The 133005-nt window shown below is 44.0% G+C and overlaps 1 protein-coding gene and 1 pseudogene across 4 annotated transcripts; one reads left to right on the plus strand and one right to left on the minus strand.

Moving 5' to 3' along the window:
* Positions 1-10095: 10095 nt before the first annotated feature.
* Positions 10096-94513, minus strand: LOC147443742 (Nucleolar histone methyltransferase-related protein). 4 transcript variants are annotated; one of them, XM_086526543.1, is made up of 16 exons: positions 94230-94509; positions 93810-93957; positions 39248-39346; positions 15699-16079; positions 15344-15518; positions 14880-15184; positions 14595-14658; positions 13765-13809; positions 13308-13385; positions 13151-13225; positions 12627-12734; positions 12371-12415; positions 12099-12158; positions 11970-12023; positions 11688-11744; positions 10096-11434 (listed from the first exon to the last, which is right to left on the minus strand). In XM_086526543.1, exons 2-16 carry the CDS (start codon positions 93918-93920, stop codon positions 10668-10670), a joined length of 2424 nt encoding a protein of 807 aa, XP_086382669.1. In that variant the 5' UTR covers positions 93921-93957; positions 94230-94509; the 3' UTR covers positions 10096-10667. The 4 variants fall into 4 exon arrangements, with proteins under 4 accessions (XP_086382669.1, XP_086382667.1, XP_086382668.1 ...); XM_086526541.1 differs by having other exon boundaries at positions 10097-11434; positions 15344-16079; XM_086526542.1 differs by having other exon boundaries at positions 10099-11434; positions 13208-13225; positions 15344-16079; positions 94230-94508.
* Positions 94514-94882: 369 nt separating this feature from the next.
* Positions 94883-97197, plus strand: LOC147443743 (uncharacterized; annotated as a pseudogene).
* Positions 97198-133005: the final 35808 nt, after the last annotated feature.

Raw genomic sequence — 133005 nt, forward strand, 5'->3', positions numbered from 1 at the left:
CAATGCGTAATCAAGGAAGATAATTTGCTTAATTCACCCAAAACAGATTAGACAAGGTTGATAAAAGGGGTCAAAATCTTGAAAAGAATAGGCAAGGACATGCCATTGGCACTTCTCCGTCTTTCTGATGTTGCAACTTTTGGGAAAGCCCTTCTCAAGAACACTGGTTGTCATAATTGCACGAACAAAAAAACTTGCTAAGCTCTCTTTGGCCCAAAATTCCTACCTTGCTCGTGTCTAAACCAAATTCCTTAGCCACATGAAGATTGCATAGCTCTAAGCCAAGCAAGGAAATACCATCTCCATAGATGCATCCCCCATCAAAGCTCTACATTGAGGTTTGGCAACCTACCATGCCTAGGTTCTGTCTATGGGTTGCCTATCGAGCCATCTTCCCTCTAATATTCACCTCAGAACTCAGGAATGGGTAGATTTGCTTTATCCAAAACTTGTTCAAATAAAAAAATGGTCGCCTCAAATTTTTTGAAGTAGTATTTGAGGCCAACTCAAATTTCAAGATTTTTTTTTGAAAGTTCAAATTTATGTAGAATTTTCCTTCTCCAATATGGTTTCACCTTCTAATAAAGGAGTGAAAAGGATCCAAAGTCGATTCCATATAATCATTCTCCCCAACCATGATTCACCTATGCTTGAAGGAAGTTGATGACCTTGTCAAGTAAAAAAATTATGTTGGATGATTCATCGTGAGTCCGTTGATGGGCTTAAAAAGGGCATTGTCTTGACATGTCCAAAGGGCGATTGTGATGCAACTTTTAATAGGGTAGATGAGCCACTGGGCTAGGTCTTGATCACTTTACTGAGGCCACCACCGTTTTTTTCCAGTGCCTCTTCCATAATTTGTTGAGGGGCCTGCATGGTAAGTTCTTAATACTATCCACTCGTAATTGTGAGTTTTGGGGAAAAAAGGGGTAGATGAGCCACTAAGGAGGCACACATCAATAGCCAAGTGTTTTAAAATGCTAAAGTGAAGCTTCACCTTGCATAATTCTAGTAAATTTTATACATACATATATTTACACACACACACACACACATATACCAATGAGTTCTTTTTATTTCACCTTTCATTTTATAGCTTCACATGACTTGACTTTTCTTGCATTCTATAGCAATTACAATTAGTGTTCGGAAAAATCTCTTTTATTAAACGACCATCCCACGAGTTTCCTCCTTGCAAAGAAGAAAATCGGAAATACTAACAATTTTTTTTAAAAATTTGCATGCTTCTTAAACTCTTTTCTCACTTATTTCATCGAGTTTTTTTTCCCTTTACCATGGTTTGCAATCGGCTAGCCTCAAGTTTCAACCGGCTCAAGGCAAAGCTAAAGCAATCCTTTCCCGAACACTAATTCCAATTAAACTCAAGCTAATGATTTTAACGCTTTCTTATTGTTTTAGAAAGCCATCGCGACTCTTTAACTTGTTCTACCTTCTTTTGAAACAAAAATTCCTCTTTAGATAAAGAGTCATTTTTCAATTTATTTATTTTTGGACAAAACTCACAATTGTGAGTGAATTAAATTGATCATCCCAAAAAATTACAAAATCTTGCCACGTTCGTGTCAAGCCATGACATCACCGAGAGACCATAATTACATCGCGTATTTGGAGAGCCACCCCTAGCGGCCCGCTCCCTTATCCTTGATAAATGAGGCCAATTATCATGTTTCATTCCTAAGAAACAAGTGAAAGGGTCACGATGGCTTTCAAAAATAATAAGAAAGTGATAAAATTGTTAAATTAAACTGGTATCAATGTTTGGGAAAGGATTTTCTCAGCTTAGTCTTGAGCCGGTTGAAAATCGAGATTAGCTAACTATAAACCATGGTAAACGAAAGAAAAACCGATGAAATATGTGAGAAAGTCGTCCAAAAATTTTGCAAATCTCAAAATTTTTGCTAGTATTTTCAGTTTTCTTATTTGTGAGAAAGAAACTCGATCAGTAACCGCTTAATAAAAGAGACTTTCTTGAACGTTAACACTGATTAGAATCAAGCTATAAAATGCAAGAAATGTAAAACTATGTGAAGTTGTGAAATGAAAGGTGAAATAAAAAAAACTAATTAATTTGTGTGTGTATAGAATTGATTAAAATTATGCAAGGTGAATCTTCACTTTAGTATTCTAAAACAATAGAATGCAAAAAAAAAAGTGTGTGTGTGTAAAATTTACTAAAATTATGTAAGGTGAACCTTCACTTTAGCATTCTAAAACAATAAAATGCAAGAAAAGTAAAGACATGTCAAGACATGAAATGAAAGGTAAGTCCCAAAAACAATGAAAGTCTCCCTAACCCAAGAGAGCACTAAGGGTTTCTTTTAAAAAGCCAAAAAATCCTTTAAAAGACAAATCCAAATATATCTTTAAAAGACAAATCCAAATATATCTTTAGATGTCACATTTCTTTAAAAAAGCCCTTGAAAAGACAAATCCAAATATATCTTTAGATGTCACATTTCCATGAAGTAAGTTTGCCAAAGTGTCTCGTTAAGGGACATCCCTTTACTTGGGGCTCAAGAGGAAAAGGTAAGGCCAACAAAAAAAAGGACTTCTTGCTTTCCACGTGTAGCACCTCCAAATGTTTAGTAAGGGTTTTTGAGGAGAAAAATGACACAAATGACATGTGCAGTTAGGGGGGAGAGAGAGAGAGAGAGAGAGAGAGAGTTGTTTTATCGGCAAAAGCTTCAAATTTTGACCTAAAATTGGGACAATTTCAAGGTTTCCCTTATTTTCATTGGTTAGGTAAAATGTGGGCATGGACGGGACAAGTGGCCCAAGAGTCAGTGGACGGCTAGGGACAATTGCAAGAGAGAGAAGAGTGCCAAGGGGTAGGACGAGACATTTTTTTCACTTGGCTCTGATGGCGGATGCCATTTGGTTGGTATTGCAAGGTAGCAGAGAGCGAGATACTAAGTTGCCCCTACCCTGTGCGGGACAAAGAGCGGACTAGTGGGCATGTGTCAGGCCAACGGGGGAGAAATGATATTTTTTTTGTTGCAGGTATCTGTTTTGACAGAGGGTGCACAGATGTGTGTGTGTGTGTGTGTGTGTTTGCAATAGACGTGGACATGCGTAGCTACTGCAAGAGATCACCAATTGCAAGACGCAAAGGCATGGCATGAGGAGCAACTAAGTGGAAACGGGGTAGCCCCAGTATTCTTGTCAATTCTCCCACCATGTGATGGTCTTGTATAATCACAAGTGTTGGGACCAGGAATGCGTGCAGCACAGCATGCAGGGCTTGGGGGATAGGACGCGATGAGAAGGAGCTACAGGGGTCAAGGGCGAGAATGCAAGGATGCAGACATAGAACAGAAGGGGGCCGGAGCAAGCAGAGGTGGAGGTGATTGTTGCTGTCGGTTGGCAGGAATAGTGAGGAAGCTCGTGATGGAGCTGGAGGACATGTTGTCCGTGGCTGTGTAGGCAGGGGTCCACCAGCCATGGCGAAGCACACGAGGGCAGTGATGGCAAAGTTAGGGAGTAGGGCAGGGCGGCCAGGGGAAGAGAGAGGAGAGAGAGGGGTTATTTTGGGGGGGATCTGTTGAGATTCCGCATAATAAGGGCAATATAGAGCCAGTAGGTGCTATGATCTTTTTTAATATTTTATTAGTGAGAATCAACGAAGATCCGCATTGGCAAAGTGAAGGGTTGCAGAGCTGAAAGGTGCCATAGTGCATTGATTGCTCGCAAGCAGGTGGCGACCCGTGACGGGGGAGGTGAGGCCATGAGAGCGAAGGGGCGGCAACAGTTGAGGAACACCAACAAGGCATGGCCAGACGATTTAGTTTCTTATAATAATATAAAGTGAAACAGTGGCAGCAACCTCGTGTGCCAACGCGATTGGTTACGAGATTGTTCGAAGAGTCCTTAAGCAGACGAGTTGAGTTCGATGCCTGTCCTTATTTTTGGAAGATAGGAGATGACACCTTCCCATGTTTGAAAGGTAGGCGATGATGAGTGGGAGGAATCTTGAAAGTAATGGAATACAATGAAGAGGAGCCAGTAGGAGCCAAATATTAGGTCCAACCAATTTTGCATAAGGGGTTGTAGGAGCCAAATATTAGGTCCAACCAATTTTGCATAAGGGGTTCAACAGGGGGAATAAATGGAGATCCTATGGTATTTTGGGAAGGGAAAAGGAGGAGGGGAGGTACAGGTGACAGGTGGAAGAGGTACAGGAGACAGTTGGCTCCTTTGAAAAAATTGCCTCGCTTTTCAAGCCAAAATTTTTTTTGAAGGGAGATTTCAAAAACTTGGGTTATTTTTCCAGTTTTGTACGCTATTTTTCTCCATTTTGTTGTAGAATTTTTCCTTTTCGCCTTGCCCTAAACATTTTCGAGATTGAAAACGGCATGATATTTAAACTGAGACACAACTCTCTCTCTCTCTCTCTCTCTCTCTCAGTCAGGTACGAGCGTGAGGCATTGTTTCTGCAGATTGGAGCTCGTTGATCATGGGAAAAGGCTTGGCATTAAATGATCATGCTCGCCCCAGGGGTTTCCATTTCCTTGCAGGTGGTAGATCGAGCGCTGCAAGTGGAGGTCATAGGGCTGCAGGATTGTTGTGTGTGTTGCTTAGTCCAGCAAGGGAAGATTGTGTGGTCCATGCAGCAGCAGGGGGAAAGCAATCCTAGGAGGTTGCACGCTTGCAACCCAGCCAAGGCAGGTGAACACGTAGGAGCATTGTGACTCTAGCAGAGGCGAAGGAGGCAGAGTTCTCTCTCTCTCTCTCTCTCTCTCTCTCTCTCTCTCTCTCTCTCTCTCTCTCTAGTTTCTTTGCATTGAGGAGAAATGGAGGGGAGGACACGGAAGAGGAGAGAGAGGGTTTTTTCTGGCGGCTATAAATTCGCGCCCTCAGAGAGGGGAAGAGAGTTTTTCCTCGTCGTTCGTGCTGGCCATCCATGCTTGGACTCAGATGCAGGTGCACGCGAGCAAGAGATAGAGAGAGGGCCATGCGAGAGGGTGTCCGCTGTCCTGTGCAAATCTCTGCGCTGGTGTTGAGTTGAAAGTTATCAAGTTGTCATTAAGGGCAGCCAAGGGCGCTATGAGCATAAGACGATGGCGATGGGTTACAGATGGGAGATGCAGATTGAGTTGAGAAGGAGGAGCCGAGCCAAAGATGGCTGCTATAGGTTAGGCACAAATTTGAGAGCATTTGTTTAACTAGAATCTAGCAAGATTTCCTTTAGGAAATAGGTTTTGTTTTGGGGGGGGGGGGGACTCACAGATAGATGCAAGGAGAGACTTGGCAGGCAAGGCCACAAGGGTAGGTGTCACACAAAGGGTGCACCACAAGTGGCACAGGATGATGTGGACAAGAGGGCGAGAACAACAGACAACAACGATAGTGCAGCGACCTCATTTTTTAATAGGAAGGGAGTCACCATGAGAGCCAACAAGGTCATTGCATTGGAGTGGCTTAGTACAGAGTGTATCTTTGAAGCGGTGGGTCTCGAGGTTGATTCCAAGTAACTCCAAAGTGATTTTGGTTAAGGTTGTGAACGTGGAGCAGAGGATGGGACGAAATCCCTCTAGATTCTTACTAATGAGATGGAAAAGAGCATGGAATATGAAAGTCTTCCCTAAAATTACCTCTTTTTTGTTACGTGTCTTTAGACTAATACAAGACAACCCAACACCCCCCCCCCCCCCCCCCCCCAAAATGTTAAGTGTTGGGAGGAGGGGCCAACAACCAAAATTGCTCTAATTTCATGCAGTGCAGCGTACAGGGTGCACGTGATCACTACAGCTCAGTGGCCTACATAGCACAAAGATTCTCATTGATGAGTCGGCTCGTTTCATTGCACTACGCTGGAGACATTCCTGATGATGCTGAGTTGTCAAATGCTAGCAAATTTTCTATTGTTACCGTGGCATTCATATGGTTGTTTCGAGTGTTGACGTGGCTATGATTGCATGACATTTCTCTGTTTCCGGTTATTGATATGGAATCCATTCCAGCTACTGAGACGACAGCCATTGATTGTGGAAGTTGTCATTGTCATGTGAGAGGAAACATTGATTGTTGCAGTTGTCACTGTCATGTGCGAGGAGACATTGATTATTGAAGTTGTCGTTGTCGTGTGAGAGGAAACGTTGTTTGTTACAATTGGTGAGGTGGCAAAAATCCAACAGCTAACCGTTTCAATTCCCTTGGATAATCCAGGCCGTATGGAGGACGCAGATCTGCTCCCCGATGCATGACCTTGACAGTGTAGGGAATGGTCATCCATTGACCATTACCCCATGGCGACCGGCAAATGCCAGGAGCCATGGTGGAGCACTTTTTGAAGGGAATGGTCAATGGATGACCATTCCCAGCCATCAAGGTTGTGGGGAGGGGGGCCATGCAATTGCATGCGTCAGTGATCACTGAGCGTCACTCCAATGGGGATCAATAGTTTTACAGAGTCAACTGTTGATGCTGATATTGTCGTAGTGCGCAGTCGTCGCTGTTGATGTTACTGTTGTTGCCATAGCGCACAATCGCCTCAGATTGTAAGAGATTTTTCGCTTGCTGACTTGGTAGCACTTAGGAGAATTTCCGCTTGCCGACGTGCCATATCATCATTCGCAAGGCTTAAGAATTATTCTGTGTGCTGACGTGGCGTCCATCCAAGGGCTGCAACGCTTAATTCTGCACCAGAAAAAACAGTAGATGGAGGGTTGTGATCTGTTGCCTCCCGACCCACTACCTTGATGGTGTAGCGAATGGCCTTGCAAAGCCATTCCCTGAAATAATGGGCGACCTCCTCCGCTAGTCGCCATGAGGTCACCCATTATTTTAGGGAATGGCCACTGCAGGGCCATTTCTGCCGGTCCTGGTCGTTGGGAGAGGGGCCAAGTATAGCTGGAGTCTGACAACGAGCGTGAGGACTGTACCTTGCGACTGTGCAGCTGATACCTGCAGAGTTTCCTAGTGTTTAGTTGGCCTTCAATGACTGCATGCAGGCAGCAACATTCTAGATGTTGATGTGTCACTCCCTCATTAAATTCTGAGTGCTAACGTGCCAGTCACTGGTTCATCCACGGAAGCATGGATTCCGTTTGCTGAGATGGCGTGCATCCCATGACTGCAAAGGTACATTCTACAGAGGAAACGACAGTAGATGGACGGTCGAGATTGTTAGCCCCATGACCGATGACCATGACGATGCTATTGTTAGGAAAAGGTGACAAACTATAGAGAAGGGTCAAAGAAAAGTATAAATATTTTTTAATGAAACTCTTATGTTTGCTTGTGTGATGGTTTCGTAGAATGAAAGAAAGATTCCATAAAATACCAAACTATTCCTACTTGTTCGTGTGATGGTTTCATAGAATGAAAGAAAGATTCCATAGGATACCAAACTATCCTTATAATTGGAGGAAATTTCCAAAATACCCCTCAAATTTCAAAAATTTCCAATATATCCTTGTATCTTCGATTGCCTTAATTTTTGCATGCTCAAATATTCATGACAATGGAGTTGTATCTCTAAGTATCTTAAACAAAACTATCACTCCCAAATAGAGGCATATGTGCCTTAAAATGATGAACGATTTCATCTTAAGTGCCCACAATACCATTTGAAATCCTAGTTCTATCATCTTCTACTGAGGGAGAACCCATTTTCCCTCAGTAGAAGATGATCGTAGAGATGTTTGCGAGGTTAATTTTGGGTATTTTGGAGAGATTTGAAGGGCATTTTGGGTTTTTTAAGAGGGGTATATTGGGAATTTTTGAAATTTGAGGGGGTATTTTGGTAATTGTCCCTTGTTTTACATAACTCTTCTTGAGTTGGCCACCTTGTTAGCATGATTTAAAGGCCGCCTTGTTAACACGATGAAAATGATTATCAAATAAGGCTACCTCGTCGACATTATCAAGTTGTCATATTAGCTTTCAAGTAATATGAAAGCCCTCTAAAAATACCACCCCTCAATGCTGTGTTGTTTCTCTCTCACTAACCCCTCGATTAATGTTCCGACAATTTATCTCTTTGTTAATCAAAATTTTAGAAAAGGAAATCGGAACTACCTTTCCATTACCAAGTGTAGTAGATTGGTTTTCCCAATTGCCTTTGGAGTATCATGCCTTGAGTTGATGACTTGCTCGATAGATCTTTGAGGTCTCTTCCTAGAACATTAAAAACTCTTCTTCTTCTTCCTCTCTTTTCCATTTGCAGGCATGATGGATGATAGATGTCACAAGACAAGAGGCCATTTACGAAAAGAGAGATCTCTAATCTCCTTTACTCACGTGGGGGCAAATGTTCTTTTCAAAAACCCCTTGAAAATCTTGTAAGTGGAAAGCCCGTGGAAGATAAATTCTTTCTCAGCTCAACTTGAGGTGTAGGTAAAGGTCATTGGCTCACCTTTCCATCTAATCCAGGCGACTCATGGCGACCATGAGCCATGGGAAGCGTGGATTGCAAGGAAAGGTTAGCCAATGACCTTTCCTGTCCGTTAAGTATCGGAAGGACAAGGGCCGCAAAGGCTCAGGTGTTCATTGCACGACATAGTGAATGTAGGGTACGTGGAGGTTCTTTGATCATGCAAAGGTCACCATCAACCATTCCAAGGTTCACTCATGCAAAGGTCGCCATCAACCATTCCATGCACTGACTTGTCAGCACCAGTGTTGCGCTTAGGTCACCATCAACCATTCCATGCACCGAGTTGTGAGCATTCCGTGTGCTAGCTTATTTTGTTTGCTGACCTGTCACAAGAAACGTAATTTGCAAGGTTGTTCTAATTGGACAATTAGAGCTGAATTCCGAATGTTGATCACGCGTGCATCCAACAATGCTTCTCAGGATTATGACAACGAATAGAGTATCGATGGACAATTGAGATCAACCCCCTGACTCCTGACCTTGACGGTGGGTGATATTTTATGACAAACTTTGCACATGTAGGGCATAGTATCACAATAGCCAAGTATAACGTCTATTTTCGATTCAAGGGACCGACTTCTTTTTATCATAACATTGTCATGGACTTCCACAAGCCAATCCATTCACGAGAGAGAGGCAATATGCAAACGTGAAAACCCTTAGCCATCAGCTAACTTAAGACAACTCTACAAGCCCCACAAACAGCAACACGCATTCCTCTGCCTCCCAGAGTACTCGTCCACCTTACATTATAGCAAGGTGATTTGCCTCTTTTTCTTAACACCAAAATTTCCATTGTTCTCAAATGGTTTCCCACTCTCAACACTCGCATTTCTTGCATTTTTTTTCACTTTCAGAGCCCAGTCGTATGTACAAAATAGCAGCTATCTTGGCTATCTTTATTACATACTTTCAATTTGTACAAGCATATATTTTGTACATGATGAACTAAAACAACAATCACGAATTTTATTCCGTGGGTCCCACATCCCATCAAAAAGCGTTGTCATAGCAGATTCCTAATACACGGTGTTCTTTCTATATAGAAATACAAGTACTTTTTAGTATGTTTTAGTCAACAAAATCTTCTCAAATGTAAAAATGTTTATTGCCCACATTATAGGGTGCCATGGATTACTGAAGTCAATAATTTTTAAGTCTCCTCTTGCCCCTGCAGTGGTAACTGCACGACAAATGAGGAGCCTATTATCCTGTCTCGGAACTATTTGCCCTTACCAGCTCTCTTCTATGGACATGGTATTCTTAAGACTTTAGTTATGAGTCACGACAGACAAGATCCATGGCTTCACACGAGCTGTATTTGCATTCCATCCACACAACACAACTGAGAAATATAAGCCCACCTTGGTGTTTGACATGTTAGCCTGATGTACCATCTAGCAAGATAGGGCAACCATAAAATTTATCAAGCCCCCTCCTCAAGCATCATAGAATTCAATCACTCTCATGTACATGCCTTCAAGGTGGCTCCAGCAATGCACAAGCTTTAACCATACATCAAGGAACAAGAGGTTGTAGGCAGAACATAGGACAAGGGTAAGCAGAATGATGAAAACACATGCACTACATACATCACATGGCATTATACAAGTGAAACCAACGAGACTGTTAGTATAAATAACAAAGTTTACACAAGTAAACTTTGTTATTTACTGCAGTATACTGTCCATTACAGTTCATTTCATATATTTGTGGGCATCAAGCCTTGCAATCGCTCTTAACATGTCAAAGCGGCATTGCCATGTCTTAACAAGTCCATGTAACAGAACTCAAAAGGCTTTAAATCCATAATCTCCTCACTCAAGCATCAGAAGCAATCAGCACATGAAGAACCTCACATAGAGGAAACTCATCGGGGTTCAACGAGCTTTGATGCACTCAAAGTCATGACATCCACCTGAACTGGACACGATTGTAAAAGATTCTCTTGCATGCCTAGCTTGATTTTGGGCTGCCCTAGAAAATTTACTATTGCAGGTGGAGCAGTGCAAACAGGACATATTTTTGTGTAGGATTAAGTACTCACACCTACTATACTTAACAAGCCCAACAATGAGCTTTAAATAACAGATTCTAAGTCCCCCACAATGAAGTTCTAATAACTTGGCTTAGTTAAACGTATGTTTTATCATTACTAAAAAAGTACACATTATTCTCAGGTCGAAGTCTCAAATGCCACACAAAGCTTTGTCAATAATATGTGATGCAGATGCTTTTGTATGTGCTGACTCAAGGCCATCCATGGCTGCTACTCTGAGGACAAAACGCACACTCTTGATGCTCGAGGCAAGAATGTAGAGTTCCTACACACAAAGAGGGAGGTACTGATCTCTTCCAGATGCTCCCCATCACTAAGGCATCTGAGGAAGAATGTCTCGGCAAGAACATTGGACTGAAAGTAAACATATACATCAGAGAAGTCTGGAATAGTGTAGATGCTAAGTGTTTTGGAGATGAAAGCGCTGCTAGCATCTCCTTGTAGCAGACTGGCAATGTGAGAGAATAGCCTTGCCTCATTCTGCCACTCAGAGGGTACATTTCCGAGATAAAATGTCTTGCGAGGATCCAGAAATTGTCCCGTCAGCCTCTTGGAAACAGCCAGCCTCAACTGGATGTCCCTCTTCATCAAATGTATGTTCCTTGCTGCGAGCAGCTGTTCACTATCAATTTTGAAGGCGGAGGCATTTGTACAATACGCATCTATGAATATGCCTGCCATTGCCTCGCAACAGAACTCCACAAAGGCATGATCTCCCCTTACTTCAATCTTGCAAGGAAGTGTTGCACTAATAGGGACAGATCTGAAGCCTTCCAATACTTCTCTTACAAGGCTGTAGAGCTTTTGCTCTACACCATCAAACTCTTCCGGGATATTTGCAACAAACACCTGCCTTGATGGAGTATCTTTGCATTCAACAAAGTCTTTATAGCTCCAATTTTCTTGTAAGCCTTTTGCTAGAAATTTCTTCTGCTTTGTCCTTGTGGATTCAGGTGATGCAAAGACCTTGCGGTTCCCTACAGTGACAACCAGGCAGCAAACCTACTAATTATGTCTATTGAATTCTTCTCTATAGTGAGGACACCCAGTATACTCTTCTTATCTATACCCTATGGTGAGCACCTTAAACATAGTTTAGAGATCCACCCAGCTAAAGTTTCTATGAAACACTTATTTCCCCAAAATAAACACCAGCAAAATGCTACTTAAGACTGTGAATAACAGGCATCAACTCTGCAAAACCAACAGTTTCTGAGTCAAGAGAGTTACCTGAAGGTTCCCAGAATCCCGGAGGTAGGTCAGGGGAGAGTTCCGATCTCTCTGCAGCTTTTTGTACCAAAAACAACAAAACCATCAGTACGAAAATCAAACCAAGTCCTCTCTCTATTTTCAGTTTTGCAGCTTGGATTGTTGGAAATGATATCTTGGGACCATCAAATAAACAGCTACAGCTTCGAGAGTTGCGCACAACAAACTGTCTTCCATATTAGATTCCAGCTGATAGCAACTGATATGAAGTTGTGCTCATAAAGACATGGAAAAATATCTCACCAGATGGTTCACAAAACCCTGGAGGCAGCCTGGGGGACTCCTGCGATGAATCATCTATTGACAGTGTACCTCCACTCAGACTGCTCCGAAATATGTAACATTGTAGCTCTTAATTATAAGAGTTCTTACCATGTGGCTCTGAAAATCCTGGGGGTAACAAAGGCGAAGACTCCTCAGATAAAATTGGATCTGTACACAACAACCATTAAGATGAACAAGCAATCCTAAATAAATTTTCTTTGACTAAAACTTTCATCAGGCCAAGCTTTGACAAGGTACAGTTCCTTTACTACAAACTAGACACCAGACAGCCAGTGGGAACAGAATGTAAAAATGACAAATTTGTCATTACAGACATACGGTATAAATTATCACAAAAGCAGAACTAGTGATCAACCTACTTTGACTCTCAATTTGACTGGACATAGTTTGATCTTGCGATGTACCTGCAACACAAAGAAGGTGTTTGATCATTGCAGTGAAACTTTTTAAAGTAAATGCTGCAACTACAGCCTGTTGATATGGCATAACAGATAACTGAGCAATGAAATAAGGCCCAGACTTTTAAAGCGTTGATTGCAGACTACTTGACCCTCAGTTCCTGAAGTTGCACACTACACATGAATAAATTCTTGTAATATTTATCAAACTTCTCACCACATGGCTCCCAGAATCCCGGCGGTAGTTCTGGTGAGACTGGCGGGTCTGCACAGGAATGTTCCCAGAATCCTGGAGGTAGTTCTGGAGAGTCTGGTGAGACTGGATCTGCATTAGAAGAGGGAAATGTGAACAACTCACGCTAACAATTTGATCAGAGAATATAGCTACTGGTCCATTTTTCACAAAAATCAAGAAAACCAAACTTTTTTTGAGAAAACATGTTAAATACAACTTGTAAGTAATGTCTAAACATAGCTAAAATCAAACCCATTCAAAATGTACATGCTTATGATTTATCTTAGCTACAAGTAACCCTCCCCACTTGTTGGATAATTAGCTAAAGTCTTGGCGGTGCGCAGAGAAAACGCTGACATTCACGTCGTGTTGCTGAAAATGTGTAAAAAAAGATCCAACACTACAAGAAATCCAGCAACACACCAAAACTTGAATACAACTAAAAGTCTAGGCATGTACAACAATGGTACTCAACAGTGTAACAAAGCCACAAAAAGGTCAATCACAAGGAGAAAGTGCATCCTTGTGACATATTGTTCCACCATCCAGCTCTCCAGTTTTACCTGGTAAGGCAGTTTCACCTGCAAGACAGTTACCAGATTGACAGTAAGAGAACATCAAAGCCATAGACAAAAATATAGGGCAAACAAAAATCATATTCACCATCTCTATGGTTGTGAAGAGAAGGCTCCCAACACCCAGGAGGCAGTTCAGGAGACTCTTTTAATCTGGTTCCTTGATCTGTATATTGCCAAACTCAAACGTGTAAAGAAACCTCACTATTTTCTCATTATAATGGCATCAACAAATCACTAATTGGATGCAGCTTACAAAACAGGTAAAGAACATGTATGGCATGCCCAGACAAGGCAACCACAATGAGCCAAGAATAGTCACAGGGGCATATGCATCGATACAATTCCAGAAGTAAAACAAATGCAAGGTACATAAAAATGTGTGCCTTATCTAAATTGTTCCAATATACACACCAGAGAACTCAAACTTACACTGGCAGCGTGATTAGCAGGGCAAAGTGTATGGATATTAATTAGTGTACTATCCCGCACAGAGGCTATACCTGAAAAATGTTAAGCACTTTACTGAAAAGTTGACAACTTGCCTCGAGTTTCCTCTGCTCTGACTAGTACACAGGGTGTATTTGCACCTGTCAAACAAACACAATTTAGCCCTTCAACGAGGCCGACTCTATTTTTCTTTACACAATTCTAGTCCACACTGTTTCGTGGCCTTGCTTCTTTTTTAATTGACTAATACGCAGCCATGGGTTGACCAGATTTCCATGCAGCTGAACATTATTGAGTTTATGCCACCCACAAGTAGTTTGAATGTTTTGTTCAGTGCACTTCTCATCCATCTTTCTTTATAAAAGCTTTAAAAGGAAGGAAGAACTAAGGATTAAGCATACAATTTCGTAGTCTCTACTGAGAGATCTAAGAGCACAGAAATCGTACACCATTCCTCTTGGAATTGATGCAATCTAAAACTAGTTCACTCCTCGCAACCTCTTAAAGTTTTGTTTCCATGTTCTCCTTTTCCAGTATCACATACAAGCTTGGCGGGCTTATTACCTGATAATACGGGACACGACACCTATACTACAGAAAGTATTTATTCCTACACCCTTGGACCCCATTGTTCCACTTCACATGCACGGTGATGAGTGGCATTCCCATCTGTATGGAACCAATGCAACCATCAACAAAACCCATGACGCATACAAGTGGATGCAGCAGGTTTCACCTTCGAATACCTTCTTAAGGAGAGTAAGTTCATTTCATTTCTGATAGTGGGTAAAAAATGTCATGGTTCAGATAATCCTTATTATCAAGAACATTGTTTGAGTATGTTGCAACAATTGAATGAATCAATGACCCAAATACGCCGGATGAGTAATCTGAATAAAAAAAGGGAACAAAATGAACACTGTACCAGCATCTAAGTCCATTGCTGCTGGTACGCCACCTTCACTTGGATTAAGATCTGAGCTTTCTTGCTGCATAAAATACATTCAATTTATGCATTTGAAAACGTTTGAATTTGTCTTTTACTCTGAATAAACACAGGCTGATCCTTTTCAACAACTCAATCATGTCAGGCTGATAGGAAAAATTCATTCACTCACCTATCAAACTAGAGTTTCTTGAGCATTCTCATGGCACAACACATCCAAAACACCAGCTATAAATTGCTCAGGCTACTAATATTGTTTCTTACTCGATTTGTTGATAGACTTGCTCCTGCACCTGCTTGTTTACACTTCTGCAATCTGGAAAACATGGGATTAGCGCCACCGTCCCTTCTCCGAGTCAACTTACAAGCAGACATCCTGGCAATATCCAATCTCTCAGTTGCATAGAGAGTACTTTGCAGATTGTTAGGCTTTTCTTCAATAGACTGTGTCCTTGTTGGCATGCTTTGAGTGTCAGCAACAGGATCAAAGGTTCCTTGATAACTGAAAACTCCCTTTCTCCTTTTAGCATCCTTTCCGAGAGAAATTTTTCTTTGAAAAGATTTAGTACCTATGTTACTAAGCCACATTAAAATTTTGGAACAAAGAGAAGAACTCCTGCATCATTCACCCTTAAGTCTACAATAACTAAGCTTGAAAAACTATGACTTTCTGATTCTTCTTGTAAGAGAAAATGCACAAAATTATTAGGTACAAGTGACATACTAACCTTTTGCCTCCAGAGCAGCAGGGTTGACATCGTGTTGTAAAGGCACAACATCTGCCAACTTTTGAGTTTGTGGCATTGCTGGACTTGACTGTTGCAAACATGCTTCAGCATGGTCTGTATGCACAGAATCTGCAAACTTTGGAGTCTTCAAGATTGTTGAATCTGATTCTTGCTGCTGAGGACCAGTATCATAATCAGAATTCTGCAATATCTCTGGACATTTAAAAGATTGTAAGTGCCCATTACTGATCTTGTCAGTCAAAGTACCTACAAGCCCTTCATCAGTAAGATCTGCTGTGTGAATTGCATCTTCATTCTTCACAACCTTGATTTTGGAAAAACTGACATTTCTCACCTCTTCGATGCAGTCAGAGTTCTCATCCTTGACAGCCAAAACGTCAGAAGCGCAATAATTTACATCATGCCCCTGTACGGAACAACCTTTGTCACTACGTTCCAGAAGTACATGCAGATCCACGACCTTTTGCTGCTTTATTTTGTTCTGCACATTAAATGCTTTGCACCACTCAGGTAATGAAAATGACCCATTTTTGGTCCATAATATCCTTTGATGTGACTGAATGTCAATATTTTCGGTATCGAAGGTAGGTGTGACAAGCAGAGATGAGCTGCTGCTTGCATTGGCTCCAGAAAGCCCCCCTGCTTTGCCTGGATCCACCTCCACATTGTGCTGTTTTCTCTCTTTCTCAAGCCCATGCTCTGCCTTTCTTTGAGACTGGGACCAGAGGGGGAAAAGGAGACATCAGCCTAAATCAAGATGCACAGAGCAAACAAAACGAATCATTCGGCATACTTTCAAGAGGTATACAAAATTGAATACTGAATTGCACCATACAAAATATCCTACAGAAAGCAGACAGCTAAAGAAGAATAATTACGTAATCGATATAGGTGTGTCTCTGTACTTTTATACAGAAACTTGGTCATCTTCACATGCTTGCAGCACTTTTCTCATTTTCTACTCATCTGGAGGCCAGTTTCACGTGCCTCATGTCCCAATCATACAAGATTCACACATCATAGTATACCATCAGCTAGTAGTGCCTCTTTTCCAGACCATCAATGATCAGATTCATCCATAGATCAGGGAGATGGATTCACATAGATTACCTCGGGGGCTTTTCAGGCACCACAGTAGCAGTCAGAGACAGAGAACACAGCTCTCAGAGTCCTTTCCAGCAGCTTGTTACACACACTGGATCAACCCAGGAGGGATCACCCTCCAGCATGTTGAGGAGAACAGAGCTGCACAACGTCAGAGAGTACCAGGACACCAGATCCTGACAATCAAGGAGATACAAGCTTGGCGTGGTTGCTCTAGCCAAAAGGAGAAAAATAGGGTCCACTCAGACCCAGCTGCTATACAATGGCCCTCTTCACCCTCTACCTCCTATGTCCTATTTGCTACACCCTCAATATGACTGAAATGGATATAAAACCATTGATACTTAGCGATTTTAAATAAACGCAAGCAGTAAACTCAGTGGATGCCAAAATCAACGAACACAACCCCTGATACGTGACGTGATACATAAAGATTGAAACTGAATTTGCAGAAACATGGTAAACCCACTGGAAGCCAAAATCGACAAACTCGGCCTGCATAAAGAAAGAGAGAAAGATATATTAAGGTCTCTTAAAGGCCAACATGACCCATGAGACCACAGTAAAGTACAACCAATGATGATCTCTCATCATAAAATGTAACAAGAAATGCAGTCAAACTCCTAACTGTGCGAATGACATAAGTTTCTGCAAAACACCCAGCCATGTGAGTGGACACAGAGTAGAAGAAATGAAATGATATATTAACGTCTTCGAAAGGCCAAAATGACCTATGAGACCAGTCCGTTACAAACTTGTGAATCTGGTACCATGTCTTAGTACAAAAAAAGAGAACTAAAATGAATCTAGAACTGCTACTAGCTGGAACTGTGTGGGGTATGTGTGATCAATGATACGATGGGTGCCCACTACAAGAGAAACATACAATGGGTGATGAATCCATCCTCATCTGTACTCTGGATGTCGAGATAGTATGGCTCGAATCCTCTGTTGTAGTCTCCTTAGTCGTGGGCGTCTCGATATCCCTAGCTCCAATGCTCGGTCAATGAGAGTACTGCGTGTCACGGGAGATGGGCACCACGTGCCAACGGAAAAGAACAGACTGAACAACTACAAGCACTTCAAATAACAACTGAACACGAGACGGGGAGTCGCAAAGTTCCACCCCAAGAGAGCACTGGCCCCAAACCTTGGCGTCCCTTTCGGTATTTCTTTATATTACTTGAACTCTGTACAACGCCGGTACTCCATCCTCTATACCTCACGCCATGCCAAAGAATGAGCCCTTGGCTCATATTTAGAGGCCCTTGGCCATGAAAAGCAGTTACATGAAAAACATCAAACTCAAAAGCATTTGGCCTCAAAAGCTGCCACCCAAAGCTACTCAGCATAAATCACAGAAATCCGTACACCTACCACGTCATCATGTCAACGCGAATTTCGAGAATCCGTACAATTGCCATGTCATCAGTTCTCCACGTGTGTGTGGGGGCTTGCTTTATTTTGATGCCTTTATGTCACTTGGGGCCCATCGGACGGGGTACCATATTCTTCTTCTTCTTAGGGTTTAGGCCCCTCAGTCGGGATCTGCAGGTTGGCTCCGTTCTTCAATGGCTTGACACGTCAGCAATTTGTGACATCCCCCCTTCTTGAAAGAAAGTAATCGTCCGCGATTACAGTATATCTGCAAAACAACTAGAGTTAGCTCAAAAAAAAATTCCGAGGGAATATCAGTTCTCATTCCAAAGTGGAGCTCTTGATTTCTTGGGTCGTTGGCTTTCCAAAAAACTCATCCAATAAAGAGTCTCATTCCAGATTGGAGCTCTTGATTTCTTGGGTCGTTGGCTTCCCAGAAGAATCTCATCCAATAAGGAGTCTCATTCCAGATTGGAACTCTTGATTTCCTAGGTAGTTGGCTTCCCAGAAGAATCTCATCCAATAAGGAATATTCAATGGTTGGCACATCACACTGCAACACAAATGCTCACATATGCATGTTACAAGACATAGAAACATAAAGTCGCCGATGAGCACTCCCCCCGCAAATAACCATCTAGGTCCGCACCATGAGTTGTTCAACAATGGAAAGGGGGAAGGGGATACACACTCGAAACACACGGATTATGCCTCTCTACAGCCCAAGGCAAACACAACAACCCTAGCCACTAGTTTTGACCTTTACAATCAACACGAAATCAACAACACACACCTGTTTTGATACACCAACACACACACACGCTTTTCTAGAAACTCTAGCACATATCACACACCCGAAGCCTCTATTCCACAGCGCAAACGCACAACCTCTGACAGAGACGCTCCATGATGCAACATCAGAGGCATACCCCCACAGCCAACCACACGGAGACATCTAGGAACATGCCCCAGAATAGTTGGTATGATGAGGAGTGCAGAGAGATGAGGATCAAATTATAGAGGGAAGTGCTCACGGGTATAACCACACATAGATAGTCACGGATTATCTTTCGCCGCCTAATGCGACGAAAGAAAAGGGCCTATCTATCTCAGCTAGAGCGGGATCTATATCAGCTATTTATAAGTCAGGACTCAGGCGAAGCATGGAGGCTATTCCACGAGCATTCACCACCGCCAGCCGTCACCTCCACTAGGGGGAATATGCCACATCTCTCTACACAGCATCAAGGCAACCACCTCTACCGGACCCACTAGAGACATGCCCGGAGACATGTCCTTTCTTTATTGCCGAGAGGGTAAGAAAATCCATTGATAGGATGAAGACAAGGAGAGCACATGATCATGATGGTCTGGTAGCAGAGCACTTCATCCATGCCAGAGATATGCTTGTAGAGCTCCTGGCTATGATGTTTAATCGAGCCATGTATGAAGGCTTCCCGGAGACTTGGAGCATGTCTACGATTGTGCCTATTTTCAAGTCAGGAGATCCCATGATTCCCGCGAATTATCGCACCATCATGGCTGGTCACACATTAGCTAGGTTGTATGCATCCGTTCTTGAGCAGGAGCTGAGTAGATGGGCAGAGCGAGAGGGCATAAGAGCACCAGGGCAAGCAGGTTTTAGGAGAGGTTTCTCCACTCTTGACCAGATTCTGACACTCAGAGCTATTATTGAGGAGGGTAGACACCATGGCAAGAGGATCTATTGTAGCTTTGTGGACTTCCGCAAAGCTTTTGACACGGTGCCGAGAGTCAGACTTATACATAGACTACAGGACATGGGCGTGCCTACAGAGCTGATATGGGGTATTCTGGCTCTATACAGGACAGTGATGGGGCGGGTACGCACCACTGAGGGAATGTCTGACATGGTCCACTCCATTATTGGAGTAAAGCAAGGATGCCCCCTATCCCCGACTCTTTTTGGGATGTATGTGGATGAGTTTTTGGACTATGTAGAGCGTTAGGGGGACAGGGGGGGCTCAGCTAGCAGGGACATGGATTCCGCTATTACTATATGCTGATGATATTGTGCTGATTTCTGACTCCCCAGATGGGATGCAATGTCATTTGGATGCTCTGCATACATTTGCTCGAGACAGTGGATTGTCTGTCAATCTGGGGAAAACCAAGGTTATGGTGTTCAACACTACACCACAGTGGGTCAAGAGGTCGGCACCCACATTTATGTATGGCCAGGAGACTATGGAGTACACAGATGCATATACCTATCTTGGGATAGTCTTCGGTGGACCGGTGTTTTCACTAAGGAGAGCATCAGAGACTAGATTGACGAGAGCATATGCAGCTTTGGGAGGACTCGAGAGGATGTGTTCGCAGGTTCAGTTTCAGGAACAATGAACAAAGCTTTGGCTTTTTGACACTCTAGTGACTCCAGCTATGCTCTATGGAGTTCAGGTATGGGGACCCTCAGTAGACCACCATGGGAGATCTGGCAACACAGATGGATGGAGATGTATGGAGAGGCCTCTGGTCTCTATGATCGCTCGGATGATTCAGGCTAAGGCCTCAGTACCACATGAGATTATCCGAGCCGAGCTAGGCCCCCCCCCCCCCCCCCCCCCCCCCCCCCCCCCCCCCCCTCCCGTGGTGGAGGCATTGACGAGATCAGTTTCCTTTATGCACGGTCTATGGGATCTCCCCACGGACAGATACGCGCGGCTTGCCCTGAGTCATCTCGACAACTAGCTCTACAAGGCGATACAGCATGTTGGTATGGATAGATGACATCATGGTTTCAGTCGCATGGTCTCAACATGGATAGATTACCTCCGCTTCAATACTCTCTGGATGCACCCTCCCTGTCTCTCAGACGGACAGAGATCACTAGACTCATACGTCAGGATCTGATTCAGCTAAATACCAGGAGCACATGGGTACATTCGACATAGGAGTTGGGCACGAAGATTGCCTTCTACAGAGAGCATCTTCTCCAACTCACGGAGGACGGCTTTGTGACTAGGCCTGCATACATGGATACACATTTATCTCATGGGATAAGATGTGCTATTAGCCAGATACGCACATCCTCACATCAGCTCCAGATCGAGACTGGCCGATTTCAAGGGGTGCTGACAAGAACCAGGATATGTCACCTATGTAACTTAGAGCCAGAGAAAGAGCTGCACTACACATGTCACTGACCGGCATACTATGAGATACACGGCCGCTTCCACAGTCTATTCAGAGAAGGGTTCGGACCTTTTTCTAGGGTCATGAGATACAAGGATCAGAGGTGTCTCGGATTGTTCCTGCTAGAGATGCGCAGACTTAAAGAGAGCTTGCTGAGGACATCAGAGGAAAGACAGTCTCAGAGACGAATCACAGATTTCTTTACACCAGATAGAGGAGAGCCAATGGAGCAATCATTACAACAGATCTCAGAGCCTACTCATACTAGAGGTACCGAGCCACTGAACTTGGCAGATCCAGACGTCCAGGACCTCGGGGGGTCTCCCACTACCGACGAAGGCTGCAACAGAAGATACAGATCACTCTAGCTCGACATGCAAGACGCCCAACCAGAGTTCTGACCATGGAGGAGGTCGATGAGATCCGATAGCGACCAATGAGAGATTTCATCCGACAGCAACCGATGAGAGATTTCATCTGAACCCACACTCCTTCGCCCCCCCTAATTTCCTTTCTCCTTAGCGTTTTAGTGTTAGTTCTCTGTAACTTTGTAATTTCCGTACTCAGACATGGTATCGGATTCAACAATTGTAACTTTTTGGTCTCATAGGTCATTTTGGACTCTTTGAAGACGTTAATATAACATTTCATTTCATTTCCTCTCTCTCTCTCTCTCTCTCTCTCTCTCTCTCTATATATATATATATATATATATATATATATATATATATATATATATATATATATATATATATATATATATATATATATATATATATATATATATATATATATATATATATACCAAGACCTCGGTTCGGGGTTGCACTCAACCACACCGACACCGGCAACTGCAAGCAAAGGATACGAACAAAAAGAAGGGAGTAGGAGCGGGGAATTGACTCCAAAACAAGGTGGGCAATGGCAAGTTTCTCCTTGCACAAATACTTATAAAGCCGCTATGGCCGGCACGGAGCAAACAATCTTCTGCTCTCCTTCTTCACCTCGTTCTCTGTTCACAATGGCAAAAAGCCCTCATAATTTCAAAAAAATCCCTTATATGGGGTCACACTCTTTTCTTTTTTCCAAAAAAACAAAAGAAAAAAGAGGCTTTAGCTTATGCAACTCAACTAGAGCTTTTTTTAGAAGTTTTTATTACCTCCACACAAGTGTCACGCCCATTTAAGCATGTTGCGCATGCTTTGCATGTAGCTGCCACATCGGACACTTTCTACCTTCCACTGCATGTGGACCGCCCCTTGGATCATCACCTCGGCTCCTTGCCCTCTAAGCCAGCACACAAACAACCCCCTGGGCGCCGTCGTTGCTCCCAAAGGTTCCCTTCAAAAAATATTGGCGCGAGAACCGGCCTTATTGGCATGCCATGTCATCTGCAGCCCTATCGTCGTAGTCATCACGCACCACTATCCTCCAGCACCGCCAAAAACAGCGCTCAGAGCCACCGTCTCCCACACGCTTGCCGCCGCACAGCGCCTGCGAGGCACATGCGCCATAGCTGGCTCACAAGCTCATGAGGGAGCTCTCACACCCCACTGGATACCTACATAGACTCCACGCTTTGGCTCTTATACTACCCACTTCATGGCCCTGGTTCCGCATACAGGTTCATTGACCCGCCACATGGCAGCTCGCCATGTGATACCCTCAAGCCCTAAAAATCATCCCAAAAACTTGGTTTTTCCCACCCCTCTCCAATCCTCTGCCAGTTGGTGCCCAGTGATCGGAACACCGAGCCGCCGCTTCCACTTGAGGGCCCTTGTTTCTGACTTTGAGCCGACCACTCCCCACTACACATTGACTTCCGGATGGCACCGAACCGAGCACCCCCAAACGGAAAAAAATTGCCAGAATCCTTTGCTCAACAAATGACACGAACTTTAGCAGGCTGTATCTTGACGTCCGCAGCTCCAATTGACATGCCATTCTTCCTGTCATCTCCATATAGTACATACTGCATCTGCAAACTTTGCCAAGCTTCATAAGACTACAGATGGCACATCCCCTAAAGTGATCAAACCAGCTCAGAAGCGGCCCCCGACAAAACTTCAATTGTTCCTATCTCCCCCATCTTGACTCCAATTAACGACCTGAAAAGATCGACAGGCTCCATAAAACAAGCTCTTCACATTCATCACTTCAAACTAGCTCAAACCACATGTCATCACCTGCCCTATCTGTCTCAGATCTGCAACGCACTTCATCTTCAGATAATCATAACTTGCAATCTATAGCTCTGTTTGATGAGCCGTCTCGACCTACATCTAGAGCACCTTGGACACTACATTTCCAGAGCATTAATTCAGCACTTGGAACTCCTAGATCTGCCATCCTAATTGGCCCTTCCTGACATAAAGCATACCTTTCAGTTGCACCTTCCCTACCCATGCCTCATATACCTGCTTCAGCTCTTCCCCTTGCACTTACCAGCATTTCCAACTATGCATAGCACCCATTTCTATACCGACCAACTTTGCTTGTACCAACAACTCCCTCATCACTCCTCCCACATAACCTAGAAAGATCCGGGCCGGGAGATAAAGAGGCCTCTTACAACCAAACGCCCCCCAGACCGTCGCCTACGTTGTTTGGAGGTTCAAGCATACAACAAAATGCTCCCTAGACATCCCATCTGCATCGTTACAAGGTTTTTAAGCATACAACGAACGCTCCCCAAACATCCTGTCCGTGTCGTTCTGAGGTTTTCAAGCATACAATGAACACTCTCCAGACATCTAGTCTACGTCGTTCCAAGGTTCAGACAATATCGAAACAGCAATTCTCACTACTCCACCGGGGAAAAATCACCAAGCATTGAAACCAGTATTCAAACCAGAGTCAAACAATTCAAATCGAAACCAAGACACGTTCAAAACAGATACCATCCATTTCAAACAAATTCCAAACAAGATCACCAAACAAATTCAAACTTAAAAAGCAATCTCACCATCAGTCGAGCTCGAAAAGTCGATTGACTTTCCATCCTGAAATGTGCACCAAAAATTAGGGTTAGGTTCCTTCCATAAGGTCGTAGTCGATTGTAGCATGGTCCATCAGCTCTTGAATAGACAATGTCCCTGTGGCGGTGATGGTACTCCCAAGACATGGCAATCTCACTAGACCTCCAAGGTTATCAGCTCGAGAAGAGACACCTGTTGCGAGGTGTCCAAAAATTTCAAGTTGTATTTTGCTAGGGTTTTTGTGGCAAGCATTTCAAGATACCCCACTTTGCCACAAGCTGCACTGTGAAGAAAGATATCTGAAGACATATAACTTCGGGCAAAAATTCCTTGAAACCAAGTCCTTGGAGTGTGCGGATTGGTAGCTATAGACATCCACCACTGCATGGCACTCACTACCTCTGAGAAAAACGGCAGCTCAAAAATAAAGTTTTGATCCTTCTCTGCAAGTGATTTTTCTGGCTTACGTCCTGTAAGACAGAGCGATGAAGATGGGAGCACTGAAGCAAGGGTGGGAGTGGCTGACAAGTCCGGGGTTGGGATGCGAAGATTTCTCTGTGAAACTTGGAAGCGCCATCTTGCTCTGTCTGCTCTTTGGTAAGACCACTATGCTCTTCAAAAAGCACACGCATGATGCTGTGATACCATTGTCATGGGAGATGGGCACCACGTGCCAACGGAAAAGAACAGACTGAACAACTTTAAGCACTTCAAATAACAACTGAATTGAAAGAGATGCACGACACGAGACGGGCAGTGGTGGAGTTCCACCCCAAGAGAGCACTGGCCCCAAACCTTGGCGCCCCTTTCGATATTTCTTCACATTACTTGAACTCTGTACAACGCCGTTACTCCATCCTCTACACCACGCAGAGCATGCCAAAGAATGAGCCCCTGGCTCATATTTGAAGACCCTTGGCCATGAAAAGCAGTTACATAAAAAACATCAAACTCAAAAGCATCTAGCCTCAAAAGTTGCCGCCCAAAGCTGCTCAGCATAAATCATCGAAATCCGTACAGCTGTCACGTCATCATGTCAACGCGAATTGTGGAAATCCGTAAACCTACCACGTCATCAGTTCTCCGCGTGTATGGGGGCTTGCTTTATTTTGATGCCTTTATGTCACTTGGGCATCGGACAGGGTCTCATAAGTTGGTGGGAACTCTTCTTTAAAAATAGGCCACTCGGCAAGACTTTGTAGGTCGATAAAATTTCTTTTGCTGCTATGGCTTCTTCTACTTCTTCTTCTTAGGGTTTAGGCCCCTCGGCCTAGATATGCGGGTTGGCTCCGGAGTTTGGACCCTGATGACCAGATGTTTTATTCTAAAAAGGAATAGAGCCAATCAATACGACTTTCTTGAAGATAAGAGCAAGAAGACCAAAGAATTCAAGGAGGGCGGACAAGCAATAAAATTTGATGCCTTTTCAGGTTTTTGAGATGCGCACAAGGCTCTCGCTTTTATTCAACAATTTGACATAGCTTTTTCGGGAGATGCACGAACATGGTGGTCCACTCTTCTGTCACGAAAAGAAGCAGCGACAAAGTGACCAAAGTTCAAGAGACTTTTTATTTCTTAGTGGCTCACTCAAGAGTACGAATGTGATGTGATTACCGCCTGGAATAATCTTCGGATGGCCAAGGCAGATACTTTGGATTCTTATTGCGAGGGATTTTGGGATGTTTCTCTACCTACCTCATCTTTTAAAAAGATCAATTTTAAGCAGCAAATCGAGCGATTTTGCTGTGCACTGCCCAAAGAGAATCGAGATTACTGCTTGTCACAAAACTGTAAGTCCATACAGCAGTTGATGGGACATGCTAAGCAAGGGTTTGCTATGCATTAATGTAACTTAGCTTATCCAACAAATCAACCTTCGACAAGTGATGACGCAAGAAGAGGAAAGAAAGATCCACGTCCCCGGTTGACAGAGGAACAGAAAGAAGAATACCTCAAGACGGGAAAGTGTTTCGAATGTGGGGAACAAGGACATAGATCTACGCGGTGCCCCAAAAAGACACAAGAATGAGAACGACTAACAGATTGAAATAGAACAGGGCGACGATATACTTGCTGCAGAACAGATACTGGATAGAAAAAAAAAATTGAAAAAAAAAAACTCATCTGTTGACGGTATTTCTACTTTATGATTTTTTTAATGAACAATATAGAAAAAGGAATTTCTGAAGATGACTTTGATTTATGAGATTAATGTGCTTGGAAGATCTTGATATTTGTGTACAGATAACAGATGACATCGAGAATGAGACGACCGGAAGCAATGACAACTCCAGAATGAGCCTGATAACGATAAGAATCATGAATTCTAAATGATGATGAATGATATGACTAGAAACTGTGGCGAGTACATCAAGAGTTCCCAAGGGATGAGATGGCTACACAACAATAAGTTACTAGATTGAAAGATTGAAACTCTGTTCCATATGAACTCAGTGTGTGATTGATGAATTGGAATTTGCGGAAATGAATCTGATTTTTGAATACTCATATATGTGATTGTATTTGAGTGCAAGATTGAAAGATGGAATGATTGACGAAATGACTGCAGCATTTCAGTCTTGAGAAATCTATGGACATGATCGCAATAAGAATTAGCTTATCCGACATTAGTGAGGTCCGGTGTGGATCTAGATGCGATTGCTATATACGTTGCCAAGAATCATGGTCCTAGATCTGAATGGATTCTATTTGATATCACTTGAATGTGATGTGATGTGATGTGATTGTCGTCTTGGTACAAGTGCTAGATTTGTGTCGTCTAGTGCGTCGGTACTTAGAGTCGCTGTCTACTGAATTGGTTTATAGCTTATGTTTGATTTTGCAGGAATAATTGAGGACGATTACAATTCTTTGAAGAGGGGGGTATGTCACAAACTGATGACATGGCAGAAGTATACGGATTTCTACAGATTGCGCTGGCATGCTGACGTGGCAACATTACAGATCCCCGCATTTTGCCCTGACATGCCACGTGGTAGGCTATACAGATTTCCACGATTTCCGCTTTTGAGTTTGCACCTTTTCATGTACTTGCTTCTGATTTTGAGGCCAACGGCCTTTAAATAAGAACCCAAGGCCCCTCTTTCCCTCAGTGTGCTGACGAGCATCTGAGCAGAGAGAGCCCATATGAATCGTAACTTTGCTCAAGCATTAATATAAAAATAAATACCAAAAGGCGCGCTGGATTTTGGGGCCAATACCTCTAGGCACGAAACTACGTCGGGCCATGTCGACTCTATTTTAAAAGTGTGACAAAGTTGTGAAGTATTTTTTGTGATTCTCACATGTCATGCCAGATTTTTGACTTGGGGTGTCCAAGTCTTTTACTCCACTAATCCAACACTACTACAAAGACATCAGTCACTGATCAACCACTTTTTTGTCGAGGGTCTCAGATACAAATAATGATCATTGTAACCATTTAGCAATCACATCCAGACCGCACTGAGCTTTTCACGAATGCCTTGATCTACTAAATCTTGTTACTAGCAGATCCATATCCTTTCTTTTCACATCTCAATCAACAAGACCAAGCCCATGGCCATCCCCACAAGATAGTACATCCACATAGCATGCAGTTCACAAAATCACACACTTAGTTCACACTGAACATGATGTTTCAATCATTCAATCTAGCCATCTCATTCTGTCCAGAACTCTTGATGCACCTAGATCACTGTGCAGCCATCTCATCCTTCTAGAACTCTTGATGCACTCTCAACAATATCCAGTCATCTCACTCACCTACATAGACATCTTGATGTACTAGAATCTCATTCAGTTAACCTCACAGTTTATTTACTTAGCCATCACATCCAAATCTCGGTGATCTCTAACACATGTCTAGATGCACTAAGTTCAAATCATTTATCAGAAAAAATGCCACAAACATTCCATCTTTCTACATGTCTCTAGCAATACACACATGAAAGAGCACATGTCTTCAGTTCAATAAAAAAAATATCCAATTCAGTGCACATCAGTTTATAGAGTCATTCTGCAATATATTGTCAACCCATCTATATCCCTAAAATCTCAAAGAGAAATTAGTGATTTTATTCAATCTAGGCAATCTGCGACAAAGGAGTGGATTTGTCACATGCACATTGCACTTGAGCCACGTGGACAAGCTTCTGCTACAGTCTAGCATCAGTCTTAGTTTAGCTTAGGACCTAGCCTGGCACTTTGTGAGCCTGTGGCAGGACATGCATGTTCAAATAGGTCATAGTTGCATACCCTCTCTTGCACAATGAAGTCACTTCAGCATATAGGCATATAAACAGTCTCTTAAGTCAAATTTTTAATAAGTGACTTTTCTAGCATTATTTCATCGAGGTCGTGGGGCACGACTACTCGACCCAGTATGGGAATCAGTATATAAGTGACATGGGGGTCTCACCTCCTAAGGCAAGAAGCAGAAGAACCACAAGTTAGTACCCGCAACACCGGTACCCCTAGCAGACCAACGTTTTCAGCCCTACAACCACCAGCGTTTTTCAGCCCTACAAGACCAGAGTTTTCAGACTCTGTCATCATCGAATTCAGCCCGCAGCATCAGCAACTGTTTTCAGCAGTAGCAGTTTTAGCCATTATCGCCATCACTTTGCAGATCCTAGTTACGAGAACCATTAGCGTTTTCAGCATTCAGCCTTAGCCTTGCAGTACAAAGTATCTACAACAAGTACCCCTCAACATCTCAACATCTAGGATCATTGTAACAGCATTATGCAAGTCAATAAAGCAAGTACTTGCTCTGGCAACAGAGCAAGGGGGGGCTTGAGGGTGGTTGGAACCCGACATGCATTGTCATCTCTTTTCTCTCTCTCTCTCTCTCTCCTTCATTGTGTTCAGTTCAGTTTCTCTTTTCAGGTGAAGTTGTGTTTGTGCAAAGTACTAGATCCGAGCTAAATCCTTAAACTCTTCTACTGCACCTGCCAAGAGTGGCTCCCTCCTTGTGCACTGCATCAGATTGAACCAACTAATTCATCAGTAACTTTTGGCATAGACACTGCTAATAATCCAAAAGCTTCAAGGTACAGCTCTCTCTGAAGAGAATTTGAAATGTTCTCCTACTCCATTCACTTTGCATTGAGGGCCAAAAAGTACCCTAGATCAAATTATCCGATAGACCTAGATTACCTTTCTGTTCTTTTCTTGTGCCTTGTGACCAGTTGGTAGCCCTGTTGGCCTCCCGTGTCCTTGGCACCTCAATCTAGATCTTTGGAATATTTCGATCTACCAGTTGATTCCCTTTATGTTCTTTTCTTGTGCCTTGGGACCTATTGGTAGCCTCACTAGCCTCCCCTGTCCGCTGGCACTTCAATCTTAATCGTCCAAATTCTTTGAGGAACCATCAACTAATTCCCCCGCTTTGTCAGAACCCTCATATGCACTATCATCTCATTCCCTTTCTTCTCTGGAATCCTCTAATGAACTTGCGTTGGTTCGTCGGAACCCTCGGATGCACTATCTTCTAGTTCCCTTTCTTCTCCGGAATCCTTTGATAAGATTGCATTGTTTCCCCTGATTCATTTTCTTCACTGGAAGACTCTTGCCCTATCAAGGTGGACCTAACCTGTTCGTAGGATGAGTCAATGAGCTAGCATGCATTCCAAAACCTTGCTTGGCATGTCCCATAAGTCTCTGAATAGAGTCAGACTTTTGTTGCAAACAATACTATCAAATATCTTCTACAACAAAACCGCTCGAGCTGGTCCCTCGAAGTGCCCCTCCGAAACGAGGACACTGGCCAAAAGGTATCCCAAAACCTCTGGCAATAGTCATCCAATGTGTCTTTCTTAGTCATTCTCAAATGATGCCAAGCCGTGATGACATCTTCTTTATATTCTTTTGATATCCAAGTAGGCATGAAGATTTTTTGAATTTTACCCACATCGTAGGTGCTTCGCTGCGTAACAACAAAGTAGACCACCACGTGATGCCTACGCGAGGCTCTTGCCCGATGGTACACAGCCCTTGCCCGACCATGTAACATGGCTAATATTTGGAAGGGGAAGGTGCGCCTGACCATGGAACATGGCGAATATTTGGAACATGCCTGTGTATTTCCTTTCAAGTAAGATTTCACCCTTCGCACCTTGGAGCGTTTTGAGAACCGAGCACCCAAGAAGGTGACATCAAACTACTGGATGAACTCAAGGGCTCAATGGCCATCTTGGTAGCCTAAAATCGTGCCAAACCTGACTACTTAACCCCCATCCTTGAACTCCTTAGTCTTCTTGTTCTTTTTCTCATCATCAAGAGAGGACGAACTCTCCTCCTCTAAACTACTAGATGGCCTCCCATGCCTTCTAGATTGTCTCAAAAAATCTTTTGTTCTTGCTTTTTCTCCGCTTCTTCCGCCTTTCCTCATCCTCTCTAGAACTAGAGGACGACCAACTGTCGAAACTCTTTGAAGACGAAGAAAAATCTCAATCATTTGCGAAACGAACACACTTCATGGATCTGCTTGCCACCTCGAAAGTCGATTTCCGACCCAAATAGCCGAGGAAATCCACCAATTTCCTCTTCTTCTGAGAGTGCTTTAAGCCTTTCACTAACTGGTTGATCTTCTTTTCAGAGGCTCTGTCCAACTCTGTCTGTGAGTACAGCTCACACTTTCTTGCACTCTGCTTTTCTTCCCGATTTTAGAGGAGAATCAATGGCCTCTCATCAATCGGGTAATTCTTTAGGTACTTTGCATATTTCGCGTTTCTGGAGTACTTGATCAATCTTCTTACACATGTGTCAACCTACAGTTGACGTTTATACTCTGCTCTCGCAAAATTCCCCGCCGAAAATTTGCCTAAATCTTTGTTGGTTTCCTCAGTTCCCGCACTAGGTTTCCACTTTGCTTCATCTCCCCGCAAAGGGGAGTTATCTCTGTCAGATTCTCCGCAAGAACCCATGTGTGATGCAGAAGGGATCGGATTCTCCGTAAAAGAAGAATCTTTCTCAGCTCTAATAGAGAAATCAATAGCACTACACGAACGAAAACTACAAAATCACTAAACTTGGAGAGAGAGCGAGAGAGAGCACGGCACGACGCAGTTTCGAGCCAAGACGCACTATCCCCAAAGGCCGGCGCCCCTTCCGATATTTCTTTATTATTAGGTTCGCAAAGTACAGCTCCTCGAGGGTCCAACTCTGTTCGAGACTCTGTGTCCAGATGCTCCTAGAGAGTGACCCTAGGGACACTTATAAACAGTACAAGGGATGCCCAAAAGCATTAGTTTTCAAAAGCACTTATCTCCAAAAGCAACCAATCCAAAAGCTCCACGCAAAACTCTAAAAATCTGCCGACGCAAATTGTGGAAATCCGTACAACTGTGCCACATCAACAATCCATGCAAATCACGAAATTACGAATAATCTGCCACGTCAACATGTCAACGCGAATTGCAGAAATCAATCTCCCAAACTTCAAGCTTTCAATATTTTGGGTTTAGGCCCCTCGGTCAATCTTTTTGGGTTCGGAACTTCCTCTGTTCTTTGGGTTCAATTTCTCTTGTCCTCTCAACCACTTCTTCCCAGTTGGACACGCCACGTCATCACTTTGTGAGAGAGAGAGAGAGAGAGAGAGAGAGAGATGAAACAAAATGTTATATTAACGTCTTCAAAAGGCCAAAATGACCTATGAGACCAAAAGGTTACATCCATGTGTGACTTTTTGTTTTGTTTTAGGAGTCGAGTAGGGCACACCCGGTCGCTCTCCTCATACACCAGAAAGGACCGTTATCCTCCCCACCAAGGAGGATAACGGTCCTTTCTTCAGGGTCCAATGAAGGGTCGATAGCGTTGAAGATGGAGTTGAATCGGTCTAGCCAACGCCCCCTAGATCAACTGCTCAACAGTTCATCAGCAAATGCGAAAGCGAACGACCCTCTAACTGGGAGCACAGCGTGTAAATGCTTTGTCTGCACATATAACTATCAGCGAGATTGAGCCCACCTACTCTCGCGAGAGCCATCATTCTCTCATCCTTCCTATTCATTATAGTGCTCCTATTGAGCTGCAACAGGTATCCACGAGTTTGTTCAAAGTCGGCCGGCTTATAAGGCTCCCACGCCAGACACGAGTGCCTCTCATCCCACTTGTCCCATGCGTGGTAGCGGACTGAGGTAAAGTCAGTCGTTGGGATATACTTATTCATCTAGTTCTGGGTTCTTGTCATCCAAGTCTACTTCTTGAACAGTTGGTTCTTAGGCTTCTTGTTTACCAAGGAGCCTATCCAGGTAGATGAAACCAAGCGGTACTTGTCAAAAACCCTTGCTCGTTGTCCCCCGCAAAAGGCAGGTATGGGTGGGATGTTAAACTTGTGATGGAGAGTTGCCGTCCGTATAGAGGTTGACCTTGCTCCCTTTCCAAGCAACATTTGCATCCCGGTGGCGACGAGGCATTGCATTGAGTGAAGGACACGCTGATCATGGGCACCCATAATTTCCGTGCCATAACAAATCACTGGATACACACACGCCTTAAAAACAGTCAGTCGACGATGCGTTCAATGGGAAAGGTCGAGTCTACATCCATGCCAAGGTACTTATACGTTTCACCTACTGCAACCATCTCACCACCTAGAATAAAGATCCTCATAGAGAGATCCTGCAGGTCTCCGTGGAACACCGTGACCATGCATTTATCAATTCCAAAGGTCATGCCCCAGGTCTTTGCCCATTCACTTACTTTGTCAAGGCTCATTTGTAGGCTTTCAGGAGAGTCACCAAGTAGAACCAGGTCGCCAGCAAAAGGGAGTCCTTTAATTCTCTTGAGGAGGTTAGGTACTTCCAGGCCCCATGTTTCCCCATTTGCGTCTAAAACATCGTTAATGTATATATTGAATAGACAGGGCGATCCCGGGCATCCTTGGCAGACTCCCCGTGCACCGGAATCGAATCCGGCAGCTGCTCCATGTGTCGGACTTTAACATAGGTGGACCTGTAGAGCGCTTGGAAAAATCTAAATGCTCGACCTTGCAAGCCAGCCGCAGCGAGCTTTAGGAACAATGCCTTGTGCGGTATTGTGTTGTACACCTTCTTGAAATTAATGTAGGCCGCATAGGTTGGTTTCCCATCCTTATGACGGAGTTTCACGATCTTCTTCAAACATGCAACTTGCCCTATGCATTCCTCATTAGTATGGAATCCTGCTTGGCCGGGATTGAAGAAGTTCCTCTTTTCAAGTATCTTAGTGATCCACCTAATCACGACCGTAGTGAGGATTTTGATTTTCATGGCAACAGAGATTAACGCAATCCTGCGATAGTTATCAGTGTTGGTCAGATCGCCCTTCTTGGGGATTGACACAATCACTGCGTCGCTAGCGCCGGCCGGGATATCTCCAGTGTCATAAATACCCTCAATCATGTACAAGTATGCCTTGCCCATCTCCGATCGTGGCTTACGTGGATCCGATCTAAGCCCCTTATCCTTCACAAGAAGCTTAAAGAAATCGGGTGGTAAACCATCGTCACCCACTGCCTTGTGCCTCTTCAATCGCCGACAGGCCTCCCGTACTTCATACCAGTTCACCGGGTCACATACCTTGTACATACTAGGCTAGATGCGCACGTGTTTGTCCTACCATGCAAGCGGATCCTTGCTGGTACCGTCCGTATCGGTGAATACTTTGGAGTAGTGATCCTCCCATACTTGTAATTGCCTCTCTGGTTCCGTTACTAGCTCCCCATTTGCGTTCAAAGGTTGATTGGCAATAGTTCCGTGTCCCTTCCCAACTATTTTCTTGAGGTGGGTAAAGAATTTCTTCATTTGACCCTCCCTCAGGAGCTCATTCCCTTTTTCCATGAAGCGCTCGAAGGAACTTTTGTTACTGTCACGGACAGCGGCCTTCGCACGAAGTGCTATTGCCTTGTACTCCCTAACCGCTTACAAGCCAGCCCTAGTGTTCGCAGATTTGTTCCTCACCTTATTTCAGGCTTTCCGGCGCGCATTGATGAGTCTACGAGCCCGAGGTTCGAGTCGACAACCTGACCTTGGCCTCGGCGGGGGCTTCATGGCAAGAGCTCCAGCCTCCTTGGCTATTGATGTAGCAACGGAAACAAACTTGTCATAGCATTGTTGGGTCGCACGCCCGTCCTCATGCTCGAGGTGCAGCACAGTATTCCATCGATTGTCATCGAGGAACAACCTGCAATTCACATCCATCTTACATGCATCCAATTTGGGTACGGACGGCATAGTAGCTGTGGCTGCTACTCCCGAATCCACAGAGTGTAGGTGGCACACCATGCACATTGAACCAACCTTTGTCCGGGACGACTCAAAATGGGAAGGGGGGAGTAACCATAGCTAGAGCAACACAATATAAGATCTTAAGCTACAAGATGATGAGAGATGAAGTGATCAACTTGACACAAACATGAAGCTCGAGTGAGAAATAAGACCCTGAAGAGACGAAAATTGTGAGTACTGAAGATTAAGCAGTCTTCTCAAGAGCAAGGATTAGACCGGGTCTAACCGCCTCATACAGGTTGCAAAGGTCATCCCAAACCTTATGTGATGATTGAAATTAAGAATGAATTGAAATTACAAAATCCGCATAATTGATGCAAAGGTAGGAAAACACCTTGTGGTCAGTCTCATTCCAAACATGAACCATGCCTTGTGAAAAAATTGATGTCAGAAGTACCAACTACAGTAAACAATACGCCAACAGAAAGAGATAGAAGTCACTGATCCGGAAGCAGTACAATAGGATAGTTAGCGTTGTTTCAGTCCATGAGCCAATCCCACCAATCAATCGCAACAAGAATAACCATGATCTTCATCTTCCAAACTGTAAAGTTAGAACCGTCCAAGTTCTCAGAGCGATGAAAGATTGGCATCCTGATGTTGAAGGTTGACATACCAACAAGAAAAAAGTAAGTACGCCAAAAAATCTCAAAGTCTTGCGAAGTAGAAAGCAAAGAATCGAAGGAGATTTGAGAGTTGTGGCTTGCGTCTAATGAAGCAAGAAAGGCCGATGCGAGGATGTAAGTGACCAGAATTTGACTCAAGGAAGGCAATAAGTGGTAGAGAGAAAGAAAGAAAGAAAGAAAGATTTTTAACGTCTATGTCAGGCCGAAATCGGCCTATGAGACAAATCAAATGTACATTGTGTGTATGTCATCCGTCTATCGGAAAGACAAATGAAACAAAATTGATACAAAACTGAGCTGAAAGTAGGTAGTGGAGTATCTGAGGAGGGATGGAGCTCTATCTCTAGGGGTATATGCATGTCTGTATGCTCAAGGTAGTACAATCATGAGAATGCATCAAGCTATCTGGCTCCATCCTGTACTAATGGGGGGGTGTAAGATGTGGTACATGGGTGGGTCTGGTGCCAAGGCTACCCGGATGAAAGCTGTCGGGTCAGCCCTCATCTGAGCCACTCGCTCCTCAGTGGCACGGCGCTCCCGGGCTCGGATCTCCTCGATCTGTCGGTGGTGGGAGCTCGCGCCCCTGTAGCCTGTGACTCGTGGTCGTCGTCTAGCTCGGTTCACCTCCGCCTGTGGGAGTGTCACTCCCCTCTGAATGTCTGGTGAGGGGGGGGGCGGAAATCCTCTGAAAGAAGTCTGTGAGCTGCGACTGTCTCCCCTCTGTCTGTGTAGCTGTGTGTGGCTGTAGTAGTGTGTCCCGATGGCTCTGTATCTCTAGTAAGAAACGTCCGAGCTGTCTCTGATCTCGAGATTCCATGATCTCTCGGAGAGTGGGCTGTCCTCTAAATAGGGCCTCATATCTGCCTCTGATCTCAGTGTATGCTCTGCATCTACATACAAAGTGCTCCTCACTCTCCACCTCCTCTGTGCAGGCTCTGCAGATTCGCTCCCCCCTCGGAACACCAGTATGTCTCCCGATCTCAATCTCTAACCTGTGTGAAGCCACTCTCAGCTGACCAATCGCCACCCGTGAGCTATGTGGCATATATGTGTCCATGTAGCGTGGTCTCTGTATGAACCCCCCAGACAATATGGTGAGAAACTGGTCTCTGTAATCTGACATCCTTGTCCCCAAGCTAGGTGCCTCCCAGACTCTCCTAGTGTGTAGCTGCCACAGATCCTGTCTCAATACCAAGTTCCTCTCACTGCGAGAGAGGTGAGCATATGGTGAGTGGGGGTCGTACTGGAATGGTGGTAGGCTCTCCATGTCAAGACCGTGTCCCTCAAACCATGCTCTGACCTGTGAGTACCATGCTCTCTCATGTCCACTCTCTGAGAGCTGTATAGCTGCCTCAAATGCTCTACGGGTAAGTCTGTCAGGAGGTAGCTCTCTCATCCTCTGGATGAAGCAAACTGTCTGGAATAGTGCCTCTACAACCATAGGTGGTGTGGCGAGCTCGGCTCTAATAATGTCGTGTGGCACTGTCTTCTTGCTGCGGAGCAAGCGTGAGATCATATATACCTGTGGTCTCTCAAGTTGTGTCCACTGGTCAGCTGTCAATCCTGGTGCCCATACTGCCGCCGAGTACATCAAGGCCGGGGTGACTAAGGTGTCGAAAAGCCACCCCTTCGTGCGGGGCTCCTGAAAGTGTGCCTGGTGGCACCTCCGCTCTAGCATGGCCAGAGCTGCATATCCTCAGGTGAGCCTGTCAACAGCAGCCTGCCTCATAGTGAAGGGTCCTGGTAGGCTGGTGAATGTGATGCCAAGGTAGACATAGGAGGTGACTACATCAACCTGTCCTCCTGCTGCTGTGAAGGTGGCGGCGCTCCTCACTGCACTGGATGTGTGAAAGATCATAACCTTGGTTTTGCCAAGGTTCACAGTCAACCCCCTGTGTGTGCTGAATTCGTCCAAGGCCTCAAGATGGCGTTGCAAGCCCTCGGGTGACTCTGAAATCAACACAATATCATCAGCATATAACATGATGTGGACCGGAGTACCTGCCAAGTCGCTCCCCTCTCCCCCTGCTCGCAGTATGTAGTCGGAGATCTCGTCGATGTATAGCCCAAAGAGTGTCGGGGAGAGTGGGCATCCTTGCTTAACACCAATGGTGCTAGCAATGGTCTCTGAAAAACCGCCTGGGCAACGAACCCGACCCGTCACCCTCTCATATAGAGCATATATGGCCCAAATCATCTCTGTTGGTACCCCAATGCTGTGAAGGCGCTGGAAGAGTCTCTCGCGTGGGACTGTGTCAAAGGCCTTGCGGAAGTCCACAAAGCAGCAGTAAAGCCTCTTCTTCCGCGCCTTTGCCCCATCAATGAGGCAGCGCAGAACGAAGATGTGGTCAATGGTGGAGAAAGCTCGTCTGAAACCTGCTTGGCCTGGAGCTCGTAAACCCTCGATCTCTGCGTAGCAGCTGAGCTGTGCCTCAAGTACTGCTCCATATAGCTTGGCCATCGTGTGGCCAATCATGATAGTCCTGTAGTTCCCTGGGTCCAGGGTGTCGCCAGATTTGTGGATAGGCACTATGGTGTGCTGTGTCCACTCCTCTGGGAAGCCCTCCCCTATAGCCCGGTTGAAGACATGTGCAATCAACGGGGCTATAGTGGAGGCCGCATAAATGATGTGCTCACTCTGTAATCCAGTATGGTCAGCTGATCGTCTGTGCTGCATGCGGTGTATGGCCCTCTCTACCATCTCTGCTGTAAAGAAGGAGGAGCACGTGGGGCGAGGCTCATGTGGTTGTGGAATAGGAGGCTTCCCTGGCACTTCATAAAGTCGCTCTGCATAATCATGCCATATCTGTGGATCCTCAATAGCTGTAGTCGGACGTGGCTCGCGCAGGGTGCGCCATGCCGTCGCGCTATCCATGCTCATGAATAGGCGGTATAGCTCAAGTTCCTCTGCCTCTTCGAATGCTCGCCGCTTTTGGCGTGTCAGCGTCTTCATATGCCGTCTGGCCTCTCTCTCTGTGATCTCTCCTAAGGCTCGCCGTGCATGGAGGCGTCGGTATAGCTCTCTGCACTCATCATCATACCAGCGGTTCTGAGGCATAGCCCCGGGGGGGGGAGTGCGTCCTGTGTGAGTGGTGTGTGGAAAAGAGCTAATAGCTGAAGTGTGGAGAACGGAAGAGATATGTGATGTGAGAACTGAGAGTGGTGTGGATGGGTGGAGGAGACATAGGCCATGTTCGACCTTGGCCGAGTAAATAGAGGCTAACTCATGTGTGAAATGGATGGTGGTGTGTGGAGTGCGTGTTGTGGAGCTGTGTGTGATGGTATCTCCGGTGATAGAGAAAGAGAGGTATGTGTGGTCGGCTCCGATGGGTATGGGTGGAATGGTGAAGGATGTGATAAGGTGTGTAGCCGGCTGTCCACACCAAAACGCCCAAGGGACCAGTGGTAGAACACTCCTACTTGGGAGTAGATAGGGGTTACCTGGCTGAAATCCGTAGCATGTTGGAGAATCCAGATGACAATGTGTCACAAGTTTGTGACGTGGTAGCACCCTAAAGACAAGGGGCCTAGGGGAGTTAGGGTTTTAAAAAACCTAACCCCTACCAACTTGAAGAGTATGGCCGAAGGGCCTAAAACCCTAAAGACTTGAAGACTCCCAGAAATTTATATGAAAAGGTTGATGTGGCAGGATGGGCTGAAAAACATGGAAACCTGAGGATGTGGCAGTTGGCTTGGAAATTCATGAAAATTGATGACATGGAGGCCGCGTACGGCTAATTTGTTTGGGCGCCAATTTTAGCCATGCTTTTAGAGCCAAGTGCTTTGGGGATTAAGGCTTTGGAATTGGTACTTTAGGGGCTCTTCTTTTGAGCATCCCTTGTACAGTTTATAAGGACCTTTTGGGCCACTCTCTAAGGGCATCTGGACGCAGAGTCGTGGAGAGCACCGCGTGGAGAAGCAGAGTAGAGCCACAAAGTTGTACCTTGTGGAAGCAATATAAAGAAATACTGAGCACCTAAATATTGAAACAACATATCTCAAATGGAACCTAAAACATGTTTAGGAATCAAATTTAACAATCTCGATCAATAACTCCATATAGGAAAACATATTCTACGCCTTGAAAGTCATGATGAAAGAACTAAAAAAAATTAAACAATAGCTCCTATCATAGGACGTTCAAAACTCATCTATTAAGCAATGAAATCCTTGGAGCCTTTGTGAATGTCGACATTCACCGATTTTCAAAAACAAGTAATTGCCTCTCGAAATTTCTAGTAATAACAAATTGCTGATTAAGACAGCTATACAAAATGTGCATCTTGGTTAAAGACTAGCAAAAAACTTAATAAGGGGCAAATATCCAGATTGAAACGATGTAATGCATGTTACCTTGCGTTGTCGCGATCCATCATCAGAAATCAGCCTCTCTATAACCACTTCATAGCCATTCTCTTTTATCAATGGCCAAGCATCATTGCCAGCATAAACCTTCAAGTTAGCAAGTACATGAGAAAACATACAAACTTGGAAACTAAAAAAGAAGGAAGAGCCCAAATTCACCTATGAAGGGAAGTGCAGCTATAGACCAATGGTAGCCACAAAAGACTATATCTAAAAGAATCGATCATCATGTATTTGCATGAAACAATTTACAAACTAAGACCCTGTTTAACACGACTTTGGTACCAAAACTAGACACTGAAGTGTCCTTTTTGCCAGGTTTTGAATTGAATGCTGTGTGCAACTACTAAAATAGAATCTCCAGTAAAAACTTTTTAGAACCTTACCCCATTAATCAAAGTATTTTTGAGAATTGTCTCCTACATCTTTGGTTAGACAAATTTGTAGCGTAATTCAAGTAGCATCATGTTATGTAAACATCTACGCTGTCTAGACAATACTTACATTGACAAACTAAAAGTAGAGATTTTCCTACATTACAAAATTGCAATCATTAGAAATTGTTCTTCTCTCATTTGGGAGACATTATCGACAAAATTGGGAAGTCAATCATAGTCAATTCCTTCACAAGAACAAGTAAAGCATCCATAATTTCATTTACAAATTTGTGTGGTCAAAGCCTAGGTTTTGTTTAAATCCCGCATAAAGAAATTTCAGAATGGGACTTGATGTATGATATTTATGCTAGACTGAATCCCCAAAAATATGGATCTTCTTGGTTTTATCGTGTAGATTCATTAGGGATTATAGAGGTGTAAAGCAATCTTTGGGATTTACATTAATGAATTAGTAAATTACATCCTCTACGGGAGTGAAAAGGGTGGATCTTTTAGCTACTCTAGTGCATATTATGCTTTCAACCCACAAAATTCTTTTGGCCTCTGAGTTGTAGGTAGTTGCCTACAATAGCACCCACCCTTATGGATAAGTGTTGTATGCAGAGGGACCTCACATTGAACCTAGGACAACAAAGTCCAGGAAAACGAAGGTCATTGTCACAAAGTGATGGCGTGGCATGGCCTAAAGGACAGAAGGGGGCTAAACCTCGCGGGAAGAAACAGATGAGCTTACAGTTTATTCTACAGAGGATCCGATCCCTTTACTTGCAGCACACATCGATTCAGTTGACGAATCCTGCCAAGAGGAGGAGAAGCGTACGACCCACTCCCACCCTAACCTTTTGAAAGGATGGAGATGCAACGTCAACAACAGGTTGACGATAAATGTTGCAGTACGCCGAAGATCGCCAGTACGCGAAGTTTTTGGCGAAGCACCCAGAAGACGAGGTGCACTATCAATGGTGTGCAGCCATCTGTTCACCTCTCAAGTCAGCTCTCAAGAAGAAACCTACACCGGCAGCACCTAGATAGTGAGTATACTCGAAGGATAAATTTAACGAAGTTGTAGAGCGACGAGTCAGCAGATTCATGAAGACCACAAGACAATCATTGAAAAAGAGTCGAGTAAAGAGACAAAGGGGGTCTAAACCCTAGCAAAAGAGACAGAAGAAGCAAAAGGGGGTCTAAACCCTAGCAAAAAAGACAGAAGAAGCTTTACCAACTTACAAAACTTACCCTAGTGGCCCAAAAGGGGTTAAGCTTAGAAACCTAACCCAAAAGATTGTTCCAACCTATGGACCCTGGCTGAGGGGCCTGAAGTTGCTAAAAATAAAGCAAAGAGCCCAAATTGCGTAAGGAATGCTAACGTGGCCAGCTAAGCAGATGCCTGTGTTTTCCAGCGCAAATCATGCATAGGTGATGACATGGCACAACGTACGGATTGTCACGGTTTGCGATAGCTTTTGAGGATGCAATGCTTTAAGAACTCTAGGTTTTGGGGACACCCAACTTTTGGACCCCCTTGTAAGTTTATAAGCAAAGCCAAGGCCTCCTCTCGGGCAAATTTCCTTGGGAGCACTGCAGAGAGAGAGGACCCTCAGACATTGTACTTGTTGAAGCATAATAATAAAGAAATACCAAAGAGGGGCGCCAAACACTAGGGCCACTGCATCTGGGCACAAAACTTCACCGTGCCGGGTCGACTCTCTCTCTCTCTCTCTCTCTCTCTCTCTCTCTCTCTCTCTCTCTCTCTCTCTCTCTCTCTCTCTCTCTCTCTCTCTCTCTCTCTCTCTCTCTCTCTCTCTCTCCTTCTTCTTCTTCTTCTTTTCAAAGTTATTTGCAGTTTTCTCGTGTGTGTTGCAATAGATCATTGGCTTGGGGTGTCCAAGTCTATTACAATGGTATCAGAGCTCAGACGATTCTCCTTCTATGAAGGATCCAATCCCTGTACTTGCACCACACATGGAATCAATCGACAAATCCTACCAAGAGGAATCTGTTGCACCTAACCGCTTGGGCGAAGAAGAAACCAACAGGAATTCAAACAAGAATCGACCTCCTTCCGACGAGTCCATGGTGGTTGGTGATGTGAGCAGCACAGGGGGTCTACATATGCATGGCAAGATGCTAAAGCAGGTATAAAGGCCTTGGGCACGCAAATGGTGGTTGAAAATTGAAATGTATGTCTGATGTGGTTTTTTAGGCCAAAAGGGCCCCACGGTGGGCCAATAAGAGTGATGGCCCCAAGCGTCCGAGCAAGGGGAAAGATATTCAAGTTCAAAGATGGGCAGATCCCTGACGAATAGGGCAAGTGTACATGGGTGATCGAAGCTGATGTCAGGGGATAGGTTTGGAGTGCTCGAGTTGTGGAGCATGCCGGGCTTTCCGGATCGCCAATCGGAGCTCGAATGGGCAAGTTATGGCTAAATGAATCGGGGCTAAGTTATGCGGCACTTTGACCGCCTCGGTAGACGTAACATTTGGAGCTTTCTCAGTCTTGCCAGATTCCAAGAAGGTAGGGTACACTGTGTGAAGACAGTAGGAACCGACGACTCATCAATCGAAGTCACATTGGGCAAGATATGGCGAGTCGAAGTCGGGAACATTTGCCGGGAAAGTGTGCACAGATGATTTTTTGCCAGCTTCGGGCGCTTCGTTCGAGGCTTCGACAGAGTCGGAATGCGGCAAGGTTTGCATGGATCAAAGTTGGAAACCAGAGCTTTCACCGGGTTTTTGTGGCTCAAGAATCAGAGCACTGAGCACAGAATGGCATGCAACTCAAAGTGGGTACAGGGCAAGGTTTTTAGAGGCTTCAAATGCCCATGTGGCGTCCATTAATCCCATAAGCCATGTTCGGGGCTCCGACCGCAGCCTATTGGACCTACAGCGTGAGCTCCACAGTAGTCACAAAGGGAGAGAGGGAGTCTTCTCTAAGCTTGGCAATGGTGGGCGCTCATGGCGCTGCTATGGCGGCTCAAGGGCGCCGATTGGTGGCAAATGGTGACAACGGCCCTGTAGGGCCTTATCGACGGCAATGTTATACAGTGATGACATGGCAGCCCATTGGGGGGCAGGTTCACACGGCCCTTGAGGCCCCTTTATTATTGAGGATGACCATGGAGCACTAGCGCTAGGGCTAGTGCCCTCCCATCCCCGAAGTCATGTGAGTGTGGTAGAGAGAGAGAGAGAGAGAGAGAGAGAGAGAGAGAGAGAGGGTTGAAGGGTCGATCAAGGAGGCCTCAAAGCTTATCCGAGTTGCCAATGAAGCACCCAATAGGGCCAATAGAATCAAAGTTTCCAAAAATGGGCAGTGGGTCCTATAAAACCAATTTTTTAGTCATTTTTAGGGGCTTTTTTGCGCAGTTGAAGACTATGAGAGCCAAGTGAGGAGCCCTAGGGGCTGTTTTTTGTGATGCTCAACGTTTCGGCATCGTGATGGTTGTAAAAGTGCTTTGTTAAGCGAGATCAAGCCATTTCCCCCTTCTGATGTCATTTTCCCCTCTCCCCCCCCCCCCCCCCCCCCCTTCTTTTTCTCTTGCTCTTTTGTGTGTGTCGGTGCCAACGGATGTGTGCCCGCAGACCGTTTTGTGGTTTACAAAGAGAGTGAGACAAAGTTGTGGTGTGTGTTGGAATTGATGGAACGAGCCATTGCGGCGTGTTTGTGTTGAATGGTGGTCTTGCCAAGCGTGTGTGCGTTGAGAGGTGTGCAAGCGATGGTTTGCTAGTGAGTGTTGTATCTTTTGAAGGTGTTTCTGAGAGGACAAGGGTGTTGTGAATACCCTGGGCTATAGAAGCATTTGTGTGTGTGATGGGTGTGTTCCCCATTCCCCCTCTCCACCATGAGAAGAGTATGGTCCACTCCCATCCTCACCTGATAAAAGAATGGAGATGCAACGTGTCGTACTCCAACGATCCCAATATGCGAAATTTTTGGCGAAGCATCCACTTGACGAGGTCCACTCTCGATTGCGTGTCTGGGTCCCAAATCTACATTTGAGGCCGCTAGTAAACCAAAGAAATGTGTTCGCTTCAAGGATGATCCCAGTTCCTCATCGTCCTCTTCAGACGGTTCGAAGAGTTCTTCTTCCTCTAATTCCAATGCTGAGAGTAAAAAAGACCGGAAGCAAACAAAGACTCAGAAGATCAAAAAAGGCAAGAAGGCGGCTAAGAAGAGCAGATCCCGCAGTAAAGCATTTTGACAATTTGGATGAGGACTCCTCGTCCCCCTAGTTTTCAGATTCCGATGAGCCGATGTACACAACGAAGAGAAAATATATGTACCAAGCAAACCAGTGAGATCATCTTGAGGATGAGGGCAAGAAGGATTTCAAGGAGGCTTGGCAAGCTCTAAAGTTTGATACGTATTAGGGGTTTAGTTATACCCACAGAGCATTTGCTTTTGTCCAACAGTTTGACATTTCCTTTTGGGCAAGGCGTTACTCAGAGCAGCATCATATCCAAAAGGGAATGCCAAGACATGGTGGTCTACATAACTGTTACGTAGGGAAGCACATACTAAGTGGTTGCAGTTCAAGCGAGTTTTCACATCTTCGTGGCTCACTCAAGAACATGAACAAGATGTGATCACCGCTTAGAATCATTTGAGAATGACCAAGGACATCACATTGAATACTTACTACCAAAAATTTTGGGATACTTTTTAACCTGTTTCATCCTTCAAGAAGATAACCTTCAAGCAACACAGTTCAACGGTTTTGGTGTGGACTCCCCAAAGAGATACGGAGTTATTGTTCGCAAAAGAAGTTTGAGTCCATGCAACGGCTCATGGGACATGCCGAACAGTTTTTGCTATACATGCTTACCTACCCTACAGACAAACTTGTGGTAGTGAGGACTGGACAAGAACCGACCAACTGTAACAAGAAGAAGGGAAAACAACAGAAACCGAAAACATCAAGCCCTAGATTGTCAGCAGAGCAACGCGTCGAGCACTACAAAGAGGGCAAATGTTATGGATGCAAGGAACAAGGGTAGGTGCTTGCCAAGTGTCCCCGCAAAGCATCCAAAGATCAAAAAGAGGACAAGCCAGAGAGTTCTAAAGTAGCGGAGGAGCGAGCAAAGAAAGAAAAGACCAAGGCAAGATTGGTACCAGATTTTGTGGGGACCGATCCAAAGCAGATGGATGAAAGTACGGAGCTCTGCAAAGCATGGAGCAAAGTATGAGATCAAGAAGCCCTTATCTACTTTGAAGGAGGAGCCAAGGCCAACTCCATCTCAACTGAATTCGCGGCTCGACTTGGGATTACACCCGAAGAAATGGGACCACCGCTCGAGGCAATTCTAGAGGCACCAAGACAGGATGTTGCTAGTACACCTGTCATAGGCAAATTTCGGTCGCATTGTCAAGGGTATGTAAGCCACGAGACTTCTACATCATGCCTTTGGAAGCGTGTGAAGTGCTTTTGGGAATTCCCTGGTACCATAAGAACAGCCTTGTGGTCGACTAGGACAAAAAAGCAACATTGAAGAATGTAAAGGGTAGAGATATAGTACTTGATGTTATTAGCTTCGGCCGTTTCTAAATTAATGAAATCCAACCTGTTTGTTTACTCGATCTACTTGAATGAGTTAAATGGCAATAAAACATCAAATTTGTCCAACCTTGAGAAGGAACGACAAATTTTCAGCAAGCTCAAGCCGATTGTTTCTCTGAAGGCTTACAAGGAGAGTTACCTCCTCAACAACCCAAAGATCACACGATTGATTTGATTCCCGGCAACACCCAACCGAACCAGCCACCTTACCGAGTTAGCAAAGCCCAGAATGAGGAAATTATGAGCCGAGTAAAAAGCTTCTTGAAAAGGGTCTAATTCAACCCAATACATCACCTTACTGTTCGCCAGTGTTGTTGGTACTCGAGAAAGATGGATCTCGAAGAATGTGCATTGACTACAAAGCTCTCAACAAAATCACCATCAAGAACAGGTTTATAATACCTAGGATCGATGATATAATTGACAGGTTACAAGGTTCTACATGCTTTCGCAGAATCGACCTGGAAAGTGGCTATCATCAAATCAAGATCGCTCCTAGAGATGTATACAAGACCGCGTTTAGGACGTCCTTTGGATTGTACAAGTATTTGGTGATGTCTTTCGGTCTCAAAAATGTTCTTGCTACGTTCAATAGGATGATGGAAAAGATTTTTAGAGAGCACCGGTCATTTGTGCGCACCTTTTTTGACGACATCATCATATTCTCCAAGAGTGAAGCAGAGCATAGACAACATCTATTACAGGTTTCCAAGCACTGCGGCAACATAGACTGGTGGTTAATAGCGAAAAAAGTGAGTTTTCTTGCCAGAGATACACTTTTTGGGACACATCGTCTCTATTGAGGGTATCCAGATGGACCCGGCCAAGGCTGAAACCATTAGAGATTCGCCAAATTTGAAGAATGTGCATGAGGTTCGGAACTTTTTGGACTTGAGTTTGTATTTTCGGCGGTTCATCGCAAGTTTGCAAAGATTGCTTCTCCGTTGCACTTTTTAACGTACTACTAGATTTGCATAAGCTATTTGAGCTTTATTGTGATGCGTGTGGTCGAAGTCTAGGAGCGGTCTTAATGCAGGAGGGCCATGTTGTAGCTTATGAGAGTAGAATGTTCTCGCAACCAGAGCGAGTTGCATAGATTTACGAGAAGGAGCTATTGGCATTCATCCATGCTCTTACTCAATGCCGCCATTTTCTACTCTGAGCCGATTTTACAGTGTCCATCGATCACCACCCAGAAACAACTCTCGGACAAATAGATGAGTTGGGCGTATATTTCTTGTCGCAGTTTTATTTTCAAATCATCCATGTTAAGGGAAAGATGAACTTGTGTAGCAGAGATAATGTGTCGTGCCCTCTTTAGTGGGTGCTTAATGTGCGTGATATCTCACTCCACAGAACGAAAACACAAAAGACAAAGATCAACAAAGCAAGAACAACAAGGTAACAACAGTACGACTTAGCAGATCATGAACAGCACGAACATCGACAAACTCAAAGAAACCGATACAGACTCTGGCATGGCAGCACACTCAAATCTCATAGATACAGTGGAGGTGCCGAGGCTCAACTATGCAAGGATGGTGCAGACGTGCCGTGTACAACTCTAATGAGAGACTCTAGATGACTGACCACACAAAAGTAGATGATGATGCGTCCCCACGACTGGAACCAACCACTCATATGTATCTCCTAACGAGTCACCAACAGCTGGCAGATATCCCAATCCAGCTAAGCCTATCTCGTAACTGAGGTGGTGGTGATATGACCACGGTGTCCACTGGACCACCATCCGTAACACTTGCCACGTGTCACTGCCCAGGCGAGAGTCCGCCTAGTGTGAACTCAAGCCCAACTGCAACTAACTGCTTGTCCCATGCCAATCACATTGTAGCCCTGCTGCAACTTGGTGGCAAACGCGTTGTCTTGCAAGTATCGGCTATTTCGACGACTCTTATTACGTTTCTTCAATTGCTTTTCTTTTGACCCCAATAGTTGGTTGACTCCTTTTTCAACAACATCCTCGGGGAACAAGAGGTTGCTTGAGGGCTGACTTGATTGGGGTATCGATGGCTTTCTGCCAATGGGTGTGCACCTCGTCAATCTTCCATGGGTGTCTTGATGCACTAAAATTACATACCCAAGCAATCTCATCCAATCAGGAATATTCACTAGGTGGCACATCACAATGCAATACAAATGCTCACATATGCATGTTACAAGACATAGAAATATAAAGTCGTCGATAAACATTCCCCCCCACAAATAACCATCCAGGTCCGGGCCATGAGCTGTTCAACGACTCCCTCATCACTCCTCCCACAAATAACCTAAAAAGGTCCGGGCCATGAGATATAGAAGCCTTTTACAACCAAACGTCCCCCAGACTGCAGCCTGCATCGTTTGGAGGTGCCGAGAGTAACCACTACTCAGACTTCTTAATACTCCCCCCGTAAATAACCACAAGGGTCCGGGCCATGAGTAAAAACAACACTTTTCAATCATTCAATACTCCCTCCGCAAATAACCACAAGGGTCCGGGCCATGAGTATGAATAAGCATTCTCAAACATCGTTTCTCAGTACTCCACCCGGGAGTAAAATCACCAATAATTGAAACCAATCTAAAAGCCAAAGTCAAACAATTCAAATCGGCACCAATACAGGTTCAAAATAGATATCATCCATTTCAAACAAATTCCAAACAGGATCACCAAACAAGTTCTCAAAAATAACTCAAACTTAAACAAGCGATCTCGACATTGGTCGAGCTTGAAAAGTCGACTGACTTTCCATCCTGAAACCTGCACCAAAAATTAGGGTTAGATTTCTTCCATAAGATCGTAGCCAACCACAACATGATCCACAACTCTTGAATAATCGAAACAAGCCTCGACAAGCAATGTTCCTGTGGCGGTGATGGTAGCCCAAAACCTGGCAATCATAGTGGACTTCCAAGGTTATCATTTTGAGAAGAGACATCTACTGAGAGATGTCGAGAAATTTCAAGATATAATGTGCAAGGGTTTCCATGGCAAGCATTTCAAGATATCCCACTCTACCAGAAGTTGCACTCCAAAGGATGATGTCAGAACCGTATAATTTCGGGTAAAAATTTTCTTGAAAGCTTGCCAAGTCCTTGTGTGTACGGCTTGGTAGCTATAGACATCATGGCACTGCTTTTGAGAAAGACAGTGACTCGAAACAAATCTTGGATCCTTCTCTGGCAAGTGATCTTTTATGGCTTATACCTTGTAAGACATGAGCGGTGAAGACGGGAGCGCGTCCGATGCGCGATGAAGTAAGGGTGGAAGTGGCTAATAAGTCCGCGGTCAAAGCACGAATCTAAACTTTTCAATAAGCTCTGGAAGTGCGATCTTGCTATGTCTTCTCTTTGGAAGGACCGGTATGCTTTCAGAAAAGCACACGCCCGATGCTCTGATACCACTGTCACAAGACGGGCACCATGTGCCAATCGAAAAGAACAGACTGACCAGACTTTTAGCACTTCAATAACAACTGAACTGAGAGAGAGAGAGACGACATGCGACACGGAGTGGCGGAATTCCACCCCAGAGAGTATTGGCCCCAAACCTTGGCGCCCCTTTCGGTATTTCTTTATATTGCATCAACACAATACAAGCCAGTACTCCAGACTCTGCACCTTCTCGAGGAAGGATGCCAGAGAAGGAGCCCTAACCTCATATTTAAAGGCCCTAGGCCCCAAAAGCAGTTTTACCTTCAAACTCAAAAGCTTCTGGTCTAAAAGCAATGCGAAAAAGCTGCCAACGTAAATCACGAAAATCCGTACAACTTCCACGTCAACAGTCAACGCAAAACGCGAAAATCCGTACAATCTGCCACGTCATCATGTCAACACATTTTTCGGAGCGTCCGTACAAGTCTGCCACGTCATCAATTGGTTGCACAAGCTGTGTGTGGATCCTGCTTTATTTTAATCCTTTATGTCACTTGGGCCCCCATCGGACGGGGCCCCATAAGTTGGTGGGACTTCTTCTTCTGTTGCTTGTTCTTCTTAGGGTTTAGGCCCCTCGGCCGTGATCTGAAGGTTGGCTCTGCTCTTTACTGACTTGACACGTTAGCAGTTTGTGACAACCAAGGTGGCCCGTATTCGTGTTTTGCTAATCCATTCGAATTTTCCGTACCGCCTCCCGAGGGTTCGTCTGATTCTTGCGGGATTCGTCATTTGAACACATGCACGTCGCGATAAGAGGATCGGATTTCCCGGTAGAAGAGAAATCAGTCGTGCTTTGATACCACTGTCACAAACTTGGGCACCCCAAGTCGGGAATCTGGCACGACACACGAGAGAATCACTTAAAAGACTTCACAACTATAAAATCCTAGTTCAATTTGGTCGATATGGCCCGATGTAGTTCCGTGCCCAAAGAGAGTGGCCCCAAAGACTGGGCCCCTTTCAATATTTCGTTTATATTAATGCTTCATCAAAGTACAACTCCCGTGGGTCCTCGGCTCTCAGACTACGTCCACATGCTCAGAAGAGTGAGGCCCTTGGGCCCTTTTTATTCTTACAAGGGATGCCAAAAGCAAAGTCCCAAAAGCAACTGGTCTTGAAAAATTACCAAAAAGCACCAACGCAAATTGCAGAAATCCGTACAAGCTACCACGTCATCAACCAATGCAAAATCAGGGTTTCCGTACAATCTGCCACGTCAACCTGCCAGCAAGTTTTACGAGAGTCCGTACTATTGCCACGTGGCACTTCTGTAGCAGGCTGGGTCACTGAGTGTGTATGTGTCCGGGCAATGTTGCCACTCATCCGAAGCAGTGGTTGAAGGCCTGCTTCGAACTTTCGCATCTTTTCCTTGTCGGAATCTTCATGGAAGGTGTAACTTCAAAAGAACCGACCAAAACTTGTCAACATAAGCCGGGACTTTCTCATGTTCCTTCTGGGTGAGCCAGTCCCATTCCTTTCGAATGTCCTTCTCGAAGTCAGGTGGAAGAAATTGTTCATAAAATTCAGCTTTGAACTAAGCCCACATTCTGGCTTGTGTACAATCCAAAATCTTGGCTAACTGTTGCTAAATTGGCTTTATCTCAGAAAAGAATAATTCTAAATGAATTATTGGATTCATAAGTGAGAGGGTTTTCTCGCTTAGAACACCAGGAAAAATAATTATAAATGAATTATTGGGATTTTAAGTGAGAGGGTTTTTCTCACTTGAGACATCCGAGTACAGAGTATTCCTAGGTGATCGGTATTCCTGATGCATCACAAGGTGGGTGACGGGTGCATCGGAAAGGGAATATCCATAGTCAAGAGGAAATTCCGAACTGTGTTAGAATTGTGCACAAGGAAGAGCAAGCACTTAAATGAAGATGGGTTCATAGGAAATTTTAAGGAAATACAATTGCTTTCTAAGAAAGCAAGTTGCTTTTCGGGAAAGCAGATGGTTGCCCACGAGGAATTCTATGTTTGCATTGCATTCGTGCATGTGGTTGCATCCAAGGACGCCTAGGAAGTGCTGTGAAAGCATTGAATTTAACTTATAAGGTTTTATTGAGTTTTTGGGCAGATTCAAACCATTTTTAAAAAGTGACCTGCCGCTCACTTAATTAGTGGGCAACCTATGATTAAATAAAGCTAATAAAAACCAGCCAGTGACTTTTCTCTCTCTTTTTCTGGCACAAGAGCCAAAAAAAAAAAGGCCACGATCTCTACCGGGCAGCCAACGCTCAGCTATTCTTGTCGTGACCAGGGAGCTATAAAAGCATCACACGCCCTCTCCAAGAGGGGAGACCAGTTTTTGCAAGGAGAAGATGCTGCTGCAAATTTCAGCCGCAAAGAAGACGTTACCGGTGATGCCCATGGCTGCCCCAAGTGTACCCAATGTCGCCAGGACCCACTGCGCGAGTTCCCTCACAAAGAAGTGCCTACGGAGCGTGTTTCCATGGCGACAAGCTGCTGTTTTTCTCTGTTTTCAGCCCATAAATGTCCATAGATGGGGCTGATTTACAAGAAGGAACCCGAGAACACACCTCTTTTGTGTGTAGGGTTGGAAGAGAGGATTTTCTATGTAGAGATCTGTTAGGTGTAGCGGAATGAATGTTTGAACTTTGCTCAAGATGAGTGCTCTGAACTATACTCATTGCTCAAGGGTTCCTTTTGTTCTTATGGAAGGGAGAGCCTTCCGTTCTTAATGAGAGAGTGCAATGATCACAAACAAAGTGAATAAACACTGTGCGTGCAAAGTGCATGAGACTGAGAGATAGAGAGAGAAGAGAATACGACACCAAGACGGTTGTAAAACCCTCTTCCGAAGGCCCCACTCTCGTTGGCGAGAGTGGTCTACGATTGATTGCACAAGCTGGTACAAAGCGCATGCATGAAACTGATGCAAGTCTAGACTATGTCGGTGTCGTCGACGGGGGTGACGAGGATGACGCTAGGGCTAAAAACTGAAGGTATGTATCTGCTGTCCAAAAACGCTCAAGGCTGAAATCTGCTGCAAATCAAAACGCTAAATTTGGGGCTGATTTCTGCTGCTGAAAAACGCTGATTTGGGGCTGTTGAAAACGCTGATTCTCTGCTGCAGTTTGGTGCTGAAAACGCTAAGAGAAGTTGGGCGATGAGGGAATCTGGAAACGCTAGGCTGCTGGTACCTGGCGATTGTGTGTGCTGAAAACGCCAAGGGATGGTGACTGCTGGCGATGGTGAGGAAAAACGCTAGGAAGCCTGCAGGAAGGAAATCGCCCAAGGTTGGGGAGTCTTGCTGAGAGAGAGGGGGAACCTGTCGCCGAAGGTTTGTGTTTCCTTGCTCATCTACCAAATAGTGCTAACCTTGGTTTGCTTATATATTATTTTACCCAATTTGCCCTACCTACTTTCCAACAAAAGTCACTTAAAAATAATAAGTGAAAAATGTCAAAAATAGGTAAAATAGGCTAAATGCACTGGAAAATTTCCCTGAAAGATTCTGATGGATTCTTATGGGAATGCTTATGATCATGTTGTGTGTAACCAGAGGATATGCATCTACACTAAGTATCTGGGCATGCACGGTCTGCGACCAGACTCACAAAAGTGCCAGATCACTTCTAATCTAGACTGACTAGACTGACGGAACCCTTGTTATGTTGTAGCTTGTCCAAGACACATAGGGTTGGATGTGTCACGTGACATCCCCTCCTTTTTAAACTGAGGTACTTATACCGAACTGTATGGCGTCGAGGGAGATCGCCAATAGCATCCAGAATCCTGGAAGGGACTCTTCGTCGGCCCACTCTGATGTGAGGGTCGTGCGGTACTTGAACTTCATAAAGGTCTGCAATGCTTGCTTCTTTGGGCTGCGCCGAAAGCGACAAAGTCTTATGTGGCTCCTTCAATGCTTCAACTTCGTCGAGAGTCGTGCTTCTTTCTTCTTCAAGAATCTCCATGGCTGAAAATTCTTGAAACCATTTCCAACATAAAACCATAAACATACCTATTCCATGTAAAGTGAGTGGAAAAAATAGTCTTCCTAAAAGACTGTGCATGCAATGTAGATGAACCAATAGACTGAGTGCCAAACCGTTCACCACACACACGCAAACAATGAGATCGAATCTTTCTCTTATGATCTAGAGCAATCAATTGTGGCAATTCACAACGGAATGCCCATGCTTGGTGCTCATACTTTCTTGTGCGCTTTCTACAAATGTGTCATGCCAAGGAAGAGAGATGGAATGTGACTTCCTTGAATGCATACTTTTCAGCTTTTCATGAATAATCCGCATACATGTGTGCTCATTCATGAGTGAAACGTGCTCAATGTACAATATGTCATGCCTAGGAAAAGGGATCACATAAAGACGCTCACTAAAATACAGGAAACGATCACGAATGATCGTACAATGCGTGCTGACTAATCATGCGAACACATAGTACTTCCTGTAAGGGTTCTTTGGACCTAGGCTCGAGAGCAAAGATCGGTTCTTCCCGAAGGGGTGCTTTGGACCTAGGCTCGAGAGCCAAGATCGATCCTTCGTGATTGATCGAATATGCAATGAGGCTAGCTTCACTAGAGAAAGTATCAACTAACACATCATCCTTCTTGTGAACAATCACATCTTCTTCGTCAAGAATCACATCTTCTTCATGCAACTCATCATGCTTGTGAGAAATCACATCTTGATCATGCAAATCATCATACTTATCATTGTCATCCAAATCATCATGCTCATCATTATCATTCAAATCATCATGCTGAGCATTGTCATTCGAATCATCATGCAAATCATAGTGTCTTGCTTAGGAGAAGTAGAGACTGAGAGAGTCTCCGTGTCCTAAATCTCTTGTTGACTTTCTTTGTTTTCGCGATCCACTTTGGCTTGTCGTTCTTTGTCTTCCAAGTCGTACTTACGCTCTATGGTTGCCATGCTTTCTTCGTATTCACGATCTACGTCTGCTATCTCTTCTTCGTAGGCCTTTCTGTCTACTTCTCTTTCTGCTTTTCGTACTTCGCGGTCTAACTGTCGTTCCATAAACAACTGCATTAACTCCTTCATAGCAGTTAGTGAAATCCTTGGCGTAGATGGGGAAGGGGGAGGGTCGGAAAACCTCCTGGTAGGGAAAATTCTTCTTCGCCTCTCTCATGCTCATCACCTCGAAACGAAGTATCCATTCCGCTTTGAGGATGACCATCCACTGAAGTCTTGGGTTCGTGTGGGTTCTTGTGGTCTTGGGTTCTTAAGTTCACGAGGAACTTGGGTTCTTGTGGGTCTTGGGTTCTTGGGTTCGTGAGGTTCTTGAGGTCTTGAGGTTCTTGAGGCTCTTGAGGTCTTGAGGTTCTTGAGGGTTTTCTTTTGCTTGCAATCTGTGTTCGAGAAGGATCTTCTCTTCACCCGAGTTCTGGTCTTTTTCGTGGGCGCACCCCTTGGCGGCCTTGCGCTCACACCAAGGTTGCTTTTTTCCACCTCACGTCGATTGGCCGGCCGCTAAGTGCACGGTCCGCTCTCAATGAGTGAAAAGAGGCACAAGGGGAGGCTGGACAAGCCCTTCTTTCCCGGGATTCCTATCACTCTTCAAAAACACGGTTAGGAATCGACACGCCCAAGCGAACTTGGTTTCGTGCGACCGCAACAAGCAAAAAAAATTCTTGTGATTCTTGTGGTTCTTCCTTGAGTGATACAGAACACTGCCAAAGCTTTGATACCAATGTAAGGTGCAGCGGAATGAATGTTTGAACTTTGCTCAAGATGAGCGCTCCGAACTGTGCTCAAGGGTTCCTTTTGTTCTTATGGAAGGGAGAGCCTTCCGTTCTTAATGAGAGAGTGCAATGATCAAAAACAAAGTGAATGGACACTGTGCGTGCAAGTTATGAGACTGAGAGATAGAGAGAGAAGAGAATACGACACCAGAGACGTTGTAAAACCCTCCACCGAAGGCCCCACTCTCTATGGCGAGAGCGGTCTACTTATGATTGCACAAATCTCTACAATGCTTGGACTTGCCAACGATAAGGACGACGACGAGACGGGCTGAAATCTGAGAATGCTAAAGGCTGAAATCTGCAAATCTTTATCTGGCTGAATTCTGACTCTATCTCGGTGACGATATCGATGGCGACGACGACGCGCTGGAAACTGAGAATGCTAAGGGCTAAAATCTGCATATCTTTATCAGCTGAATTCTGACTCTATGTCGGTGACGATGTCGATGGCGACAATGCGACGACAACGCGCTGAAAACGCAGATGCTGAAATCTGCGTTTTCCGGGCTGAAACTATAAACCTTGCGGAGACTGACTGTGCAACGAGGAACTGTTGCGGGAAGGTGAGATTTGCGAGGTTTGGGACTTGATCTGCGATGTCTAAAGGCTGAAAACTGAAAACGCTGGTTCTAGGGATGATTCTGTCGTGAAGATCTGCAAAAACGCTGAGTCGGGCTGATGCAAAAACGCTAGGGCTGATTTGTCTTGATCTGCAAAAACGCTACTGATCTGCTGGTGCAAACTGCTAACGCTAGGGCTGATCTATCTTTTGCTGTTGCCGGAATTTGCAAGTGCAAAAACGCTGGCTGATCTGGTCCAAAACGCTAGGTTGCTATTGTGGAGCAAAAACGCTAAGCCTCTTGGGTTCTGCTGAGAAGTTGCGTGTAGAGCAAGGTGCTCCTGCTGCCTCTTCTGCCAATTAGTGCTAGTCTAGGTTTGCTTATATACAAACTTACTCAATTTGCCCTACCTACTTTCCAACAAAAGTCACTTAAAAATAATAAGTGAAAAATGACAAAAATAGGGAAAATAGGCTAAATGCACTGAAAAATTCCCCTGAAGGATTCTGATGGGAATGCTTATGATCATGCTGTGTGCAACCAGAGGATATGCATCTAATCTAATTGTCTAGACATGCACAGACTGCGAACAGACTCACAAAAGTGCCAGATCACTTCCTATTCTAGACTTGACTTGACTGAACTGAACCCTGGTCATGCTGTAGCTTGTCCACGGACACATAGGGTTGGATGTGTCACGTGACAAGATCTCTTCCGGGGAATTGCTTTTCAAGAACCGAGTTGCATTTCGAGTGCCGAAACTTTGAAGGTAGCGATTTTCATGTTATGAACTCTGAGTATTTGTTTGCAGGTGTACTTCCTCTTAGTGAGGCAGTAGGCGCAGAGGAAGGCATGGGCCTCTGGAGGAGAAAAGCGTTCTGAGGAATTAGAGCCAGATCAGCCCAAGAGTTTCGTACCCAAGTTTGGGAAGTAGATCCACAGATCCAAGAGAGGTAGTCTCTCGAGTTGTGAGAGTATTGGCCCCAAAACTTGGTGCCCCATTCGGTATTTCTTTATATTGCATCAACACAGTGCAAGCCGGTACTCCAGACTCTGCACCTTCTCCAGGAAGCATGCCAAAGAATAAGCCTTAACCTCATATTTAAAGACCCTTGGCCTAAAAAGCAATTACAATGAAAAGCTTCAAACTCAAAAGCAACTGGTCCAAAAAGCGCCAAAATTTGTCAACGCGATTTGCAGAAATCCGTACAACTGCCACGTCAACGCGTTTTGCAAAAATTTACCACATCAACATTGTCAACGTGAAACGCGGAAATCCGTACAATTCTGCCACGTCAGCAGTCGGCGAAAAATCCAAGCTATGTATTGGTGGGTCCTGCTTTATTTTAATTCCGTTATGTCATTGGGGCCCCATCGGACGGGGTCCCCATAAGTTGGTAGGACTTCTTCTTCTATTACTTGTTCTTCTTAGGATTTAGGCCCCTTGGCCGTGATCTAAAGGTTGACTCTGCTCTTTACTAACTTGACACGTTGGCAGTTTGTGACATCCCCCCTTCTTGAAAGAGAGTTATCGTCCACGATTACAGCATATCTGCAAAAAAAACTCAAGTTAGCTTTAAAAAAAATCCGAAAAAACAATCAGTTTGCTATTTTTTTGTTAAGGAGTTGGCTTTTCCTTTCGGCTCTTTTGATCAAGGAGTTGGCTTCTCCTCTCGTCCAATTCGGAACTCTTGATATGCTGGCGTAGTAAAATCACACCCGGACCGCACTCATCTTCCACGGGTGTCTTGATGCACTAAAATTACATACCCAGGCAATCTCATCCACTTATGAATATTCAGTAGTTGGCACATCACAATGCAACAAAAATGCTTACATATGCATGTTACAAGACACAACAAACAGCGCCGCTGAGCACTCCCCTGAGACAAACGGTCTGCGGTATGAAGCTACTCAACGACTACCTCGTTACTCCCCCCGCAAATAAACCTAAAAAGGTCAGGGCCATGAGCTCAGAGGACTGTACAACCAAACGCTCCCCAAACAGCAGTCTGCGTGGCCTGGAGGTTCAAGCATACAACCAAACGCTCCCAAGGCATCGAGCTGCGTCGTTCCGAGGTTTTCTAGCGTACAACGGAACGCTCCCCAGACATCGACCTACGTCGTTCCGAGGTTTTCAAACATACAACGAAACGCTCCCTAGGCATCCGCCTGCGTCGTTCCGAGGTTCAAACAAGACCAAAACAGTATTTCTCCACCCTAGAGTAAAATCACCAATCATTGAAACCACTATTTAAAACCAAAGTCAAACAATTCAAATCGGCACCAACACAAGTTTAAAACAGATAGAATCCATTTCAAACAAGTTTCCAACAATACTTTCTCAAACAATGTTCAAAAGTATCTAGCTAGAAAACAACTAGAGTGGTCATTCAGGGCTTTGTTCGGACAACCGAACTTTGAGGACAACTGACTTGCCCTTCTGCATCATGGTGATGGTTCAGTTCCGAACCTGGAGAGTTGCATCATCTTGTCGTGCCAAGGCATGCCCAAGAGAACGTCGCAATTGCCCAACTTCATAAAGTGGAAATCGGCTTTTCCATGATAATCTTGTATAGTCACTGGAAGAGCACCAATGAGCGGTACCACTTTCTGAGTTTGCCCCGTGGCTAGCTCAGCTTCAATTTCTGCATCATAATCAAAGTGCATTGACTCAAAGAAAATAAGCGCTTTCAAGCCGTTGACTTTTTCCATAAGCTCTGCATAATTCATTAAAACTCTCAAGGTGTATAGCATAAATATCGGGTACTAGTCCAATAGCAGATCTAGCCCTCTTGGCCAGAGGTGGCCTCGGGGAACTGTCTGACATGGGAGCAGAAGGTTGCACTGAGGACGTCGAGGCTCGCTCGGGACATGTATTGAACGTATGCCCTGTTTGGAAACATTTGAAGCATCGACCTTCTTGTAACAAGGCGTCTTGTTGACGATGTGTCAGACGAGACCGTTGAGGTTGGTTTTCACGGGATTCCCGAGAATTTGTTCATTGCTGCCGGGAAATCTGGTTAGTGACCGGAGGTTCTTCTGTGGTAAACCCTTTCATGAGCTTGTAGCCGACCGCGGCATGGTCCATACGCTCTTGCTTGAAGAGATAATATTCCTACAATGGTGATGGTAGTCCAATGGTGTAGTGCTCACATTGGTCCTCTAATGAAATGAACTTAAAGAAGGACACCGGAAGGTACACGTCGAGAAACGTTTGGTTATAGTCGTCCATGGTTTCGATCACAAGCATTTTCAAGTTGCCCTACTCTGCCAAAATCCGAACTTCAAACATCGAAGTCATGTAACTACGTGCAAAAACTGTCTTGAAAGCTTGCCAGGTCGTTGGAGCATGCCGTTGTGTCGCGATTGAACTCCACCATTGCATAGCATTATCTCTAAGAAATCCCGTTGCTCGAGAAATCTTGGATTCTTCAGTATAGTTCCCCAAAGCATAGATGTTGTCGAATTGCTGTAGGAACTGCAATGCTTTCTTGCGATCATCCCAGAAAAAGTGAAAAATTTAGCTATCGTGCCGCCATCCTTGAGATCTTTGGGTTGGTTAGGCGCATATCCCGAGTATGGATAATAAGGGTATCCATATGGGCTCCAACCATTGTAGCCTAGTGGCGGTGGTGGTGGAGGAGGTGGGGGCAATGGCGGTGGCAAAGGCAGTTGCACTGGATCAGGGTCAGTGTAAGGTGCAGCGGAAAGAGTGTTTGAACTTTGCTCAAGATGAGTTCTCCGAACTGTGCTCAAGGTTCCTTTTACTTACGGAAGGGAGAGCCTTCCATTCCTTTAGTGAGAGAGTGCAATGGATACAAACAAAGTGAATGGACACTGTGAATGAAGGTGCATGAGACTGAGAGATAGAGAGAGAAGAGAATACGACACCAAAATGTTGTCAAAACCCTCCTCCGAAGGCCCCACTCTCTATGGCGTGAGCGGTCTACTTATGATTACACAAATCTCTACAATGCTTGGACTTGCCGACGATGTCGACGACGAGACGGGCTGACATCTGAAAATGCTAAGGGCTGAAATCTGCAAATCTTTATCTGCTGAATTCTGACTCTATGTCGGTGACGATGTCGATGGCGACGATGTGATGACGACGCGCTAAAAACGCAGATGCTGAAATATGCATTTTCCGGGCTGAAACTACAAACTTTCATGGATCCCACCGTGCGGCGAGGAATTGCTGCGGGAGGGTGAGATCTGCGAGGTTTGGGACTTAATCTGCGGGGTCTAAAGGCTGAAAACTGAAAATGCTGATGCTACTGTGGATTCCGTCGCGAAGATCTGCAAAAATGCTAGGGTCTGATGCAGATGCAAAAACGCTTGCCGGTTGTCTTGCTAGGCAAAATGCTAGGCTGATCTGTTGTTGCCAGGTCGCTTCAATGCAAAAACGTTGGACTTCTTCTGCTGAAAACGCTAGGTACTGGATGCAGAAAACGCAAGACTGGCTGCTCCAAAAACGCTAGGTCTTTTGGGCGGTTCTGCTGAGAAGGTGCCTGTTGAGCAAAGGTGCTCTTGCTGCCTCTTCTACCAGAAAGTGCTAGCGCTAGGTTTCTACTTATACAAACTTAGTAAATTTGCCCTACCTACTTTCCAACAAAAGTCACTTAATAAATAAGTGAAAAATGTCAAAAATAGGAAAAATAGGTCAAATACACTGGAAAATTCCCCTGAAGGATTCTGATGGGAATGCTTACGATCATGCTGTGTGCAACCAGAGGATATGCATCTACACTAAGTGACTGGTCATGGATGATCTGCGAACAGACTCACAAAAGTGCCAAAACACTTCTAAATCTAGACTGACTGGACTGACTGAACCCTTGTCGTGCTGTAGCTTGTTGTCCACGGACACATAGGGTTGGATATGTCACGTGACAGTCAGATGGTGCAGCATATTCCTAAAGACTCCCCCGATCGGAACAGACGGCTAAAAAGGTTGCCGATTGGAAGCTCTCATACTATCTGATGCGGGGGGAGGAGGTACCACCTGGGGCATCAGAGGGGGTAACATGTAGCTCAAAAATTGTTGAAAACTTTGCAGCATCGGAAGATTCTACCGAGGATGCCGCGAAAGAAGAATGTATGGTCATGCACGGTCTGCGAACAGACTCACAAAAGTGCCAGAACATTTCTAAATCTAGACCGATTGGACTAACTGAACCCTTGTCGTGTTGTAGCTTGTCCACGGACACATAGGGTTGGATGTGTCACGTGACATCCCCTCCTTTTCAAAGTGAGGTACTGGTACCAAACTGTATGGCGTCGAGGGAGATCGCCAATAGCATCCGGAATCCTGGAAGGGACTCTTCGCCGGCCCACTCTGATGTGAGGGTCGTCCGGTACTTGAACTTCATAAAGGTTTGCAACGCTTGCTTCTTTGGGCCGGATAGAAAGCGACAAAGTCTTCTGTGGCTCCTTCAACGCTTCAACTTCATCGAGAGTCATGCTTCTTTCTTCTTCAAAAATCTCCATGGCTGAAAATTCCTGAAACCATTTCCAACACAAAACCATGAACATACCTATTCCATGTAAAGTGAGTGGAAAAAATCTCATCTTCCTAAAAGATTGTGCATGCAATGTAGATGAACAAATAGACGGAGTGCCAAACCGTTCACCACACGCACGCAAACAATGAGATCGAATCTTCCTCTTTTGATCTAAATCAATCAACTGTGGCAATTCACAACGGAAAAGCCCATGCTTGGTGCTCATTCTTTCTTGTGCTCGTTCTACGAATGTGTCATGCCAAGGAAGAGACATGGAATGTGACTTCCTTACATGCATACTTTTCAACTTTTCATGAGAAATCTGCATACATCCGTCCTCAATCATGAGTGAAACGTGCTCAACGTACAATATGTCATGCCTAGGCATAAAGACACTGACTAAAATACAGGAAACGATCACGAATGAAACAGTCGAACAAAGCGTGCTGACTAATCATGCGAACACATAGTACTTCCTGTGGGGGTTCTTTGGACCTAGGCTCGAGAGCCAAGATCGGTTCTTCTTGAGGGTGTTCTTTGGACCTTGACTCGAGAGTCAAGATCGGGTCTTCGTGATTGATCGAATCTGCAATGAGGATAGCTTCACTAGAAAAAGTATGAACTAACACATCCTTGTGAACAATCACATCATCTTCATGCAAATCATCATGCTTGTACGAAATCACACCTTGATCATGCAAATCATCATGCTTGTCATTGTCATCCAAAACATCATGCTCATCATTATCATTCAAATCATCATGCAAATCCTGTGTGTCATGCTTTGGAGAAGAAGAGACAGAGAGAGTCTCCTTTTCCTGATTCTGTGCAAAGTGCGCCTGCACTTGAGAAAAAAGTCGCCAAACTCTTTCATGTGTTGATCGCTCTTCTCTTGTCTTGCTTTGTTCTCGCGGTCATATTCTGCTTGTCTTTCGTTGTTCTCGCGATCAAATTTGGCTTGTCTTTCTTTGGCTTCCAAGCGTGCTTGCTCGCTCTCACGCGCTATGGCTGTCATTCTTTCTTGGTATTTGCACTCTATGGCTGCTATTCTTTCTTCGCTTTTTAACTTCCTGTCCATCATCCTCTTGTCGAAAACCTCCATAGGAGTCACTGCAATCCTTGGCGCAGATGGGAAAGGGTCGGAAAAACCTCCTTGTGGGAAAAATTCTTCCATGTCCGAATCACAGAATTCCCGCAATGATAGTGTACCCTTGCCATAACATATACATGTGTCCAGTGTACCTTTTAAGTACCTGAATATGCTCTTCACTGCCTCCCAATGTGGTTTGCCAAGATTAGACATGAACCTGCTAACAACTCCCACTGCATAAGCAATGTCTGGTCGTGTAGCAACCATGGCATACATCAATGAACCACAAGCTGAAGCATAAGGAATGCTTTTCATAGCATGAGCAGCTATATCATCTTTTGGGCAATCTAGCTTGCTAAGCTTTGTGTGCGTAGGTAAGGGCACACCAAGAGGCTTAGCATCAGCCATATTAAATCTCTCAAGTACTTTCTTGATGTACTCGTCTTGAGAAAGGAATAAAAGACGCTTCTTTCTATCCCTCCTAATACGCATACCCAAAATATGTTCAGCTGCACCCAAATCTTTCATCGAGAAAGCTGAATTCAGCTCCTTTTTCAAAGCATTCAAAGTCTCCTTATGCTGGCCAGCAATCAACATGTCATCCACATATAGGACTAGCACAATAAGACTACCATCAGGAGCCTTTTTAGTGTAAAGACAGTGATCTGCTTAACTGCGTTTGAAACCATGCTTGAGCATAAAAGTATCAAACTTTTTGTACCACTGTCTAGGAGCTTGTTTCAGCCCATACAAGCTGCGTTTTAGTTTGCATACCAAATGCTCTTTCCCTGGAATGACAAAGCCCTCAGGCTGCAGCATATACAGCTCCTCATCTAAGTCACCATGTAACAAAGCAGTGATCACATCCATTTGATCAAGCTCCAAATCCAAGATAGCACATAGAGCAAACAACACACGGAGAGTAGACATCTTCACTACAGGTGAGAAGATTTCCTGGAAGTCAATGCCTTCCTTCTGTGCATAACCCTCGGCAACTAAACGCGCTTTGTATTTGGGTTTGTCATCAACACATTTGATCTTATAAACCCACTTGTTAGAAATAGCTTTCCTACCTTTGGGCAAATGCACAAGCTCCCATGTATTATTTGCATACAGTGATTGCATCTCAGATTTCATAGCAAGCTCCCACTTACTTTTGTCGTCACAACATTGGGCCTCTTTGTATGTAAGAGGCTCTCCCTCATCAGTCAACAAAACACAATCCAAAGATGGTTGAAACCTCTCTGGTTGACGTCTCTGACGTGTAGATCTCCTCACCCAATGATCTACATTTGCCAGTAAAGGGTCTACATCCTCAGGAATGATTCTGTTATCATTTAGCGGCTGATTTTCAGCACTTATACCCTGCTGTAAATCATTTTCAGCCTGCTGGTCATTGTGTTCTACCCCATTTTGTGCATCTATTTGTTGTCCATTCTCTTCTGGTTGTTGCACAAATGGTTGTTGCTCATTTTCAGCATCAATAGGGACCATATTTTCAGCCAAGGAAGGCTTTATGGTTGGCTGGTCATTATGAAATTTGACCCTCTTTTTATCATGGTCTACATGTGTAGCATTTTGGAGCAATTTAGCCTCATTAAATACTACATCTCGGCTACGTACAACCTTCCTGTAATCAGGTAGCCATACTCTGTAACCCATCTCAACCTCATCTCCATAACCCATGAAGATGCCTCTGATGGATTTCATGTCTAGCTTAGTCCTCTAATCTACAGGCACATGTACAAATGCCTCGCAGCCAAAAACACGCAAATGGTCATATGAAGCAGGTTTGCCAGACCAAACCTCTTCGGGGATACCATTGTCCAAAGCACGATTTGGAGAACAGTTGCATGCATGAACTGCAGTTTTCAAAGCCTCTCCCCAAAATTCTTGCGGAAGATTAGCTGTGGACAACATACAACGTATCCTCTCACAAATTGTGCGGTTATATCTCTCAGCCACGCCATTAGATGATGGATTATAAGGGGCTGTTAACTCCCTTTTAATACCATGCATCTCACAAAAACCATTAAATTCACGTGATACATACTCTCCCCCATTATTTGTTCTTATGGCCTTTAACTTGAGATCCTTTTGTGTGGTCACAAAAGCATGAAATCTTTTAAAAGCGTCAAAAACATCACTCTTGTTTTTAAGTACATACACCCAAGTCTTTCTACTGAAATCATCAATGAAAGATACAAAATAGCGTGCACCACCATGTGAGCTCACAGGCATAGTGCAAACATCTAAATGTACTAAATCAAGAGCATGCAACTATTTAGAGACACCATACGAATAAGAGAACTTCACTTGTTTACCATAGATACAATCTTTACAAAATTCAAGGCAAGGACATTTTACATCAAATCTCCCAAGAGAGGAGAGAACCTGTAGTCCTTTCTCACTCATATGGCCAAGTCTCTTATGCCAAAGTTCCATTGGACAATGAACTTCAGCCATAGCAACAAACTTGCCAGGGAAGGCCTTGCAATGCAAATAGTATAAAGTTCCCCTTTTGCTGCCCTTCACAATCAACATAGAACCCTTTTGTATTTTCCAAGAGCCACCACCAAAAGTAGTGAAGTAGCCCTTTACATCCAACTGCCCAACTGATAGTAGACTCTCTTCTTAATGCCAGGCACATACCTAACATCATGCAAAACAAGTTCTTGACCATTTTCCAAAGCCAAGTGAATGGTGCCAACACCCTCAATGTCACATGCATAGTTATTACCCAAGTAAACTTTACCCAGGTTACTTGCAGTGTATGTGGCAAAAGAATCCAAAGAAGGAGTTACATGTAATGAGGCACCAATGTCTACTATCCAAGACTGGGACAGCCCATCATGTGTTGAAAGCAAAGCGTCAATAAGATCTGGCTTTGTGATATACATATCACTTGCCATAGCTACAACATCATCAAAGACACTCGAAGCTACGACAAGTGCTTCGTCCACATCAACAATTTCCTCTATGACCACACTAGAGGCCACATTGGCCTTGCCAACATCCTTGGAAGAAGAGGAGGTGTCATCATCACCTTTAGTATCTTTTGCATCCTTCTTCTTCTTACCCTGCTGCTGCTTCTTCCTCTCAAGCTCTTGGTTGTAAAGTGTGCAGTCGGGCTTTTTATGTACTTTGCGTCCACATTGATAGCAAGTTATATCTTGAGATTTTCCCTTGCTCTTACTTCTACTCTTGCCCCTGTTAGCTACATTGTTCCTTTTCTCTGACCTGCCCCTTACATGATAAGCTGTGCCACTGCCTTCACCACTGGCTTTCCTCCTAATCTCCTCATTGAGAATGGAGCCTCTTACACCATCATAGGTTAACGCAACATTGTTTGACAATGACACAACAAGCGCTTCCCAACTGTCGGGCAAAGTCATCAAAAGAAAGATAGCTTTCAACTTGTCATCAAATGGTTGCAGCCCTGAATCCTGAAGTTGACTCAAAACACCTGTAAACGCATTCAAACGCTCAGATGCAAGCTTTGCCTCATCCAATTCCATGTTTACAAGTTTCCGCATGAGATGAACTTGATTCATAGGAGTTTTATTCTCATACGTACTAGTCAACTTCTGCCAAATAGCATGTGCAGTGTCAAGACGCTTAATATCAGTAAGCACATCATCTGACACAGCCATTTTGATATAAGCAATAGCCTTTTTGTTCAACTTTGCCCAATCTGCATCTGACAAGTTTTCAGGTTTTGCTGCGAGCAATGCATCTTCACAATCTTTAAGGAATAGAATGCCTTGCATTCTTTCCTTCCACAAATAAAAGCCAATGCCATCAAATCTTTTGATTTCCATCAAAGACTTTGACTTACTGCTACTTGTAGATGCATTGGAAGCCATTTCGATGCAAAATAGACCGAAAATTCACTGCTGTAATTTTATAACAGCAGGCTGCAAGTTGCAATTTTAGCCTCTTACAGGCTCAGAGAACACTATAGAAGTGCAAGGAAACGTAACACTGGGTTACAAACACTTTCTCCAAAGTGTACAGCAATAAAAGAGAGAAATTTCAGTAGTAAATACTGAAATTTCAGCACACACATGAAGCATACATCTTGTGCATGAATGCTCCCACTTCAGTAGTAAAACCAAAGTGCATTTACAACAACCTCAAACCTACAACTGAGGTAAAAGCTGCTGCAAAATGTATTTTCAGCAATACATAGACTCAATGGGAAGCATCCACAAGTAAATACATGTGTTTATTGTCACATAAACCTCCTGTATATGTGAGAGAGGTCTCAAACTCTGCTCAATTGTACCACAAATGTCCAGAATTGCATCACATTTGCAAAAGCCCCAAAAGTTACTGCACAATTTGCTGAAATTTCTGAAAAATCAGCAAAAGCCCTCAATTTCTCAACTCGAATCCCTCTCCTTTAATTACACCTGTAGGCGTAGACTTCAATAATCTTGCACTAATGTGCAAAACCCCCAAGTTTAAAGTGACAATTTGCTGAAATTTATTGAAATTTCAGCAAATAGGGCAAAATCCCCAATTCTCCAGGTGGATTGGTGTTGCCCAAAGTGTCCCAAATGTGCCTGTAACACTTGTGCTTGCTGTAATTAACAGAAAAAACCTGTTTTTGAAGAGAAACAGCCCGAAATGACCTGTTTTCAACCTGTTTTCAGCATATAAGCACTTGTGGGCTGAGGTATTGTCTTCCTTGAGTCCGGGGAGGAGAGAGAAAGCACCTGCGCTTGATGTTTTTAGAGAGAGAAAACTGCGCAGGAGAGAGAAAATGAAGATTTCTCACAAGGGAATGCGCGCGGAAGTAGGGAACTTGGCTCTGATACCAGTTTGAAGTGCTAGAGGGGCTAGCGATGGATGTAGCAGACCACACGAGCAAAGAGACAGAGTGCGAGCGCTGTTGCAGAGAGAGGAAGAGAGAGCGTACGATTTGTTAGTGTGTTTCTTGGGCACACAACTAAAAGCCCTATGTTTTATTATTAAGGGTACAAACTTGTGACCATTTAAATGGCCTTTGGGTGTGAACACACCCAAGTATAACAGAATGAATAAATGAGTATGAGAGGCTATAAGAGGGCCTTTAGACCCAACGAGGATTCCTATCACTCTTCAAAAACACGATTAGGAATCGACACGCCCAAGCGAACTTGGGTTCGTGCAACCTCAACAAGCAAAAAAAAAAATTCTTGTGATTCTTGTGGTTCTTTCCTTGAGTGATACAGAACACTGCCAAAGCTCTGATATCAATGTAAGGTGCAGCGGAATGAGTGTTTGAACTTTGCTCAAGATAAGTGCTCCGAACTGTGCTCAAGGTTCCTTTTACTTATGGCCTTTCGTTCCTTTAGTGAGAGAGTGCAATGGATACAAACAAAGTGAATGGACACTATGAATGAAGGTGCATGAGACTGAGAGATAGAGAGAGAAGAGAATAGGACACCATAATGTTATCAAAACCCTCCTCCGAAAGCCCCACTCTCTATGGCGAGAGCGGTCTACTTATGATTGCACAAATCTCTACAATGCTTGGACTTGCCGACGATGTCGACGATGATGAGGATGACGACGGGACGGACTGAAATCTGAAAACGCTAAGGGCTAAAATCTACAAATCTTTATCTGCTGAATTCTGACTCTATGTCGGTGACGATGTCGATGGCGACTATGCGACGAGGACGCGCTGAAAACGCAGATGCTGAAATCTGCGTTTTCGGGGCTCAAACTACAAATTTTGATGGATCCCACCGTGCGGCGAGGAACTGCTGCGGGAGGGTGAGATCTGCGAGGTTTGGGACTTGATCTGCGGGGTCTAAAGGCTGAAAACTGAAAACGCTGATGCTACTGTGGATTCCGTTGCGAAGATCTGCAAAAATGCTAGGGTCTGATGCAGATGCAAAAACGCTAGGGCTGAAAATCTGTTGTTGTCACCAGTTGTCTTGCTAGGCAAAATGCTAGGCTGATCTGTTGTTGCCAGGTCGCTTCAATGCAAAAACGTTGGACTTCTTCTGCTGAAAACGCTAGGTACTGGATGCAGAAAACGCCAGACTAGCTGCTCCAAAAACGCTAGGTCTCTTGGGCGGTTCTGCTGAGAAGGTGCCTGTTGAGCAAAGGTGCTCTTGCTGCCTCTTCTACCAGAAAGTGCTAGCGCTAGGTTTCTACTTATACAAACTTAGTAAATTTGCCCTACCTACTTTCCAACAAAAGTCACTTAATAAATAAGTGAAAAATGTCAAAAATAGGAAAAATAGGTCAAATACATTGGAAAATTCCCCTGAAGGATTCTGATGGGAATGCTTATGATCATGCTGTGTGCAACCAGAGGATATGCATCTACACTAAGTGACTGGTCATGGACGGTCTGCGAACAGACTCACAAAAGTGCCAAAACACTTCTAAATCTAGACTGACTGGACTGACTGAACCCTTGTCGTGTTGTAGCTTGTTGTCCACGGACACATAGGGTTGGATATGTCACGTGCCAGTCAAATGGTGCACCATATTCCTGAAGACTCCCCCGATCGGAGCAAACGGTTGAAAAGGTTGCCGATTGGAAGCTCTCGTACTGTCTAATGCGGGAGGAGGAGGTACCACCTGGGGCATCAGAGCGGGTAACATGTAGCTCAAAAATTGTTGAAAACTTTGCAGCATCGGAAGATTCTGCCGAGGATGCCGCGAAAGAAGAATGTGGTGAAGCTCGTCGAGCAGAAACTGCAAATATTCTGTTGAATCCATGAATTCCATGTCTTGGGTTCTTTATGGCTTATGCCCTGTAAGAAAGAGAGATGAAAACGGGAGCGCGCCCAATGCGCGATGAAGTAAGGGTGGGAGTGGCTTGTAAGTCCGGAGTCGGGACCCGAAGATACTTCAAATAACAATTTATAGTAGTCTTTGGTTTGCTCTGTCTGCTCTTTTGTAGGACCGGTACGCTTTCAGAAAAGCACACGCCTTATGCTCTGATACCATTGTCACAAGACAGGCACCAACAGACTGAACAGACTTTTAGCACTTAGAGAGAGAGAGAGAGAGAGAGAGAGAGGGACGAGACGCGACACGGAGTGGCGGAATTCCACCCCATAGAGTATTGGCCCCAAACCTTGGCGCCCCTTTCGGTATTTCTTTATATTGCATCAACACAATACAAGCCGGTACTCTAGACTCTACACCTTGTCCACGAAGCATGCCAAAGAATGAGCCCTAAACTCATATTTAAAGGCCCTTGGCCTAAAAAGCAGTTACAATGAAAAGCTTCAGACTCAAAAAGCAACTGGTCCAAAAAGCGCCAAAATCTATCAACGCGATTTGCAGAAATCCGTACAATTGCCATATCAGCATTGTCAGCGCGTTTTGCGAAAATCTGCCACGTCAGCATTGTCAACATGAAAACGCGAAAATCTGTACAGTTCTACCACGTCAACAATCGATGGAAAATCCGGGCTATGTATTGATGGGTCCTGCTTTATTTTAATTCCTTTATGTCATTGGGGGCCCATCGGATGGGGTCCCCATAAGTTGGTAGGACTTCTTCTTCTGTTACTTGTTCTTCTTAAGGTTTAGGACCCCCGGCCGTGATCTGAAGGTTAGCTCTACTCTTTACTAACTTGGCACGTCAACAGTTTGTGACACCCCGAGTCTGGAAGGTGAGATTCAGAGGCGAGAACCTTGGTTCTCGAGGATTTAAAATAAGGAATGGAAGTTCCTTGGAATAGGGTTTTGCCCTAGGAATAGGAAGCCGAGGCTTCCGCGAACCATCAAATCTTATTCTAGAACGAACGTGGTAATACGTTAAGTGCTTGTATAGACTTCTCCTCAGTAATAAACATACTATTACGGGGGGGAGAACCTTCCCATCTTTTGGTCCCAATATTGTGTCGATCTTCTCTCTCTCTCTCTCTCTCTCTCTCTCTCTCTCTCTCTCTCTCTCTCTCTCTCTCTCTCTCTCTCTCTCTCTCTCTCTCTCTCTCTCTCTCTCTCTCTCTCTCTCTATCTATCTATCTATTTCTCTCTGTATCCTCTAGCTTCAGTAATAAGTTATAAATCCTATTTATCCGAATATATTTTATATTGGTATGCGCTCCCGTTTGTGACAATGGTATCAAAGCATGGTCTCTTCTCTTTCTCTGTAAAGGAGGACGACTCTGGGAAGATATGGGAAGATACGGGAAGAAGCCATGACAAGCCATGAGAGAAGTTAGCAGGCGAAACCCTAAGTCCTGCAGGAAAAAGCTCGTAGAGTTGGGAAATTTTTTCTCTCTGCAAGAAGTCCACACAAGACTTGGGATTCTCTGAGAAGGCAACAAGAGAACCTAGAGAATCCGAGGAGCGGAATACTCAAGATACTTCAGGACTTGGAGAATATCCAAGAACACCAATTCAAAACCATAGCCAAGAAAACCCGTCTTTTCGAGAAGGATATGAAGGTCGTCTTTAGACCTCAGAACACTCGGTCAAGTTTTATACTTTTGACAAAGGGAAGATGCCCCGAAAGCTACCGCTTTAATTCGACAGTTTGAAGTTGCCTTTGCAAACGGAAATTTCTGAAAAGCGTCGAAGGTGAGGCATGTACCAAACATCTCAAGGGGATTGCAAGTACTTGTTGGTATACCAAAGCTCTACAAGGAACTTACAACAAGACTTAGACTCAATTCAAGGCTGAATTTTTTGGGGAAAAAAAATTATCTACGCTTTGAGGAAGGCATCCAAGAAGATTGGGATCGGCTTGCCCAATAGGAACACAAGCGAGTCAAAGCAAGTAGTGGTTCACTCTTGCCAAGGTAGCTCCACTCTTGATCCTCTCTGAGGAAGGAAAGATGAAGAAATTCAAAGAAGGAATTTTGCTCGAATTTTGTAGACGTATCCATAAGATACTTTGCAACAGACGGTGGAGTCAGCAGTACAAGCTGAAAGTGTACACTTCGGTGTAGGAAGAATTTAATCATGGCAGTAGGATGGGAATCATGAAAAAGAAAACACTACAATTTTGTCATCTCTCCTCGAAGAATGCGTTGTTATCCTGAGAAAGTTTGGAGTAAGGGAATTCAATCTAACTCCTGAGTTTTTGAAACGAAGACCCTCAAACTTTTCAGTGAGAGGGTAGGTCTTTGATCAAAGTTAAATCTTTGAGGAACTCATCAACTGCGTATTGCTTATGCACGAGATATGTATCTAACCGGGACTACTCACTCTCGAGTGTTTATGAGAGTAGGATCAATTTGAAACATTGTTTTTTGAGATGAATTGGTTTGCTCAACTAGCCGGAAGGTCAACTATTGATCTGGTATCCGATAGTTCTCCAACAAATTACCTGCTATTGGGGGTAGGACTGCAGAAAGGAAGGAATCATTCCGAGATTTCAAGCAAAGTAAAAGCTTTCGCTAAGCTTGAAGCCTAAACCAATTAAGGGAAGCTATGGTAGTGCTTTTCGCACAAGTGAATGAACACTCTCTTTACGAGGGAAGAAACAAGCAATGGCTATGGTTTGTGCTCGAGGAATCCAAGGATTGAAATCCTAGTTTATTTGATGAGCGGGTTTTGCTCTAAGATTGCCGAGCCAAGGGATGGTCAGGTTGAGAGCCTTCGCTCTTAAGGATCTTACGTAGGGAAAGTAATTTCCCAACCTCACCGAAACTCTAACACAGCTTAAGAATTATTGTACACCTTTGAGTACATGGATAACACACGAAGATGAAAACCTATGCCAAGGTGGGTCATCTACCAATTGAATTTTTTTTCTGCTGAACGGAATGAGATGAACCAACTTCCTTTCCACTTCCTTTTCAGGAACTGGACGAGAGTTTGTTATACTCTCTTGAGCGCCTTTTTACGCGCAAGGATATTTCGACACGAGAATGTCTATTTGAGATGTGTTCGGTAGAAGGAATTTGAGTTTCTCTACGGAGAAGAGGTTTTCTGATGGTCATTGATCATTGACTACACTATATGCTTTTACCACTACAATAGCAACTTTTGGTTGCGGTATATATTTTTCCATGAGCAGGTCAAGTAGCAATTACACGCTGCTGGAATAAATTCGAACTATTACGTTTGTAAGAGTAAAATTCGCCAACCGTTTCAAAATGGTAAGAATTACCTTAACCACATATGGGAGAACATCCCTCAGATCCAAAGTAGGTTCGTTCTATTGTGAACCAAGTTTGAACATACGTTCAAAAATACTATGGCTAAAATCTTATCTGCCTAAGATTTGGCAAGGCGTCATTGATGCTTGCAAGGTGAACCGTTTTTTATGGCCTCCGCAAGGAAGAGACGCTAATGGGCGTCAAGAAAACACTGCTAGTGGTAATGAATCGCAAGAGGAAAAGATTGGAAGGAAGTGCCGTTGTGCACAAGGAATATTCGGATTGGAACCGTCTGCCTACATTGAGCGACGGCCCAGAACAAAGAACCTTCTTTAAGGTGATCGCAGACTCTATTCGTAAAAGAAAGACATCGTGATTAATGCTCTACAACTTGGGCATTCCCTATTTGGGAGGACACAAGAGGTTTGATACCCTGTGGACTAACAGCACAAGATTACGCTCAAGGACAGATACCTAAATTGATTTCTAGGAGGATTATTCTTCTCGGGATCGAGAAGGTGGAATTGAGTTAACAGATTCTCAGAAAGACGTGAATCACGTGTTCTTACATGGCTCGTTAGTTTGATGAATGGTGAAGGATATCCTCAACGTACTAGAGGAGGGACATGAACCGATAAGGTAAGTATTGAAATTATTGTTTAATCTAATTTTTAAATTCTCTTTTGAGAAAGGACCAACTCAACTCACCATTAAGCAAGATTTGGAATTTTTCCGGTTTCTCCCCGGTAGTTTTGTTGGACCTCTACAATTGAGAACAATTGTTTGTAAGTGAGAGGGATGTTGCTAAATTCGCTTTATCCGACAAAAAAATAATTTTAAATGAATTATTGGATTTATAAGTGAGGGTTTTCTCGCTTGGAACACCATAAAAAATAATTCTAAATGAATTATTGGGATTTTAAGTGAGAGGGTTTTTCTCACTGAAGACATCCGAGTACAGAGTATTCCTAGTGCGTCATTCAAAGTAATGACGAGAGCACTGTGAAAGGGTATATCTGTAAGGCCACCAAGAATGGGTACTTCTGATGCGTCACATCGGATGGGTGACAGGGAGCATCGGGAAGAAGTGTCCGGCCATCCGGGAACGGACATCCCTAATGCATCATAGGATAGGTGACATAGAGCACCGTGAAGGAGATTGTACCGTAAGTTTGGTAGGAAAGGACTAGGTGATGGGTATTCCTGATGCGTCACAAGGTGGGTGACGGGTGCATCGGAAAGGGAATATCCATAGTCAGGAGGAAATTCCGTTGTGTTAGAATTGTGCACAAGAAGAGCAAGCACTTGAATGAAGATGGTTTCAAAGGAGACTTTGAGGAAATACAATTGCTTTCTGAGAAAGCAGGTTGCTTTTCGAGAAAGCAAATGCTTGCCCGCAAGAAATTCTATGTCTGCATTGCATTTGTGCATGTGGTTGCATACACGGACGCCTGGGAAGTGTTGTGAAAGCATTGTTTTTAACTTATATGGTTTTATTGAGTTTTTGGGCAAATTCAGACCATTTTTAAAAGGTGACCGGCCGCCCACTTAACAAGTGGGCAGCCTATGATTAAATAAAGTAGTAAAAACCAGCCAACGACTTTTCTCTCTCTTTTCTTGGCAAAAGAGCCCCAAAAAAAAAAACGGCCGCGATCTCTACAGGGACAGCAAGCGCTCAGCTATTCTTGTCGTGACCAGGAAGCATTACACGCCCTCTCCCAAAGGGGAGACCAGTTTTTGCAAGGAGAAGATGATGCTGCAGATTTCAGCCGCAAAGAAAACGTTACCAGTGATGCCCATAGCTGCCCCAAGTGTACCCAATGTCGCCACGACCCAGTGCGCGAGTTCCCTCGCGAAGAAGTGCCTACGGAGCGTGTTTCCATCGTGACAAGCTGCTGTTTTTCTCTGTTTTCAGCCCATAAACGTCATAGACGGGGCTGATTTACGAGAAGGAACCCGAGAACACACCTCTTTTGTGTGTAGGGTTGGAAGAGAGGATTTTCTATGTAGAGATCTCTTCCGGGGAATTGCTTTTCAAGAACCGAGTTACATTTCGAGCGTCGAGACTTTGAAGGTAGCAATTTTCATGTTATGAACTATGAGTATTTGTTCGCAGGAGTACTTCCTCTTAGTGAGGGAGTGGGAGCAAAGGAAGGCATGAGCATCTGCAGGAGAAAAGCGCTCTGAGGAATTATAGCCAGATCAGCCCAAGGGTTTCATACCCAAGTTTGGGAAGTAGATCCACGAATCGAAAAGAGGTAGTCTCTCGAGTTGTGATCTGGAAATGGGAATTCCCAAGCATAGCAGCTACGGTATGGGACGCGACGTTTTATACGCGGTGTATATACGCGTACTAGACGTATTTTTGAGAATCAAAAATAAAATACGTCCACTTTTTTTAGATATAATACTTTAATAAGGACAAATGAAGCGTTTCATGGACCTCCTCAATGACTCTTCAATATTTAACCATAGCATACATAAACAAGCACCGTGAAGCTCTAAAACACAATTGATCGACTAGGAAAAGACATATGTTTTGAGCAAAAAAACGTTAGAATAGAAAACGTTATGAGACATATTGTCCGTTTCAATACGGAACGTCGTGTATTCTAAATAAAACACGCGTACTTTAGCTGCTATGTTCCTAAGTAAGGACTCCGTGTCCAGGAAAGCATAGTTATTTTGCAGGAAGAGGACTCTGGAAACCAAGTCGGAAAAGAGTTGCGGGGATGCCATGCCCTGAGTCTGAAAGGTGAGATCTAGAGGCGAGAACCTTGGTTCTCGAGGATTTGGAATAAGAAACGGAAGTTCCTTGGAATAGGGTTTTGCCCTAGGAATAGGAAGCCGAGGCTTCCAGGAACCATCAAGTCTTATTCTAAAACGAACGTGGTAATACGTTCGGTTCAAGTGCTTGTATAGACTTCTCCTCAGTAATAAAGATACTATTATTGGGTGGGGGGGGGACCGTCAAAGTCGACGATGTAGAAGCGTAGAGACCAAGGGGAATGAGCACGAGAGAGAGAGAGAGAGAGAGAGAGAGTCTCCTGAACCAATCAACCTTGGCAATGAAGAACTGAATGTGTATACAATGGAGGCAAGGGATTGCTTATATAGAAATCCTAGTAAATTGCCCTACCCAAGACTTTGACAAATAAGTAAAATAAAACCTAAAAGCCAAACTAAATAATGGGATCACATTGGGCAATTCACTTGAGATGCCTAAACTTTAACACCCTCTCTACAGCTCATAGTGGACATCAATAGTGAGACCAAGTCAATGAAGAAGCTACCATGGACACCCCAGTAGTGGCCACCAACTGGATACACCTCGGTGTTGCTCTCCTCAACTTTGTATTTGAAAGCAATGCCATCTTGAGCATCGGTTGCCTTTGTAGAAACTTTGAACTGTAGACCATACTACGTCCAATAATCCCCATTCGTGAACTGCGAACACATCACGTCCAAAATATAAAACTCCAAGATAATGAACTATTGGAATACATCCTCTCCATAATCCGACCAACAACAATGAATTGGCTAGCCCATCCATAGTGTTTGAGACGTCTAATTGGTTCCCTGCCCGATGCATGTGCATTGAGCTCTGACCTACAGGTCCAAACACCGATAACTTGAACTCCAACACAAGGGTCCAAATTAATTATAGGAAGCATTGCTTGCCCCTCTCTGCCACTCACAGGCCTTCCTCTGGCTAAAGCTAGTGGTGACACCTATCATTTGACTAGAAATCTGACGTGGAGGCCACTGTGGCCACCGCCACGAGTGCCATGCCGATCTCCTCTGTCAAATCTTTATTATCGTAATCTTTGTCCAGCTTGCCTTGATCCTTGTCTATTTGTGAGTTCCTGCTTTTGCCTTTGGCTTCAAACTCTCGAGCCAAACAAAGCATCGAATCACAATCTGCTGTATAAAAGACAAAGCCTTCGAAGCATCTGAGTATCCTGAAAAGTATCAAACTTGATCGAGTGGCCATCTTCCTTAAACTCTCGGACTTTCTTGCTTTTATCTTCGAGAAAGTCATACTGGTTGGCTTGTAAAAATTCTTCTTGTTCGCATAAAACTTTCCGTCATCGGAATCTGAGCTGTCTGTAGACGAGTCCTAAGTAGAACTGTCACTCTCTGGGCGAGATGTAGCCTTCTTCTTGCCCTTTCCGAAGCTTTGTTTCTTGCTTCACTTTTTACCTTTTTTGTCTTCTTCGCTCGAATCTGAAGAGCTAGAAGAACTGTCAGAAGAAGAAGAAGAAGAAGAAGAATTGGGTACTCCTTCAAATCGAACACGCTTCTTCTGTTTCTTTGCCTTGTCAAATTGTCGACCGACGACCCAAATATCCCGGGAAGTCAGTGCCTTTCTTCTGCTTTTTGCCGTGCTTTTTGCCTTTCTTTTGCACGTCGAAAAGTTGAGCAATCCATGCATCAACCACGTTCTCCAGTTCCTTCTCCGTATATTCCTTGGAGGCAAAAAGGTTTCTTGAGAGCGGGTTTCGAGAGTGGTGTTGTGGTTCTTTGCCACTCCATCTGTACCTCTTCCAAAGAGGTCTGGTTCATATATTTTGCCATCTTCGGGTCCCTGGCAAAATTGAGCATCATCTTTGTTGCATCGCCAATCAATCGACAACGCTCCATCTCTCTTTGCTCCGCATGAGTAGGCCGAGGCGGGCCATACTCTCTGTCTGAATCTTCGTTGTGATCCCAGCCCGCATCTCCAGATACAGAGGGAATCGACTGATCATTGCCTGAAGCCATAGGTGCCGCGGAAAAAAAAAAAATCGGGGATCGGATTTCCCGTAGAAGAGAAATCGGTCGTGCTCTGATACCACTGTAACAGACTTGGGCACTCCCAAGTCAAGAATCAACCGCGACAGCACCAAATAACCACTTCAAAACAATTCACAGATCACAATAGATTTGCACCGGCCCGGCGGAGTTCCGTGCCTAGAGATATTGGCCCCAAAGACTGGCGCCCCTTTCGGTATTTCTATTTGTATTAATCAATCATCAAAGTACAAGAGAGCGGTTAGGGTTTCACTCTCAGACTTTGCGTCCAGATGCTCTGAGAAGTGAGGCCCTCACCACTAATTTAAAGGTTACAAGGGATGCCCAAAAGCAAAGCCCCAAAAGCTTCAAATCAAAAGCAATTGCTCTCTCTCTCTCACAGAGAGTCAAAACATGAAAGCAAAAGCATTCTCTCTCTCTTTCTCATTTAAGTAGAGAAAAAGCGAAATTTGCGTCGCTCATCATTTTCCAACAAAAAAATTAATAATAATAATAATCCGCCTCCGCGATTTCCGGAAATTAGGGTTTCTGGCAGAAATTAGGGTTTTTGTTGTCCGCCACATCATCACTTTGTGACACCAGTCGTGTGAAGGCTCCCATCCACCGGGGTGCTACTGGCTCGAGAGGCGTGAGCCACTCAGCTGGAACTGACTCCGAGATGTCCTGGCACATGCTCTGCACCCCTCTCATGCCCGCAGCTCGAAACCCTGACCTCCTCTGACAAACCTGTGAACTCTAGCCAGTCACATAGAGAGCGCGTTGGACCTGCTGCCATGGGACCCCAGGAAACATGAGGCCGACTACCAACCAAGTGGCCTCTCTGAGTGCTAACCATGGGGTTCCAGACGAGGGGCTGCCGTAGGCCCTCCTCCGTGCACATCGGCTGTCGCTGCTCCAGGCCATGCCATAAGAGCTCCCAAGAATGAAGCAAACTCACAGCGAAGCGGTCCTCCAGTCTCCTGCTCAAACCAACTCGGCGCATCTTTGTACAGATCCATCTGGTCGAAGGTTGCCAAGGGCCTCCTGACTGAGGCACCCTGGCACGAAGCCTCTGCAACAAGAACTCCTTCCAGGGCTCCTCACCTGGAAGAAGTCCTCTGACGATGAACTTCCCAAGAAGGGCTCTGCTCTGCTGTGTTGGATCAATGATCCCAAGCCCTCCCTGAGAACAAGGAAGCGTAATGACCGACCAAGCCACCTTGGCTCGGGCCATCTGAGTGTCACGTCATGACCAAAGGAAGTTCCTGATCTGCCTCTCTACCTGGCTGATACAAGAACTCGAGAAGATCCAGCAGGAAGTGATGTACCATATAGTCGCCAACAGCACCTGGTTGGCAACTACTACTCTACCAGCCAACGAGAGTCGTGCTGAGCTCCAATGTAACAGCTTTCTCCTGATGGACACGAGAAGAGGAGCAATCTGCTACTCGGGAGACAAGTCCAAACCAACCTGACAACCCAAGTACCGAACTGCAATCCCTGGGGAAATCCACCTGAAACCCTCTCCTGGCATCCAATCTAGCACAGGAGCACTACCAACCGAGAAAGCCACAGTCTTTCTCCAGTTGATCAGTGCGCCCGATGCACAACAGAAGGTCTCCAAAGCCTTCTCAGTTCTGAGAAGATTGGCCTCCTGGCCATCTAAGTACAAGGCTGAGTCATCGGCAAACTCAACGTCCACTAGCTCCTCTCCCCGAATAGGGAGTGCTAAGCCACGAAGACCAACCTGCTATGACACCGAAAATCTGCTCATCGCCTCCGCATAGAATAGAAAGAGAAAGGGGGCAAGAGGACAACCCTGTCTGACCGAGCGTGTGAGCATGAAGCGCTCACCTCTCCCTCCTGCCAAAAGCACCTGACTGTGAGCCTGTCTGTACAAAGCTGACACCCCTCTGATCCAAGCATCTGAGAAGCCCGGCCTGCGGAGAGTGCCCTCTAGAAAGTCCCAGTCAACTCGATCATATGCCTTCTCAAAATCGAGAAGAAGAATCACAAGGTCCTCACCTCGAAGCCGTGCCAGGGCAGAAGCCTCCCAGAAAGTAAAGATGTTGTCAAGGATACTGCGTTCCTTGACAAAACCTGTCTGAGTCCCATGTATAAGGCTCTCTAAAAGTGGCCGAATCCTCAAACTCAGAGCCTTGGCAAGAATTTTGTAGGCTGACTTGAGGATGGTGATGGGGTGCCACTGTCGAATCTCATCCAAGGAGCCACCCTCCGTGGGAATGAGGTAGATCAGGCCCTCATTCATGCTGTCAGGCATCACTCATGTGTGCAAAATGTACTGAAAAGCACTACAAAGATCTGGGCCAAGCAGGTCCCAGTACTCCAAGAAAAAGCTGTTAGTCAACCCATCCTCACTTGGACAGCTACCACGAGGGAGGGCCCTAAGAGCCGTGTGCAGCTCCTCAAGCTGAAGTGCATCTCTAGTCTCTGGCGCATCTCCTCTGTCACAAGACGTGGCATCTATGCCCAAACCTGCTCCCTGCATGCATCCTGCCGCTCTAACTGAGGCTTAGCCAACAGTAACTCACGGTAAAAGTCAGTAGCAACTGCACATATCCTCGGGCTCACAAGCAACTGACCCATCAGGCCTCCTCAATTGAATGACCTTGGCATGCGAGTGCCGAGGTCCCACTGTCTCAAAAAAAGCACCAGTCACTTTGTCACCCACCTGAGTCCACTGAGATGCCTGTCGGTGAAAGGCAAACTCATGACGCCTCTCCTCTGTGCTAGCAAGCTCCTGTCGAGCCTGCTGTAACTGCTCCTCCAACCATGGACTGTCTGAATGCTGCTCCTGCATCCTCTGTAGTGAAGCAATGCCTCGTCTGAGACGCTCCTCCGCCTCTCTCGCTGCAGCCCGGCGAGCCAAAGACTCCTGAAGAAAAAAGTGGCTAAGCTGAGCTAGGCCTAAGGCCACTCTGTCTGTAGGTGAAACCTGGCTGCCCATGCCCTCTGTCCAGAGAGCCTCTACCCTCTCTCTGAGTGCTGAGTCCAACAAGACCCTCTCTGGGATGCGAAGCATCGTGCTTCCAATCCTCTGCCTCTCTGCCACCGTGAGGATCACTGGTGCATGGTCCGAGAAGGAAGTCCCTGCCAGGATGCCCACTGATCCCCCCAAGTCACTGAAGTGGTCACTAGTGTAGAAGCGATCTATCCGCGATAGATTCACTCCTCCCACTCTACGGTCCGATCTAGAGAAGGCAAGACTATCTGGGGGCCTCACAAAACCAGAGTGCTGCCATGTATCCGAGACCCTCAAAGTCATACAAAACCTCTCCCAAGCTACCAACTCGACTCCATGCACAATAGCATGGCTGCCACCAATCCTGCCAGAAGGGTCCTCCAACATGTTGAAGTCCCCTCCTATACACGAATGATCGGCTTGCGGCAAAGACTCGACAATCTATGACCAAAACTCTGCACGAGCACTTGCCACATTGGGCGCATAGATGTTCAGGAAGCCCACAAGGCCACCCTGAACCTACATAGTAATCCATTGAGCCCTGCCTGGCACAATAATCCCTCTGCCCACAATGGCCTGCTGCAATGAGTCCGCAATAGTCATACATACCCCACCCTGGATGCCTCCTGGTCCAAAAGGAGCTGACCAAAAGGCATCATAACGTCCACGCAAAATCTGACTACATCGCCGAATGCGGCTCTCACACAGATGGTGCTCCTGAAGCATAAGGAGATCAATCTCTCCTCCCACAAGGCAACACTGAAGCTCCTGACGCAATCGGCCCCGCTGTCGCTGAAACTGGGGCCCACCTAGTCCCTGCACGTTCCATGAGACGATCCTCATGAGGAGCGAGAGAGAACAGATGCTGCCGCAGCAGCAAGACGGGCTATCTTCGAGGCGGGCTTGGATGGGGAGTAATCCGCATCCGAGCGTCCTCTAGATAGGCGTGACTGCAGTGAGTGCCTAGCCCAAGCCCAAGCAGAGCGAGCCATGCGTAACACAACCTCCTCTGTCCAAGAGTCCTCATGAATGTATACATAGCAAGGCAAACACTGCGTATCAGCAAAGAAGTACACCACAATGTGCCTACATCCTGCTGAGTCTAGGGGTGTCACCGCAAACTTGGCCAATGGCCACAAAGTCTGCAGCATATCTGTAACTCCAAGTTCTCCCATGTAGTGAGAGAACTCTAAAACCTGTGTATGCAACCATCCCACCACTGAGTCAAGGGACCACTTTGTCTCGGCCCTACCACAGAGGGGGAAGGAGAAACCAACTGCTGAGTCCAAGGCCTTTGTCCCCCTAGCGGCGAGGAACAAAACATGGACCCTGAAGCAGACTGCCTCATGGTCTCCTGCGAATCGCCGAGAAAACGAGTGAACCCGTAGTCGAAGAAGTCCCAGCGGCTTCAGATGTCAATGCTCGTCAGCCCACGAGGGATAGCTGCAAGGGAGGATGTCTGAATCTGCAAAGGGGGCCGCAAGAAGGGTTGATCCTCTCGCTAGGCGACTCGCGGCAAAGGCGCTGCCAAGAGATCTCCTAGCCGCCGGAGAGGGACCAGTCTCCTAAGCCGACTGTGAAACTGGAGCAGGAGGGGGGGGGGGGAGAACGAGCTGGTGAGAGTGGAGGAGAAGAGGGGCGGGATGGGGCGACATAGGTAGAGGGGCGAGGTGGAGAGGCGACGGGAGCAGAAGGCGGGGAGGATGAGGAAGAGGGGGGGAACTCTGGGGGGAGGGGGGAGCGGCTGTCGAGAGAGAAGCGGAGGTGGGGGCTGGAGCGGGGATCTCCTCCTGCTCAAGAGGACCAAAACGGTTCCACGTGGAAACCCACTGCTGCTGAGTAGGCACCTGAGGGCCACTCTGAGTGCCAAGCTGACACTGTGGCCCCTGACGTCGGTGGCCACGGGCCTGCTGCCACCCCTCCTCCACTTGAGCCCAAGGCTCGGAGGGTGGCTCTGCATCTGTACGCTGTGCCGCTGGATGTGGCTGCGGGCCAGCCCTGGCAGGCTGGGGCTAAGGCTGTGGTGCAAGTCGCGGCCTCCTCCGTGGACAGGCCTTCGCTGGATGGCCCATCTGTCAGCAAATGAAGCACTGGTTCGGGAGGCCCGAGTACTCCACACTCTATCGAAACCAACCCCCACTCACCCGAGGTAAAAGGATAACCTTCGGGAGCGTGTGGGTATCTCTGACCAAAACTCGAACTGAGGGAATGCCAGTAGCTGCCTTGGCAGCTACTGATGCTGCCGTACGAGGTGTCTCCAGGACAGTCCCAATGGCAAAACCGATCCTGGAAAGAAGTGGTAGGTACTCCCTCCGTAAACCCAGAAAGCAGACTGAGATGGGGATGTCTGCCTCCTCTACTAGAACATCCGAAGCTGGGTCAAAACCATGTCGCCACTGTCGAAAGTGGGCACGTGATGGTCGGATGGCCAGTGGACTCATAGCTATGATCGTGGACGCCATCTCGGAGGACTCAAACTCGATCTGATAGTAGCCCCGTCCAAGAATCTGGACATCCAAGATCTTGTCCACCTTTGCGAGAAGGCGGGCCTGAAGAAGGTCTCGCAGCTCTCCTCTGCTAGGTCGGGTACCGAGAATCTTACAGATGACCGAGGTCGCCTGCAATCGCTCTACCTCTACGGCAAGGCTCGCTTGCTCTGTAGGCGAGAGAGCAAGTTGAATGGTGGGCTCAGCAGGGTCGGGCGAGGGGGCTTCTGGCGAGCCCCTCTGTGGTGAAGCTGGAGCCTCCATCTGTGTCTACTGCTGTGGCGTAAGAAGGGGACGACGGGAGGGTGCTGCAATTGGACGCGCCAAACACTGCTCCAAGGAATTGAAACAAGTGTCGAAAGTGCCGAACTGCAGGGAGTTGCCGAGGAGAATGAACCAAACGGACGGGCGAACAGGCCGGGGCGGGGGGGGGGGGGGGGGGGGGGGGGGGGGGGGGGGGGGATAGCGGGCTGGGGCAAGCGGGCAGGCAGCGAAACAAGCGCAGGGGATAGGGCAGCGGGCAGTGGGCGGCGGCAGTTGGGGCTGAGGGCGGGCGGACGGGCTGGGACAGGGGCAGCGCGAGGGGGGGCAGCGGGGGCTGAGGTCAGGCAGGAGGGGGGAGGTAGCCAGCGGGAGTACAAGGCAGCGCTGGGGGGGGGGGGGGGGGGGGGGGGGGGGGGGGTTTGCGATGACGCAGCGAGGAAAACACAGCAGCAGCGAGCGCGCTCACGTTACCTAAACGCCCTTGGCTTGGTTCTGGCTATTTAGGCCCTTGGCTTGGTTCTGGCTATTTCCGCGATACATCATAGAAACTTCAAGGATATGGTCGGTCGGTACGCCACAGAACAGATTTTGCAGATGTATTCAGTTGAATACAGAAAGGGGAGATAGTAGCGGACTATTCCATTCGGGATGGCTACTTGATGAAGAAAACCATGTTGTGCGTTACACAGCCGTTGAGGGAAAAGGTTCTAACCGAATGCACTATTCGCCTTTTACGGGTCACGGCGGCATTGCTACCACCTTGAAAGGGGTAGAGAAGGATGTGGACGAGTTTGTGCACACTTGCTTGGTACAGGCATAAAGCACAGGCATTATTACAGCCTTTGCCCATACCCACCCGCCCCTGGGAAAGTATTACAATGGATTTCATCTCCCGAGAACACAACCTGGGCACGATTGTTTATTGCCCAACTCTTCAGATTACATGGCATGACTGAGACGATTGTCTCCGACAGGGATCCCAGGTTCACGAGTTTGTTTTCGGACGGCTATTTGGGAAAACATATGCACGCGGTCGCAATTCTCGTCATCGTTCCACCCGCAGATTGACGGGCAATCAGTCCCGTCACGGTCTACCCATCCTTAGCACGAAAGATAAGATTTTTCTTTGAAGCCAACCAGTTCACGAGGGACTTGGTCCGGAAGGCTTTGCAGAAATTTCAAGAATGCCAGAAAAATGCAGCAGATCGCCATTGTCGCGATTTGAAATTGAAGGAGAATGATTGGGTGCTCTTACATTATGGGAAGGCACGCCTGAGAAAGAAGGGGAAAGGAGCGGCTTCTTTGAAAGCTTAGCATGAGATAGTGTGGACCTTTCCAGATTTTCCGAAAAGATAAATGATATGTCCTTTGGACTGAAGCTGCCAGAATACTTTGGAGCATTCACAATGTTTTTCATGTGAGTCTCTGGAAGCCTTTTGACGGCGATGTGCCTGATGATGAACAACCCGAAATGGACGAAAACGAGCAGATACTTGTTCCCAAACATTGGCACAGAAGAAAAGAAAGAAGGTAAAGCGAACTAACGGTTCTTGGTTAAATTCAAGACCTACTTTGCAATGGATGCGAAGCGAATGGAGGAGGAAGACCTAGCAGATAATCCTCGGAATGTGAATCTTTACCTTGAAGCTTTTGGTTTAGCATACTCTATTCCAAATGGAACCCAGAATTCAGCTTGGCCGGAAATCTGGTGCAGTGGGTTTGCACAAGAGGGGAGTTACTCCGCTCCTTTGTCAACAGATGCCTCGATTTTTAAATACTAGAGTCACTAATGTCTCTTTGAGCTTCAGGGATACTGAGAGCTGACAGTATTCTGCTTGATGACTTTATGAAATGGAATTCCGGAAAAATATGAAACTGATTTGTTCTTGACTTGTTTTTAAGTGAAGGAACCGATAGACGAAATGACTGCAGAATTTTGGTCTAAATGATCTCGAATAGACATGGTTGTAATAGAGGTTAGTCAATCGGGCATCTATGAGGTCCCGACTGGATCTAGATGCGATTGCTAACTACATTGCTAATAAATCATGGTCTAAGATCCGAATGAATGTTGAATGTCATGTGATGTCCTCTGATGTCGAGTGATGTCCTGTGATGTCATGTGATGTGATTGTCGATTGGTACATGTGCTAGATGTGTGTTCCTAGTAAGTAGGTACTAACAGTAAGTGTCTGCTAAGACAGTTTATGGCCTCTGTCTGTTTCGCAAGCGTAATTGAGGGCGATTACAATGCTTTCAAGAGTGGGGTATGTCACAAAGTGATGACATGGTTGCCCGCTCTACGGGAAACCCTAACCCTAAAGTCAAAAACCCTAATTCTGCTGAAACCCTAATCCTAAAATCAAAAACCCTAATTCTGTTGAAACCCTAACCCTGTGATGCTGACTGGCTGGCTGGCTGCAGCGTAAAATGCGGAAAGGCTGCCACGTGGAAGGCTGTACGGACCTCCGTGATTTGTGACAACAGTTGGACTTGCTTTTTCCACGCAAGTTGGGAGAAAGAGAAAGAGAGCTGTTTCTGCTTTATTTTTAAAAGCTAAATATGGACAGCTTTTTGGCACTTGCTTTATTTTTATAAGCAAGAGAGAGAAAGAGCCTTTGCTTTATGGGAAAGCTTTTGATTTTCAGCTTTTGGGGCTCTGCTTTTGGCATCCCTTGTAACTTTAAATATGTGAGCAAGCCTCTCACAACTCAGAGCATCTGGACGAAGAGTCTGTGTCACAAAGTGATGACGTGGCTACCGGTAGCAAAAACCCTAATTTCTGCCAGAAAACCCTAATTTTCAGCAAACCCTAAATCCTGGAAACCCTAACCCTAGGGCAGCAGGAGAGAATTCCGAAAAATGCGCTGGCCCGTTGACGTGGCAATACGGCAGTCCCGAGATTTGCGCTGGCTGCTTTTTGCGACAGAATTTTCAGTTGATACTTTTTCTCAACGCTATTGGCCAAGGAGAGAGAGAAAAGAATATTTGCTTTTATTTTTGTTGGCTCTCTTGAGATAGAGAGAGAGAGAGAGAGAGAGAGAGAGAGAGAGAGAGAGAGAGAGAGAGAGAGAGAGAGAATCTGCTTTTGCTTTCAAGCTTTTGGGGCTCTGCTTTTGGGCATCCCTTGTAACCTTTAAATTAGTGGTGAGGGCCTCACTTCTCAGAGCATCTGGACGCAGAGTCTGAGAGTGAAACCCTAACAGCTCTTGTACTCTGACATTGATTTTTAATACATAAAGAAATACCGAAAGGGGCGCCAGTCTTTGGGGCCAATATCTCTAGGCACGGAACTCTGCCAGGCCAATGCAAATCTATTGTGATCTGTGAATTGTTTGAAGTGGTTATTTGGTGCTGTCGCGATTGATTCTTGACTTGGAGTGTCCAAGTCTGTTACAGTGGTATCAGAGCACGGCCGATTTCTCTTCTACGGGAAATCCGATCCCCGATTTTTTTTCCGCGGCACCTATGGGTTCACGCAAGGATCAATCGACTCCCTCTGCATCTGGAGATGCGGGCAGGGATCACAATGAAGATTCAGACAGAGAGTATGGCCTGCCTCGGCCTACTCAGGCGGAGCAAGAGAGATGAGCGTCGTCAATTGATTGGCGATGCAACAAAGATGATACTCAGTTTTGCGAAGGATCCGAAATTGGCAAAATATATGAGCGAGACTTCTTTTCAAGAAGTGCATGCACAGTGGCAGAAAACCACTACACCACCCCTGAAACCCGCTCTCAAGAAACCTTCTGATCACAAACAGTACTCAGATAAGGAATTACAAGAGGTGGTTGATGCACGAATTGCTCAGCTTTTTGACGCGCAAAAGAAAGCCAAAAAGCACGGCAAAAAGCACGGCAAAAAGCAGAAGAAAAGCACTGACTTCCCGAGATATTTGGATCGTCAGTCGCCTTTTGACAAGGCAAAGAAACAAAGGAAGCGTGTTCGATTTGGAGGAGTACCCAGTTCTTCTTCTTCTTCTTCTAACAGTTCTTCTAGCTCTTCAGATTCGAGCGAAGAAGACGAAAAAGGTAAAAAGCGAAGCAAGAAACAAAGCTTCGGAAAGGGCAAGAAAAAGGCAAAGAAGGCTAAATCTCGCCCAGAGCCTGACAGTTCTACTTAGGACTCGTCTACAGAAAGCTCAGATTCTGATGATGGAAACTTCTATGCGAACAAGAAGAATTTTTACAAAGCCAACCAGTATGACTTTCTCGAAGATAAAAGCAAGAAAGTCCGAGAGTTTAAGGAAGGTGGCCACTCGATCAAGTTTGATACTTTTTCAGGATACTCAGATGCTTCGAAGGCTTTGTCTTTTATACAGCAGTTTGACATCGCTTTCGAGGGAGGATGCTATTCAGAGCACTCCAAGATTTGGAGAGAGCTACCTCTTACCTTAAGGGGAATGCTCGTACTTGGTGGTCCAAGCTTCTTTTAAACAAGACTGCGCCAGTTAAATGGCTGAAATCTAAAAAGCTTTTTATTTCTTCTTGGTTGACGCAAGAATATGAACGAGATATACGAGCTACTTGGAACCATCTTCGGATGACCAAGAAAGATACAATCAATGCTTATTGTGAAAGATTATGGAGCTCTTTTCTACCCGCCTCTTCATTCAAGAAGATCACGTTCAGAGAACAGATTGAGCGGTTCACCTTGGGTCTACCTACAGAGATCCGAGATCACTGCTTAGAGCAGAAGTCGGCTTCTATTCAGGAGTTGATGAGTCATGCGAAGCGGGGCTTTGCCATTCACTCTAGCAATCTGACTTACCCACAGATGAGAACGTGATAGAGCAACCCAGAGAAAAAGGATGCACGACCCAAGCTTACTCCTCAGGAGCGAGCTCGATGAGGTCCCGATTGGACCTAGATGCGATTGCTAGCTACATTGCCGATAAATCATGGTCTAAGATCCGAATGAATGTTGAATGTCATGTGATGTCCTGTGATGTCCTGTGATGTCATGTGATGTGACTGTAGATTTGGGACATGTGCTAGATGTGTGTTCCTAGTACGTAGGTACTAACAGTCAGTGTCTGCTAAGATGGTTTATGGTTTCTGTCGGTTTTGCAGGCGTAATCGCGGTCGATTACAATGCTTTCAAGAGGGGCGTATGTCACAAAGTGATGACGTGGCTATCGATAGCAAAAACCCTAATTTCTGCCAGAAAACCCTAATTTTCAGCAAACCCTAATTCCTGGAAACCCTAACCCTAGGGCAGCAGGAGAGAATTCCAGAAAATGCAATGGCCTGCTGACGTGGAAGTACGGCAGTCTCGAGATTTGCGCTGGCTGCTTTTTGCGGCAGAATTTTCAGTTAATGCTTTTTCTCTACGCTATTGGCCAAGGGGAGAGAAAAGAATATTTGCTTTTATTTTTTTTGGCTTTCTTGAGATAGAGAGAGAGAGAGAGAGAATCTGCTTTTGCTTTCAAGCTTTTGGGGCTCTGCTTTTGGGCATCCCTTGTAACCTTTAAATTAGTGGTGAGGGCCTCACTTCTCAGAGCATCTGGACGCAGAGTCTGAGAGTGAAACCCTAACCGCTCTTGTACTCTGACATTGATTTTTAATACAAAAAGAAATACCGAAAGGGGCACCAGTCTTTGGGGCCAATATCTCTAGGCACGGAACTCCGCCGGGCGAGTGCAAATCTATAGTGATCTGTGAATTGTTTGAAGTGGTTATTTGGTGCTGTCGCGATTGATTCTTGACTGGAGTGTCCAAGTCTGTTACAATCTGAGTGTGAGCACCTGCCCGCACCGTTCTACCTTGAACTCAGATTAATACAAAAAGAAATACCGAAAGGGGCGCCAGTCTTTGGGGCCAATATCTCTAGGCACGAAACTCCGCCAGGCCAGTGTTGACTCAATTGTGAACTGTGAACTGTTTTGAAGTGGTTATTTGGTGTTGTCACGGTAGATTCTTGACTTGGAGTGTCCAAGTCTGATACATTGGTTTATGGCTTCTGTCTGTTTTGCAAGCGTAATCGAGGGCGATTACAATGCTTTCAAGAGGGGGGTATGTCACAAAGTAATGACGTGATTGCCCACTTTGCAAGAAAACCCTAACCCTAACTGCTGAAATCAAAAACCCTAATCTGCAAGAAACCCTAACCCTAACTGCTGAAAATCAAAAACCCTAATTTGCTGAAACCCTAACCCTAACTACAGAAAATCAAAAACCCTAATTTGCTGGGAAACCCTAACCTTGATTTGCTGACGTGGCGGGCTGCCACGTGGCAGCTGTACGGATTCCACGTTTTACGACGTGAATTGCGCCAGCTTTTGATCATTGCTTTTTCTACGCAATGCAACCAGAGAAGAGAGCCTCTTTGCTTTATTTTCATTAAAGCACAAAGAGAGAGAGAGAAAAAGAACTTGCTTTATTTTTCAAAGCTTTTAACTTTGAATGCTTTTGATTTACCAGCTTTTGGGGCTCTGCTTTTGGCATCCCTTGTAAACCTTTATATAGGTAGTTGGACTCTCACTTTTGAGAGCATTTGGACGCAGAATCTGAGAGTGAGTCCCAATTACCCACTTGTACTTTGCAACAAATTAATACAAAAAGAAATACCGAAAGGGGCGCAAGTCTTTGGGGCACGGAACTCCGTCGGGCCAGTGTTGAATCAATTGTGAACTATGAATTGTGGTTATTTGTTGCTGTCGCGGTAGATTCTTGACTTGGAGTGTCCAAGTCAGTTATAGATTTTTCGATAAAGTTCCCGTTGGCAAAAGCAACTTCAAAGACGGTGAGTGCCTTGGATATCTCTCTATCCTGTGTAGTTGACAAATTTGAAATTTCACATCCTTGTTACCAGATTTGAAAACCCGCATCTTGCAGTGACGCCTACAGTTATCCTTCTTGAACTTGGGCTTTTCTTTAGTATTACGTAGGGAAGTGATAGGAGTTTTCTTCTATGGAGAAGATTTAGACATTGTATGAGAAGTAGATGAAGTAGTATAGTCAGGAGAGTATGATGGAGAAGAGATAGAGACATCCTTGCTTTCGTTAAGCAAAGAGAGTTCATTTTCCTAGCCCTTGCTCTTGGAAGGCCGTTTGTCCTGATCCAGAGATCCCTTATGTGCTTTGGCATCTCTTTCCGCATTATCCTCCTGCGGGTTGCTACCACCAGCAGGATTTTCCTAACGCCCATCGACATTTGTTCCTTGCGGCTTCTTGATTCCGTCAAAAACCTTTTGGATAGCCGGCAACGAGATAAGTTACTGCAATTCCGCGAGTTAAACTCGTACTTGCTGAAGTTCATCTTCAGCTGAACTTCAGCAGTTCTTTTGTGGCTCCTCACGGTTCTTCTAGTTCCTTCCCGGAATCATCCTCCTTCGCAGAGAAAGAGAGGAATTCGAGCTCTGATACCACTGTCACAAACGGGAGCGGACACGAACATTCAACAAGCTGAAAATAAGTAATCTTTCAACTCGAAAGAGATGAGGGAGAAGATCGACACAGTATTTGGGACTAGAAGATGGGTTGATCCCCCATCCCCCCCTTTAAAGAGAATCTTTATTAGGGAGAATAGTTTTACAAGCACAAGAACCGGAGTGACCCCTCCATTGTAAATCATCGAGCTCGATGGTCAATTTCCTTCCTTTGCAGGAAATTCCCAAGAGGCAGACTCTCAATTCGGTCTCCGTCTGTTCCAAAGCGATTCCGTCCCCGGAATCTCTGAGCATAGGTCGAAGCCTCCTTGCTCCTTCTCTGTGATGGAGTACCTACAAAAGCACAAACACGCAACAACTACTCGTATGGTGAATTCGCAATTAATACCTGTCTCTCCGAGTACGTGAAAGCAAATTCCGAATGCTGGCATCTCTCGATCACTTCAGATTCCCGCCAGTAGGTCTCCTTCCTGCTAGCGTAGAAGCTTCTGGGAGACTAAGAGAGTGTGTGGGCTGATTTCATAGGCTCCCGCACTCTGCAGGAATAGCAAGTGCAGAGCCGGCTGGAATAGGGGCATGTGGGAGCGCTAGAGATAGGAGAGGGCTGGCGGATGAAATAGCACGAGCAGAGAGAGGGAGATCGTTGTCTTATTTTCAGCCAGTCAGCCAACGCTAGTCCTTTCTTTTATCATTATTAAGCCTTGCTTTAATTTAAGAGGACTGCCCACTTATTAAGTATTTGATGATGCCTTTGGACTCACAAATGGTCCTGCAAAGTTCAATAGGATGACGGACAGGATTTTAAAGAGTGTGGGCACCTTTTTTAATGATATCATCGTATTCTCCAAGAGTGAGACAGAGTACAGGCTTTCCAAGCACTACGGCAACATAGACTAGTGGTTAATGGGAAAAAGGGCGAGTTTTCCTTGCCTAAAATACACTGTTTGGGACACATTGTCTCTGCAAAGGGTGTAAAGATGGACCCGACCAAGGTTGAAACCATTAGAGATTGGCCAGACTTTAACAATGTACATGAAGTTCACAGCTTCTTGGGCTTATGCTCGACGCTCGTATTACAACAGATTGCAGTTCATCCGATTGCCTCTCCGTTGCACATTTTGACACAGAAAGGGGTTCCTTTTTCTTGGGGACCATCAGAGATTGCAGCTTCAAGACTCTAAAGGAAGAGTTGACGACTGGTCCAGTGTTGATACTACCATATTTGCAGAAGCCATTTGAGGCTTACTGTGATGCGTGTGGTCGCAGTCTGAGAGCGGTCTTGATACAGGAGTGCCATGTTGTAGCTTATGAGAGTAGAATGTTTTCCCGACCATAGTGGGTTGCAAAGATTTATAAAAAGGATCTATTGGCGGTCATCCATGCTCTTACTCAATGCCGCCATTTTCTACCCCGAGCCAATTTTACAGTGTTCACCGATCACCAAAGTTTGTAATACTTCTTGTCCCCAAAAGAGCTCTAGGACAAACAGATGAGATGGGCAAATATTTGGTCCTGGTTTCATTCTCAGATCCTCCATGTTAAGTCCAAGAAACACTTGGTGGCGGACGTGTTGTCTCACAAGCCACAGCTATCGGCTATTTCGACGGTTCACCATCAAAACTTCGAGGATATGGTTGATCAGTACGCCACAGATCTAGATTTTGCAAACATCTTTGACCGGTTGCAGAGTGCGGAGACCGTTGCAGGCTATGCTCTAGAGGAAGGTTATTTAATGCGGAAGACTATTTTGTGTGTGACTCAACAAGGTTTTGACAGAGTGCCATTCCCCACCTTTTGCGGGCCATCCCGGCATAGACAATACCTTGAAAGTTGTAGAAAACTATTTCTATTGGCCGAGGCTCAAGACGGATGTGGACGAGTTTGTTCACAGTTGTTTGGTATGCCAAAAGGTCAAGTTTGATCAGCATAAGGCACCTGGTCTCCTATAACCTTTACTTATTCCTAGCCGACCTTGGGAGAGTATAGTAATGGACTTGATCTTTGATCTTCCCAAGACTCAAAGTGGACATGATGGAATTTGGACAGTAGTTGAACGATTCAGGAAACAGGCCCACTTCATTACGATAAAGAAGCCAATTAAAGCCGACCATTTAGCTGTTCATAGAGGGTTTTGAACCCTTTTAGAGTCATGAAATACCAGGACTAAAGATGTCTTAGACTGTTTTTACAAGAGTTGTGCATACACAAAGAGAACCCATTCAAGAGATCAAGGGAGAGCCAGTCTCAGAGGCAGATTACAAATTTCTTTCGACCGGCCACTAGGCAACATGAGAAGCAACTCTCATAGCAGAGCTCAAATCTCACGCACACCAGAGGCACGTTGATTGATCTTTGTTTTTGTTTTGTACTGTTGTTAGGTTATTTTGTTACTCTGACTTTGTATCAAATCCACCACCTTGTAACTTTATGGTCTCATAGGTCACTATGGCCTTTTGAAGACGTTAATATAACATTTCATTTCATCTCTCTCTCTCTCTCTCTCTCTCTCTCTCTCTCTCTCTCTCTCTCTCTCTCTCTCTCTCTCTCTCTCTCTCTCTCTCTCTCTCTCTCTCTCTCTCTCTCTCTCTCTCTCTCATGGTTTGCGTTGTGCCATTGGTCAGATACGCACATCCTCACATCAGCTCGAGATTGAGACTGGTAGATTCAGAGGGATACCAGCAGACAACAGGATATGCCGATTATGCCAGAGAGAGCCAGAGACAGAGTTGCACTACATATGTCATTGCACAGTGTTCTATGAGATACGGGGGCGTTTCCACTGCTTATTCAGAGAGGGTTTTGGTCCTCTATCTAGGGTCATGAGTTATGAGGATCAGAGATGTCTTGGACTATATCTACTTGAGTTACACAGGTATAGAGACACTTTACTGGGGAGAGCTAGAGAGAGGCAGTCCCAGAGACACATTACAGATTTCTTTTCACTAGATATGGGACAGCCAGAGGAGCAGCCACCACTGCAGAGCTCGTCCCACACTCATTCGACCACTACTGGCACTCTCATCGACCGAGCATTGGAGCTACAGAGATACAGACGACCGCGACTGAGGAGAGGAGCTACACAGCATCGACGGAGACTACAACAGAAGATTCGAGCCATACTCTCTCGACATTCAGAGTGCAGATGAGGATGGATCCTCACCATTTCTTCCATCTTTGTTTCACACACTGTTACATCCAGTTTACCGGGTACCTATTGTATCAGCTGCTACACCCACGTAGTTTTAGATTGTAGTAGTAGTAGTAGTAGTATTTTGTTCCACTTCTAGTTCTTTTCTAGTTCTTTTGTACCCAGACATGGTATTAGATTCACTATTTTGTAATTGATTGGTCTCATAGGTCATTTTGGCCTTTTGAAGACGTTAATATAACATTTCATTTCATTTCATTTCTCTCTCTCTCTCTGTGTGGAGCTAGGCAGATCCAAACGCTCACGACCTCGGGGGGTCACCCACCATCGACGAAGGCTGCAACAGAGGATACAGATCACTCTAGCTCAACATGCAAGATGCCCAACTAGAGTACTGATTCGACAGTGACCAATGAGAGATTTCATCTAAACCCACCAACAACCCCCCCCCCCCATCTCGTCTCAATCCCGAATCAACTTCACATTTATTTCCTTCCTTAGGGTTCTAGTGTTTAGTTCTTAGTTCTAATTCTTGTTAATTCCGTACTCGGACATGATATTAGATTCACCAATTGTAACTTTTTGGTCTCATAGGTCATTTTGGCCTTTTGAAGACGTTAATGATATAACATTTCATTTCATTTCCTCTCTCTCTCTCTCTCTCTCTCTCTCTCTCTCTCTCTCTCTCTCTCTCTCATGTCAAGTGTAGATCTATTGTTCTAAACTGTTGTGCCCTCCCACTCCCATTTGGGAAACAAGAAACAAAACCAAAAATATTACTTCTTGCAATCCAATTGACCAAAATGTAGGAAGCCTATGGCCTAGTAAGCCCACCACGATGTTCCAAACTTTTTTTATGCAAACTATATATAACACATGATTTATAATCAATAACATACACAATAGCACACATCTAATTTAGTTGAATTTATCTATGTTACCAAGTTTTATACATAATACTACTGTACAAACTACTTGTTTTTAGAGATCTTGAAAACTAAAAGCGGATGCAATCAAATGTGATTAGCAAGCCCAAACCCAACAATAAAGAACAACAGTTTCTCTAGCATAATAACAAAGAAGACATTAATTGAATATTGTGCCGCAAGTGGGCTCAGATCTGACATATGACTTACCCTTAAAATATTCTTGAGTGTGCGTTTGATAATGGCTTTCGAGAAGCCATACTCTAACAGAACTGATACAGCTACCTCGAACTCGAGCTTGCTGCTATCTTCGTCTGTCATTAGAAGCTCCAAAAATGCTTTCAAGGTGCAAGTTGTCCTGACATTCAACAACTAATCAACTTGAGTCCCACAGCAAACATGAAGGAACAGGACATGAACATTACGTGTCATGATGTAACCCTCTGCATGTAAGCCTTCGGACAGAGAGCAGAACGTGGCATCCCCACACACACTGAACAGGAGTTGATCATTAAAAAGCACATGCAGACATGCAAGCAAATATACTCTAGCAATGCAATAGAAAATGAGTGTGTGTGTGTGTGTGTGTGTGTGTGTGTGTGTGTGTGAGAGAGAGAGAGAGAGGATTACCTGTTTCTTTTGGAAAGCAACTTAACAGACGCTGCTTCTCAAGACCAATCCTGCATGCACTTGCTCCATTTTTTCCTTCAATAATATCAGAGTGAAGAAGCAAATGGGAGTCAAAAACACACAGTGCGCGGCACGCACACAAAACTAAGGAGAAGAAAGAGGGCTCAAGGACGAGCAAAAAGCACAACGGGGTGCATGCTGATAATCAATGAGCTATGATTCTCTAATAAGTTAAACCCAATTAAAGGCGGTTTAAAAGTTAAAACTTTTCATGCTTGGGCAAATCCCCAACGAGTTACGAGCCTTCGTACTAAACACATCTATATCTATCTATGCTATGCTATTCTAGAAGGGGTCGATACCTTTGGACGATACCTCGTCAGCTCCGGTAGTGTGCCATGCACTCAATGTGCTCAACGAGAAAAAGCCTATACGAAGAGCTCTAGAGAGAGAGAGGCCGTCGTACTCGTGGCATTAAAGAGCAAGGGGATCAAGGGCCGGGAGGTCCACACACGAAGGTCGAGAAGATTGAAGCCGTTAATGTTAGCTTAAAAACTAAACCCGGCCACGAATTAAACCCAAACATTGCTTGTGTTTTTATAATAAAAGTTTATAAAAAATAGCCAAGGTTACAACATGTGCACACGGGTGAGATGGTTAGCGCATGCGTCAATCTAGGCCGTGAGGTCCTGGGTTCAAATCCACTTGACAAGGGGCCCATTTTTCGCACTGATCGGGTTTAATTTTACCTCGATTTTTGTGATGTTCCGCCTCGACTTCATGCGTGAACTTCTTGGCTGTCGATCCCATTACCCCCCTCCCTCTTTAATGCCTAGTGTCATGCCTTCGCGATGGGTGTTACAAAACTCCATGGTCCCCCTGACAATGTTAAGGCCGCGTTCAAACGGGGCAGTGGTAGAGATTGTAGAAAGGGCGTCCTTTAGGTGTGGCGTTCATGGATTGGACCAAAAATAGAAAGCGAATTCCGGGCCTAACAAAATGTTGGCAAGTCCCCCCTCCCCCCCCCCCCCGCCCCCCTCCCCCTCGGAAGAAGAGGATTTCCACCCTCCTTTTCAACGCAAAATACGCCAGTGCAAGTCAAACTAGGGACCCACGCTTAGAGAGCCAATGGTTATTCCATTAAGCCAGTTCTGACTCGCTGCAGCATTGTTGATTTTTTTCTACTTGTTTTCGCTACCGTCCCTTGTGAAAACTGAAGGAGCAGAGGCACAAAATGCAGCGAGGGCTACCGTCATCCTCGTCTGAACCCAGCCTAAGTGGCACGGGGTGGAGATGGACAGATGGGATCAACGATTGTAAGCCGAGTGCGGGAATCTCGAGGCGGACGGACGGATGAAAAACGCGAGAATCTTGAGGCGGTTGAATCCACTACCTACCCGTTGGTGATCCCGTGGTCTGTAGTATCGAGGACAACCCCTTCTAGGCATACTATCTACAAGCTCTTCTATACTATCTATACTATTTATAAAAGGAGGAGGGAATCCAGGAGCCCCTCCTCCACGTGTCATTCCTCATGCTTGCTTTGGTCCTTCTGCACCAGTCCGCGAATGTGTTGTGGGCGAGAAAGACTCTCTCTCTCTCTCTCTCTCTCTCTCTCTCTCTCTCTCTCTCTCTCTCTCTCTCTCTCTCTCTCTCTCTCTCTCTCTCTCTCTCTCTCTCTCTCTCTCTCTCTCTCTCTCTCTCTCTCTCTCTCTCACACACACACACACACACGCGCGGCAACCCTAGCCTAGCCACAAGCCTCCTCCTCCTCCTCATCTCGTCAGTCTCCTTGGGGTGAGGGGCAGCCCTGTGGCGAGCGCCTTCAATCCCAGCTCTGCCCCCACTCCTCTTCTCTTTAGGCGACTACCCACTCGGCGTCTGCCTGCACCTCGGTGACTTTTCCTTCAACTGCCCGCCCAATCCGACTTCATTTCGTTTGCTTTAACTTGCTTTGCCCTTCCACCAACAAATAATACACTAGCACCCTGTCACACACAGTAAACAAACACCTCTTCAACCTTAAACACATAAGCTTCTTCTCACATGAATAGGCAAAGATTCGAACTCGCTCTGACGCTCGAGGCTTTTCCCTGCAAAGAGTGTTTTTCCAAGCTGCAATGCAACGCGGAGGCTCTCTCTCCCCCATCAAGCGGACTCGTCTTTTTGTGCCACCCCGCAGGTGGATTCGATGGACCGCATTCACCTCCAGATTCGAGAACTCAAAGACGAGAATGCCAAACTCAAGGCGCGTCTAACATCCCTTGAGACTCGCCTCTCCTCCTTGGAGTCCCAAAAGCAAGTCGACAACGAGCAACTTCTCGTCAAAGCAAACGACGTCGAGCACACCCTCACCGCAAGCGTGGCCGAACTTGCCACCCAAGTTCAACAAGCAACCATCGCCGTCTCCTCCAAAGTAGAAGAATGTATGCAAGAACGCCGCCAACGGGAAGGACTCACACTCTTTGTTTGAATTGGTGGCTTACCCTCCACTTGGTGGGGAGAGAGTGACGACTACACCTCGACACTAGACAAGCTCAACCAAGCCATTCACCCAACCAAGTTTGACCCCAACACAATCGAAAAGGTTCACCACGACAATTGCACCAACCAAGGCATCCTTGTCTTCAAAACCAAAGAGGCGCGCATAGCACTTCTACACCAAGGAGGACTTCTCAAGGGCAGCAAAGTATGGATCAGTGAGGTTTTGACCCTGCCCAACTCAAAGTCAAGAAACAAGAACTCCAAAAGGTTTGAGAAGCGCGAGCAATTGGCAAATGGGTTGTCTACCAAGGCGGCAAGGCCATCATCAAGGACTTTCGGGCTCCAAAAACTCCCAAGCCACTTTCTCCCTCTTCCCCCCCTAAGTGACATACGTCACAGTTTTTGTTGTATCCACAGCAGTCATGATTCTCTATGTACTCCGCTAGTAAGGGGTCCAGTCTTGTATGTTTTCTTGGTCCCATGACCTCCGAGGACGATAATGAAATCTATCTATCTATCTCCCCTTTCCGTGACAAGTATTCCATGTCCCTATTATGGGCCATTATTCAAGCTCAGCTCTTTGTTCATGTTCCCGTCTACACGTGTTAGCATATGTGATGCCCTTCTCTCTTTCTCTCTCTGGCGCTTGGGAATTACAGGTCATTGCTTATGCACCGGTTGTTTTCTCTTTGAGTTCGTCTTTGTTGCAGCGAGTAAGCTCTCTCCTTTTGAGGACGTGCAAGACCTCTCTCTCTCTCTCTCTCTCTCTCTCTCTCTCTCTCTCTCTCTCTCTCTCTCTCTCTCTCTCTCTCTCTCTCTCTCTCTCTCTCTCTCTCTCTCTCAGGACAGAGTTGAGCCACGACAGAAGGGGAGTTTGAGGTTGTATAGTGGCAGGTAGTCGTTCTCCCGCTCAAACTAAGCGAGAGGGTTGCCACTCTTATGCTCTCAAGACCTTAAGGCTTGAATGAAGCCTTGCATATTCGCCTTAGTAAAGGCTATTTTTAGAATCTCCACCTCCCATCCTGGCCAGGCTCTTTTTGGACTTTAACTTGACAATGCTCATCATTTCATCACTCATTAGCGTATCGTATGAGAGCTTTGCGTTGATCGAGCCTAGAGTCTTGGACCATGTATATAGTATGAATTGGTAATGCTAAGCATATTGCAGTGACTTTCCAACAAAAGATTTTCAATGGGACCTTGACACGTGAGAGAAATAGACAGACAGACAGAGAGGGCACATGGGCAGATCTTGGTTTGCTTGCCAGGAGCACCGAGCATCAGCTTCCACTCCACATGAAAAAACTCTTTTGATCAATTTGCTATTGATTTCAACTCTCATGGTGGCCGTCTAAGAGAGCGTGGCATATTCACTCATAAACTATGTGAATTTATAATTGGGTATATTAATGTCCTAGATGATGGCAGGGCTAGCGATTGTGGTGGGATGTAAGGTTGGGTGACTCTACGGTTAGCCACGCTAGCATCATTGATCTTATGATAAGTGTGAACTCATAGCTGATGGTGTTATTGGTAGGATGTATCCAAAGAGTTGAGAGAAATTGAGATGGTGAATGAGTTGGAAAGAAAGCATCAATAGCTGAGTGCAAAGTAAGGAAGTTGGACAGTATTAAGGGAGTGTCAAGTTGACGATGCGAAAGCGATGAATCAAGGAGAGAAGCATGAGAGAGAGAGAGAGAGACTTATGAACCAACCAACCTTGGCAATGAATTGATATAAAACATAATGGGACCTAGGGTGCTTATATACTAGCCTTGGGCGCCATAAGTAGCCCCTTGACCAAATTTCCCTACCCAAGATTTGACAAATAAATACCTAAAGCCAAAATAAATATTGGGATCACATTGGGCTATTCACTTGAGACGTTATAACTTTAACACCCTCTATGCAACTCACAGTGGTCATAAATAGTGAGACCAAGTCGATGAAGAATCTACCATGGACACTCTAGCAATACTTGTCATGTTGGATAAACCTTTTGGATTTGCTATTATCATCATGTCACCTGAGAAGAATGCCATCTTGAGTATCAATTCCCTCATAGAAAATTGAAATGTAGACCACACTACATCCAAGAATTCCCATTTGTGAATTGTGAACAAGTCACATCCAAGCTTTCCTAGATAATGAGCTTTGAAACACATCATGTCCATACTCCATCCAACAACAATGGATTGGTGCACTCATCCATAGTGTTTTAGATATGTCACATTGGTTCCTAAACAGATGCATATGCATGGAAGTCTACCCACGAGTTCAAACACCAATAACTTGAATTCCAACATATGGGTCCAAATTATTTGTAAGGAGCACTGTTTTCCCCGCTCAACCACTCACAAACATCTCCTTGGCTGAAGCTAGTGGTGGGAACGACCACCTAACTAGAAATCTGGCTTCGTTTCCACTGTGACTGCCACCACGTGTGCCTCCTCTGTCAAATCTTTATCATCATTATCTTTATCCAGCTTGACTTTGCCTTTGTCGTTTTGTGAGTTCCTGCTTTTGCCTTGGCTTTGCATTCCCAAGCCAAACAAAGCGTCTTCCTATATTTATAACAACAAATCTAGGACCTCGTGGATACCGAGGCAGCTCACTGAGCACTGGTCTTGTTGTCCTTGTTAAGGTTGCCTTTACCTCTGTCCTATGGTGAACACGTACATTTGCTTTTGGCTTCACAATCCCGAGCCAAACAAATTGACAACTTCCTTGAGAAAACTACGTACTAGTCAATCCACTTTCCATAGCTGATAGTTGATGTTGGTCATTGGTACCCTAGCAAGGGGGAGCCATGTTCCAAGTGCAATATCTGGAAAATTTGTCTTCCTTCTTGCAATTCAAAAGGGCCTCCACATTCCCAAACTGCTCCGAAACTCCGATCAAAGACCTTTTTATCCTTGGTTCATAACTCCCTTGGTCTCCAATTGCCCTATTTTGACTTTGCTTCCTACCATGATCACCGCCCGTTGGACTATCAGCCACTGGCATTTCAAAACGTGGGAGTAATCAATGGACACTTGCAGGTAGCGTATTGAAATGTTGAGGAGAAGAAAGTCGTCGAAAAAAGCTAGCAGTAGAGGGTTGGTGTGGTGTTTCAAAACGCTATCGATGGGGGAAGGAAATTATTTGTTGTGCTGCTCGTCGAGCGCTTACAAAGCAAGCGTTCTAAAATGCTAGCGACGAAGGTGCAACGCCCACGATCATCGGGAGAAGGGGGCAGTGATACTGAAGGGAAGTTTTTTTGCCAAAAGCCTTAGCATTTTAAAATGCAGCCAGAGGGGGAATGGGAACACTTAGGACAGAGGGGGAAGAGGAGAGTGCACCTGCTCTTGTCAACATGTGCGGGACTCCTGCAAGGTCTTCAAGCACAAATCTCTAATACCATGCCAAAGTTGACGATGCAAAAGCAATAAACCAAGGAGAGAAGTACGCGAGAGAGAGAGAGAGAGAGAGAGAGAGAGAGAGAGAGAGAGAGAGAGAGAGAGAGAGAGAGAGAGAGATAGAGAGAGACTTTTGAACCGACCAACCTTGGCAATAAATTGATCTAAAATACAATGAGGACATGGGGTGCTTATATACTAGCATTGGGGGCCATAAGTACCCCGTAAGCTATTGCCCTACCCAAGATTTGACAAATAAGTAAAATACATATTGTCATAAAAACTAATATCTAATTCTCCTAAATGATTTTCTCATGTTAAACTGATCATTTAATATGGGGAAGTGCCCGGGGAGAAAAGGCTAGAATATTGGTTAAGCTAGCAGAGTGGCCACAATAGGGATCTAAAGGAGGGAAAATAGGGATCCAAAGGGGGGGGCATCTACAAAAGAGCAATGTGCAACAATGGGCTTAAAACCCTAAGGTTCAGCCCATTAAGACTTCCAAAATGCTAAGGTTCCAAAATTCAAAGGTTTTGTGTAAAGGTCAAACATTAGGGAAATTGGATGCTTTGTGTGTGTCCCAAAAGTCTTCATTCATCCCTACATAGGAGGGGGCGAGCCCTAGTTGTAGGAAATGAGAGAGAAACTCACACACACACACACACACACACACACACACACACAAGCTCCCTTTACACAAAGGGAATGAAGGACACATGTTAGCTCCCTAGCCCAGATGCCCACAAGGTGTACTCAAATACTATTCGATGACCTTGAAGGTGAACCAATGAGAATTAGGCTAGAGTAAATCTAGTTTAATCGATTTAAAAACACTTAATAAAAGAACCAATACGAATTAAGCTCTCTAGAAGACTATTGGACAGTCTCCCAATTTAAAAACACTTAATAAAATAACCAATAAGAATTAAGCTCTCTAGAAGACTATTGGACAGTCTCCCAAGGGGTCCAATGAGCATTCAACAGCCTAATGGCTTGCCTGATTCCTATTGGCCACGAGGTGGAGGGGTGCAATGAGAGTTTAGTTGCATTTATTAATTACCTAAAGCTCTCACAAAAGGGGAAAGGGGGACACATGTCAGAAGGCTATCGCTTATGCTCCTAAAATCCTATTGGCTAAGCCTAGGGAGGTCCAATGGGGTGTCAACATGAGCAAATAGCAAGAGGGGTTGACCAAGAGAGAGAGGGGGACTGATTTTTCAAGGGCATTATTGACTTACACACTCACACAATCTATGTGTGAAGCAAGAAGACTCTCTCCCTCCTTCTTAAGCTTTAATGGAAAGCTTATCACCTACTCCAAGCTTGTGAGAAGGGAGGCCTACATCAACAACTCTCGGCTTTGTGATGCAAATCCAACCAAGAGCCAAGCTTCAATGCATGCTCATCTCCTCTACCATGCTAATTACTAAGCTAAGCTATGCTAATATGAGTGATTATATGAGGAGATGTACATCTTTCTCATAAGACTACTCCTTCTTCCTCTCAATCTACTCTCATACCCCGCTAGCTCTCACCATCTTCGAAGGTGTGTGAGGTCTTGGTTCTAAGACAGTGAGGGAATTGATGTTGTGTTTGATAAGTGTTGTGCTTAGTGCTTGAAGTTTCCATCTTCATTGCACTAGCTCGTATTGAAGGAACACAAAGAATTGTATTGTAAAATGTCTCTCTTGATGGGAGAAACCATAATACAAAGCCTTTTGGAGGGGGACCGGCTCCATGCAAATCCGGTCCTCAACTGTTGTCAATTGCTTAATTTCTCTCTCTTTTGAAGTATTGTTCATGCTATCTAACTAGGTGTTATAATTTTTGTTGCTCTCTCCACCCAAGCACTCTTGTTATTTTCATTAGGAATCTATTCTAATGAAATGCTCACTATGTTCATGCTATTTTCCGCTATGCACAAGTTACTAGGCCATTAAATGTTACACATATTGAAAACCAAAATAAATATTGGAATTTAATGTTCCTACTGGCATCTCTTTAAAACAATTCATTTTCATTTTCATCCTTATCCTATGGTCCTACTCCCGCACATTCCCTGCCCCTTTGTGTTCTAGGCTCCTGTATCGCCATAGCCAATCTCTATTGTGCATGGATGTCTATCTCGCAACTACACCCATACTCCATGATGCACCCTTCTACCCACAATGCTCTTTGCCCCAACTCCAACAAATCCTTGTTAGTCACCCCCATTTATTTCCCAAAGTGCTCTTGCATGAGCAAGAATGGAGTTGGAAGTGAAGAGACACGGATGCAAGTGAAGGTACAAATGTAGAGTTGAAGGCACATATGGCAAGCAAAGAAATGGGTTGTCATCAAAGACTATGGCTTAGATATTTCCATCAAAGGGCCATCTAAGGAGCCCTATATGCTTGCCCCCCCCCCCCCCCCCCCCCCCCCCCCAACACACACACACAAAACACCATGCCTTGTTCCTCAAAGAGCCCTTACCTTGTAATCACCTCCTGGATTCTCTCAACCATGGCAACATCGTGTGCCTTAACGTATATGTTGTAAGCATCAAGCTAGAGAGAGAGAGAGAGAGAGAGAGAGAGAGAGAGAGAGAGAGAGAGAGAGAGAGAGAGAGAGAGAGAGAATGTGCATAGATTCTTCTCTCTTTTCTTTTTCAAAATTGTGTTCAACATACTCACTTGAGATGCTATAATTTTGTCAAGGAGAACGCAAAACTAGCAATGTAAGGAATAGTGGTGAAAGAGGGAGAACAACAAGGTCTGATGGCTAGATGCGCAAGCAGATGTAAGTGCATCGAAGTCCTTGAGTCTGTACATGGAAGCCGGGAAAATACAAGTGCGTTGAGCATGAAGATGGTCATATGTGGCAAGTTGTTGTGACATCTGCAATATACAGCATGGACATGGCAGAATAGATGAGAAGTGGATGCAAGATGGAAAAGCCAAGCAAGTTGTGGGTAGGTTATATTGGAAGCATGTGGGGAGTCGCGCAAGATTCGTCCAGGGATGTTTGGGTAATGCGTACCTTGTAATGAGCCATGTTGTGGGCAAGCTGCAAACTAGAATTCTCTAATAGCATGTATGCACTTGTGGCAAAATATGATGATTTAGATTTGAAAGTATTGAATGCAAATGTGCCTAGTAGGGGAAGGGTCAAGAAGCAAAGGTTTGTTTTCAATGTTGAGCAAAGTTTGCTTTTAGAAACATCTGTAAGCATTGGCTTCCAAAAAATGTAAAGCAAGGTTTGAGCTCCCTATTTGAGATGCAGACTCTTGGAATACATTGAAGGAGATATTCTTAACTCCTGGCAGATGTGCCATTGCCAATTGGATACACCATCTATTGCCCAACTTGGTGAGTACTTTGTACAGCTCCTTACATCATCTCTTGGACTGCATTGATTCCAATATACATGCAACATGAGCAGAGCAAAAATCTATATTGTTTCTTGGATGCAAGTGATGGCCTTCCTTTGGATGTGATCACCCTGTGCATGGCCCTTGCATCTTAAAGTGAGTGGATCCATTCATGCAAAGTAGTAAGGTCGTTTGTGATAGGCCGTTTACCTAAAAAGACACATATTTTGGGCTCTTTTCAATGTATGCAAACCCATGGTTTCTCCCCTAGTGAAGTCACCTTTTTTTCCCATTTGAAGCCATGTGACATACGGAAAGGTATGGCCTGTTTTTTGCAAAAATGGAATCGAGGCTTCTCTCCAAATGCAATCACCTATGCTTGCATTTTAAAGGTACGTGGCATTCGGGCAATGTATGTATGTTGTTTGACATGTTGAATCTACAGATCAGTTATGCTTGAGTGGGCTCACTACTCAAATTAGCTATACAAGAGTAGGATTGGCACTCATAGGGCAAGGTACAAAATGATTGTTGGACGGGAGAGACTCACACACCCATGAAGTGCATGCAAACACTACCTAGATCAACATAATGTCAATCGAGGACACAGATGACACGATAGGCACACGGAGGAAATCTCTTAAGCTTGTCAGGCTGAGACCATCCTACACATACAACACTCTGGAAGGCCAACTAAACCACAATCAAGAACCTCACTGCTCTCAACTACACCACCTAACCACATACACACATACGGAAGGTAACTCACCTAATCATGCCAGATTCATACGAAACTTAAGGAACACCATCCCCTCACTAGGATACACCTGTCCCTAAGCTTCTACACTCAAAACCCTCACTCTAAACCCGTCTGCAGAAAATGCGTAGGATGACAGAGCAGAATTTTGAAAGTGCTCGAAACTGAAATTTATGAGTACCTATGCGTAGCTTATGTCGCCATGATTCTATAGACTACTAGCACGCAGAAAACATACATCGTTTGATACACTTACAGCCACAAATAGCTTGTAGATGCGTCGGCGTGTGCGCTTCGTCTCGCGTGGAATGCTTGGCGTTGTCGCGTAGCTCTCCTCGAGCCTACATCAATGGTGCAGTCGGATCTCCAATGTGTTGAGCGAGCCGGGCATAGCGGGAGGATGAAGCTCACGCTCACTCTCTTTCTCTCTCACACACAATAGACGGCAACGCTACGTTTTGATTATGATTAAAAGTCTTTTTTTACAAAATGACCTAGGTACCTTATATACTAAGTCTACCTTAGGTTTAACCAAAAATGGGGTTGAAAGGGTCAAATGGCTTTGTATTTACAATCTGGAAGTGCCATTGCACCCCGGCTTCTGAAACTAGAATAACTACTCATTACAAATGACGTTTATAGCCATAATCCGCAGCATTTCATAACTCGCAAAAGATAAGACTTTGGTATGAAACTTGAGTTATGTTGTGTTGTTGACCCAGCGGTCAACATTCCCCCCTTCCGCGTTCATGTCGTCCTCGACATGACCTGATTGTCGATGGTGATGTGGTCTTTGCTGTCGTTTTGTTGTTGGAAAGAAAGTATAGACTAAAGCCTTTGCAGTAGCTTGTCTTGTTTGTCCAATCCGATGTACATAGTCTTCTCATGATTCAGGAAAATCATAATTGATGACGAACTTTGTGTCTTTCACATCCACTCTCCAAGCTACAACATCTGTTTCTGTCATTATAGGTCTACTGCCAGATCTAAATTCAAAAAGAACCCAATGTCGTTTAACTTGACTCTTACCATCATGGATAGAGAAAGCTCCATCCATCATTTGCTCCAGCAAATCTGTCAATTCGGAGTATTTGTGATTCTCAGAAACAACTTCTACAATCTGTAGAATTGAGTGATTGGCTTTCTGATCTTGTGAGCCAATGACAACTTTGTAAGGATTTTGTTGTGTTGTTGACCCAGCGGTCAACACTTTGCTGTTGTTTTGGCTTCATCTGTTGCACTGCTTGTATCTTTGTCGAACCACAACAGGAACTATGATCCTTAGAGCGGACATCTATTATCATAACCATTCATCTTTTGAGATCCTCTGATTACTTTTATGTCTGCTCTTCTTCATTGGTGACTTCTTTGTTTCTGTGCAATCATGTTGTTAGTGTTGTCTGCAGCTTTGTCATTGTAGGCCATTCTTCAACTCGCCATTGAGGAGAAGTATGCTATGATATGAAATTGGTGCTCCAATTCATTTGTCAATTGATTTAAGTAGCATTTCCTTATTTTTGATGTAGAAGGAATATGTACAAGAGGATGGTGATAGGTGTCTTTAGATTAGGGTCTAAAACCCGGATGACCAAAGGGAAAAACCCGGTGGGAAAAAAATGCCTTTGGTATACGCTCTTATTGGAGTTGAGGAGTTGAATGTGAAGTACATGTTCATGAAAGGTGAGTGCTTGGGTGAAACACGGAAAGAGTGCCTGATGCAAGTGCCAATTATGGGACACTCTATATGCATATGAGAAATTTGTCAACAAAAGCATGCAATGTGAAAGAAGGAGATGATGGGTGTTTCGAGGAATAAATGTAGCACATGTGACATCAGAAGATGTCTCAATAGCTTCCACCTTTCCAAGAAGGGTTTTCGATGTAGAAGTTTCTCCACTCGTATCTCACAGTGCTCAGTACGTGAGTGTCTTTTGGACCTTCTCCTTCACTTCACTAGACTTAAGTATAATAGACTTTGACTCTTTTGCTCACCTATACCAGCATGAGCGACACAACGTAAATATGCTCAACTCTTCCAGCTTGAGCAGTACCTAGAATAGCTAAGACGCTTAGACCACAGATAATATTACTTGAAGCTTTGGGACTAACACCTCACTCATTTTGTGGCTTAGCTACTTGAATCTGACTTGTATGACTTGTCGGTTGCATGTTGACACTGCTTTGTGACAAGTTCTTCGGCTGTTGTAGTGGCTGCTGAGACATACTTCGTGAAGTTTCATCGTTTTCCTGTACCTTCTTCTCTTTGTAGTGCTCAGGCCTCTCGTCAGTCTTTTCTTCATGTGAATTATGGATTTTTTTAATTTTTTCTTAGTAATAAACAAAGAAAATCTTAAAAAAAAACTTAACAAAGGAAAAATCATTCAAATAGAAATCTAAATGCTATGTACACTATACACATGTCCCTAGGGGCTCATATATGGATTTTGTCCCCATACTCCTCTGTAACACTACTATAAGGGTTGCCCTCTAAATTTCGTCAAAAAATTATCACAATAAGACGCAAAAATTCAATGCATCTTACAAAACATTGCCCTCTAATAGTCATAATGTTAGGTCCGCATTCAGAATGCCTCCCCCCTTCCTATTTGGAGTCATCCTTTACGACAGGGTATCGCAAAGGGTATGTGTTGTGCTTGGGCAATTAAAAGTTGTGCCTATGCAGGCCTTGTAATGTAGCCCTATTATGCATACACAGTCAATGCATTGGAAAGATCTATGTTGTGCAAGATGTGGGTATAAGCAATTTGGTTATTGGCATTTGTTGGCGAGGCTTCATCTTCTAAGCAATGTAATGGTCTTTGAAGCTCCTGTATCGTTGCTTGATTGAAGCGACTGCTCTCTTCTAACTGTACTGCAATCGTAGAAAGAATTGTAAGAATTCAAGCGGCGATGCACTGACAGCAGTTTTGTTGTTCTTCTTTGGGACCCATTTCTTTGCGATTATTGGCTGTTTTGTTGCTGGCTCTCTTTTGGGAACCCATGCTTTCCCGTGCTTCGTTTGTGTTTGAAGAGACTTCTTTGGGATCCACCTTTTTGTTGTGTGAGTCGACAGTGGTCTTTGCTTCAGCCCTTATATGCTTGGTTGGGGATGGGATTCAAGCTTTGAAAGTTGATATTGTGGTCGTTTTGGAATCCAAATGAATTCCTGACTTTTTTGTGCTTGAATCAACTTCTTTGGAGCCCAAACCTGAGTTGTGAAAGCTTGCGACTTTGTGATATTCTTACCCGTTCGTGCACGCTTTCCTTGTTTTTGTTTTGGTGTTGGATCTTGTGATTTTTCATTAGAGATCTTTGTCTTCTTGATCCATATCTGTTTTTGGCCGATCTGGCTTTTTGGTATCCAGATTTGTCGAGCTTTTTGGCTTTGACTTGTTGTCCTGTTCTTTTGACCTGTCATGGTTGTTGCTGAAGGGGTTGGTGAGAGTGATGGCCTGAGTTGATGATAGGGGATGTCGTAAGATTCATCACTATCGCTACTATCCTCAGCAAGGTTGACTTCTTGTACTTTCCCTTGATTTTTTGGTTGGTAGTGGAAAGTTACTGTCTGTTTGCTAGTGGGTGGTAGTTTCTTGGAGAACTTTTCTAGCCCATTGATTAGAGCATTGTTAGCTCGTTGCTCTGGTCGTCTTCCTCCCAGATGAGTCTTTGCCTCCTTATTAGGAGCCATGTATGAGGATGCTTGTGGTGGCTGTGTCTTCACGGAGGACTTTGGAATCCACTTTTGATGCACTTTATTCGTGTAGCGATGACATTGATTCCAGGGTCGTTGATCTTCTTGAAGCTCGAAGTGTTCTACAGAGTCATATAACTTGTCATCTTCTTCATCTTTTGATTCTCCACATTTCTTTGTTTGCTCCTTATTTCGAGAGCTTGTTGATGTCTGGATTTCTTCATTTTCCTGGATTACACTCACTGCAAAATAAGGAACGACATCATAGCCATTTTCATCACAAAACTTTGTTGTGGGAGTATCCTCCACGGCGCACACGTCCAGAGTAGCCAAGATGTGTTTCCATCCAAAAGGCTCTAACTATTCTTCAGGAAATGGTTCTGGGATATAGTCCATATCCTCTATAACACGCTTTAGGATACATTCCTCACGTTTCAAGCTACCACATTGTGAAGCTCCACACATCCACAGTTCTTTAGGCTTACCTAACCAAGCTGGAAGTTCTGATCCTGCTACTGTGGCGGAATCAAACTCCTCAACCGGTGTTCTCGTCACATCCCTGTAGCTATGGTCCCTCAAGTTTATCTTTGTTATGGTTTCCATATGTCTCAGGTATATATGGTCATAACCCCAATCTTGGACCATTTTCAATTGTTGCATGAATGGTCTTCCCAGAATGATTTCATAGTTGTTCTTCTTGCCAAAGTCAACAACAACAAAAGTGTGTTCATATTCAATGCCACAAGAAGTAACAATTACTTTTTCTAGCAGTCCTAGGGGCTTTTCCTTGTGTCCGTCTGCAAGCTGTAGGGTCATTCGTGTGGATCTCAAGGCATGTTTTCCCCATTTTTTCCAAACCTCTTTGGTTGCAATGGCCACACCAGCTCCACTGTCAAGGATTGCCATGGTTTGTACACCATTGAATTCCACAGGAAGGGTGGTGTTTCCATCTTCTCCCTCGTAATACTCGCCTACCTTGTTTAATGGCACTGGCCTAGTATTTAGTTGAGGCATTTCAAGCTCTTTGATGCCTTCCTCGATTTGAGTCATTGGGGTTTTTACACCAAATTTCTCTAGACATTTACCCACATTAGCCCACATGTTTGGTCTTATTCTGAGCAACTCGGCTAACATTATTGTACAGGTGACTGGGGTAGATAGAATATCTACTAGCCCCTTTGAATCGATGGCCTTGTTGGGAGACAGTCTCTTTGATGGGACTGCAACCACATCTGACTTGGTCTCGTACTCTCCCATGTAGGACGGTAGTGTTCTTAGCGAATGGGGTTGACCATCCATAGATTGTACAGATCCTTTGTCGCCCCAACACGATTGCACGTCTAAATTCATTTGAGATCCAGTCTCAAATTCCTCTATTGGTGGTAGAAACACTCCTTGTTCATCACCAGTCTTGTCTACTCGTCTTCTTAGGTCATCGGCTTCATTGGCCTCTCCGACTTGTTTCCACAATTCCTCAAGCCCATCTATCTCTTTACAATCCTCAGGTATAGCTTGGTGAAATCCCTCGGAAGAGTTATCCGTGGTATTCAGTACTATCCTTGGTTCTAATGTTGGGTCTTTGAGTTTTGGTCTGTGCTCATGACTAGAATCTGGCTCTTTTAGTTCCTGGTTTGGTGGAATTACCTGTGTGGGCATGACACGGATCACATCCTCAGGTTTTGCACTTGGTGGTTCTAGTAAAGCTTGGGCTGTTTGAATCATTTTATGGCACATTTCAAACCTTTGCTTTTTTAATTCCGTATAGGGATATGTCATCCACCTGTGTTCTTGGGTTTGGTTGTTTTTGAGCCTCGCATCATAGGCTTTCAAGAGGGCATCTAATGTCTCATTAACCTTCTCTGCCAACACAGATCCTCCTGAACTAGCACTTCTCCGTTTCTCATCCGTGGATGGTTCTTCTAGAGGTTTAACCATCTGTGTAAGAGAAGGTGCCTCCTTTTCCTCATGTTGTTTTATCTTCTCCTCAGCTTTCGTAAGCTTCTCAGCTAGGGATTTTTGCTCTCGTTCCCTACGTGCTTTCATCCTAGTCTTTCTAGCTTTCCAACTATTTCGTTTGCTCTTGGTTTTCTGACTAGGTGCGTCTGTCTTTGGTCCATCATCTGTCTTTGGACTCGTGTCACTTTCCGTGTTCTTTGTCTCTGGATTCTCATCAGCTTTCTTTTGAGCTTGTGCCCTCGTAACCACTTGAAGTGGTACGACATTTTCATTTTCTGAGCTACTAGGGAGCTGAACAATCCCTGATACATTTGTCGTGATTTTCCTGATTTGGTTTGGTTTTTTCGGGCAATCGGGGATCAAGTGAGTGATGCCACACTCAAGACAATAGGCATTTACTTCAGTGATCTCCGTATGAGGACATTGTTTGACCAAGTGGTTGTCACGACTTTTGTGACAATCTGTCTCTGGTTGAGGAGATTTTTTTAGCATTTCCTCTTGGCTATAAGCAAGCTTTGACCTAGATAAGCCGCTATTAGCAATGAATCGCAATGTCCTTTCGTCCATTTCATACCTTCTTTCTCTCGATTGAAACCCAGGAGGTGGAGGTTGTAAAGGCCTCACCACTCCATGTGTTTCTCTCACATTTTGTTGCTCCGAAGGGTAGTACCCACTTTGGTTGCTATACCACATTGTGGCTGGTACTGGCGTTGGTTTATTTGATGCTTCCATCATTGGCATGTATCTCATGTCTACTTGCATTCTAGCACCTGGCAGCGGAGTTTGTTGTCCTAAGACAAGCTGTGGCCTTAAAACTCCTACTGGTCCTGGTGCATTCCCCGTAATGTATCTAGGTGGAGTAGGTGCTTCTGGAACAGGTTGTACATATCTCTCTCTAGCATTTTCCATGCTATAATAGCACTCTTCCCCCGTATGGTTCGTCCATTTTCTCTCAATTTCACACCACTTCGGCTCTCCCGAATCAGACCTTACAAGAGGAATCAACCTCTTGACCAAGTCGTCGATAAGCTTTTCGTGATCAATAGGTGCCGTTGGCTTGGCAATGGACTCACTTATCCGTGAAACACTGTGCTGAGAGGATGTGTCATCTCCTTCACTCTTTAAGTCCTTTTCTTTGTATGCCTCACAGTTATCCACTAAATAAAGAGCTTCTTTGATCAACTCGTTTAGCGTCATCCTCCTTATCATATGCAGATCCTTCTGAAGGCCCGCATGTCTCATTCCCTGGATAAAGATCAACATCAGTCGTGCTTGCGTAGGTAATTCCGCTCTCGGACAGAGCTTAACATATCTCTTGAGTCGTAATGATGCTTTGCGTACCGATTCATCCTCTTTCTGTTTGAATCTATGGATTTGCGAGACCGTGTTGTGAGCAATGCCTTTTGGCGAGAATTCTTCAATAAACTCCTCAAACAGCTCATCTAGGGTCTCAAAATCCCATTTTTCCACCGAATCAAACCATGTAGCTGCATCATCTTCTAGAGTCAATCCAAATCCCGCAAACTATGTCGCAAAATCTGAAACTTCCTCTGCTCTAATCACTCTTCTAAAAGCCGCTACGTGATCTCTCGGATCTTTATCTCCGGAGTATTTTCTGTTTACCCATTTCTGGACTTGGGATGGTCTAACTTGTCGATTGTCTACAAGTCTAACCAGAGACTCTCCCAATCCTTCTCTCGTTATCGCTCTTGAAGGGAATCCTGGCGGCTCTCTTCTTGGAATTCCTATAGGAATTCTCGTGTTTGGTGGAGGCATTTGTGGTCCTTCATTGACCAAATATCCACCTCTTTCTAGTACAGTCTGTGGATTTGTGCTTTCTACAACTCTGTATTCTCGTCCATACTTGTCGACAACTATAGATCTCCATTGACAATCGACTCCGTATGTGTAGACATATAAGAGCTTGTAATCCGTTATCTCTTCTAGGTATGGATCTGAGCACCTATAAAGATTGACCTCATTGTCGTCAATGTATCTATATAGTCCTTCACTCTCATGACCAATCATCCAAACTCTCTCAACAAGATGGGTCTTTATCAATTGCAAGTTTCGAAGATCCATTGTGGGAGGATATTCGTCTATCGTCGGGATCTCCAAGCTTGTGTAAGCTGCATTTGAATCTAGGGTAGACATGATTTCAGGGTTTAAGAGCTTTTGCTTGGTTCAGGTAGACTTAGTCCACTGTGTTCAAGTTCTTTGGTTAGGGAAAAGTCGAAACTATGTCCAAAACCGCAACCGTTTCGTCACAATTCTTGCAAATTGTCGCTTTCAGACACCCCTGACTTCCGGATGAATTTTGAGGCCTCAAACGATGTTTTTTTTTCGAAATTGAACTAAATGGTTGCCATAGGCATACATTTAGTTCAAGTTTTGCTCTAAGATCTGTAGAGCCGCTCTCAGGCTACGTTTTGATATAAAAACTTTTCCGATCTGATACCGTTTGTGAAAGTTATGGCCAAAACAGCAGTTTAGACTGGTCAAAATGAGTCCAAATTCAATTTTGAAAAAAAGATTTGGGATCTCTGTGACACTGTGAACACTTCTGTATGGTCAAAAGTACAGTTGGACCCTAAAACTGGCTTGGAGACATCCTACGCGTAGGATGTCTATATATGCTCAGAATTTAACAAAATTTGGTCCAGAGACTCCCCTTAAGTCCAGCAACACAGTGGTATGCTTAGAATTTCATTTGGACCTAAAAATGGCCTTGAGACATCCTACGCGTAGGATGTCTTTTTTCTCAGAATGACTTGAAATTTTCACCCCAGCTTCTCCTTGATGTGTTGATCACAGTGGTGTGCTCATATGTTGATTTGGAGTCCTAAATCAAGCTGGAGACATCCTACGCGTAGGATGTCTTTTTGCTCTGTTTCAGCTCAAACTTGCACTGTAGCTTCCCCTTGATGTGCTAAACTCACAACTATTTTTATTTTTTGATTTTGACACCTATAGGTTGGTCAAATGATCAAGAATCTATTCCAAAAGCCTAATGTCTGTTCTGATGAATTCCCAAGTCAAATCAACTCCAAATTGGACCAAATTTGACTAGGAGGCTTGCCTAAGGCTATACAACACCCTGTTATGTCCACATTTTGAATTTGGCCTCTAAATCATGCCTTAGACATCCTACGCGTAGGATGTCTAACTGCTTAGAATTGCCCCAAATTTGAACCACAGACTTTCCTTAAGGTGCTGATCACTGTGGTATGCTCAAAATTAAGTTTAGAGTGCAAAATCACACATATGATATCCTACGTGTAGGATGTCTTTTTGGTTTGTTTGACCCCAGACTTGACCCAAAGCTTCCCCTTGATGTCAGCAACCCAGTGGTATGCTCAGATTTTGGTTTGGATGTCAAAAGACCCCAAAACTAGCTGTTCTTGCCTTTTTCAGTCAAAAATGCTAAAGTCTGTTCAATCTTCCTTTCACTGACCCAAATGAGATGAAATTTATCACATGCACTCAAAACATTATGTATAACATACACATGAAGTCACCCTATGGTTTGGTCTCAAAAATTATGCCTTGGGCACAATTTGGGTAGGATGTCTGGCAATTCTCGTCTTTTGGCTTAAATCTGTCAAAATTTGGTCAAATTTCCACTTTCCAGGTGCAAACAGGGTAAAACCTACCTTCTAAACACACTGGTCAACTCAGAATTTCAAAAAAGTGCCCAGATCACCTTGTAGACATCCTACGCGTAGGATGTCTACTGCTGATTTTTTGAGACTGAAGTGTCTCTGATGCTTCCGTATGCTCTCAGCAAGTGCAAGTATGCTTCACAATTGCAAAAACATGCAAAAATCACTCAATTTAAGCCTTTTCTGAAATTTTACGTTTTCTGACTCCGCCTTTTGGCTTTTGGTCAACAAAAATAGGGAAAAACACCCAAGTCAATATGTTGCTTGGGTAAATCCTACCCTCTGAACCCACTGGTAACCTCAGTTTTCCCAAATTCCCTGCCAAAAGAGCCCTGGAGACATCCTACACATAGGATGTCTACTGATGAAATTTTTGGCAGAATTCATCCACAGGCATCCCCAAGTCTTGAGCACTACTTTTCAAGAATTCTTAGCAGTTTTTTATGCAAAATTGTAGTCAGAATCTTAAGTTTCTTATTTCCGCTTTTTTGACACTCCGTCTTTGGTCTTTTGTGTGTCAAGAGTTGGTCAAAACTCTAGTTTCAATGTATACTTAGGGAAAATCCCCCCTTCTGAACACACTGGTGCAGTCAGAATTTTCAAATTTGGTCTCCAGAACCCCCTTGAGACATCCTACGCGTAGGATGTCTATGTTTACAGAATTGCAGGTTTTCTTCACAGGACCCTTGCAAATGCTCTTTTATATACACAACATTAGTCAGTCATACAAAAATATCCACAAAAGCTTGTTTAATGCATTTTTACCCTCAAAAGCACACTTTTTCGTGATTTCAAATGCAATCAAGTACTTTAGCAAATAATTCAGTGATGAATAGTTCTAGATTAGAATTGGATCACTTACCTAAAGCTACTCCTACAAATCATATGGGGTTTTGCATCTATGAGTAGAAAAACGCTTCACTGCCACACACGGACTAGTAAACGCTTTTATCACCTCACAAATCACTCGATCACCAACAACTACTCTAATCCACAGATCCTAACTAAACCTATCTAGTCGCAGACCCTCGACAAGACACGCGCTTCCTGGCTATCCACTTGATCGCGGAATATCCTCTTCCGGATCCACTTAAGAAAAATGCTTTCTTTAGCCGAAACTAAATCAAGCAACCATCACACGAGTGTTAGTAGGAAACCTACTTAGGTCCTTGTGTCCCCGGCAACGGCGCCAATGTTGGATGGGAGAGACTCACACACCCATGAAGTGCATGCAAACACTACCTAGATCAACATAATGTCAATCGAGGACTTAGATGACACGATAGGCACACGAAGGAAATCTCTTAAGCTTGTCAGGCTGAGACCATCCTACACATACAACACTCTGGAAGGCCAACTAAACCACAATCAAGAACCTCACTGCTCTCAACTACACCACCTAACCACACACACATACGGAAGGTAACTCACCTAATCATGCCAGATTCATACGAAACTTAAGGAACACCATCCCCTCACTATGATACACCTGTCCCTAAGCTTCTACACTCTAAACCCTCACTCTAAACCCGTGCGGAAAACGTGTAGGATGACAGAGCAGAAATTTAAAAGTGCTCGAAACTGAAATTGATGAGTACCTATGCGTAGCTTATGTTGCCACGATTCTATAGACTACTAGCACGCAGAAAACAGACATCGTTTGATACACTTACGGCCACAAATATCTTGTAGATGCGTCGGCGTGTGTGCTTCGTCTCGCGTGGAATGCTTGGCGTTGTCGCGTAGCTCTCCTCGAGCCTACAACAATGGTGCAGTCGGATCTCCAATGTGTTGAGCGAGCCGGGCGTGGCGGGAGGATGAAGCTCACGCTCACTCTCTTTCTCTCTCACACACAGTAGACGGCTGTGTCTAGCTTACATGATGTCGAGGAGCCTCTAACTTTTGATGAAGCACAAAATTCAGAAAATTGGATGGCTGCCATGCAATCAGAATATGATGCACTTATAGAAAATGACACATGGACTTTATTTGATTTGACTCCTGGCAAAAAGGCCATTGGTACGAAGTGGGTTTACAAGTTGAAACGCAAGCCGGATGGCGAGATCGATTGCCATAAGGCTCGACTTGTTGCAAAGGGTTATGCACAGCAAAAAGGCATAGATTATGAAGATTTGGTTGGGATGTACATCAATCAGACATTGTTATTGCTTTCTTGAATGGTGACATATTTGAGGAAGTTTATGTAACGGAGCCTCGCGGTTTTGTCATAAAAGGACAAGAGGACAAAGTGGGCCAATGTAACAAGGCTTTGTATGGGTTGAAGCAATCTCCTCGTGCTTGGTATGAGAAAGCTGACACTCATTTGGTCAAACAAGGCTTTCGTAACAGTCCAACAGAAAGCACATTGTATGTAAAGCGTGAGGGTGATGTACTTCTCATTGTGGTTCTTTATGTCGATGATTTGTTGATCACTGGACCAAATGAGAGACACATTGCTGAATTTAAGGCTGATTTGAATGCTACTTTCAAGATGAAAGATTTGGGGCTGTTGCATCATTACTTGGGTATACAGTTTAAGCAGTGTGATGGTGGTATTGCCTTGTGTCAAAAAAGTTACATAGAGACATTGCTATGTAAGTTTGGACTTGAGGATTGCAAACCTATTGCCACTCCCATGGAAACAGGTTTGAAGTTGAGTCTACATGATGCTGGTGATCCTGCTGCTGTCACTCTTTACCAAATTGCTGGTGGCTGCCTCATTTATGTATGCAACACGAGGCCGAATATTCAGTTTGCAGTCTCACAGGTCAGCAGATTTATGCATAGCCCAGGGTCTAAGCATTGGCAGGCTGTCAAGAGAATTTTCCGCTACCTTAGTGGCACTTTACATCTTGGCTTGTCTTATCCCAAGGGGGGATCATTGCCGCCAGACTTACATGCTTTTTCGGACTCAGATTGGGCTGGTTGTTTTGACACGCAAGTGTCCATAAGTGGTTTTTGTTTCATGCTTGGCAGTTCATGTATATCATGGTTGAGCAAGAAGCAACCTACTGTGGCCACTTCGAGTTGTGAGGCTGAGTACAGGTTAGTCTTCACAGCTACGGTTGAGTGTGTATGGCTCAGATGCCTTATGGCTGACTTGGGTGTTGGACAGGACACTGCTAACACTATCTACACTGACAGTCAGAGTGCATTGGCAGTTGCGAGGAACCCAGTTTTTGATGCTCGCACAAAGCACATTGAGGTGCATTACCACTATGTCAGGGAGAGGCTCTCAGTAGGAGAGATCAGCTTGGCTTATGTGCCAACACATGACAACCTTGCAGATCTTTTCACAAAGGCATTGTCTCGTGAGAACCTTGAAGCTTTCCGCAAAGCTTTGCGCTTACTCCCCTTTGTGGACTGATCCTGTCCTCAGGGCATGGCACTTCCCTTTACTCATGTGCCAGCTCTCGTTCACCGCATCACTCCAGGGGGGATTTGTTACCATATACATGTGGTAGTGATGTGTGTGAACACACTAGGACCACCGGGGCATTTTTTCCCTCTTTAGGAGGTTTTTTCCCCGTGCATTGTATATACGCCCATCACTCTAGGGCTATCTATCTTTCCATTGCACACTAAGTAATACACTCTCTATTGTGTGCCTTGAGCTTCCTTCGTCTTCTCCAAGCTGTGTGTGTTTCTCTGCGACCCTAATTCCAACATTGAGGGCATAACTAGGAAGCAATGGGAGTTTCAATTAACATAAAGTGAGGCTCTATCTTCAAGTGAGATTTTGATCCAAGATGCAATCTCTTGGTCCTCAAAATATTTTAGGGTCGTTACTATGGGAAGGGCAAATGAGGGTTCTTGATCCAATCACCTATCTTTGAACCTTGAAGATAGGTTGATAGTGAAGAACAATTTTTTAATGAGATCGGTAGTGTGTGGCTCTTTTTGAATGCACAAAGGGTGCTAGGAAAACTTCACATCTAGAATGTTGTAGAGGTTCATTGATTGCAACATACACTCAAGAAGCTAGGAGAAGAAAGATAAGCATACCTTCATTTACATTAGTCATTCATTTTGTTAGCAAACTTTGAACTTGAAATATAACTCGATATTACATAACACATTGAGTAGCAAAGAGAGATAAACTCTATTTCATTATCAGAATCAAGTTGAGAAAGTTTAGATTTATGTATAATTGGTGAGGGAGGGATGGCCATCCTCCTAAAAACAACACATGTGAACATTGCTTCAAACTTTAAACAATTGTGCTCATAGCTATAATGTAATGAAGGACCTAAGCCATGGAATCACGCATGGCTTAGAACTACATCTGCTCTATCCATGTTCATAACTTGAAAATCTAAGGTCATACAGTTGCTAACTCTGAATTCTTTTATTATTGACATCTACACATCTTTGTCAACGTACCAAGCACAACCGACATGGAATCATGTCCATGGTTTATGGTGGGAAGACCAACAATAAAATCCACAGAGATGAATTTCCCCCTCCAATTTGGGATCTCCAATGCATGTTATTTGCATTCTTTCAAAAGTTTTGCTTGATTTACTTGGCAGCTTTAAAAATGTAGGGACATATAATTGGACCTTCTAATGTATTTATGGCCAGTAAAGTTGCCATCTTCCTAACATCTCTATATTTTGTGTCCATGGATGTCCTACACTTGGAATATCATGAAACTTATGAAGTATTTGGCACATAATGTTTGAGTATGGATGGGTGTACCCATTTGAGTAGTTTCTCAGTTCAGGATTGCTTGAAAATAGACTTGTTTTGTGCATCTTATGGCATAATTCCTTTGTTGCATTCATTGTTTGGAGGCAATAAATGATTATACAAAACACATAGTTGGGAATACACTAGAAAGTCCCACTCTTTTCACTAAACATGCCCTTTTTATGTGTAAAGACTATCATGGTTCAACCTGCCACACCCTGTCACAACATTGTGACTTTGATGAAGAATTGAATGTACCTTCACCTCTTTGCTTATTTGGTTTGTAAGCTATTTTGTGCACCAATCAAGAACATGTCAAGTAATCTAATTTCATTTACTGGTAAATTTTCTCCCATTTGTGTAAATAACTTCAAAATTTTCCTTGAAAATGTCTTGTCATTTAAAGCCTCATTTTGTATGCCAGATTTTTGAAAACGTAGGGTTCATCTTGCCAAATCCATAGAGTGTTTTCACGGAATGTGCCCAAGCCAAGAATCAATGTTTAATGGTTAATTTTGTTAGATCTTTCTTAGACAAATACCAAGGTTTGCTAGAAGGCTTGGATAAATATTTTTACAAAAGAACTAATAAATACTATAATTCACCATATCTTATGGTTCTCACGTGTATTATAGTCCTTGGTGTAAGGTGTAAATAGATAGAAATTGAGTCAATTTGAGTATCATAAGCCCATCTTTCTCCATTTTAATTTTCATTTAAAGTGTAGTCTCTTAGAGTTGGAAATGTGCCAAGCCTAGAAATTTTGACACTTTTCCATCATCTAAGGTTTGGTCCTAGCCCCCCAATCCTAGCTAGCATCCACCTCATACAAGAAAGCCACCACATAGCAAACTTCCATGTCATTATGCCATGTCACTTGCCACATCACCAAGGTCAACAACTTCTATGACAATGCCACCTTGCATGACACATCACTCAAACCATCCACCACATCACCCAAACTACCAAACTACCTTATACATTGTGATGCATGGCATGTCACATCACGTGCCACACCATGTGTCACCTTGCATGGCACATCATCCTTTTGCCAACTCATCTGCTGCCTATTCATTCCATTTCACTCATTAACCTGTCATCATCCCAAATGGCAAGTGAGAATCTACCATCTTAAGACACATTGGCATGCTACCTATATGAACTACATCATCAATCATGCACATCATCTTGCCAAATGGACAACCACCTCATCCATGGGTGACCACCTAACTATGCCATGTCACCTTTGCAAATGAGAAGAAAAATTTGGTAATATTATATTAAAAAAATTTATTATTATTTTTAAATGAATAAAAAATCTATGAGTAATACAATATATTTGTTAAAAATTCTTTTAAATTAAATGGATTGAAACTCATGAATGAAATAATATTCTTCAACTTCTTAAAACCTAAATTTTGATTAAATTTTTTCTGAGGAAAATGAATTGAAATTCATAAAAAATCTAAATTATAAAATAATCTTTTATTGAAGCATTTTAAAAATAAGAAAAAAAGTTCTTTCAGATATTTTTTCCAAAATTCGTTTAATCTAAGTTTATGTTGATTAGATTGCATAAGAGAGTAAAGGTATACAAACCCTATTATGTGTTTCTCACTTCATTTGTATGTGTGTTTTTGGAACTTTTCCAACATTCTTGATTAAATCACTATCTAGCTTAATGTCTAACAAGCAACACACTAGCTAAGCATGGGCTCACAATCACAGAGGTCTTGAAAGCACAATAAATAGTGTAAGGATCCTATCCACAAAGTTTGTGAGTCAAAATAGACTGCATTTGTAGAAGAGAAAAGGTAGAAAGCTCGAGAGTGCAACATAGCTCGAGAGAGTAAGGCTTCATATTGATGGCACAAAAGGTTCCATTAGTAATCCTCAAGATGAGCTAAATACCTCATTCCCATGCAGTCACCACATTTTAATCCTAAAAGTACATCTCTCATTATTTCTCCATCCCATCATCCTTCATCTCCTTCTTCTGTCCACATAAGTCAGCTCAACATTGACAATGCCACTAATTATTGTGGCAGCAATTGGAGAGGTTACTCCATCCACAATGAAACTCTTTGCCCAAGTGTCACCTTCTCAAATAGTATGGACTTAGCATAGTTACATCATCCTTTGACTATAATATCATGTGATATGAGTGGATCCCCTTTGCTTGCACTAAGAGAGTTATCTAGCATTGACATTGAGGAACATATCAATGATACCGTAACTTCCTAGCCATCTCTTTCCACAAACATGTGCATACAACCTCCTAGGGGCCAGATATTGTGTAGGAATCATTGCATAGATATAGTTCAGCTACATCAATTGTGCTTTACATAGTTGGCTCCTTGAGTAGCTGTTGCAAAGAGACATAGGGCCACTTAGCAATGATAGATAGAGTCGTAAATTTTGAAATATATCGATAGGATTACACTAAACCTATGTTTTTTTCAAGCATTGATCTCCATATCCATGCTTTAGAACCCACTCCTAAGCTCATCAAGCTCTCAATGGTTGCCACAAGTAAGATTTCCACGACTAATGCTAATAGCTCCTTAATTTTTATGCCTTCTCTCTTGCCTCTTTGTAATCCTCCTTTACACTCTTCCTTCTCCATCTCATCCATTTCTCTCTCAGTGTGGATTTCATCAAGATGGAAATTACATTCCCATGGAATTCCCTAATGTGAACTTGGAGGATATGTACTTTTAAATATTAGGAATGCTAATGAGAAGTAAGTCATGTATTTTAACCCATGTATATGTAAGACTTAGTGCTATTGGTTCTTAAACAAGATTTGGAAGGTATGTTGGAGCTTGAATTTTTTACTTTCCAATATTTTGTTGAATACAAACTTTGAGGATTTTCTCCTATGACAAGACAGCCAATGGGGACATAACAAGCCGCTCAACAGGAAGGTCCTTGCTATGAATGTGGAGGTAGTCATTGGGCAATAATTTGTCGGCACAAGGGAAAGCGTACAAAGATTTTCAGGTTCTATAAGGGTTGTGGGATAGATCATTTACACTCGAATTGTCCTAAAAATCCAGAAAACAAAGGAAAAGTGACCATGAATGTCATTGATGTTTTGCCATGTTTGAATGGGGTGAAAACTAAGCCAACAATTCCAAAATGTGATGACGAGAGCTCAGGCTCAGGAAGTTACAAAAAACACACCGACCAAGGACAAACAAAGACTGCCAATCCAAATGAAATTTGAGAGTTTGAAGGTAAGGACTTAGAGAAGTTCATGCAAAGAAAAAAGAGACAAAATGAAAGCAAAAAGGCTAAAAGAAAAGTCTGCTTTGGAAACAGAGATGCAGTAGACAAGGGAACAACTTAAACGTGAAAGAGAAAACAATGAACGAGTGGAAGGAGCAACATCTTCCAAGATATCATCAGGTGGTTCAATCTTAATGGACAAAGTGCTAGAACCTTTAGAGGCTCTATTATAGGCCTATGCGGCTAGACTAAAGACCAACTAGACATTGGAACAATAGGGGTTGACATATTTGCATCTTGAAGTCGAAAAACTGAGATTAGAAATGTGCAAACGGCTCATAGAGACAACTCAGACTCTAATAGAGCCAAAAAAATTGAACATTGTTAGACAACGAGTCCACAAAAGGGACAAGGAAATTGAGAACAAGGGAAACAAAATGATTGATCAAACAAAACCTAAAATCAAAACACCATTGGATACAAGGGTAGTGGTAAATACTAATGATGATGCCAAGTCACAAGTAATGCCCATTTTGAAAGTGGAAGAGCCATGGCCACAAGCCTTATGGGAGACAATCAGGAACCGCAAAGATGGTAGTGTAACTTTTAAGTCCACACCTAATCACAGAGATCCATATGGATCATGAGTTGTACCCTGGAGATATATAATCTCTATATACGGTGACGTAGGAATGGAAGTATGTATAGAGAGCAAACCCAAAGATTGAAGAATTTATTGTCTCTCACAGGAGAGCATGAAACAAAATCAAAGGTCAAGGTAGTGCCTTTTTAATGAAAATCAATTCCAAAGATAATGGACACCAAAAGCCTTCATGAAATAATGTCAACATCTATATAGTGTATGATTACTCTCTCAGAGCTTTTACAAATTGACCGCATCTATGGGGTGAAGTGGGAAAAAACTTGGAGAAGATGGCGCTAAAAGTTACTCATCAAGATATCCTTGTAGATGAACACATGGGTAAAACAACGCAAGAAAAACCAAAGGTGAAACAAGTGACTATAAACAAAGTGGGGGATTACTACGAAGGTGAAGAGGGAAACACCACCTTGCCGCTAGAGTACGAAGGGGTGAAAACCATTGCCTTACTTGATAGCAGGGCTGGAGTGGCCATTTCTACAAAAGAAATATGGGAAAAATGGAAGGGATCAACTCTAAAAAAAACACAAATAAAGTTGCAACTTGCATATGGATACACGGAGAGACCAGTGGGCATGCTAGAACAGATTATAGTATCCTCATGTGGAATTGAGTATGGGCATACTTGTGCCATAATGGATTTTGGAAAGAGGAAAAATTTTGATGTCATTTTGGGATGACCATTTATGCGTCAACTTAAGATCATGAAAGATTGGGGCTATGACCATATCTACTTGTGGCACAAGGATGTTACAAACCAGGATTAGCATCAAGGACCATCACTATAGACATGTTAGTCGAACTCTTGTAGAGGGAATTTGACTCAACTACGGCCAACAAAAAGCAAGTACCTGCATGGTTGCACAATAAAGCATACATTTAGATGTGTGGAGTGTTGGATTGTCACAGTATAATCAAAGAGGATTGCATTTTAGATAGATCAATGGAGGATAAATTTATTTTTGAGGACCATTTCTAAACGATTTTTTTGAATCTTTTGGATGGGAGCAGATACTGGCTACTCTAAATATTTGCGTGAACAAAATATCTACAACAAAGAGAATTTTGACATAGTATAAGCATTATCTTGGAATTAGGGTCAGAGACCGATGATTTAGATGCTCAAGAATCAGCTGAGTGCAAATGCATAGTGGATGAGATTTTTATAAGAGATATGAGTGATGAAAGTGACGAACTTCACAGGGTATATGATACCTGTATCTAGGAGTTGGTTAATCTCCTGCCAAAGAGCCTCCTTTTGAATCTCCCCTAACCTCCTTAGCTTCTGCGCCTTTGGTTTGCACCCTTCTTTAAGGACTATCTTGTGCTCCAGCTCAATCTTGCTCAGCCCTCTTATGCCTTGAAAAAAACCAAAGCTATATATACCACCCCTTGTAATCCCTTTTTACCATTTTGAGGGTAAGCTCTAAGTCATTCTTTTGTACTCCTCTTTAGCCCTCTTATGCCAAAAACCAAATCCATACCACCCCTTGAAATCCTTTTTCACCTGTTTGAGGGTAAGCTCTTCATCCTCAACATTCAAAACCTATCCTACCTAAGATTCATGGGATGATGCACAGTAGCTTTGAAAATGAAACAAAACCAGTGACAAAGAGGTGATCTTTTTCTACTTCTCTAACCAGAAGTCTAAGAGACAAGAAAGGTACCGAGCAAAACGAGCAAGAAAAGAAAAGCACATGCAAGGTAAACCTATACCTCTTTTAAAGAGCAAAGCACAATGTTTAATGCTTGTAGGAGCAAATGATTGTGTCAAAGAAAAAGTTACACAAGGATATGCAACACTAGAGTCAACAAAGATTAATCCAAAGAAATGAAGCAAGGTAAAAAGACATAGTTGAGATGTCACCAACGATGACAAAAACTGAGCAAAAACAAGAATACCAAAAATTGTAGCAAACCTTGAAAGAGGTTTGGATGATCGAAATGGAAGTGAAGAGGGATCAAACACAAACAAATTCGAAGCACCCTCTCAGTACAAGAAGTATACAATTCAGGAGCAAACTATGCAAGAACTTAAAGAATTGGGGACTTCTTACGATGAATCTAAAAATGCCAAGCACATTGACACAGCTGAACCTAGAGAGGAACCAAAGCCAACATGCATTATTGTTGACCTCACAAACAAGAAAGAGTAGCTATTGATACGTAAACTCAAACAATATAGAAATGTGTTTGCATGGTCATACAAGGACCTTAAGAGAGTGGATCTAATGAGAATTTACCAACGTAAAATACCCCTTAAGAGTGATGTGAAGCCTCGTAGACAATGTCACTATACATACAATGCACCATTCACCAGAAAGATCAAAGAGGAGATATATAAGTTTAAGGAGACGGAGTTTATCTATGAGATAGAGCAGAGTTTATCTACGAGATAGAGCACACAAATTGGGTATCATCAATTGTGGTAGTACCCAAGAAAAACAATAAATTGCGAGTTTGTGTGAATCTCAAACAGGTAAATGTTGCTACTATCCGAGACAACTATCCCCTATCCATTACGGATAATGTGATTGAGAGAGTTGCACACAAGGAAGCTTATAACTTTCTTGATGGATTTTCAGGCTACAATCAGCTTGCTATAAAGCCAAAGGATCAACATAAGATAAACTTTGCGATAGAATGGGCATATTCGCTTATCGGATGATGCCATTTGGCTTGACCAATGCACCTTCCACATTCCAAAGGATGATGAGTCACACATGTAAAGAATATCTAAGACAATTTTTAGAATATACATGGATGACTTATGCGCGCATTCTCTCCTGAGATATGAGCACATGGAACACCTAAAGAAGATCTTTGAGAAGTGCAAAAACATCGTATTTGCTTGAATCCTGAGAAATGTATCTTCATATAGAAGATTCATCTACATGTACATTAATCATCTAGAGAAGATTCAAGTGATCAAAAGTTAGGGAGATACAAGCCTTCATGGGCCATTGTGGTTACTATAGAAGATTCATTGCCAAACCTCTCTACGCTCTCATCACAAAATTTGAGTGGACCAAAAAATGTGAAGAAGCATTCCAATAATTAAAGCAAATACTGATTTTTTCTCCAATTCTAAAAGCTTCTAATTGGACAAAGACCTTTCATGTCCATGTCAATGCATCAGCATATTCTATTGGATGCAATTTAGTGCAACCTGGAAAGAACAATATGGATTTTCAGATGTGTGACTCTAGCAGACAACTTAATAGTACGAGAAAGCATTACACTACCACAGAGAGAGAAGGGTTAGGAATGGTCTATGCTACGAAAAATTCTAGACATTATCTTCTCACAACAAAAAAGTTTGTGTTCTTTGTGGATCGTCAAGCACTATTATACTTGGTGAAAAAACCTTGCAATACAGAACGTAGTATTCAATGGTATATTATATTGCTTGAGTTTTATTTTACCATAGTAGTCAGAAAAGGAACCACACATCAAAGGACTGACCGTTTGTTAAGATTAACTCATGGAGAAGCACCCAAGGGAGTTGATGATGATCTGCCAGACTTTTATCTTTTCAAGGTTGAAATGGTGCCAAGGTGGAGCGAACATGTCATACCTTTGCTCGGCCATTGATTCAATATTACATATTGAAAGACAACCATCAATCATTGAGTAGACACAAACACTTGTGCTAATAGCAGGAAGACTATACAAGCAAGGAGATGATGGTATATTGAGGCTATGTATATGTGCGCTTTGCCACACGTGTCGAAGGCTGGGAACTTACCTGCACACTGTGTGTGAGCCTTGAAAGGTTGCAAGCACACAACTAGAGAGTCCTAGCAAGCTCAAAGAAACAATGGTGTGCCGCTCAATGCTTCCGTCATGAAGGATGTTGTGCTGCAAAGAAGAAGGAGTCGTTGCCAATGCCACGCTCAATCGCCTCGCCATCGTCGATGCCGCCGCAATGCTCTCTCTCTCTCTCTCTCTCTCTCTCAAGCATACACACACACACACACACACACACACACATACACACGTGAGCACACGAAGGAGAAGGAGACAGAGATGGAGCAAGAGCACTTCTTAGCTTGCACCTCAAAGAATGAGGATTTTTAGATCAAATGGACCTTTTATAAGAGTTTGACCCATTCACACATGGGCACCCACAGTGGCCGGGTCGTTGCAAAACTACTGTAAAGATAAGATAAGTGGTGCGCCTCTCATCGACGATCACCTACACACCTATTGGACCGACAAGCCCGGTCCATGACTCAATCAAATAAATAATAAGGCGTCCATCGAAGGTGATAGAGTGTCCGTGAGGGTTAACATGTCCCCCTTCCTGATGTAGATTCCATCCTTGGAAGCTATTGAGATGAAGCCCGTTTGTCGAGGTGGAAGAGCATTTGAGATTGAATGTTCTTAGCCTTCTTCAATCATTGCAAAATCATCCAAAATTGGCATAGTAATTCATTCTTATATACAATTAAAAAGCATATGCAGAATATTAAACAATTTGTTAGCAGTAAAACATTAAACTATAATATAATCAAACACATAAGCAATTGTAAAGGTAAAAAACTAAACAAGTATGGGGTCGCTAATTTAACGATCGAAAGGCACTAGAGGTCAACTATTAATACCATGGGCAAGATTCTCAATTCTCTCTAGTTAATTAAGTTGTTTAATCGTGAGAGTCAAGTATTTCATGTCCGAGGGCTGACTAGAGGCTATACTTAGAATACCTTGTAGTAGGAATTGCTCATGAAATCATCGCCTGATTTATTCCCTTTTCTTTGACCCCCCAAAGTTTTTTCACATTGATTCAGTTTTGATGTGTGTGCTTATTTTGTATGTCTTGGGCTTTTTGCTTTTCAAGGAAAAGCAATCCACATTGGGAACCACTAGGGCTCTAGTACCATAGGCAATACATGTGAGTGAAGTACCAAATCAAGCTAGGATTTCTCTTCCAGCTTAAGATTTTACATTGTGGCACTTTTGATTCTTTTATTTTTATTTTGTCATTGCATTTCAATTTTGAACTTTGGGAGGTCATATGACATTGTTTCCTTCCCCAACCTCATCACACTAGTAAAATCCCTTTATAATACTTAAGCTAAAGGTCAATAGGGACTAAGCCCACTAGAAAGCCCTAGTACATTGCACACAATGCTGCCTAAATTGGATTAAGAACCTAAAGTAACCATTGATTATTAGGAAGGCATTCCCCATGGTATTAAAAGAAGATCTCTAACTCCTAACTTGGTTAAACTAACTTAGTCAGACTGCTTGATTCTGAAACCTAGACAAGGAATTATGACAGAAAATTATATAGAATCTAATGTTAAATCTAAGCAAATGTGATGAATATTGTGCTACCAATCACATTTAAAGCAGACAAACATTGATGCTAAAAAGAAGACAAGAGGCAATGCTAATGGACAAGAAAAACCTGTTTGTGTTGATGATTGCGCTTGTTTCAAAGAGTGAATGAGAGAAAGATTCCAAGAAGTTCAAAATCCAACAATGGCAATGTGTCCTGTACGCACTAGGAAACACAAGGAATACCTCTAGGAGGTACATCACTGGGAAGATGCACCAACCTTTATTGAACACAATCAAACAACATAAGAAACCCTAACCTAATAATTTGCACCCTCTTAGAGAGTCAAGGGAATAGGATGTTGAATAGATGGGTGGGTAGCCCTACGTCTAAACCCCTATCCTTGTCATTGTCAAGAAAAACAAAGTCATAATCCGTGAGACCATACATGCCATCCGTGTAAGCGTGTAACTCTTCCTCATCATTAGAGGCACAAATGTTCACTAAGAACGTCACTAGACATCTATAGTCATCTTGGACAAGAGGGTAAGCTTGTGCAATCGGAGAGACGTCCTCTACTAAGTATGGATCAGTCGTGGTCAAGAGACATATCAGCCATTTTAATTACTCAAAATTCCTCTCACATGCTAGCGTATCTACCAAATCCCATTCACATGCAAGCATTGGGTATTCTATGTGAAACACTTGTGAAAAGTGAAGAGGGTACCTCTCAACCAAGGTAGGAGTGGATGACTCTAATGTACTAGCCATATATGTACACACAGATAGATGATGGTTAGTGTGCAAATATTATAAGGGTCATGTTAAAAGGTCGTGTCCTTGTGCATAATGTGCTTTTATGATTTTTGGATCATGTACTAGAACTTGTAGGTTTCCAGCTTTTTGTTTGGTGAATCTTGCTCTTTTACTTTTTTAATTTTGTTTTCTTGAGTATATGGCTATATATGTACATTCCCTAAGATTGGAAGATTGAGAGGTCAGGGAGGAAGGTTAAGAGGGGAGCAAGTGAATGATGAATGTCAGCAAACACTTTCCCCTTCCTTGGGTAGATCATACCTTTTGGAATGATGTCGTCACCTTTTAAAACCAATTGTTCTAGTTTGTCACGGGTGAAGACTTTGACCGATAGTTGTTGACCGCCCTAGGCATTTCATCTAGTTGCAAGGGTGGTAAGGTATACTCCCATAATTTTATTTGCAACGTTGTTGTAGGTGGTGAAGTTAGAACGTGAGGTACAAATTCTTTGTTGTTTGTATGGATATTTACAATGGTAGGTGGAGGTTGTGTTGAAACTTCTATTTCCGTATATGAACTACATGAAGAGCAAGAAGCTTCATTCATTTTTTCTGTAATTTAGCCGAGGAAAACAAGTCATTCTTGCTTGGGCACCCAAACTAGCTCCGGATCAGGCTTATAGTGTTCTGTGATCTTTCCCTTTCCACGATCTTCAATCGGCTTTATCGTTACAGCGTTTGTCTCACATGGGTCAGGTGACATGTAAGAATATAATTTACGTTTTGACACTCAGATTTGATTATTTTCTTGATAGTAGCCTTGGGCTTCCAATAGTCTTTTAGGAATCCAATGCAACGTTTTCTTACATTTCTTGGAGCGAGTACAAGGTTCCTGTTTTTTAGCATAAAAAATTGGCGCTAAAGAAGCTTTAAGGACCCACTTGTATGTTTTCTTAGTTATATTGATGGGTCTTGTGTGTCTCAAGCTTTATTTCAACTACATAAGTTGAAGCTCTAGAGAGTTGGGCTACAGGGACATATGGTTCAACCTCTTGGACATGCACTATTTTGGGTCTCGGGAGGCGATTTCTCAGGGACTATCGCTTGAGTGGCAAGGCTAGGAGTTGGTTTCTGTGTTGTGACACTCTCAGTCCCACAATCAATAGTGCATTTGGTTGCTATCATCCACGTGCATCCTAGGTTTATATTGCCTATCATCATTCCAGCAGGCATGACCAAAAAGTCTTGAGCTACAACCCCGTTGTCATAACTGACAGAAGTGTGCCAGATTTCATAAACCGTAGTTTTTTCCTTGTTGACACCCTTGACTTGGATAGTACTCTCAGATAGAGATGGCTTTCCCAATAATTGACCCATGTCCAATAAGGCGTTATATAACACTTTCTCATAGGTGCTATTTAGCTCAATAGGGTGTCGTAGAGATGTGTCAAAGTCCAACCAATCATCCTCTGTTTGAACGTGGAATGCATGTGTAACTCCAAGGTTGGCCTCTCATTGGCGTCTTATGCGTTGTTCCTGCTCCTTAGCCTCAACTTGAGTTTGTAGCTTCTTCAATTTTGCTTATGCCTTGGCTGTCTTTTTTTGATGGATGGCATGTAGCTCCTCTTGGCTTAAAGGATCATAATATCTTTTAACTTTGCTCCCATTGAGGAATCCAATGGTTTCAACTCTATCAAGAGTTTCCACACAAATGGTACCGTGTGGGGTGATTTTGCATACTCTATATGGTCCTTTTCCCACATATTCCAACTTTTTCTTCTCGTTTTGCACTCCATACATAAGGACTTTATCACCAACATTGATATCTTTGTTCTTTAGATGACGATCAAACCATTTCTTTCTCCTATCTTTCTCCACAAGTGTATTTTGCACAGCCAATTGCTTTTCTTCATCTAACCTCTCAAGGATATATAAACGCTCAACTAAAGGGTTACCAACCCAACCTTCTTGTTCCGTAGACTAGGAATTACAAACTCCCATGGAATAACTGCATCTTGTCCATATACCATTTTGTATGGTGTACAATTAATAGCCACTTTGTAAGAAGTACAATAAGCCCATAGAGCTAATGTGAGCTTCAAATCCCAATCTGTGCAATGAGCTTCCACTATCTTGGTCAAGATAGAACAGGTCTTGTTAGTGCTCTCAGCTTGGCCATTTGCTTGTGGGTAATACAATGATCTATGCCACATCTTTTACACATGGGTATCGGCATTGTAAATGCACTTGCTTGATTGGTTTGCATCAGTGTGGCATTCTTTGGGAATCTAATAGAAAATTCAGCTACAGGATGTGGACCTCCACACTCATAGCATTGAAGAGGTGGTGTCTTGGAAGTGTAATTGATATTTTGGCCTCTTGCCACAAGAGCAGCTACTTGATAGATAGGTTTGAGTTGTCTCCAATAGTCCTCCATGTAGTATTGTGGACTTTCTTCAAGTGCATCAATCCTGATATCTAACTAACCCAAATGATATTCTCATATTAAAATGATCATTTAATGTGGGAGAATAAACAGGAACAAGGGTTAGAATATAGACATGTGCTTATGGGTCTGTCTCAACATGGGGCCAAGGTTAAAGGGGTCCAAATGAGAGATGGTATGTTAAAGAAGAATGCTACCTTATGGAGCTTAAAGACCTTAGGGTTAGCTTCACTAAAGACCTCTAAAAGTTAGTGTTAAAAAGTCTTTTGACTTAGGCAAGCTAGGGCTGACCTTGAGGTGGGAACCCTCCCAAACATGAGGTGCTTGTCGGCTTGCTAACTAAAGTGCTTAAATTGTTTTTGGGAACCTTGCCCAAGCTTGAGGTGCTTCTCATGCTTAAATGACTAAGGTTCTTGAAGTGTTCAATTCAAACATAAACTCTCAAGAGGCATAAACGGTTTCCATGCTTAATTGACTAGGTGCTTGAAGTGTTCAATTCAAACATGATATCTTAAGAAGCATAAAAGATACATGTCCAAATGATCCTCCAAATGTGGCCCTCATGATGTGCTTGAATCCTATTGGATAGGCTTTAAAGGGGTCCAATGAGAATTTAGATGCATAAAAATAAATAATTCAGTTCTTTCTCTCAAAGAGGAAAAAGAGGATACATGTCTAAATGAAATAATTAAATAATACAAGAGAGAGAGAGAGAGGGGGGGGGACCAAGCATGAAAGGGGGGTATACTCTCTCCCCCCCCCCCCCTCACACACACACACACACACACACACACACACACACACACACACACACACACACATTTTGTCATTGTGTGGAGTGCAAAGTGCAAGAGCTCCATCTCCTTCTCTAAGTTTGTTGAGAAGTGGAGAGCCTACACCAACACTCTTGGCTATGGAATGCAAATCCAACCAATAGCCATGCTTCAATGCTTAAGCTTGCCATCTTCTTCATCTTCATTATTATGCTATTATGCTAAGCTAAGCAAGAAGAGTGATGATAAGTGAGGAACTATTTATTTCTTCTATGGATGATTCTTCTTCCTCTTCCCTACCCTCATTCCCTGCTAGCTCTCTCCACCTTCGAAGGTGTTTGAGGCCTTGGAACCGAGGCTTGGGATAGTTAATGCTTTTTTGCAGAGTTTATGTTATGCTGGTGATGCATGAAGCTTCCATCTTCATTGCATCACCTAGGGCACAAGGAACACAAAGATTGTATTGTATCAAGTCTCTCTTGATGGGAGTCTATAATACAAATGCCTTTTGGAGGGGAGACCGGCTCCAAGTAAATTCCGTCCTCAGCTATTGTCATGTTCTCTAATACTCTCTCTCTTTCAAAAGTATTGTTCATGCCAAGTTAATTAAGTACTATGTGTATGTTGCTACCATCAATTAATTTCACTCTCTATGTTCTCAAAGTAACCTCACAAAAATGCTCACTCTAATTCTCTTAATTCCACTATTCTCAAAGTTCATAGGCCATTTCCATTACATTGGTATCAGAGCATTTGGTTTCTCTTTTCTTGCTTAAGAAGAGAGGTCCTTAAGTAGCCTATTAATGGTTGATTTTGTTAATTATATTAGGGTAAGTGGGACTCGGATCTATTATCGGTTTAGTTGAGCCCACTATGTGAGATATGGTGCACACCTCAGGAGCATTGGTCTTAATAATGGGGTTTTTTTAGACTTGCCTACGACTTTACCATTATTGAGCCATAAGAAGTCCAAAAGGAGCTATCCCTCGACAATTTTATGATGTTAGACCCACCCCACTACTCTCTATAATTAACCGATTTGAGCCGTGGTGTAGATACTTAAGTGCTTATGTTCAAAGGCTAAAAGGAGTAGCAACTAAGGTTTTGAATTGCCAAAGAATACACTAAGTAAACACATAAGTATAATTAGCATGGTTGACAATAACCGGGAGAGTAGAATGAACATTGATAACTTTGATTTTTCACATGAAGGTGCTAATGATGATGTTCCTATGGGCAACCCTACTTTGCAAGCCGAAGTTACTCAACAAGTTCGTGGATATGGGATTTCCCTTCCTCTCCAAGAGGAGAGAAAGCTTAGGAGGCCTCTTGATGAGATCCCCAAAAGAAGACTCTCTCCCATACGAGAGGAGGAATCCAAAGAACAAGAAAGTAATGAGAGAGAAACACACACACACACACACACACACTCTCCAGAGCTACCCCCAAAGGGAATAGTGAACACATGGCAGACTCCTAGCCTAGTTGTCCCCAATCTTCTCTCAAATCCTATTGGATGGCCATAGAGGTGGACCAATGAGAATTAGGCTAGAGTAAAATTAAGCTAATTAATTTTAAAATTCTTGATAAAAGAACCAATAGAAATTAAGCTCCCCAGAGGACTATTGGATAG

The sequence above is a fragment of the Adiantum capillus-veneris genome, chromosome 13 (assembly GCF_014529385.1).
Source record: "Adiantum capillus-veneris isolate H3 chromosome 13, ASM1452938v2, whole genome shotgun sequence".
NCBI lineage: Eukaryota > Viridiplantae > Streptophyta > Polypodiopsida > Polypodiales > Pteridaceae > Adiantum > Adiantum capillus-veneris.

Coding starts and splice junctions, on each gene's coding strand:
- LOC147443742 (XM_086526541.1), bottom strand. CDS start 93,920: ATGACAGACGAAGATAGCAGCAAGCTCGAGTTCGAGGTAGCTGTATCA. Junction 12,416..12,626: donor GGGATTCTGGGAGCCATGTG/GTGAGAAGTTTG, acceptor TTTGTGTTGCAG/GTACATCGCAAGATCAAACT. Junction 12,159..12,370: donor CAGTCAAATTGAGAGTCAAA/GTAGGTTGATCA, acceptor TGTTGTGTACAG/ATCCAATTTTATCTGAGGAG.